Source organism: Acanthopagrus latus, chromosome 4 (genome assembly GCF_904848185.1).
Source record: "Acanthopagrus latus isolate v.2019 chromosome 4, fAcaLat1.1, whole genome shotgun sequence".
Lineage (NCBI taxonomy): Eukaryota > Metazoa > Chordata > Actinopteri > Spariformes > Sparidae > Acanthopagrus > Acanthopagrus latus.
The window spans coordinates 4,844,547-4,951,985 of NC_051042.1; the positions used below are offsets into that span (position 1 = coordinate 4,844,547).

The window sequence follows — 107,439 nt, forward strand, 5'->3', positions numbered from 1 at the left end:
TCAGTAGAAGCTGCTCTTGCATGAAGTTGGCACATCCTCTCCATCAGAGCTGGTCTGTCACACTGAATGCTGTGGACTAAAGTTTCCCCAAAAATGCTGCAGTTGTGAAAGTCTTTCTTTAAGCTACCATTAACAAACAGCTTGTATCTTATTTCCACCCAATCTGATTCAGCAAACCTGCAAGCACAGGCGTGCTTTATTTATGCTGGTGCATTTTATGCATGACAGTTTTGCTGAGGGGAAAAAAAGTTCCTCCTTCCGTCTTCCCCATGTTTCCCTCATTGATTTTGGCGCTGCTTTGATGTGAATCTGCGCCAGAAGTGTCACTTAGATAAATCACTGTTAGTCCAAGCTGGCATAGCTCGGCACTGGTGACAGAAGGGAGAATTCCACGCGGATCAAATAAATACAGATGTGAAGTAATTAGTTGTATTCCCAAGGAGCCTATTGTGGGCATGTTAAAGATGCTCGGGATCAGCTGGCTCTCCCAGCAGCAGCTTTTATCAATTTAAACAGGAACAGAAACTAGGTGGGTCACAACCCATGTGGCTTTTGATGAGTCACATGTCCAACACGCAGGCCGGGGAAGTAGACAAGGTGAATGTCTGAAGTGCTTGACAATATAAATACGAGCTGGCAGCTGTAATTAACAAAAAAATTGCCTCTCCTTTTATCACTTTGTTAAATCAGGCAAATATTCCTTGATGTATTGAAGTTTTTCTGAAACTAGTTTTATAGTGTTCGTAGCCATGACAGTGGAACAGCTCAACAACAGGTTTTTGCATGCTAATTTTGATGGCTATCACATAATTAATTTCCCTTTTATTTAACCTTGATTCAGCCAATCTCAGAGCATTTTTTTTATTACAGTGTCATGCTGCATAGCAAAGCAGGTCTTAATTAGTGGAGCTGACAGAAAGTAGAACACAAACAACAGGAGAAGCAGACAGTCGCAAACGGAATTTGTGGGGTTGCAACAATATGAGATTTCATCACAGTATTGCACAATATTATAATTGTTGTAAGTTACAATGACCATTCACAAAATAGAAAACAGAAGGATTTTTTGGTTAAACAAATGTTTTGGTATGATCTAAAAAAAATATCATATCCTGCCAGACATGAAGTATAATTTTTTAACAATACTATCATGTTAGAATTCAACACCACAGTTAAGCACTGTGCGACTATCTTTCCATTGTGTGTTTTGGACCTGGGAAACAATTCCTGCAGCACAAACTGCATTTTTCAAAAAAAAAAAAAAAAAAAAGTTAAATCAAAAACCTCATTGCTGTTTTTTCTAACAGCCGAATCCCAGTTAGCAAGAATTAAGCTGAACACAACATGCTAATGTTCTTGTATAATAGAGTTTGCACTAAAATGCTGTAGCTATGGTGTATTGTGATATTCTGAGAGGCGCATTTATGACAATTTATGTAACCCACGCTTTGATCTTCACTCAACCATAAACACACTGGAAACAGTGCGGCTCTAAGTGCGTTATCTTATAACAAAAGGAGTGTACGTTTGCCACATAACACTGCCATTAGGATTAATGCCACTTCCTTGTGAAATTGAAACCCACTTTTTTTGCTCTCGCAATTATAGGCCCCTTCAGGAGGGGACGTATTTATGCCCAGCAGTTAGCAATGCATTGATTTAATACGTTTCTAATCAGGACATACAGCTTCAGGGCCTGAAATGTTAATTTTTCCTGCTGCTTACAAAGTAGCCTTTGATTTTCTGTCACGGCAGTAATTACAGTGTTTTGCCACTAGACAGAGAGAGAGCTTTGTCTCGTCTAATTATGAGGTAATCATTGTTGTAGTGCCAGCATGTTGTTTTCACCTTTTTGTTAATACTATTTTTATTTTATCTTACAGCTTCCGGCTGTTACCTTCCCATCTGATTCACACTGTGACACTGTTAACACTGTGTGTGTGTGTGTGTGTGTGTGTGTGTGAGAGAGAGCGAGTGTGTATATTTGGAGTGTAGTAGCCTAGTGACTGTAATTGTTGTGGTATGGGTGCTGTTAATTACTGGAGTAAACGGTTGAATCACGGCCAGGGCCCTTTGTGGTTGCAGAGTGGCGGGCAGCAGCAGAAAGAGACAGAGGGCTGGAAAATTGTTTTTACCATCTGGGGACGGAGAGAAGGGGAAGCAGAAAGGAGAAAGGGGGAACAGCGGCAGACAGAAAGGCCCGATTGGTGGCCAGAGCCTAAGGGTCTTGGGGTCCATATGGAAGGCAACACTTTGCCTTGCGCTTTATTGCACACCTTGCTGTTTTAATCAATGGCAAGCCTGTTCACAGTGCCTAGAGCAGCAGTGGTTGTTTCTCATTGTCTCACTGCTACTTCCACTTTTCCTGCTCCACTACACCCCAACACTTCTTACCAAATCTCTGAAGAGCTGTGCAGCACTTTCAACCCTTTTTGAAAGCAGGGGAAGTGGATGTGCTGCGAGGAAAACGGTTTGCACTATGTGTGAGGTAAAAGCTCTTATTTTGTAATGATGATTTGATACGCTCTTGGCTCCTGCCTGCGCTGCTCTAATTTCCCAGCAAATCAGGGATAAGAATCTAGACGCCTGCTGTGTTTGGAGTCGTTTCTTAAAATGGAGGACACCCATTCCATCTGAATTCCATTTGAGTGTTGAAAGTAATGGGATTAGGCTACAAAAGGCGTGTTAACACCGAGACATGCACTAATAACACTATAAAAGTGCCAGCCAGCAGTGGTCTGACTCCCTCGTAACCCCACCCTGTTTGCAAGCAGCGTTGGTAATCACCCCCCTCAGACTGAGCACCATGTAGAGGAGAGGAATCAGGCCTTGGCTATGTGGGAGGTTGAGTGTTTGATTTTATCACAGAGCTCTTGCAGGAACATCAATATTTCATTAAATTAGACCCATTTTTGTTAAGAACACACAAATCGGGTAAAGCTACCTGTTTGAGATGGAAGACCTGCTGTTTTAGTTTCATTGCACAAGCAACATTTTAGATAAGCACGAACAGAACAGCAATCAGACAGTGGAGAGCTGGACCATATGTCTTGCATATGGTATAACAAATCCATTTGAATACCAGTTCATGTTGTGTGCAGTGATCAAGGTCGATTCTATATGTGACGCATATTACATCCGACTCATGCGCCAGAATCCATTTCTGGTGATGTTAGTTTTGTTGTCGATATGTTGAAACTGTATGTTGAAACTTAATGTTTTATTGTCTGACGGATACTAAATTCTTGGTCCAAATACAGATGTTAGGGAATAAAAAACACTGAAAACAAAATGTAATGTGACTCTTATAATGTGGTAAGCAAACACTTCTAAGTAATGCAACAGAAGCAGGATATATTAATGTTTAACAATAAACGACTGATTAATTGAATGATTATTATTAACACAGAAGTAGTAAACATCACTGTGAATTTAATAGTTAAAAATTACTCAAGTGTCTTTTTCTGTGTTAGAATCTCAAGAAAAAAAAAACAGCCAAGAAAAGTAAAAGTAAAAGTAAAATCACCAGGTTCTAGTTACTTCATTTACACTTTTAATTTTATGTTGCAACAACGCTGTGCTCATGGTCCTGTTTAGGTATGAAAACCACTTGCTTATGGTTTGGAAAAAGATCCTGCTTAGGTCTAACATATCTAGTTCTGTTGCCACAAACAAGACTGGAAATTGTCCTGTCGTCTCCTCAAATATATGCAACGGTTTCACACTTGTAAATCGTCAAATGCTGTCTTGATCCATGGTCACCACCATCTACTCCTCCTCCAAACATTAAAGTCAGTTCAGACATGGGTAGAGATGTACCTCTTCTAGGAAGTAATTCTTAACACAATATCCAGAAATAATGCAGGACTTGTGTTGTTGTGTGACTTTGCACTGAGAATGTAGCCACAACAGCAAGTCACTTTTGGAAATGTTGAGAGTTGAGACAATGAGGAGACGTGGATTCACTTCTTCACAAAATAACTATGTTGATAACTGATTTATTAATAGCTATTTGATGCTGTTCTTAAGTAGCTTTCGGATGTAAGTAGATGCAAAAGTGATTACCGAGGGATTAATCATCCTGCTTACTTTAACCTGAGCATGCAAAGTCAATAATGGTCAATAGTGAGTAACTTTAAATGTACTACACAGAGTTTAAAGCTGGTCATGAAATAGTCACAACTCAAAACTGTTGCCTCTGTCCGACCTATGTAATTAAAAGAAGTGAAGATTGGCAATTTCTATATAATAGTTATATTCATTCATAACGGCCATCATCAGGTCAGATTCCATCTTATCTGGCTTGAAGAAATCATCAAATTAAAACAATTTTTTCATGGCCGAGTGCTCAGGATGAATTGAGGAGTGTCACAGCCAGAAGAAAGAAGCTGCTCTGAGCCTGGTGGCATGGCACTAAAACAAATTTGATCTTTTTTCACCCTCATCATCCTCTCAACGACGCTGAAGGTTACTTCAACTGTGGGTAACTAAGAAACCAGCCGGGGTGTTGTTGAAGAAACCAGTACTGTACGCACCCCCACCCTCCTGTTGATGTCCTGAAGCTGAATAAAGTTCACAGCTGAGCTTTATAACATCCTTTGGAGAGAATATTTAAAACAAACCTCACCATCCCTAGAAATTCTGATTAGTCTGTACTGCACTCTGTGATTGGCCGGCACGGCTGCATGATGTCATCCAGACGTCTACATGGTGCAACGAACGGGATGTTCCACAGAAACAGGATTCGGCATTATGTCTACTTCCAGCAGTCGGAGTGTGACAGCCTGCTCTGTCTCTCCTCCACTTAAACTGACACTGTAAGTGTTGTTCGGCTCGTTGTACCACAACCTTTGCTATTACTTGGATTTGTGATTAAATTTAGCAAAGTGCTGCCGATAGCCGAATTGTCCAGCCACTCTCAATTACTGTCTAGGGAGGGTACCTGAGAAAGCTTAACGCAGCAATTAACAACTTAATTAAGTGCCACAGCCATTGTGGCACTTCTGGAGCCATGCAACAAGGGGCGTATTGATTGCAGGGGATTGCCAGTTGGTCCCCAATTGATCGCCCAATTGATTGGCTTGGATAGGCATTCCTCAATGACTTAGGGAAGGAGTTGGTGTGTGTTCCGTGTGGCATGAGGTGTGTGTGTGTGTGTGTGTGTGTGTGTGTGTGTGTGTGTGTGTATGTGTCTGTGCCTGTGTGATGTGTTTTGTCTCAGAGGAAGTAGCCGTCACACCGCTGTGTGACACACTGATAATGACCTGCCAGACTGGCTGCATGGCCTCTCCCAATCCCCTGAAGTGTGACACACAAGTCTGGTGTCAATCACTCACTCACTCACTCTCTGTCTCTCTCTTCCACACACACACACACACACACACACACACACACACGCACGCACACACACACACACACACACACACACACACACACACACACACACACACACACACACACACGAGCAGAATCCAAAGTAACATCTGCAGTCTATTCATTCTAAATACACCTGACAGGGACGTAGAAATAAATACACATACACACACACACACACACACACACACACACACACACACACACACAGCACAATACTATGCGAGATCTGGATATATAGGTACAAACTTTAACTACAATCACAAATAAAACCATTTTAATACTGTGCATCTTTCTGACACCACACTGATCCCCCTGCTGTGTCCTGTTAGATTCATATCTGACTACATTTAAGTCACAGTCTCTTCAGGCACTGAAGCTTTCCCAGAAACAAAGATACACTGGACTCAGATAAAGACACCAAGATAGATACGATTACAACACACACACATAAACACACTGGAAAGCACATGGATGCACCCACCAACCCACACACACACACACACACACAGATTCATTGCTCCCCAGGGAACAGTTAGGATGCAGGGCAGGGCTGGATGCAGGAGGGGAGTGAAGTGGTGGTAAGACATCAAATAAACTGTCATCTCTTATTGTGTCAGTGAAGTAATTCCCTTTTAAAGGCCTGACCCCGTCACCCTGGAGCAGCTCGGACAATTGCACAGCGCATTGGAGGAGCCATGAGGTGATAACAAATGACTCAAGTGAGGGGGAAGGGTGCTGCGCTGGACTCACCCCGGACCAGTTACTGCACTTCACCAGGTAAAGGATGTGTCCAAATCAATTACAGACACACACTTCAAGAGTCCATTGTTTATCCTCGATCCAGAATTAAGGTGTGATAATAATGGTGATGAATCTCCAGGTTATTAAAAAAAAATGCTGAGGTTTATCTGAACATTACAGAATGTTTTGTAAATGTGTTTTAAATTCTCTAGCGTAGCTTCCTTTTAATTTAAATGCATTACACTCCTAGTTCTTCATCTCACCACTAGGGTGTAGTATCATCTGGACACACTTGAAGATGGCTTTCAATAAGACACTGACTTCCTGATGGCAAAATCACTCACAGCCTCCAGGATGCTCACACAGTGCTAAGACTGAAGTCTGTGTAACGACACTTGATTCTGAGGATTTATGGCAAAAGTGACGGCTGTGTGTCGTGTGTGTGTGTGTGTGTGTGTGTGTGTGTGTGTGTGTGTGTGTGTGTGTGTGTGTGTGTGTGTGTGTGTGTGTGTGTGTGCGCGTGTGCGTCTGAATGTGTACATACATGTCAGGGTGCCTGACAGGCTCAGCTCTCCCTGCACCTGCTGCGGTTCTGAGGTGGTCAACTCATGACCTGTAATTACATTGCTACTTTGCGCTCACGTCTCACTGGAGTAGTTTGGTCTCGGACACTTCTATTACCTTACTGCAATACCTCTGTTGCTCTCACCGGCACAGCAAAATCATGATGACAGCCCAGGGAATAGACTGATTCAAATTTTACTACATGTGCTACAACAAAGTGTGCCAATATAAAGGCTTTACAGGGAAAACACAAAAACTAATATTTTTATGTCAAGTGTAATTCCTTTTATGTCATTCGCATACTTAATAACATACATGAATTCAGGGAGGAAAAAATTCAGCCCTAATTGTCGTGCACATTCATAGACAGGCTTGTAAATTCTTCATTTCAATATGCAGACATTTCAATACTTAAACAAGGGACGCAGCAAGGCCAACAACAAAGCCACACACATCCGTTGAAAATGGTCTGCATCAATTTGCATTCAAACTTGTTGTAAGATAGAGAAGAGCAAGAGATCTATCTATTGGGCCATATTTGAAGGTTGTGTCCGGGTCGCATATGTTTGCCCTTGTATAGCTCTGTCACATTGTGGCGTAACGGAGCCTCAGCTGCAGGATTGCAGTTTTTAATGAAAAAGTGGGGGCCGCCACATCCAGGTAAGACCCCTGGAGGTTGTATTTCCAGGGCTTTGTTATATTCCACAATGAGGCAGTGCGGACACACGCTCAAGCACACACGCACACACGCAGATTTAACCAGACAATAACACCTACTGTAGTGGCAGACAACACATGTATTTCCCTGTTAAAAAGCAAACATTGGTAGATACATACAGAGGACAGTTTTAGATATCAAATGTCTTAAACCCTCTTTCAATTATAGGTTAGTATATGTCCATTAAATAGCACTTTGTTAATAGAAGAAAATCTGAGTATTTTTGGTAATAATCTGAAATGGCAGCCAGACAGCATGGAGACCTTTGTGGGCTTGTTGCCGTGTTCAAGGCCAGACTTGTTCAGTCGGGATACTTCTGGTTAAAATGCCTCAAAACTGTATAATTCACCTACCCCAATAACATTCATTTGTCTCATTTTAATGGGTTTTGTGTCAGCAGAAATAAAAACTTAGTGATAATAACAGATTACCCTCACACTTAATGTATTAACTGATTTTTGGATTTTAATGTGCAAACCTGTTTTTTTATGCAGTAGTTTTTTTTCTTCTTTGTTTGAGCATAAGGTTTTACATTCCCATTCTAACCACCTACTCTCCGTTACTTTTTTACTGACTGGCATCCGAGTTGACACATGATAATCCTAACAATTTAATCCTTAAGTGGATGAGGAAACTGCTTTTATAGACGTGAGGGCTTATCATCAGCAGTATCAAGTGGACCCCTTTGAAATCCACCCAAAGCACCTTCAGAGGGTTCATCACACTTATTGTTAGCCAACAATGTGTCACCCAGTAATTTTCAATCAAACCATCCATCTTAAAATAGGACAATGTCAGCTGACCATCCCAGGCTGAAACTGTTTACTTAGCAATTCAGAAACTGCGGTGCGCCCCCCGTAGACAATGACAGGACAACTGGCCCTGGCAGCTCAGAAATTATTGGCAAGTGCGGCAAATAATTAATGAAGCTCAAATCTGTAGTCTTGTCTTGAACCCAGACAGTTTGTGTATCACTCACAGCCGGTTTCAGTGGCATGACGCGCCATAAAAAATATATATTTTCGAAGATATCTAGAAAATTTCTCATGAGGCTACATGAGACAGGAAGTCACTAACATTGTGATTCAGCAGTTACAGGTACATCCAATTATTACACAATGAATAACATCCATTGTTTACTCGTGTAAAAGCTTTTGCGAACTCACAAATTTTACATCCGAAAGTGTTTTTTAAAGTGCATCCCTTCACGCTGACAGTGTAGCTTAAATACACTCTGTTCTGCAGGTGCTACAGAGGGAATTGGAACCGTGAAAACGCTGTGCAGCCAGTATTGGTTATAGTGAACAGAAGGTCAGACAATAGACAGAAGGATAAAGATTTGAGTGTGTTGGCAGGCGGGAGAATCTCATCTGACAGGAAGGACCAACACACACCAACCCCCACGACAACTTTCCACTGACTCACCACAGTATCAGGTATGTTGTCAGCCATAAATTAGACCAAAACTACGTAGGTGCTAACAGCCCTTACATGATTAACCACAACCTGTAAGTAAGTGGCTACCCACACCACATCCTGATCACGACACCATAATAACACAACATTTTATTGATTCATAATTAGGAACGGTTTCTCCTCTAGGGAGGTCAGAGGTCCGGTTAGTGACAGCACAGTTTCCTGATTATCTGGGTTTAGGGAAAATCATTCAAATATCTTTTTTAGACCTGTAACAGTTCATTGACTAATGAGTTATTTAACGACACAAAATAACTTACCAACTATTTTTATAATAGATTAATCCTTAAAACAACTTTTCATGCAAAAATGGCAGAACATTGTGTTTTTAGGCTCTCAAATATGAAGGTTTGTAGCTTTAAAACAAGACATTTAAAGACCTCTCCTTGGACTTTGAGAAACAGGGAGGTTATTGACTATTTTCTGGCATTTATTAGAATTATGTTAGTATGACATAATTGTCACATTAATTGATAATGGAATAATTGTCAGTTGCAGCCTGAAATAATTTAATCACTAATAGTTTTGCTCACAATAATCCTTTTAAGGATCGTGCTGATATAAATGTTTAATGCTATGATAATCTTGGTCCAAATTATCACATTATTTTCATAATATCTTGGCAATTATTTCATGTTAAAATGCAGTTAAAAATAACGAAACCTGCGTGTTTCATAAAGGATACTTACATCATTTAAATTTAAACTTCTTTGATTGTTAAGCATTAAACTTCAAACATATATAATGTCTTACATGTCTGAATTAAATTTAAATTACATTTTTGAACACTCAGTAATTTAATACAACATTGTTAAAATGTTCTCTGGAAAGCAACACTTCAAAACACCAATTCACATAAAATAAAGGCACATTCATTCTGTTCAATCTATAATTTCTTTTCTTTATTACTTTCACTGTTCAGCTCTTTGTGTCGGGCTTTATATGACATGTGAGCAGTGACCATGATGAGTTCTTTCACACACCAAAGGTCAGAGGCATCACTTACAGAAAGAGAAGGACCCCCAAACACTCACTAAGTCATTTGCCTCATTCTCCATCAATTATTGACAAGCAGTTGTCAGTTGAAAAGGCGGCCAGACTTTCCGTTGATCTGTTTGATGAATATTTCAGCTGACAAACAGGCCACCTGACACTCTGCATCACAGCAATGTGTGGTTTGAGGGAAGGAGCTCATCTTGGCCACAGTCATGCACATATGCATGTATATACAGTTACAGTGGTGTTGTTGTTACTCTCCTGTTTTACTTAATGTTTATTTGCATTGGTTTTACCTCTGGACTATGTCACCTTTTTGTTTCAACTACAAACTACATATGTGTCCACTTTAAGTAACTTTTCAAATGCAGGAATTTGACTTCTTACCCTATTTTTTTTATGCTCTTCGTGACATCATCATGGATTAATCAGCCAGAAATAGTTGCTTTAACAAATCATTTAATTTGATATGAAAGTGCATCAGCAACGGGCCAATTTCTGTGTGTATGAATCCAGTATTTCCACAGACTTCCACAAAGGACTTAAGCAAATTGAGCAGAGCAAAACGACGCAGTTTGTCGCAGTGCTGGACTGAAAAGTTGTCTTCAACCCAGCCAAACATTTTATAATTTTGTGAAGAAAGCGGACATCTGTGAGACCATAAAAAATATCTTTGAAGAGGTAGATAAAGTATCTTTACTGATATAACCTAGAGCCTGCTGTGATCAGTAAGGGGGCTGGGCTTCCACATGGCTTTTGCATGGAGAAATGCATCATGGAAATCATCAGTATTCTTGAAATCAACAATTTTAACATTTTTAACAATAAAATTAATTGGCTTTTCCATGAAACTACCAGCTCTATAATGCATGAAAGGCAGAGTGAAATATTGTATGGCTTTATGCAGTTTTGTCTTGATTTTATCATGTGAAAACATAAGCATGTAGCCACATCCTGAATTCAATAAAGTCACTTGACCACAGCATGAAAGAAGAGTCAATAGAGCTCCGGTGAACTGGTGATGTGTTATTTATGTGAGGCTCGGGTCAAAAGAGGCCCGTATGAAGGAGACACACCCCATAAATTTTTCGATGGCCCCTATGAGCAGGTCAGGAAGGCGCCAATATTTCCTCTTTATTAGAAACAACAGAAACAACATGCAGCTATAAAGGGGACCTCAGAGGTGAATCGGAAACATGGGGAATGACAGGGAAAGCATGTGGCTCTGAGAGCTGAGAGGTAGTCACACAATCCATTTTGTCCAACCTGCTCGTCCGTGTATGGGTGCATTTCCTCATAACTCTCACACCAATGACTCACAAACTCTCCATGCTTCATCACAGGTCAACTTGGAGATGAACTTTAAAGGAAGATGTAACAAATGACCGCAGCCTCTCAGGCAATTCATGTCTGCTGAAGTGCCATAACCCTCTACATATCCTGACCTCAATTTGGAGCCTGCGCGTTCGAAGGCCCATCTGAGGGGAGATGGTATCGATCTGAGCAGCGACTCTGGCAGCATCAATAAACAACAGGCTTCAGGCTTCAAGGCTGAGGAGACACATCTCTATTTCAGCCCGAGGCTTTGCATCTGGATACCTGAGTTGGGACGTGGCCCTGGACAGATGGTGGGACACGTTTTTCTAACTGAACTCACAGCAGGTTCAGCCCCTATTGAGACCAAAGCCAGTGATATATTCCCTGCTGTTGGTTCGAAACAAGGTAAATAAAGCCTTAAAGAACAAGCTCACGCATTTCTATGTTGAATAATTACCATTAATGTTAAGGGGCATTGTAAATAGAAAGCTACCAAGTAACAGTCAATATCTGCAAGAACGATCAATACTTAACCAGCAGACAAATAGTATTTCAAGATCTTCTATATCAGCATTACAGTGAAGGAAGACAGTGCTGACTTTGGCTCATTAGTCAATAAGTACAACAAGCCAACCAATACATTTGACAGAGAGTAATGAAATGATAATCATCAGAGGAGGAGATGGAGAGGGGAGAGGACGTGAACACAGGCTGCATTTGGACACTTAGTTACACTCAAAAACACCCATAAATAACAATAAAACTACAGTAAATAAATAATGGGCAATCTTGCTGTGCAATTTAGTTGCTGTCTTGTTTACTTGATTTTCCCTGTTTGCTGAGAAAGTTAAATAAGTGTGCCTCATATATTTAGAGTCAAACTGAGCTCACTTTGCACTAAGCAGCTTGTCAATAGGAAGAAAAGAGGTACGGAGCGAGAGAAGAAGTCTGATAAAATAGGTTTTAATTACCAGACAGTGAGTGCTGGCCTTCCTTTTCCACTTTCCCCTCCCAGCCAAGTCAGGAGTTTGATTTCTGATAATGTGGATTGCTGACTGGGCTTCAGCCTAGTTGCCCCTAAAGCAGAAGGCCCTAACGTCAAGTCCTGAGAGAGTGTGTTTGACAAAGTGCCATATAGATCCTCTGCTTCTCATCAGAGGGCAGTGCTGTTGGAGGCATTAATCAGAACGCTTGATAGCCCGGCTCTGTTGTTCCCCTTTACTCTGCTGTAACAATAAGGCAAGGTAATAATTTCGGGCATTACAAGTGTTGGTACAAGTGTAAAAGATTCGATGCATGTACAAGCAGATCAATGCAATGAACTTGTAACCTCAGACAGACAGACAAGCAGATAGAAGGAGTCTTTAGACTGACACAGATAGACAGACAGTGTTGGAAAGTACTGTAAACCAATCATAATGTTTGTTTACAATAACTTCTGTGTAGAAAACTCCAGAATAACACACTTACGTAAAATTCAGTTGCCTTTTTATGATGTTATTTAAAAATGTTATTTTGCATTTTCCTTCACTATATTTATTTGCTAACTTTGGTTAGTAGACACTCTCCAGATTGCATGATGCATTATAGCCAGGCTGATAATTGGTTGACCCTCAGTATACAGTATTTACATGCTGTACATGGAAATGAACATATAATTAACTTTTACTTACACTTTTTATACTTGTGTACATTTAATTACTTCAAGAATTTCACTCAGGTAATATTCGCATGGGTGACTATCACATTTACCAAAGTGATTAACACCATATTCTTGATTTTACTCAAGTATGACTTTTGGTGCTTGTACTTTAATTGAGTAATTTCTTTCTGCATAGTTCAAAGCCACTGAATATACAGGTAAGTATCATACATTTTCCTTTAGTTTGTTGACTTTGGTAATCATTTACTTTGCAGGTTAAGATTTAATGTCTGATTCAAATGAAATCTGACACAAAACATAAATTAAACTTTGCTTTTTCCCCATTATGTTTTCATGCATGTTTGTTAAAGACTGTCACCAACATTTTATTATTGATATTGTGAGGTTTTATTGTATTTATGTAGGATGTTTAAAAAATATTCCAAATCAATAAGTATTATAAATCTTATCAGTGGCATAACATTTTCTTTAAATGACAAGTATTTCTTGCGGTTATTTATGGGACAACAAGAAGTACTTATCAGAAAGAAAGAGAAAGAGAAAAAGAGAGAGAGAAAGGCTTTCCTTACCTTTTAAACAAGATGGCAACAACTGATAGTGAAGTTCAGCATGAGGCCAACCACAGGTGGAGACTTTTGTTTTTGCAGCCAGTGAAACTGAAGCTACTGCAATGACTGGCACAGCACACCTCTCACTGATATTGTTTTCAAGTCCCACATACCCAGCCAGATCTGAGCAACTGGGGGATGGAACAAGCTTAAACAAGTTCTTATCATTACACAGAACCTCGGTCAACAGACTTGAGTATCAGCTGTGTGAGCGCGGTAAATTCACAGAGAAAGAGATTTAATTTTGCCCAGAGATCAATGTCTTGTTCTTGGAACTGCAATCAGAGCCCTTTGGTGAGTGGCCAGAGCGACTGATGCAGCTCCTCAAACACAAGTCGAAATCAACACTGATGTTAAGGGCCCCTTTGTTTTACCTTCAGTTATACACGACTGACTTGTGCCGAGTGAAAAGCTTTAAATACTAACACAGTGTTAACGTTGAGTGAAAGAGGCATGAACTTCTTTGAACATTTGAAAAGCCATGGTCATGAGTTCTAAAAGAAAAAGTAAGTGAATTGTTTGTACTGTAGCTGTATGTTTCTATGAAAATGAGGACTATTCATACAATATATCGATTGAATAATTATCTAAGGTCAGTTCTAAAAAGAATATTTACCCTTTAGACTACTCACCCATTATATCCTCAGAAAGCTCTTTTAAGCTCAAAATTGTACTCTCTTATCAAAACTGATCTCACATCAATGTCATGTCAAACAAACTCTCAACTCTCTTCAATGTTCAGTTCATGTCTACAAACAAAAATATAATATAGGGTTTTTCTATAAGTGAACACTCTCAAAGTGCAGACTTTCTCAACCAAAGTGCACAATTTCTCAAGCAAAGTGCACAGTTTTAGAATAATTAAAAAACACTTAATACTTTTAAACTTTACTTTTTCTCAGCAAATCCACAACTGCAATAACCATTGTGACCAGCTGTTCTGTAGGCAGCTGAGTTTTAAACTTTAAAAGTATTAAAAATAATTTGCCTTCACTGTAAAATATGTTTTTTAATTATTATAAAAGTGTGCACTTTGATAGAAAAACCCTATAATATACAATAGCATTTTTTCTCTTACCATGCATGTTGCTTAGTGGGACTTGTGGCATTCCTTGCCCTCAACAATCCTTTTCAAATCTGGTTTATAGTCAGTTGTTGCCACTCTAAGCAATTCCTTCACATGTGTGTCTGTCAGAACAGAGCGATGCTTTGATTTCACATGTTTCAGGGTAGAAAACAGAGACTCGCAGACGTATGTTGACCCAAACATTGACAGTATCTTCAGCGCAGCCCGTTTGACATTTGGGTACTTTTCCATTGGCACACTTTTCCAGGATTCAATGGTCCCTTCTCTCAAAGCAGGTTTCAGTTGGTCCTCTTCACAAAGATCGATCATCTCCAACTCAGCTGCAGCCTCATCTGTGACCAGCGGTGTTTTCAAACAGCCCGTCTCCGCATTAAACGGGTCAACAATGAATGTAATCTGTGGCCTTTTCAGTTGAAGATCACGGAACCGGGTCACAAAGCTTTCGTACAGGTTTTCAACCATTGTTGCATATCTGGCTGTTTGCTTATTCAGGACGGTGTTGGTGACTTGCCCACTGGCTTTTAGCAGAATGGGAAAATGCGTTAAATCTTTCTTCTGAATATGCGTCTTGAACAGCTTCAATTTGTTGGCGAACGCAAACACACTTTGCACCAGGTCAGGCAGTATTTTTGACTTACCCTGCAGGGTCAGGTTCAGTCTGTCCAAGTGGCACAGCATGTCGACCAAAAAAGCCAGATCCATAGTCCACTTAAGGTCTGAGAGCTCGGGATAGTGCTTATCCTTCTCTTCCATGAACAGTTTCACAGCATCCAAAAGCTCAAAGAAGCGACAAAGTACCTTACCTTTTGACAGCCACCTCACAGTGCAGTGCAGCGGCAAGTCACCTGGAAGGGATTGGTCCAGCTCAGCGATGAGGTTTTTGAATTGTCTGTGGTTTAGCGCATGTGTGCGAATGTAGTTGACAATTTCCATCACAGGCTTCATGACGTTATCTAAATTCAGTGATTTAGACACGAGTTGCTCCATGTGGATGATGCAGTGGAAATTCCAAAACTCTGGAAAAGTTTGCACAGCCCCACAAGCCCGTTCACAGATCCGATCATGGCTGGCGCTCCATCCGTGGCTATCGCAGTTAGTTTCGATATGGGCAGATTTGCTTTTACAAATGCAGCCACCATTGTTTCTTTCACATCTATGCTACGGGTTCTGTCTTTTAATGGCACAATATCAAGGAGTTCTTCTTTGATCACACAATCTTTTGACACAGACCGTGTAAATATTGCCAGCTGAGGCTTGTCTTGTATGTCACAACACTCATCCAATGCAACGCTAAAATACTCACAGGCTTGAAGGTCGGAGTGCAACTGTGATTCAATAGCCGTGTTAATGTCTGATATTCTGTGTTCAACCGTGTGGCGGGAAAGTTGGATGTCTGATACCATTCGTTTTAGTTTGTCGTTTTCAGGAGACAAGATTTCAACTATGTCACTGAGGCATGTTTTGATGAACTCCCCTTCATTGTATGGCTTTTTAGCCCGTGCGATGTTCCAAGCAAGTTTATATGATGCGAGCGTTACGGTCTCTGAGTGCTTCATAAATTTTTGGAACACTTGTGTCTGCTTTTCTGCCTGACCTTTCAAAGTTACCAACTTGTGCTTGCGAAGTTCAGTCCCCTTTGGAAATTCCTGGTCGATGTTAGCATGGAGTGAACTGAAGTGCCGCTGAAGATTTGAAGCCTTGAAATGCACCAATGATGCTTGACATATAAGGCAGAATGGCTTGCCATTACGTTCAACAAAAAAAAAACAAACTCTCACACTCTTTTAAAAACATCCTGTGTTCATCTTCATATTTTCGTTTTGCTGTGCATTTTTTCCCTGCCATTTTGACAGTGAATTTGGTAGGCCTACACACTACTCAACGAGTTTCCCTCCAAGTCATTTGCGTCAAACGCGGATGCGCGTGATATGCACGGACTGTAAAAAACACACAAACACCAAATTCGACATGAATGTAAGAGCCGCACGAAACCGGGCAAAGAGCCGCATGCGGCTCGGGAGCCGCGGGTTGGCCAGGCCTGCTTTAAATACTAACACAGTGTTAACGTTGAGTGAAAGAGGCATGAACTTCTTTGAACATTTGAAAAGCCATGGTCATGAGTTCTAAAAGAAAAAGTAAGTGAATTGTTTGTACTGTAGCTGTATGTTTCTATGAAAATGAGGACTATTCATACAATAAAATCGATTGAATAATTATCTAAGGTCAGTTCTAAAAAGAATATTTACCCTTTAGACTACTCACCCATTATACCCTCAGAAAGCTCTTTTAAGCTCAAAATTGTACTCTCTTATCAAAATTGATCTCACATCAATGTCATGTCCAGCCAAAGCATTCCAAGGTCGCAACAATCTCTTTTGATCGAGCGTTCAATAATTCCAGTTCAGTATGAAAGGCTGAGCTGTATACACAGACAGATAGTGTTTCACTCCGTGCTGCCTTCAAGCACTTTTCTTCACAAAGCTTTTCAGTCTATCGCTTTGTCGTTCAAAACAAATTCATAATTCATAATCAGGGTGACATCCTGGTTTTGTCAGGAGTGTATGTTGACAACAGTGACACAAAGAATGTATTCTAAATATTTTAACTTACATTTTTCATGAGGCAATATTCAGAACGTATTCACCTTCAAAAAGTTAAATAAACCATGAAAACATTTGATATCAGTTTAATTGTATAGCTGATGGTTCTAGGTCAAACGAAGTTCTGTACGGTCTTCATATCCAGAGGGCTGCGCAAAGTGTAATAAAGGACGACATAAATTCACAGGTCACAAGAAAATAAGTAAACGGTGAGCGTCAGTAGAAGTTAACAACAAAGCGGGATGACGATTATCGGCTAAACATGTGACCAAGGTCCATGTGACAAGAAAGTGAAACGTTAGCATTATCTAGCCAACTATGATTAATATCAGTATGTGATTGTCACAAATGAGCAATGTTGATCTCTGTCTTCATATTGTGTTTGTGATGTGGCTTTTGTGTTTGTGTTTTCTGTTAATGGATACTGCTTGTGCTGAACCTGCAAAGTGTTTTGTAGTTGCGGTTCGTTCAGCATTTCTTGGCCATGAGTAAATGTAGTCTCAGTCGCCGTAGACTCCATCTCGTAAGTAGCAGTGGTGACTTAATGAAACATGCCGTTACTTTGAGTAAACTTGTGGATTTCCCGGGGTTTGAACACCAAGATGAGAGTGCTTACTGAGAGGAAATCAACAACTTTGCAGAGTGGTGCAAAGAAAACCATCTACTGCTCAATGTCAGCAAAACCAAGGATCTAACTGCTGCAGAAAAAAAGACGCAAAGACAGACAACTGTGTCTACATCAGTGGAGCTGAGATGGAGCAGGTGAACAGACATAGCTTCCTTGGAGTTACCATCCCTGAGGTCCCTGATCATGGTCATCGCACATCACCACCCTGGTTTAAAAGAAGAACGGGAAAGGCCAAATGAAGCATCCTGACTGGAAACATCACAAATCGGCACTGTTCGTGCAGAAGCCAGGACAGGAAGGCTCTACAGCGAGTGATAAAATCCACCAGAACATCACAGGTACCATCGACGGAGCTCAAAGGATACTAAAACAACTCCCACTTCAACCTGTCTGCTCACCCTGCTGCTGTCAGTGTACACAAGATACAGAAGTATCTGCTGCCATACCACCAGACTACAGAGCAGCTTCATTCCCCAGACTGTGAGACTCCTGAACTCATCCTCAACATCAACACTTAACACTGCATGAACTAGAAGTAGCAGGACTCAAGATTAATATATTGTTTGTTTGTTTTTTTAAACTCTTGTTTACACTTTATTGTGGGAAAGCAAGGCCATTTTACTCATTTTGTATTAGGAGGCAGAAGCACAGACTGCCATTAAGATCATGGTTTGTACATAATAATTAAAAGTGTTTGCAATATTGTGAAGATGAACTTTTTAAAGAGTGGATTACAATGCAGATGATTTCTGCTGAATAAGTGGCACAATAGCCTACATTGAGTGCATTCATGGTATTCTTTTATTATGACTTATTTGCTTTGCTTTGTTTGCAGTTGTACAATACTTGCAGTACTCACTGACATCTGGCCACTTCTTCATGGTGACAGTAGACAGTGAGAGAGTGTTAGGAGCGGGTGCTTTTATTTTGAAATGCACTGGGCGGATGTTGATTCGGAAGCGCTGTCGGAGCAGTTGTGGCTTCCTCAAAACTAGCTACATGGCTAAAAACCTCCGATAAAACAAAAAACTTCGCTTGAGACAGCGGACAAAAAACACATTCATAGCTCAAGCTGAACCGTTCATAACGTAATGACGTGAAGTCGGTGTCGTCAGTGACCGGTGACGATTCTTAATGTCCGCATCACTTCACACAAGTGTCCGGACTGAGCAGGATGCTAGCATGTGTCGTCAGCAAACCACTGCAGGAAATTAGCTTGTTAGCTTAGAGAGCCAGTGAAGTGTTATTATGAGGCTAGATTTGTCATCTTTATGCTGATACTTAAAAAAGCCTTGTAGAATGGACACCGAGGCAATAGTGATCCGTATAAAGACACCGTCAGGGGACATGGACTCGTCCGTCGACTGTCCATCTCTTCTGAACTTCAATGACTTATTGGTGAGTGTCTACAGAGCTACAGAGCTAGCTGTCACCCCTGGGTCTACTCCTGCTACACACTGTTGTACAGAAAACACAGTTTAGAGTTTGACAGCTTAAGTTTCTGTCTCAACTTGTGTGAGCAAAACAGATGGATCTTAAACTAAACTACTGAGTCATGCATCTGTGTCGTGGATCTGATTATTCTTTTATCGAAACAAACTGTCTGCATCCGTCTAGAGTTGTAAAGCTGTACTTTCTTCTATGTGACCCTGTCATCATTTCAGGTCGCCATCAGAGATGTCATGCCTGAAGCCACTGTCACGGCCTTTGAATGTAAGTTTCTGTTTCACTCTTCCATGCTGAAACATTTGTTCTCCAAGCTGTTGATCACTTGGAAAGTAACAAATCTGAAATACACCACAGTACTTTTCAAACTGATCATCTCAAAGTTTACACTACTGAGAAGTGTCTCAGTGACACAGGCTATTTGTTTGTAACTAAACCTTTGTCCTGTAATTGACAAATGTATTATCAACAGTCAAAATACTGTAAGAGACAAATCTCTCCTTACTACTATATGTGAGCCCTTTAATTATCATTCCCATAAGTTTTGGGGTTAATTAAGTTATTGTCTGTTTAGACATTTAACATTACTGAATGTGAAGAGGGCAGGAAAATGCAATCACAACAGTTGTTTGCATCATGCTCATCCATGTTCATGACAAATAATATAATGATGCTATTTAAACCAGATATAATTCTTTAATTGGGGCTTTTGCTCGACATTTTGTAATCAGTCTGTAACAGCTAGTGGTGATGATCATGGTCTGTCTCAATGCTGTAGTTTGTCCTTTTGTATTATTCATAACAACTTTCTTTGTCATATATGAACAACATCATAGCGCTTATCACCAAAAGTATGGCTGGGCAATATGTTGATATTGTATTAGTATAATAAAATGAGACTGTATATCGTATATATTAGATTTCTATAGTGTGATATGATTATATCAAGTGTTGCCTTTTCCTGGTTTTAAAGGCTGCATTACAGTCAAGCAGTGTAGTTTTCTATACTTGCCAGACATTATCACTTTTCTAGTGCTTGCCTTAATGCACTTACTCATTATATCCTCACTACTGATGATTGTTTATCATTAATTTCATTATGTTTAGTGTAATCTTCAAGTTACTACTGATGAAATAATTATATTGAGGTATTTATGGTCAAAAATATTATAATATTTAATTTTGTCATTATGGCCTAGGCCTAGTACTTATAAAGTGTTTTTCACACACACACACACACACACACAGACTCACACACACTTGTACGTGTGCATTTATCCAGTCCAAATCTTGAAATACTTGTATGTTTCCCAGATGAAGATGAAGTGGGAGACAGGATCACTGTCAGAAGTGATGAAGAACTCAAAGCCATGTTGTCATATGTGAGTATATAAATACATGAATTTGTAATGTGTCCATCATGACATCTATCCATGCCACAAACTGCATGTCTGCTACCACTGTAGCAGTCGTCTTCAAGACTGTTTCTTCATTACAAAATAGTTCTGATCAAACACTGTTCACATTAAGGTCAGAGCTCACTGTGGCCATTTCTTAGCTGCATTTCTGAACATTTTGAAAGAGTCCTCTTCCCCTCTCTGTTACCCATTCAAGGTTTCTCACGTAAACTTTAATGTTAATTTTGTGTAGATCCTCAAATCCTCATATATGGTCCAATAATGCATAATATAGAGTGTTGAATGTTGTAGAATTTGTTAAGCCCTCTGGTCAGTTCTGGGATTTAGGGGAAAATAAACAGTGTAAGACTCGACACAACATGAAACTTTGCTCGTAGTATCACCAGAGTGTCTACACATGAACACTAGCATTGATAACATTGTTTATGTACACCGAGTTTACCTAAAAGACATTTTTGAACAACTCACATTAGAAGTTGCTCTCCTCCACGTTACGTTGCATTTGGAGATTGATACTTCTGACTGGCAGGACAGCGGCTAGCGGAAGAGGCATCTGCTAATGTGAGTTGTTCTAAAACGTTCTTTTTAGTAAACTCTGTGTACACAAACAATGTTCTCAATGCTCATGTTCATGTTTAGAGACCCTGGTGAGCAAAGTTTCATGTTGTGTCGAACCTTCATAGTGTTTTAAAAATAGCGATTTTGATGCTATCATAGTAGTGCCTGTAGCACTCCCATTAGAAATGAGTTTGACCCAAAAACGAAATAATGGTAAATCTTAAAAATGCCTCTTTTGTCGTAATTATACTTTTACACAAAGGTTTGACTCAGGTACATTCACAAAAAAAAGCTTAGGTTGCATTTTTGGCGAGAGTTTTGCTTTAACCTCAGGTTATAAACGGCTTATTGGTGGTTTTCAGCCACACGCACACATGCACAAACATACGCACAAACACTTCCACTACCCATTCAGCTCCCCCACCTACTGCAGTACATTTTCATATTCCACCATACTTACTGTTCATGCCATGGACAGTAAGAGTAATGGCTTGTAATGGGTTTCTCTACGAGGTACACTGAAAGCTAAATGAACTGTCAATTTTTATTATTTATTATTCAGTACTTAAAGTTTTGCCTCATTAAAGAGCGGGGCCCCCTGGGCTGCAGAATTGTTCAAAATCTACTTTCATCTGTGGATGTCTTTTACCCCCCATCAGCTCACAATGATGCTTCTAGAGCCACAGGCACAATTTACACTCCTTGTTTTTTGTCCATTTTTATCATGCATTCACTTGTGGTTGCCTTTTAATCATTAAGTAGCATAGGGTAGTAGGGTGATTAAGCAAAAAGAGACAGCTGTTGTGCCAGTGAGCGTTGTGAAACAAGGATGGAAAAGTATTGACCTCAGCCAGCCAGCTTTATTATAAACAAACACAGCTGACTTGTTTTGAGGTAATGTTGCAGTTCTGCTTGCTGTGCTGTGTGTCCTCTTTGTATGTGAGTAGCTTTGGAGAAACTCACAGGATTGATCTAACAGTACAGTTTCAGGACCTCCATTTCCTGAGTGTGTTGGTGTATTTGCACCTTAAAATTCATTCAACAACTGAATTAAAATTAAGAAGCTACAGATTATGACAGTCCAGTGCTGCTGACCCATTGTATCAGGAAATGTGTACATGCATAAGTTAAGATCCTCTTATTATGATACCAATATAATACTTGATGAACTCAACATGTCACCAGTATACCTGTGCCTTTTTCAAAAGCAGAGCAGCTGCAATACAGCTATAGCAACCACAGGCTTAAATTGGAGCTGTCATTGTGCCAGGTGGCCAATCTTTTGTGACATCAGTTTATTTTGTCAAATGTATTTTTTTAATTAAATATCAATAACCTTGATTTTTATTAGGGATGTTCTTATCAAGTGATTTTTTTCTAGACTTTCAACCAGAAGTTTAAACTTAGACTAGTTGATCAGTCTATATATTTACCAATAACATTTACTGAAAAAAAAATTCAATGTAACTAAAGATCTGTTGGAAAATTGCCTGATATGACAACAGCATTCTCATTGTGTGAACACAATCAACAGGCAAAACGATGTCACTTAACCAATGATGTTTTAATAAATATGTAAATTATATAAGTCAAATATAGAAATGACACAGAAGACAGATTATTTCATTTTGTAATGTACAATGACAGCTCATTGTCTCAACATTTTATTCAGATGATGTGAAACATGTCATGGCGATACATTAATTCAGGACTGCGACCTGCACCTCACTCGACCCAGCACAAATATTTCGTATCCACAGTGCTGCACTGCTTCGTCCACAAATTTCAAAAGCCATTTGTACCATGAATTTTTTGGCAAACAAATTCAGGAGCCGTGTAATGGCTTTCTGCTCCTCTCGGGACATCCGAGTATACAAAAAGCTGCTGATCACCTGGAAAATACCGGGCTCACTAGAATATAATTTACACTAACCGAGTACTTTAAATGTCTTACGCAAGAGTTATGCATTTCAGCAGTCATTTGCATTTGTGTTCTGATGATTATTCTGATGTCGTGCTTGTTTGCTGTGGTTGCCATTTGGCCTCCTCAGAGACTCTAGTGGATTTTTGCCTCAGTGCTGTTAATTCCAGGTGAGCAGACAGCCATTATGTGAAATTAATAGGAATTAAGAGAAACCAGCATGTTAGGTGAAAGGTGGGATAAATCATTAGAGTCGCTCATGGTTGCCTCTTCTGTGCATGTGTTTCCGTGTGTGTGAATGTTTGTGTGAATAAATATATAACCAGACTTTAAATATGCTGTCACGACACAGTGTTTTTTCTTAGCCAACCTCGCTGCTTTAACATTGCCGAATGAAAAATTCATGCTCCTTGTTGCAGAGCAAAATTAATGCTCAAATTCTGCACTTAATTAACATCAGTCTGCAGAGGGCATTTATTGTGAAAAGTATCGCCCATCACTGAGAACATTGATTGCTACATGCTCCTGTGAGACCGACTAGTCTTCCAGGCATCTCTAATCATTGTTCGACACCTTGAAAGACAGACGCCCCTGTTCAAAGTTAAAGACTGGCCTGTGTCAGGTGCTAAAAAAAACATGTGACCTCATCCGTTCCTCGCTCAGCTCCCCCTGGAGGTAGCAGCTCTAATTCCACCATTCTTACTCCCATTTCCCCTTAGTCTGCTAATGATGATGAGACCCATTCTCTGCTCCCGCTCTCCCACTTGTCCCTCAAGGCTGAGCGATGGTATTTGGCGATCGGACACTGTTTAGTTATTGGCCAACAATGGAGAATGTCTTTTAATAACACACCTACTACAGATTAGGTGGTAATTGCAGCCTTAATCAATAAGCTAGCTGAGCGGAAAATTAAAGGTATGTGAAGCCCGACCCCCCCCACACACACACACACCCTCAACACACACAACACGTTTTTTGGTATTAGGCCCATTGTTCGGATGTGGCCTAGTGAGAACGCTGGAGGGCGAAAGCAGAGGGCTAGGAGCGAGAAGGGACCTGACAGTGATAAATAGGCCTTTTAATAACAGCTGTGCCACTTGGGTAGCCATTCTGATCCATTCCCATCCAAGCCGGCCCCATCGTCCTCCCCCTTTCCTCCCCCACAATGAGAGAGCACATTTACATATCGCTGTGATGACTTGGTAGTTCAGAGCTGATTATAAGTCAAACACATTGAACGTAGGTGTAGACTGCATAAAGACACCCATCCTCTGGAGCGTCTGACACTGACTACTGTCTGATAATGTTTGTTGATTTGGAGATTCAGAGCTGACATAAACAAAACACACACACTCACTCTCACAGTTTAACAGATGGTTTGGTTAACTGAAACATCAATTACTGCATTGCCTTGGCAAGCGTGTGAGAGACTCCAGAGCGTGTGTGCACGTGTTAGTCCTGTAGGATACGAGTGTTTGGTGAGCTGTTGACCTGGAGGAGAGAGGGGTTAATGCTACACTCCTTCAGAACAAGCCCACAGGGCATTGGTCCTCATCGGCAACAGCTTTCAGCACAGCATGCTCCCATTTTTGGGAACAGTGCAGACTAATCCTGACGTCATTCGAATAAACCTTATTGTTGGCGTAATATTCTAAAATGTTTCATCATAGTGCCGAGAAAAACTTTTAAAGTTACTAAGGATTCCTTTTTTATCTGGTCTCATCTAAATATATTTTTTAGAAAACACATTTTTAATCATTCCTTATTTATAAAACAGCTTTGATGGCTTTCTTAAAGTCCCCCTTCCGTCAAAACATGTTTTTCTTCTTGCTCCTTCAGTTGTGTGTTTGAGTTTCCCTGTGTAGAGTGAGGTGTTTGTCACTGGATGTTTTCATATTCATTGCTAAAAGTTTACATTTTCTTTTGTGTTCACTGAATATCTGATCTTTAAGGGGCGGGCCTATTAGCATGATTTGTGACATCACAAATTGTAAGCAATCCTGGTCGGATATCTGAGAATGGACTTGAAGGACTCTTGTGTTCAGTAAATTTGTAAATTAATGAGAGCAAATGTCCCGTTTTAATGTTTTTCATGTTTTAGACAACTTCGGAGGCACAATATTGCTCTCAACTATGTACTGACTTTCTTTTCCCCCTTTAGTACTGCAACACGATGAATGAACAACGCATGAATGGACTGCTGCCGGACCCTCTCCAGATTTTTCCACGAGGTATGGAGTGACATGTTGCAGTTTATCATGGATTGGTAATGCTAAAAGGCTCAATACATCTTTGTAATTAATGTGTTGACAATTAATCACAAGCAAAAGTTAATTAAATACATTAAATTATTCACACAATTTCACAAATATGGGTAAAAAAAAAACGTGCGCAGTCGTTGGCTAGAATAACACCGCAGCCTCTGAACATTAAAATTCATAGGCTCATGCTGTAGTGTTGACAGTCATTTATAAATCTACATTTATTTTGCTCCGGGGACATTTAAACTACAAGCTTGTGTTCAGGCATTGCCCAAAATCTCTAGCGTTTTGTACTTTCTTCCTGAGCTGGTTTTCACTACAAATGTTTTTTCTATACATTTACTCTTTCCCATGTTCGTATAGTTTTCTCACCACTCAAAGTCATACATAACCACTAACAGGCCCTGAGGGCAAAGTGACGAAACATTGCATTGTCTCTCTCCTTTGCTCTGCATCTGGCTCCCTCTTTCACTCTCTTTCTCTTTGATTCTGTTTTTTCTTCCTACCTCCCACCAGCTGTCTCAAGAGCCCAACATCTCAATCGCTCTCTTGTCTACAACTAATTTCAGAGTAACCTTCATTTCATTTCTTCTTTTTTTTCTTTTTTTTTCCTTTATAAAGAACTGATTCCTTTTCAGCACATTTGTAAATGGCCCAGTGATGTGTTCTACAATCTAGTCAATTACTGTTTCAGCCGGCAAGACTCCAGGGATCCGGAACATACATGGCCTGAAGGTACCTATCTCAATAATTGTTTCAGTTGCCTTACACAGAGAACGAGGGGAGGGGAGGGTGGGAAGTTGAGGCAAATGGATTGGTAACGCTGTGTTCCACTTATTGAAATGTCAATTGAAGTCAAGGCTCTCCGTTTCTTTCACACATTTTCTTGCTCCCCTCATCTATGTTTATGTATGGGGATGGAGCTTGTCTCTGTTATTCTCTAGCTCACTGGATTCTTGTTCCATTTAGACCATTAAGAGCAAGGTGTTGTGCTGAAACCTTGATCCCATTCCAGATCATTATGATCTATGCTCCTCTTATTCCATATCATAGGAAGAAGGTAAGCATTGGTTAGAGTGAGTCAATAAGGCGATGTCATTGTTCAACCATGAAATTGTCATTACAAGCCCCCGTCTGCCATTTACAAATGGCCTTCCGCAGACCTTCCCATTTCATGTTTGGCATATGTTGCTATTGAAAATCCTTGCTAATTACCATGGGTTAAATGACTTGACACCTCCTCCATCTCTCCAGATGATCCATGTTATATCCATCTCCATTTCAATAATAAAAACAGCCCCCCTCCAAATGCTTAAAGTATATCCTCTGAGGAGCTCTGGTAACAACTACTCAACTGTGTCAGTTTTTTTTAATTTTTATTTTAAGGTCAAGGGTCTGTTTTGAGAAGATGATGTTTTCCAAAAAACCTTTAGTCCTCTGGTAATCTTTCCCCTCTTTTCTCCGGTTTTAATATAAAAGTAATTGGCTGAGGGGGAGTCTTGTGCACTGTTTAAATTAGGTCTTCCTGGGCACTAATTAAAGAGAGAATCCCTGTGCTTTAGTGGACCCAACACACCGGCCTCTTGACCTCAATTAAATTAGTTATTTTTAGTATCCTCTTTACAGGGTATTGTCTCTTCTCTTGTGTATGGGGTAAAGTATGGGGGTCTTTGGAGTAAACATAAATGCTGATGAATGTAAGAAAACCATGTTCCTCTCCTCTCCTCTCCTCTCCTCCTCCCCTCTCCTCTCCTCCTCTCCTCTCCTCTCCTCTCCTCTCCTCTCCTCTCCTCTCCTCTCCTCCTCCCCTCTCCCCTCCTCTCCTCTCCTCTCCTCTCCTCTCCTCTCCCCTCCTCTCCTCTCCTCTCCTCTCCTCTCCTGCCTCCATTCTCTCCTACGAAAGCCAATTAACCTTCAGGCTGAACTGAGAGCTCGTGTTTTGTTCTTGTTCATTAGGGGGTCTGGCCATATGTCTGTCTGTCTGCCTGTCTTTTGGCCTTGACCACTTAAAATGTGTCTGTTGTGCACATGTATGTGTCCTTTCACATTTGTGTGTATGTGTTTGCACACCATCAGGTTAATACAAGACCCAGCCCAGCCAATGACTGCACTCACACTGTCCCAGACTCCATGACCAACAACAGGTGAGTTTGCTGGGGCATGAGGAGCATGTTTGACTGCCTTGAATAAACTACATTTGGATTATAGATGAGTAACTGTGATGTTTCCTCCTTCAGCTTAAAGAAATCCTCTGCTGAGTTGAAGAGGATCCTGACAAATGGGCAGGTGAGCGTGTGTTTTGGGTTTAAGTTGTATTCGACCACTGTTATCTCACTGCTCCTGCTCACTGATGAGAACACATTCACACAAGTGGTTGGCTCCTCTATTGATTTTCTGCGATGCCAGTTGAAGGTGTGTTATACAGATTGTGTGTTTGGTTATTGTCTCTTTTCTATGCTGCACAGGGAGCAGGAGGTCTGAGGGTTCTTGAGAGCTAGCCTGTAACAGTCATGTCTCTTTCACACACACACACACACACACACACACACACACACACACACACACACACACACACACAGTAGCTAGCGTGTCAGGAAGACAATTAAGCCAGGGGCCTCTCAGGTTTCTGCTGTAACACAGTGAACTAATAGAGCTGTTCTCTCCCTTCTCCTCCATCCTTTTATCCATCTCCTCTCATTCTCTTTACCCCCCCCAGTCTCACCGTGTTATCTAATCAATTGAGCTGAACTGGGGGAGGAACATGTGTGCATGAATGTTGTGATGCCTGGCTCTTTTTTCTATACAAAATTAAAACTTGGTATCACACAGTGGTAGTATATCAGCCACAATACAAATAGAACAAAGACTGGAAAAATAGTTCAGAATAATGCAGAATTATAAATTCTGGCCAATGTGGATGCGAATAATAACAGTGTTATTCATTCCTAGAATGTTTTTCGTATTTTATATTTTGCAGTTATCAATTCAGGAATTTTCAGCATACTAGCTATTTTGCAATAGAACTCAATAGTGACCTTTTCCATCCACTACATTCATTCCTTGACATCACAGAAAAAAGAGTTTTAAGCCTGGGACCAAGCCTACCAACTAGCAGATGGATTGTGACCATAAAACGTTTGATTCACAATCAAAAAATCTAAAAACAAATGAAAGACTAAATAAAACTATATAGTAGTAATGTTGGAAATATCCATGACATCGAAAGGTAAACCAGGTTTTATCATTCAGACTTATATCTTCTATAGGAAGTACAAACATTTCACAGTCTTTTATCTTGTGATTTTATCCTCTCAGATGATTGTGGCATTATGACTGATAACATTATCAATTCAGAGTGTTATTTGGATTTTCAGCCCCAGAACCTCATTGTTGATCTCTGTTGTCCATTCATGGTAACATCAAATGGACTTATTTTATATTGTAGATAAAATGGCTTTTCAGTTTTATAGTGAATATTTTGTTTCATGGTAGTCTCTATGAAATGTATTTCATGTGTGTATTTAAAGTATGGAACAAATATTTTTAAATATACTCGTAGGACTGTTTATTTTCAGTGACAGTATTAAAAGGGAGATTAAACAAAGTTGTTAGTATTAACAGTACAGTTATTGTTGCAAAACAGTAATGGAGTCACAGTTTTCCTCTTTCTTTTTTTTTTTTTATATATCATTTTCCAAACAAATTTGTTCTAACTATATCAGAACCAAAGAATTATCTGAGAGCTCTGTACAGATGAACATCATCAACCTATTGAAGGATTTTCATTGGTTATATCAAAATGGGTGGGAGGAGACAGCCATGTTGGGTCATGCTACATTATATTTTACACCCCTGACACTTTTTATTTTATCAAAGTAGAGTGGAATGACAACAGCAAACAAATCGTCATTAAACTTTACATCAGTCACTTCCCCGCTCACCCAAGCACAATGTCCTCCTTTTATAAATTGGCCAACAAATGTTGTATTGATCTCCTCTTCTCCTCCTTCTGTTTTCTCTTCTTATGTTGCTGAACTTGGAGTGACCTGAGCACTTGTCTTGTTTATAGCCTCCAGTGACAATGTAGTCCCCCCTCCTCTCCTTTACTTTCCCTCTCTCTCACCTGTGTAGTTACACAGATCATCCACTGGTTGCATGTCTTCTCATGTTATAACATCTAAGTACCATTATTGTGTAACTGTGTGTTTGTGGCTCCACAGATAAATGCCCAGGATATCCACTACCAAGAGCAGCTTGGCCATGGAAACGGAGGCACGGTTTACAAGTGAGTGTTTACTGGCACCAACATTACAAGGCCACAACACAATAACAGATATTGACACTGAAGAGATTCCTCTATACAGTGCAGATGTTAAGGATGAATGTCTCAATTAGTCGCCCGTTTCAGACTGATGTGTGATACAATTCTTGACTTTTCATATTTGTTCTGCTCATTCCATATGGCACACACATCACTCAGTAGGGTTCTGTGAAGGGCACTCCATTGTTCACCACCCTTCCTCTTTTCCTTCATCTGTCCATTTATCTCAGCGTTCAGCTTGACATCTATCAGGCTGGTTGTACCTGCATTTATTTATTCTGGTCTGAAGGTTGGAAACATATATGATATTGATTTGGAGCTGTAAGGTATGACAGCAATTGACTTAATCTGTCTATAGTACAGCACATTACCTGCCAGCATAGAAGAGCTCCATCCTCTCTGGCCAGACAAATGTGTTACTGCCCTGCTAACGTTATGACAAGGTTGGCATTTGTGTTGCTCTTTTATCCTTCTTTTCCCCACCTTGTGTTTCCTCCTTCCCATCAATCCTTGGCTATTGAGCGGTTTTATTGAGATTGAAGTATTGATCACTGCTCAGGCTAACCTTGACTTGACAGAGTGGTCTGCTTCAGACGGTCCCCAGCAAACCCAGTAAATTTCCCATCTAGCAAGTCTTTTTTTTAATTTTTTTTTATTTCAAACCACCTTTCTATGACTTTGAAATAGTTTCATTAAGAGCCAATCCCTCACAGTTGGAGGAGAATAAGTTTCCTGATAAGTTTGGCACTAGAAATGGTTACACTGCACTGGGGAAGGCCAATATTGCAAGCCCAACAACTTCGCAGTCAATTTAGCCCAGTGAAAAATCCATATGCTTTGGTGCTGAAATTTTTATGGTTGGAAGGAGAAGATAAACACATACAGCTTCAAAAAATGGACAAAAAACAGCCTTGTTGTTGATGCTATTAGTTAGTGAGCAGAGGTGCCCAAAAATACTTTAACAGCTTGAAGATCAAACCTTTTTTGAAGCATACTGTGTCCCCAGTTTGTACTACACACTGATTGTAAGCAGCTACTTTATTTGCATCTTCATCCTTCTAAAAATGTCCCAGTTGAGGTGAGCTGAGGATAGCTAGGGTGATTACTTTCCATCTACAAATTATTTTTCCAAAACGTCAAGGATACCTCTAAGTCACTGTCAAAGCCCCTAATAAGTCCCCACATCCTACAACTGGGCTTTTGCTTCCCAAACTAACGTAGCTGCATCCTTGGCTGGCTTGCACCAAACCAAAACACCAAAGCACACATCCTAGGCAGCCTCTTCCTCTGCAAAAATTTTGAAGAAGGTCGACTCTGACACCATGTTCTCACCCAGTCTCCAACATGTCACTGGAAAGATCAGCTTAGTGATGAACTGAAGTCCTTCTAAATAGAGCTGTCAACTAGGTATTGTTCACCTACCATTCAGTGCAGCTGAAGAACAAACAGAATGGTTGGCTGTATCCACATTTTAATTGTAATTAATATAACAACATAGTTGCTGTAGTTGTAGACCTTTGACTTGATGTTTTTGCATTGACATGTACACAAACATACAATTGTGCAGGAGCATTAAAGCTATTTGGCACTCTGCCTGTCCACATGGCAAACACACCTGCACCACATATTTGTTATGAACCCTTGAGTTTGCAGACTATTTGTGATAAGATACTTGAAGAACAACTTCAGTTTTCACCTTTTGCCATGAAAAATAAATGAATGTTATCTGTTAGTCATTATTTGTTTTTAAACAGCGAAGGTATTGTAAAGTGTTCCAAGAATCCTGACCTCATATTACTAGTCATTAGAGCTAAATTAAACTTGAAATTGTGATTTTGTTACGAAATCAGTGTTAATTGTGTTGGTGGCCTTGACATCAGCTTCCAGAAATTTTCATTAGTAACCGTTAATTGCTTCCCTGTTCTTTAATTTTAATTATTTTCTCACAGTAAGAAAAAAGAAATATTTACTGCAGCTCTTCACTCGTTGTCACCTTGTATCACTTTGGCTGAATTTTTCACTTAAACAGTTCCAATGAAAGTAGTAAAGCTTCTTTTCTGTGAATATCTCATCATGAGTATTCACTGTCATAAGTAGATTAACGTTTGTATGACTAAAACAAGGATAGAGTAAGTGCATCTGAATTATACAGTGAGAACAGGAAGAGGAGATTATCCAGTAAGTTGCATAAACAGATGATAACGTGAAGAGTCTTAGTTGGAACAATCTCCTTAATCTACTGTCCATCTCAGTCAACCCAACCTTTTTCTTTCTGTGCAGACAGAAAATAAAATGGCATTATGTTATGTTCCCTTACAATTGGTTTATATCTTTGCAGCTGTGGCCCTTCATTCTTTTACATGTATTCTAATTAACTGCTGAGATCTTGCGTTGAAACTGTGCACGAAACTGCACGAATTAGACAAAATAAAGTATGTAAGCTGCTGCTGACTAGCTACTTTTATGATGCTTCATATAGTGTTGTGTCAGTCGATATCTATAGCACACAACAAGGTGTCACGCAGACACAAGTAGTAGTGAAAAAAGACCCTGTAAATAAATAAGTAGTAGTGTTTTTTATACATCTTGGTGCTCCAATATATGTTGCCTGCATACTGGTATTTTGAATATTTATGATGTATTTAAATTAGCATATTTATTTATTAATCAGCCATAGCAATCAAATTGTTTCTGTATCAAGTAGGAAATTTGAAAAAATAAAAAATAAAAAAAAATACTGTATGCATATTCACTGAGGCCCCGGACCGGTTTCTCGCTTGCTTAGAACCAATTCTGTGGCCTCCTCAGCCTCTCCCTTTTGGTCCAGCTTATATTAGGCTTATCACATGTGAAAAGCACCACAACTGCCCACCTTTTAACCTCTTAGCCCATTTATGACCCAGAACCATTTAGACTCAATTGGATGTTACCAACACCTCAGCTCTCCATAGCCACATTGTGACCTAACCATCCATCACTGTCGGCCTTTGTTTTTTATTACACACTCTCTCAGAGGCCCATCTTGTCCACCAATCTAACTGACTCTGCGGCTTATAAATACAATAACAAGGACACAAAGGCTATTCTCGTGACTCATGGATCGAGAAGTGCAATTAAAACAGGCACATTTGCCTGACTGTGACTGCGGTGACATCTACTTAGACACCGCGGCTGTTCCTTTAAACTCACAGCCCATTTTCTCCATTGATTTTGTTTTTTCACCACATTGATTAGACTGCATTTTGAAGGGCTGAACCTGTTTGGTTAATTGGTGGTACCCTTGTATCTTGTTCGCAGACGTTTTCAGATTGTGTCTAGAACTAGTAGAACAGGATTGCAGTTTACACCCGGCATCATACAGTAGTGCATCTTGATTGGTTTTAATATGTCTGCCTGTTTTGTGCATTTGATTTTAAGTTGTATTTGCACACTGATTGAAGGTTGTGGAGGCTTTTTGTTTTGGAGATGCACTACAATATGTGTTTCAGACAGTCAAGCAAAATTATTTAGGAGCTTGAAAAAGAATAATCTGAAGCCTTTGTAAGTGAAGTTTTTCAGTTTTTCGCACAAAGTCTTGAAAAGCTATCATAAGGTGTTTTGCAGCCTTAAGGTAAATGGTCATGAAATAATTGTGTATGAAATGGTTGAAACTTTGGTATCCGCTGGGGTTTAGCGTGACCCAATGATGTTCCAATTAATCCTAAATGGGACATTGTGTAAACTGTGAAACCTAAATTACAGACATGCATGAAAAAATCAGCAAGTATATGAAGAATGTGCTTTAGAACGTATTGCATGTATATGTCACAACGCACGTGATTTTTTTAAAACCTTTTTTAGCACGTCTACATCTGCATGTGTAAATTGTTTCTGTTCTTAAATTCCTTTGCTGTAGTTAGCACAATGTGGCGTATTAAGTAAATATAATGCTATCGAGCCGATTGTCTGTTCCCAATATTTTCCTTAAGGGACACCTTTGTCATCTCTCAGTAAACTAAACAACTTCAAGTACTGAAAGACTGTAAAACTGCATAGGTAGCTGCAATTCTTGTGAAATAAATAATTACTTTGAATTTTGTACAGACATGAGTTTATTAACATTGATGATTTTATGTTTAACAATCTAATTTATTTTGTAACTCCAGTTCAGTTTTTTTTATCTCCACCGCGCTTGGCCATTATTCTATTAAGTCTTCAGTTGTTTTAACTGCATACTTTTCCAAAGCAGGAAGAGACTGTTCTGCAGAATGAAAGCTTTAAGAATTTTTTTTTATTTTTATTTTTTGGCCTTTTAGCTTTTTATTGATAGGACAGTTGAAGACTTTGACAGGAAACAGGATGAGAGAGAGGAGGGGAGAGACATGCAGCAAAGGGACATGGGCCGGGAATCAAACTCAGGCCAGGACTGCCAGGCTGAGAACCATTGCTGTAAACCATCTCATTAAAACAACATTTGATTTCACTAAGAAAAGAGTAAAGTGAATGTTTGACCCTTTTGCAGAAAAAAGCAAATCATCAACAGCTGTGCTGCTGTAATTTCTCTTCCAGCCAGAAGAGGCCTGCTTCTTAAAAGTAATGTCATTTATGGAATTAAAGAATATACAGATGTTCACTTTTCTTGCATGGTAAAGTATATAAAAGAATAACTTTCATCATGACATTTGGATATTTAATAAGCCTGTTTGTGTGTCTGTGTGAGAGTCAGTGTTTAGGCTTCTGTCTGTCTGTCTGTGTCAGTTAGGAGAACCATTACAGCCATATCAGATGTGAGGGTCAGGGAGAGAGAAAGGCCGCCCGTCATCCATGTGGCAGTGTAAAAGTACCACGTTAGCCCTGATCCAGGACAGGAGGCCAGTCTCTCTAACCAACAGCCCCAACTTCAGAGACACAGGGAGAGGCCCTATGAATACTGCATGATGGAGCTTTTATTACAGAGCGAGCTGGAGTGTAAATAAGATCCAGGCAATGGGGCACGTTTACTGGGGTCAGATCAGGGGGAAGTGGCGGGGGGTGGCTATGTAACCTTGTCCCCATGTCTCCCACTGTCACAGGCCTGACACTGTAACTCATACAGGGATGGTCGGCCCTGAGGTGGTCAAGGACAGTCTGAGAATAAAGCTTTAACCAAGCAGTAGTCACACCATGTCTCCATCTTAAAACCTGCCCTCAAAACACGTGTGAAAACTTCCAGATTACTAAATTGTGTATATCTAACTTTGAATTACAGTTTGTTTATCATTTTATCATTACCCAGGAAATATTAACGATAATTTGTGAACACATCCAGTAAATGTGGGTCTGTAGTGCTTATATCATGGAGATGGTTCTCATGAAAACATATGATAGAAACCACCCTGTGAAAAAGTCCTATATATTGATGATGTCAGTGTCTGAAATTATTTACAGAAGTCATGAAATAATTAACATTGTGTGAGACTTTGCAAGAAGGTACATACAGACAAATTCTAAACTCAGAAACTTCTGTGGGCCCAGTATGTCTTTCAGCTAATTGATAACTACGACATGTTCGGAATGGTGAAGACTAGACTCTCTCAGACCGCCTTACACATGAAACCTACCCGTCAGTATTTAACATGTCTACCCCTGCGATCTTGACTCAATTAACATCTTAATCTTAATTAAGAGGCAGCAGTCATGCTTAACTGATATTGATTGTAGCTTAAAGGAAGACCGAGACATCAAAATGGAAACAAGGCCATCAGCCTTATGTGCAGAGAGCTGTAGAGAAAAGATGACTTTTAAGATCAAGAACACTTATTAAAACTCTTGAGGCAAAAATAAATAACACGGTCCAGTTAAGTCAAATGAAGATTTACACTTTGCTACCATTACATATTTATACATACCTGATGGCTGTCATATGGCTTGAAACAACTTTGGACAAGTTGGACATGTTAAAGAAGAAGATGTAACTTATACTTCAATTTTTGTGATTCTGCGACATGTAAGATTAAAGGAACAAAGGAATGATAATTGAAATCTGAAATGAATGAAGCTTTGACTCGTGTGATCACTTTTTGCCCTTTAATTCAACAGTCTTTAGTTTACTTTTTGAATTCAGCTGTGATGAGATTGTCGATAAAGTTCTTTAAACTACAGCTCACATATACCTTGGCCTAGCTACAGTCAGACACTAGTCTTTGTATACCTGACATGGCACTAATAGGTGCCATTAATTAAAGGCCTGAGCCAGTTTTGAGGTGTCTGGCCGGAGAGCAACATGATACTCCAATCTAAGATGCATTAATCACACCTTGCACCATACACATTCTCTTTGGAAGACCCACTGACAGGTGAGCAGCCAGGTATCACATTCACTAAGGCTGCTTGCAAGCTAACCAGACTGTGTGACGTCCACTGCCCCCACCTCATCCCTGTCACCTGACAGCTGTTGGGCAGTATTTGTCCTTGAGGATTGTATGTTGAGAGGTCCTGAGGTATTGTCACCGGTGCCGTAAACTAACCTTCAAGGGCTGTAACTAAAGCCGATGTTTGGCATTAAGGAGTTTGATAATTAAATCATTACGGGGCCCGTCTGTGACTGCTGCTTTACTTGCAACTCAAAACTCTGTCTGGAACAATGAGTAATAGGGCTGACTGGATCTGGTTTTGGGTGGTGACCTCTGACCTCTAACTGAAATGACTGATTTTGTTGTGCAGACTATTATCACTGTGTTTAGTTTATTACAATAACTATTTGCTATTGATCTGACCACAAATTATTATTAACATATTGGAATTGTGACATATATTTTGGAGTCTGTGTAATAAATGTAATGGGATTTTACATTTTTAAGGGGCTATGATCAGAGCTCCTCACTGGGCAGAAAACTAGTCTTCAATTAAAGGTTCAAGTTAAAAAAATTTAGACACAAAAACATACTAAATTAAAGTAATTGCTTTCATCAGTTTTTTTTTTCATATCATCTCCTGTTTTAGAGCGTACCATCTTCTTGGCAAGCGTGTTTTAGCTGTCAAGGTAAGAAAAACTACTTCTGTGTTGTTAATAGAACTGACTTTTTGATAAGTGACCCTTGATAAGGGCCACTCCCATCAGAACATCAACAGGACTTGTTTGCTTTGTATTGATGGAAGGCTCGACTTCATTCTTCCATGTTTGATTTCAGGTCATTCCCCTGGATATCACAGTGGAACTACAGAAACAGATCATGTCAGAATTAGAAATCCTCTACAAGGTTAGTTGACTGATTTTACCTGTTAGTCTTTACCAAAGCATTTTCTCCTCTCCCCACTGAATGTTGCTGTACAACCAGACCTGCACTGTTAATAAACCTCAAGTCTCTTAATTATTAAGTGTCATCTATCGCCACGGGTCTTAAAATGTAAACCAAGGATCAGTGGTATATGGACACACGTGCAACATGTACATAGATTAGGCATGGAATGCATTTATTGATCAACATCCTGTTTTGCTAAACTATTAGTCTTATAAAAATCAGAAATAAAGTTTCTTTCCAAACAGTTGACTTGCTTCAAATTGATCCCTCGACAGACCCCGATACAGTTCAGTGCTGCAGTTGCAATTTTCCTCTCAGAGTCCTCTCTTTTTGCTCGACTTTCTGATTAGGATAACGTATAAAAACTTATTTTGTATGATGAATCATTATTCTGGCATGCTGTTTAATAATTACATTGTCTCTTCTCTTGATTACAGTGTGATTCACCCTACATCATCACTTTCTTCAGTGCCTTTTTTGTAGAAAACAGGATATCCATATGCACAGAATTTATGGACGGTGAGTTTCCCTGCAGTTGAAGCCAGTTTTTTTTTCTTTGCTAGCCACAGAAGAGACTTTGGGGAACTGTCCTCTGTCTCTCTACTGTGTATCCATTTACACTTCTGCAGATCAACAGAACGTCTTATTGCCGTGAGCTGCTTAGCATGCCTGTGTGCTAAAAGCTACAAGGGTGTTATAAATCTTGACTGAAGTGCATTTGTAGGTTCGTTTGTATGTGCGTGTCTGGACTGGTGCGAGATGGGGGACCGTGTATGTTTGAAGGTGTGTGTGTTTGTTCGAGTGTGTTTTAATGTAGTGATTCCCCTGTTTCACACATTTAGCAGCTTGTCAACAGAGCCTGTCTAACCTCTCAGCACTCTTCATGAAAACTTTTCCTCAATTGGCCATTTCAAATTGTACTTATTGCAAATAAGAAGTTAAAACACCAGCTATGTTTACATGGACGATATTTCTTCATTCCGATTGAAATCACACTGATGATGATTTCGGGTCAGCTAATTACATGGGATGGGATTAACACAGTCTGGTGTTCAGATGCAACAGCATGTTTAATCTGAACAGCTGTGAGTAATGTGCTAGCTGATGTTAGTTCAGGAGTTCCATTTACTGGTAGATAATTTGTCTCTCTTATGTGTAATTGAATTAAAAGCAAACTCCCTGCAGTAGACCGGTTCACACTGCAGAAGAAGCCACCGTCTTTGGTAGGTGGAGAAACATACGTCAGTATGCATTTACGTCAAGACGGTGGGCGTGTGCAGAAAGAAAGCAGCCGGAGAATAATCAGGTTATGTTAACATTGGACAGTTTTGATCATTTTACAAAACAGCTGAAGCTACTCCTCTTCAGCCGAAATGTTGTTACGTCTGGGCCTGTTTATTCTGATTGTGTTTATATGGAGCATTTTTATTCTCTTTGAGGTTTTAAACTGATTGAATAATTTGTCTTTCGCAGGAGGTTCTCTGGACGTGTACAAAAGAATTCCGGAGCACGTGCTGGGGAGGATCGCAGTGGCAGTAAGTTTCCCCATGAGTCTGACCACTGAGTGAACTACATTCGAATCGACATGTGTATTTTGGAGTTTTTGTAAACATTTATTTAAATGTTTAATTTGTGTAATGTAGAGTGTGTTAATCGTGAACATCCATGTATGCCTGGCAGTCACAGATTTCAGCGTAACCTCTTACCGTTTGTTGGATACAGAACAGGTCTGTAGAGAAAACTCATTTTATTAATGAAATAAAAGAAAAAGGAACCACAGGTGTGAATTTTTCAATTAGCTTCTGTTTGGTGAAGTGGTGGACAAAGTCAGTGTTGTTTTCCCCCTATCCTCCAGTCTCTGACTCTCCCTTTCTCCCTCCCTTTCTACTCTAGTTAAAACTAGCATTTTGATAGAAATGGCCTTGGTGTTGATAAATACATGTCTCATTTCCACACTCATTATCCTCTCCACCCTGTCTTTTCCATCTCCCCCCTTTAACTTTGTCCATAATCAAACAATGACAGCTATTTAGTCAGTGTTAATTCTAATTCACAGCTTTCCCTCCTTTCTGCTGTCACAGTTGTTAATTATCACAGAAGGAAAAGCACCCAAAAGGGTGTGAGTGAAGCTGCACACTGCAGTTGTTTCACTCACAACACCACCTTTTGAGACAGCAGGACTTCAGAGAGCTTTTGTGCTTCTTTAATTTATCTCAGAGGTCGCCGTTCATCAGAGATGGATGACAGGAGCCTAGAGGCTAGAATCAGCTCTCGACTCCCATAAATGATAAAATCATCACAGTGCAGTAATACACATTGGGAGATGAGTTATACTTACACAAAAATATAATGATTCCATGGCTGTTGTATGAATCAGGCAGGCAGAGTCATATGTGAGAGCTGTAAATACAACACCTCCAAAGAGTTGAAGCATAGAGGTGTCTTTTCTACATCCCTAACCAACTCAGTTCATTTCTTTAACCCTGAATGAGCAACATCTCGGTACTGAGGTCCTCCCTAATTACTTGGCTCCTCACTCAATCCTGCAGAGAAAAGTCCTATAAAGAACATTTTCTTTTTTGCTTGTATCTGCAGTCTTGTTCCTCGGGCAAGGCTCTTAAGGCTTTTTCCCAAAACAAAAAACACAACAGAATAGAACCCAGTACAAATCCACACTGTTACTCATCCATAAAAATGAGGTTAAAAGATCGGCCAGGTTCTCCTTTCCAGTGTACAATTTCTCAAGAAGGCTGAGCACTGTGAAAACACACTGGTCATCAATCATGAAACAGGCAGTATACAGTTAAAAGACAGCTCAGCAGTATCCAAACCCGTTCTAATATCTCGGGTTGAATCTTCCACCCCTTTTGCCTCTAAGGCTGTATTCAGACCAAATCAGTCATTGTGGCAATTAGTGCAATATTGTGCGACAGTGTGGGAGGACACAACTAGGTGTGGTATCATTGTCCGGTCCATGCCTGGATAGTGCCCAGTATCAGCAAAAACACTTCTAGAGAGACTTTCTCCATCTACAACATGTTTGCAGAGTATTTTGCCTCCCCTGTTAGTCTCCTGCAAGCTTAATGTTATTTGATCCTTCAAGCAATATAATAGAAACTCAGAGTGATTTGGCAGACCACTGAATGTATGTGCACGTGTCTTATTTTGGCCTGTACAACGGTATCTGTTCGACCGTCACACCAGATGTGTCTCGTCAGCCATTGCTTATTAGAAACCATGATAAACCTCCCTTAGAATAATTAACTAAGTAGTAGGATATATTTATTTCATTTAACGAATTTAGTACAAACGGCTTGAATACTACTGTTGACCGGCCGGTCTGATGGCCAGCTTATGTGATTGGCCACCGCAGCATGACTTTGGGTTATGTCCTTCCAAAAGTCAATTCTGCTCCAACTTTTCACTGCAGGGCTGCTGCACTCACACGCGAAATGAAAGGAAACAGCCTGATTTTGTCTGAATGAACCCATCTGGCCATTGGTTAGCTTCTGAGTGATATCTGGCTTATTATTTTCTCTCTCATTTGTAGGTAGTTAAAGGCCTGACATATCTTTGGAGCCTGAAGATACTTCACAGAGGTGAGTAAGGTTGAGCATGGGCTTGTTATTAAAAAAAAAAAAAAAGAAAGAGTTTAGAAAGACGAGCTACAGAGTGCTGATGTTGCAGTTCTATCAAGCAGTTTGTCTCCGCAGATGTCAAGCCTTCCAATATGCTGGTGAACACCCGGGGACAAGTCAAGCTCTGTGACTTTGGTGTCAGCACGCAGGTATGCTGATTTGTTTGTGTGAGCATGACAGAGAGAGGATGGAAGAGAGAGAGAGAGAGAGAGAGGAAGAAAAACAATTGTCTATAGCTGCATCACCACAGGCTGGTGCAATCTGTGTGTGAGCGTCTGCGTGCATATGGTCAACCTGTCAATCACTGCATTCATTTTCAACTCAAAACATCATTGGGGTCCCAAGAGTCTTCCTCTCACATTAACTCCCCCCCCCACCTCCATTGTTCTGCAGCCTCCAAAAAATCACTTGTTATAATTATGACCCACACACACAACAGCAAAGCCTCATTGATATGTATTCAGTAGATGTGGGAGAGCGTGGGTGGCAGACAATAGCCTCGTCATTGTGTGTGTGTGTGTGTGCGCGTGCGTGCGTGTGTTTGTGTGTGTGTGTGTGTCGCTGTCTGTTTTTAATGTAATCATCAGGGACAGACTTTCAACGTTCCCCAAACATCAACCCTGAGGACTCTGCATGCACACACACACACACACACACACACACACACACACACACACGTTCCTGCTGTGGCAAATTGTTATTCATTTTTAACCTCCACTTCCTCGGAAGCTCCAAGGTGATTTTTACTCCCTGTATATGTAACAGCATTGATTTGTCCTTTGCTTTTTTTTTTTTTTACTCTATTTTTCTGTTTATCTCTCTGTCACACACATAATCTCTCCCTCCCCCTCTCACTGTGGGGCATGCTCCAAAAAAAAAAAAAAAAAGAAAAGAAAGCGGCCATAAGGGAACAGACACTCATTATCACAGTCCTGTCATTGATGGCATGTGCCATTGTATCCACACACACACACACACACACACACACACACACACACACACACACACACACACACACACACACACACTCACTAATGTCTCCTTGTCTTACTCCTGTTCCCCTGTGCGTGGTTGAGAGCAGCCCAAAATATCAAACTGACATGTCAATAGATTTAGATAATGTAAGTTCAGTCCAGCGCTTGTCTTTTTTTATTCCTTGAAATGGGACAATGAAGTAATGACTCCTAAAAGTTATTTATACAGGCTAAGGTTTATTCTTTCGTCTGTTTTCTAAACCACAAGTCTAACCCTAACAGTAACATTACCTTCACCACCAGCATTTGTGATTACATCTGTTTTTCATCCTTAGGCTAGTTACCTCACTTTTCACAGTTAGCTTTGTACATGTTAACAATGATTACCATTTATTTTAGTAAATGTTTTTTTAAGGTGATTATTTTGCTTGTCATCTCACTAGCAGAGTTGGCCTGTCAGTTAGCCCAGCTGGCTGCTAGAGTGAGGAAAAGCATCGTTTAATTTATGAGCAATGAGGTTTGAACTTTACTGCTCAGTTTTGCAAGACAGTGTAGACAAGTGGGCAATGTCTACCTAACTGGCATATGACAATGTCCACGGTCAAACACTGTGATGGATGATGACATCATTTCTTGGGATGGGGGGGTATCTAAAACACTGAGGTGATCATCAAAATGATCAAAAACACTAAATACAAGAAGAGATGGTTAATACTTTAAACATAATGTACAATGTTAACTGGAAGGTTAACATGGAAGGACTTAGAACATGGATTAACTGGAAGCTACTGACTTAAAGCAAAACTCTCGCCATAATGCAAGCTAGGCTTTTTTTTTGTGAATGTACATGAGTCAATCGTATAAAAGCGAATTTACAACGAAAGTGGCACTTTAAAGATTTACCATATTTTTGTTTTCGGGTCAAACTCATTTTCAATGGAAGTGCTACGGGCACTTTTACAATAACATCAAAACTCCTATTTTTAAAACACTAAAAAGGCTCAACACAACATGAAACCTTGCTTGTAGTATCACCAGGGTCTCTACACATGAACACCAGCATTGAGAACATTGTTTGTGTACACAGAGTTTACTAAAAAGAGAGTTTTTGAACAACTCACATTAGCAGATGCTTGTTCCGCTAGTCAGTGAAGAAGTGTCGATTTCCGAATTTGATGTAACATGGAGGTCAGTTAAGGTGGAATGCTACTGTCTTCCAGCAAAAACACGACATGATATCTCACTTTTTTCTTTTTTTTTAACTATGTTAATCCCAAATTGGGAAATTCTTTTAGGTTGCATTTTGATGAGATTTTCACTTTAAGAATGAAAAAGCGCCGTGATCACAAAGGTTGGAGACGATGCAGTATGTAAAACAGAAATACCTCACACTGGATGGTTCAAGAGAATTACAGTCAGTTGAAAAGTTAATTGTATTGATATGCTGCATAATTATTTTGTTATCCACTGATGTTATCCACTATCCACTGATGATTTGTTACAGTTGGTGAACTCTATTGCCAAAACATATGTGGGGACTAACGCATACATGGCGGTGAGTGAATATTATGTGTTCTGTTTCATGTCAATCCATTGAAGTTTCACGAGTGAAGATACGATTTAGCACAGGACACAGAGCTTCTAACTTTGTGCTTACAGTTTTTGTTGTTGCTTTTTGCTCTTCAGCCAGAAAGGATATCAGGAGAACAGTATGGTATCCATGCAGATGTCTGGAGTGTGGGAATCTCTTTCATGGAGGTATGACAGTGTTTTAATGGTTCCTGCTACACCAGGCATTCATATACAGAAAGAAGTGTGGGAGATTTGTGGAGAGGAAGTGGTCCATTCATTAAAAAAACAAAAGAAGTAATTACACGATAACAAACCCTTCAAATCATCGTTACTTATTGACCGAACTGCATAAGATGCAAATGTATCCAAGCACATGTGCATCAGTGTCCCTGTTCATCTTTCCCAAAAGGGTTAATCGACTCTTTGACTGACACCCTGCGCTTTCAAATAACATTTTAATTTCAGTATTACACTTCCCTGGCCTCTTGTCCTCCCACTGACATTATTGATTATTCATCTGTTTCTGTCTAGCTCTCCCTCTGCAGTATAACAAATGATTTGGGCTTCTGTCTCACCTTTGTTTGTCAATAATGTTTCATATCATCACAATTATAACAGTAATGGATGACTTGGCCATGTCAAAATTATTGACATGATCTTTGTGTGATGAAGATGGAGTTTTATAACAGCAGACCCCCTGGTCCTGTTCTCTGTATCTCTGGCTGTGGATGTGTGCATCAAGCTAAATTAAATGGCTTGATGTCGCACTCAATTTGGATCGATCTTTAGCCTACTAGTTGGTCTATTTATGTTCAAGAAAAGACCCTGAGCATTTTGACGTTTTAATAATGTAATGCTGCCAATAAGCTGCCCTTGACCAAGATGAAAAATACCCACCCCAAGTGAATTGCCAAATGTCAGGGAGAGCTGTCACCCAACCCCCCAGCCAAAAAATAACACACACACACACACACACACACACACACACACACACACACACACACACACACACACACACACACACACATTACATACAACTGTCCTACAATCCTCTCCTCCTTCCCTTTATCCCCCCATTTTGTTCTCCGCAGGTGGTAATCAAGGGGGGGTTATTAACTAATAGCTGATGTTGTTTGATGAGGAAGTGTTATCAGCAGGAAGCCACTAAGCTTACCTCAAAAGACAGAAAGTCTCAAGTTCTACACGCATCAGTGGCTTTAGCAGCATTTTCTCTTTGTCTGCACTTGAATTCCATGCCATTAAGACACTGGCAATGAAAATATTAATACATGTTAATATGTACATGAATACAGATGCACATAAATACAACCTATGGACACTTTATCATGAGTGCCTGTGTAATCCAATGCAGTTCAATCCAATAGCCATGCAAGACCTTCCACCTTTGTGAGATGTGTTCTTTGTATTGGCTTAACTCTGAGGTCCTATCAGTTCATGTGCTGTTATCATGGACTGTTTTATATAACATCAAGGATATATGCTGTACACACACTTACACATTATCTGCTGGGAGGTGGGAGAAATATTTGGCACAACCTAAAATCTAAAGTTTAGTAATCAATTTTCAGTTAAATGGATTTATGGATGGATTTAAAGTTTAGGTCAAAAGTGAACATACAGTTGTAAGGAAACTGGAGATGGCAGTCTTCATTTGCAATGATTTCTTACTACTTTGTCACAAAAAACATCATCATCATTATGTGTCTTCTGAAAATGTGACCAAATCTGCTCAAATTATTGATTTGAACAAGTTAGGAAAGTCACCTGGAGACATTTCAAAGCAGTTACAGGTCCCAAGATCAACTGTGCAAACAACTGTTTATAAGTATAGAGTGCATGGCACAGCTGGGTCACTGCCATGATAAGGAAGAAAACTACTACTACAACTATCACCTGCTGCTTAGAGTAAACTCTGTGGCCACATGAAACAAAAATTGAGTTGTTTGGCCAGAAAGAGCAGCAGTATGGTTTGAGGAAAGAAGGTGGGACCTTTAGCCCCAAGAACACCTCACCTGCTGTCAGCTGGGTAGATGTATCATGCTGTGGGGCTGTTTTGATGCAGCATATCTGCTGCTCTACATGAAGTAAATGGAATGATGAAGGAGTATTATCTCCAAATTTTTCAAGGAAGCCTAAAATCATCAGCCAGAAATTTGGCTCTTGGGTGCAATCGGATGTTCCAACAGGACAATGATCCCCAAATCACACCAAAAGTGGTAAAGTAATGGCCAATGGCTACAACTGAGGTTTTGGAATGGTCTTCCCAAGTCCTGACTTGAACTCCATCGAGAACATGTGGATTGTGCTAAAGAAACACTTCCATGCCAGGAAGCCAATTTAGTTGAAATTCACTAGTTCTGTCAAGAGGAGTGGTTAAAAATTCAGCCAGGGGACTGCCAGAAGCTTGTGGATTGCTATTAGACGCACCTTGTTGAGGTCAAAGTGGCCGAGGGACATTTAACCAAATATTTCATTTACTGTATGTGTGTTTTTGAACCAGAAGATTTGGTCATATTTTCAGAAGACCCAGGAAAAAAAAAACTTTTGACTGCGACCGTATGTGCTGTTTGATTTTTGTGTGTAGATATAGTCATAGACTCAGTACTTGCTCAGTCTTTTAGAGCATTTTTAGATTGTTTCAAATCTCTAAAGAAGAGTCTAAGAATATCCTGTCACATTAATTATTACTTTCTTCCTTACACAGTTGGCGCTTGGCATGTTCCCCTATCCACAGGTGAGAATTTTCACAGTTTTTAAATTGTATTTGAGACCAATTGTTGTCTGTGCTGATCTCAAAAAAATATCTTATGTAAGGAGCTGACTTTTATAAACTAATTTTGGCTGTAATGATTCCTCTTTCAAAATGTCCTCACTGATTTTTTTTTAATTTTCAAAAAAAAAATTTTAAACTGATTTTTAAATAAGTCATTATTTTGATCATTTTTGATATGTTATAAACCTTTTGAAGGAACTGCAAGGGACCATTTTTTGTCGAAACTTGTTGCCCCGTGGACAAAAGATGTTGGTTTTGGGGCTGAACAACTAGACCACAGACCAGTTTCTCTCCTTAGGCTGTGAGAGCCCTCAATTCATTCTCAGCACAAAGTCTTAACAAGGTTTAAATTTGTTATTACTTGTCTGACAGGCATGAAGTCTAACCTGATAATTGTACAGATACGGCCAGTGTCACTGACGTCTTGCTGATTGTCTCGTTTGCTTGTGTAGGTCATATAGAGGCATCAGCATGAAACTGAAACCATTTCACGATCAGTTACTCCGAGCTCCTTGTATACATTTAAAGTTCTCTTCAGTAAATGTTTTAAATAGAGATTTTGTAACAATTCCAAACTTCAGATTTGACCAAATGAGTGTGATGATGATGATGATGATAAATATGCTCAAAGGCACCAATCGTAATACAAGGCCCTGAATGAGGCCAAGATGTCCGTTGACCTCAAGATATAATTTTCTGTCTGTTACTTTCTAGATTAGAAGCTCAGTGTCGACTTTAATTGTATAACTCTACTGTTTGGGTTCATTTTTTTCCCCTCATTACACTAAGTTAAAATCCTGCTCAAATGTAATTGCCGACTACAGAAGTGACTTCCCAATCCCATCAAGTCTTAATTAGCCTTTTAAGATGGGTTTATCTCACTAATCCCTGGCTGAGCAATCTAAATCTGGTTACCTTAGGTTACCTTCTGGCCACCCGCCTACACGAAATGTGAGGGAGCAGACCTTCTCTAACAAAGAGCTGCTCTTTTGAACTATGAAACTTATCCTTTGAAAACCCATATTGCTCTCTGTATTGACACATTGCTGCATGCTTAACATGTGCAGCACTTGGACTGCTCCATCAGTTTAATGAAACTTCACTGAATAAAGAAGCAGACTGTGATGAAACCACTGCACTTTCTGACTTTGACTGCCAGAATGACTGCTTCCTTCAGTATGGCAACAATCCTTCCTGGAAAAGATCGAACCAATTGACTAAACTTTGAGTGAGATTACATGCGCACTAGAAGACCATATGCTGTTTTTTGAGAACTCGCGATGTGCCACCAGCAGTAGTCCTGAAGAAACCAAGATACAGCTGTATGGTTTCTGAATGTTCCTTCTTGGTGCAAAACAGAGTGACTGAGATAGTGACAGCTACAGGCAGATGATCAAAGACCTGGATACTGATATCATCATGTGTACTGCGAGATGAAGATAAAGTTTTTCATGTTCTATTTAAACCTGAAATCTGAAAAACTGAGCATCTATGCAGTTTTGTGGATGTTGGTGTCAGTTACCTCAGTTTGAAGATTTAATGTGATCTATTTTGTGCTGTTAGAAACCCAACTGTGTTCTTACCAGAATTAATTCAGCATCTAGTTGCATATTTCTATGGTGAACAGCCATCTGTGTGAGAGAGTACGGTCGTGATGTAGTGATTCACTTATTTTCTGCGTTGATCATTAATTCTCCATCCAGGATGATAATATGTGAACCCTTGTTAAATCGATTAAAGGTGTTTTTAAGGTGTTAATGTCACACGATGTGTGGAATGAGTATGACTTGAGCCTTGGGCATGTCTGATTTTAGAGTGTTCCTTCCTTCATTTAATGTTTTCATTATCATGTTAATCGGAAGTCTATCATTTCCCAGATTGAATCTACCGTCATTGATACAAACGGGATAGACAAAATATTAAAAACATCTCAGTTTATGGTTCAGGCTCCCCACTGTCACGCAGCCTTCGTAGTCTCAGCGTTAATTTTCCCCTAACTCCATATGGTACTGCAGACAGTTCACCTGCAGGCTGTAGCAGAGTGGTGTGGCGAGAGTGTTCAGATCCAGCTCGTGAGGCGCAGCCAGCCAAAGTCCTCGGGCCTAAGCTGTCATTTTTGCAGACGCTGGCACAGCTGTCTGTGCAAAACCCCCTGCTACACTTCACAGAGAACATTTTAGTACAGACTGAGGAAAAAGTTGGATAAGACAAGAGAAGCAGGAGAGAGAGATTGGAAGAGAATCTGTGCCATTAGACTTTACTCTGCAGACTAGTGGAACATCCAGGATAAGATGTTAAAGTTGAATTTGGCTTTGAGGCACTTTTGAAAAGCCAAATTTTAGCTTTGTTTGGAGTCTTTTGTTCAGTGTGCTTGCCAGTTGCTTTAATTTGTGGATGTTGAGTTGATGCATTATCTCTCAATCATTCAGTGCGTGTGTTTGTGTGTGTGTGTGTGTACACATGCACAGTGGAGTCATCACCTCATGTTTGTCATGATTAGAGATGGTCTCTTTAATTCCACTTCACCACATGTCGGGATTCATTTGCGTCCTTTGTCAGGAGTTAATGGAGTTTTTGCACGGCTCGCTCTGAAAGTCTTTGAAGACACCAGACCTGATGTGATGTGTATACAGCCGCCAGCACTATTGCTACTGATTGATTTGTTGTGTTTTTGTTTGTTCAGTGCTTGTTTTTGTTGCTTCTCTTTATTTTGTCATATTTTCTCAAATTTGAATGAATCGCTGGTTGAAATATCATGTCAGTTTTCTGTGTGTATATTTCGGAAGCTTCCATTACACATCACTGCATCCATCAAACAGCATAGATGCGTTCCCTTTTTTAATTTTTTTTTGGTCAAATAAAATGGAAAGGAAATGATTTTGCAGTATTTTGTACTGTATGTGTGTTGTAAGAGACATTTGCAGGAATGTTTGACTACCTTCTGCCCTCAAACTCTTTGTGGCTATATGTCTTCTACAGAAAAATCAGTAGAGATTTTATTTCTGTGTAGTCGGTTTCCTTCTTAAAAGTTTTTAGATAAAACATTTTGGTGTTATCATAACCAGTTTGCTCTCTGTGCAGCTGATAAATGATTTTGAAATATTGAATATGTGCACATTATGAACTGGGATGTCATCTAAAGACTTAAATGATTTATCAGTTGTCACATTTCTTCTGGATATTTATCACCAATCATACAGAGGTTGCAAATCTAAATTTACCTCTCAGTGGATCTTAATTGGGCAGTGTTGAAGCTTTTGGCATAGGATGAATGGTTGTCAGTTCATATGAGATCAGAGAAGAGCTGCAGCCCTGATGATTAACAGTTTTGGGGTAGCGTATCTCTGGTTGTCTAACCGTAAAGAAAAGCAGTGAGAGAAGGACCACATTTTATCTTTCCAGAGTGGGACTACCCACTTGCCCACACCAAAACATGCTTGTAAATCTCTAACTCCTTGAATAAACCTCTTTGACGCTTTTTTTGAATTTTTTTAAAACCTTGAGGAGGAAGACAACCATGTGATCTTTGAAAAGTGTTTATTGAGTTTCTCTTAGAAGGAGCAGAAATCACTCGACATCTTAAAATGGAATTTGTGACTTCTTGTTTTCACACTGAGACATTTTCAAATAACAAATTAAGCTTGATGTGGCTTGCAAATCGCCACGAAGCCATTTGAGTGCTTCATACCAGTCGGAGCAAGGAGCCAATGTACTACTAAACTACAGTTGTCACTTAGTGATAAACAAAGTTTATCACAAGAGTTACATAAGCTCTCAGACACAGTCCTACTCCATACAAACACAGGTCCTTTTCCACCTTCTGCGTCAACACCTTTACTGATCAAAAATCAATTAGTTTGTTCTTCATAGGGCAGGTATCAGTGAAATTATTGAAAAAAACATTTTTTAAATATAAATTTCATATTAAAAACATTTTTGTTCACCCTCAGAACAACCATTGAGATAATGATAGGTCTACCAGATAATCAGCCCACAGAGACAAGAGGGAAAGATGGGAAGGGATTATTAAACCTTTTGATATGTGGTCAAGTTACCTAGTACAAGAAGAAAAAGTACTCAATTATGCTTGAATAAGTTAGTCTCCCACTATCCAATTTCAACCCCTGGAGCAGCATGCAATTTTGTCCTAGTAATTATTTCTGAACAAATTAGTTTTCCATAGTTGCCTTTAATGTGTCTGAATCAAGCAAAACTGGATATAGAGGCAGTTTAAGAGTCTCTTGGTACTTGCAGAGTGAGAAAACCTGTATTTAATTGAGTGAATCAATAAGTGCTCTAATGCACTGTCAAAAGACCCGCAGAAATGAGCAATTTATTTACCAGACATTATTAAACATTTAGCTGAGCCCAGGTTTCAGGCTTTATATCATTTAGTCTATATGAAGAAGTTATACGTTGTTTTTTTAGAGATTTAAACGGATTGTACTGATGAATTCAGTCCTGGGGGTTTAGACAGGAAAACTAAGTGCTTTCTGTTGTTTCTCTGTCATTTAAAGACTTTATCTCAGAGGCCATGTCTAGATCTTCGAATTTAAAAGTTCCTATTCTAGCCCCTATTTTTTAAGGACTCTGACTGTAGAAAGTACACTTAGTAAGTCAAACAAGTATTGAGTATCTTTGATATCTGTGATTCCAAAGCCAAACAGTAGTTATGGTATGTGGGGGGGATTTTATTTTTTCAGCCCCTTTGAAGATCTGCTCCCAAATCACCTTTTCCTGTTCTGCCTATTGCAAAGACTGGCACCTGTAGCCATACGCTATCGGTCGATATCTGTTTATTGTCAGGGTTGCACCTGTGACACATTGAGCATGCTCATCACAAAGCTCGCTCATACTGTTTGTATCAGTTATCCTGCATCCCACCACATCTAGATAACCTGGAGGGCAGGAATAAAGTACTACTCTGGAAATTAGCATTAGTGGATCTTTTACCCCCATTCTCCACAAATGAGAGCAGGGCCATTAACATTTGTGTGTTTTCATTATGTAAATGGTGTTAACGCATACTCACAAATTGCCAACAGGAAAGCAATAATTTTCTCCTAGTGATCATAATGTGTCCAAGTGCATCATCTTGATTATGACACGCTAATTACATATTGCCTCGTGCCTTCTTCTCTGTCTTGCCCTACAGATTCAGAAAAACCAAGGATCTTTAATGGTAAGTTTTATTGCAATAGAATAGGAGGAAAGGAAATCGAGGTCTCCCACACTATAGTCTGTTACTCTTGGTTGGCTCTCTCATTTGAACGAACACCCAAATTGCATTTTTGCAATGAAATATTAGATCATGCTTAAACTGCTGGTATTACATTAGGTGCCATTATGGAATAATAGAAACATTCAGGAGCTGAAGGATGGCTTTGCCTGAGCTCGCTGCATTTGATTAATTTAAGTAGATTCTTTCTTTTTTTTATCACACTATTGATTTTCCTTATTGCCAAGAAATTCCATGTAGGCTAACATGTTTTTATTTTTTTTTCCTCTCCCTGTGTCTCTCCTCTTCCAGCCTCTTCAGTTACTGCAATGCATCGTTGATGAGGTGAGTCGTCGTCTTATGTGCTTTTGCATCTAAAGTCAGTCCTAATGGCCCGGAAAGCTTATATTTTGTTTCCTAATGAAGCAAACCACTCAGGCGGCTTTGCTCCCCATTCACTCAACCCTTCACCCTATGCAACTGCCTCAGGCAATACACATATGCACACGCACATTACTGTAGAGGTTGGACCTGTCATGAGTGACACACACACACACACACACACACACACTCACACACACACACACACACACACACACACACACACAGCAGTACTGCTCTGAATTCTCTATATAACAGAGATGAATACCAAAGCAGACAAGAATATGTTTTGTCAAGACTATTTCATGACAGCACTTGTTTGTTTCTACACAAGCACACAACTGAACGACGGATAATAACCCGTGAGCACTGAGGTTCACAATCATTTTTTTCAGAACAGATATTACGTGGTATAAAATCTACAATCAGAAAATATGAAACAAAAAGTCTTAAAAGAAAGAGACAAATAAAACAAAAGCAGAAACACGAAAAATCTAACGAGCATGATTTCATAAGATGTTATTTAAACCGACATATCTACCAACTCAAAAAAACAGACGTTTGCTTCTTAGTTTAAAATGTAATTGATTTTAACACCGGGAAATTAACTTTAAGTGATATCTTGCATATTAATCAGCCTCTTTATGAGGTTTTTTAGGTAACATCTGATAGTAAAATGCTCATATGGTACCTCTCTTTTTCGCAACACACGCACAGTTTATCATTTAAGCAACTTTAAAAGCAGGTGAGTTTAACCTGAAGAGTTTGACTTTTGATCCTACTAAACAGTGTCTGTGTACATGACACAGTTTAGTAGACACTACCAACATTTTTATCAAAAGGAGCAATCACAATCTTTCCTTTCTTCTCTCTTTTCTTCCCTGTCAGTTCTTTGCTGACCTACTCTATAGATAAAATAGCACAACACGTCTTTAGGCTTACCCAGCCCCCCCCACCCCACCCCGAAACCCCCCTGAACCTGCTATCACACATTACACATACAATGTCACTTGTCCTTAACTGCCTATAGATTGTCCGTAATTAATAATTAAATGCTTTTGGTTGTAATGGATTGACCCGAGCTGAACTGTTCATTAGTCAGCTAGACGGAGGCATCTGTCAAACTATTTTTCCTGTGCCTTTTCCTGTTCCTCCCCTTGAGGCGAGAGGACATTCTCTGACGTCCCTAGCGAGCCTTACTGTCCCAGCTAATGCAGTGCTTCAGAGGAAGAGGCAAGAGGATAAGCACTCTTTGGAAAGATGAAGTGGCTCAGAGAGAATGTAATGGTTCAGTACTATACAAGAGCATACACACTTCATATGTATTACAGGAGAGTTCTTAGTGAAGTGCTCTGTCTCAGGGTTCCTAGATCATTGCCAGTTCAGGAATTCATTCACTGTGATCATTCTGCCTTCCTCGCTAGGCAATTTAAAGGATACAGTGACCAAACTGTTTACAATTTGTATCAGATGTTTCAGAATGTATGAATTTAAATCAGGTTTACGTTCACGTCATAGCACTGAAACTACCCTGATGCTTGTGGTGTTCACCAAGGATCCACCCTTGGCCCTCTAATGTTCTTTGTAGAGACACAGATACAAAACTCAGTGCCATTGTTATGCAGAAGACAAGAAATGTATCACCCGTTAAAATCCAGCGAAGAAGGCAACTTTTATTATTATCCAAAAATGTTCACAAGCTAAATGAAAACAAAGTCTATCCCAATTTTACCAAAGTGTCTGACCTCCCATCTACAAATGTCAAATCTTGTTAGACTTGAGACTAATCTTAATTTTAAATTTGAGACGTTTCTATGTATAAAGTGTATTATCATATTTTAATTTAATATAGAAGCATTCTGGAGCCCAATGAGGTTTTTTTTTGTTTCCTTTATAAATAATACCCATATACATAGACTCCCACTGATCCCACATAGTAGTTAATTTAATGCTATGGTATTTTTAATTGAGCTGGATACACCTGACTTCAACATCATGACAGGTGTGATAAATTATACCTGACACACTGACATTTAGTAAGTATTGCCCATTCGTACATACTGTAGATGTGATCCAAATACTTTTTATTTTCTTTAGTTGTGATGCTTTGATATTGTGTGTGGTTTGTTCACTGGGGATTTGAAAGTTGCTGTAATGGCTGAATGACTAATAGACTCCTGTGAGTAGATCATTAATATTATTGTAGCTAGAGGTGTGTGTATGGTGGGGGCTGGAGTGTTAAAGTCTACCTCTGTTTCTTTTTACCTTTAATTTCTGTCATACACACACGCACACGGTGAGACTTGGCTGAGAGAGGCTGAAATTAATATTTGAGTCTCATGAGGTTCAAAATAGAGACCAAATAAATATAATCATTAAATTTGGGTTTACAGCTAAATATACTCAATGATTATAATTTTCACCCAAGTGAATCACAACACAGATGTGGCTGTTTGGTAATCTGTTAAATAATATTTTCAGCACATAAAACCAATGAGCTGTTGATCTTTGATCCAGATGTGATAGTCTTACAATTACATAGCTGTGTGTACTAAATTAAAAAAAAAAAAAATAAATATATATATATATATATATATATATATATATATATATATATATATATATATATATATTTTAATCAAAATTTGAATGGGATCGTGACCTTAAAAAAATCAAATCGATTTGTGGATTTGGAGTATGATTACACACATCTCATCAGAATGGAAGCAGATGGAAATTTGTATAATAAAATTGAGTCAGTGTGTCCCATTTTTTCTTTTAAGCAACTGGACTCCTTAATGATGAGGAGAACATTTTTGCATCAGCTTTCGTTCATTTGGTTGAGCCTTTTGTGAAAACCAAAGGACACCATACTTCTGCACCTGTATAATGGCCATGTAATATGAGGCTATACTGTAGGACATCACCACCCCCTCACATTTTAGGGGTTGTTTGTACAAATATCAGCATTTCAACTAAGGCCACAGAGAGGTGCACCTGTAATTTCTTTCTATCACCTATATTACATTTAAGTGTATGCAATTATACCATAAGAAAGGATTAATTCCTCTTTAGTAAGATGGTGTAAGTACATGGCAAAGGAGCATACATTATTCAGCTTAGGTCTTGAGAAGTTCTCTGTAGTTGTTCCTCCCATCTGTCCACTGTCCACCCTCATTAATGTGCCTCTCTCTCCTCTGTTTGTTGAATAGCAAGTGGCTCTACTAATAAAGAACTCCCACTTTATTTTCAAGCCTGTAATTACTGATCTAATTTTGCCTAATAATTGCTTCATGGCAATGACATGTATATTTACTTGTACCCTTGTACCCTCATAGTGTGTGTTCTGTCTCATAGTGGAGTGCGTTGACAACCGGAGGAATAATTCACGCAGACCAGCCACTTTCATCAGGCTGCTTGTCTTTTGTGCTGTCGCCTGCTGCCACATCAAAGCTGCAGCGGTGTTCCTCTCAGCTGGAGACATGAATACATGCATAAATGTGTGTGTTTGTGTTTGTCTGCAAAAAAGACGCGTGTGCATGCAAATATGTGGGGAGAAAAGTGCAGAGAGAGATTTTGTATCAGATTTAGCCTACACAACATATAAATTAGTTGAGTTGTCAACACTTTACACAAACTGTGGGTCCAATTGATCCTGTTTTTCTGTGTGTGTGTGTGTGTGTGTGTGTGTGTGTGTGTGTGTGTGTGAGAGAGACTACTATACTACAGTGCTTGCAAATTATTTGGTACTCTCCTTCTAAATGGGGTGTACACGCAGGCTTGTGGTGTGCAGAGCTCAAGGGCATTTGTTTGTGCATGCCTGTGTGTGTATGTGCATGTGCTATGATATATTGCTCATCCAAGCGGCGGCAGCACTGTGAAGTGCAGTGAGATTAGAAGGGAACCCATTCCTTTGTTAATTTAAATGGGTTCATGCATCATGCTTTGCGGGAGCCTGCCGATCAGAGCATTAAGGAATGGCGAACACTGCCCAGAGGTGTTTTTAATGGCACAGCAGGGCTTCAGATGTAAAGAGGTTTAATTCCCTGCATTTGAATAAACGCCTGGTTGTGGACTCAGGTTTTATGAGTTTTGTGCACGTCTGAGTAGTTTGTGTATTTTAGTTTCCTCTCTGAATATCATTGGATTTCACTGCTGTGCATATTTTGAATCTTTTACGACTTACAAATGCTGTACTATTCATCTAATGGTCAACTTACTTTTGATATTGTCTGGTATTTGATATTAACCTCCTGTGTCTGAGGTAAACATCCCTGTGTGGTGCACATGCTGCTGTGTTGGGATGCAGTTAATTTAGTTTCAGCATACAGTGTCACTTACAAAAGATCTAGGATATTTCAGTAATCCTGAATTGTCGATGTTTGCATAATGGCAATTTCCTCATTTGTAAAAAATGAGCTTGTGTATTGGAATATTCACATTTACTATATATTTAAATGTTCTAAAACGACCACACATACAACGAGAATATATATGATATAGATTGTGCCACCTTTTCCCTATATATTTCCTTTTGAAATAGTGTATTTCTTTCACCCTTTCTATCTTATATTTATTTTTTTCTATATTCGACTCTTCGAAAGAATTACATATATTTCAACTCTAGAAAGGAAAATCCTGTCCCTTTTCACACACGTTCATATTTAGATCTCCTCTGGAGTTTAAAGGCACTAAGGCATAGAACATGAGTGCAAGTGTGAATGTGACATTGCTAGTGCTGTGCAGTGGTCAACGTTTTTTCTCAAAGGATTTAGAAGTTAAACATATGAATAAAAATGAAGAGCTTTCCATGCCAACAGCCAAAGGTAGGGTGGAGTAATGAGGTGAGGGGCAGTAATAGGGGGTCAGTGCAGCACAGCTGGTGACCAGCTACATGACGTGGTTCATAGAGACTCCACTGACATCATGTAGAAAGCCTGACACACTAACACTTTTGCCATACTATGGTTCATATTGGCAACAATTTTCAGATTTATTCTTAGTCCTGAAATGCACTGTTCATGTGAATTTTAGTCACATTTGATCATTTCACCTCCTAATATTTTTGTATAATTAAAACAAAGAAAGAAGAATACACACATGGGAGAAGTTAGTCTTTCTAATATGCGACTAACACTGTAAAAGGGTCTATTTCAACTCAAGCCATCTTTAGTTTGTTTAATTTTAAGTGTAAATCCAACAAATCTACGTTTTATATTTTACAGAAGGAAAATTGTTTTGGGAAGAAATTGAATAAGCTAATTTTCCAAAATGTTGATACGGCTGCCAGACAAAGTTGAGATGGTCAACAAGGATTACACAAGGGAGATGCGACACAGTTAAGTGTGACCCCCTGTCAGTCATATAGTGTGCAGACCACACCAACTGCAAGACTCAAATTAATTATAGCAATTAGTCAAAGTAGATTTACTTTTAACAATAACCAATAAATCCTGACATTCTAAATAGCTTTTTTGTAGTTGTCATGTTCTTTTAGCTGTTTCTGCATTGGGCTTTGTGCACCCATGGAGGTAGAAATCCAAAAGATGACAGCTTTAATATACAGCAGTTTGTCTTACATTTGCACTTTCACCTTTTGAATCGCCAGGTGTGTTGAGTGGTTGACCCAACAAGAGAAATGTTGTGTCACCCAGCAGGTTTTGTGCATTAAGTTGTCTGTCAATCAAGGTGCTGCCATGAATACAGAGGACAAAGAGTACACTAGGTAGCCTTGAGGTCAGACTCTAAAGTGTTCGTACAAGGTGCTTAACGCTGAACCTCACTGAATCCAGGCTCTTCAGTGCTATCTACTCCATTAGTGAATGTTGGATTAGTAATTGTATAATGATATTTAAGTGTTGCACTTGATCTTATTCAACTAGACCACTTTTGGGACCTTGTCTTTTGAATAAAAAAAGACAAACTCGTAGAAATCTCTTGCAGTGTTTTGTCAAAACAAGCAACCTTTTCCCCTTTGCCATGCTGTTGCTCTGTGTTTGCTGGATGGCAGTCTATGTCCAGTACGTTAGCCATAACACCTTGACGGTAGCTGGGTATCCACTAATGTTTTTTTGCATTCGGTCGCCATCTCAAAGTGTCAGTATTTGATATTTGAGACTCAAAAATCAACTTTCTTACAAAGTGGACCTTTCAGTTTATGTGGGATTTAAAAATATGAAATTCGCCCTCATCTACAACAAAACATCAACTTACTTGTGATAAATAAAACACCCTTAATCTATTTTCACATTTAAGTCATGTGCACGTTGTGTCAGCATTCTCCTGTCAGTGCATCAAGTTGTGATCGTCACAGATTTATGTTCTTTGTTGTCTCAATCGTTCTGTTTCTTGTCACAGGATCCTCCAGTTCTTCCTGTTGGCCAGTTCAGTGAGAAGTTTGTTCACTTCATCACTCAGTGGTGAGTTATTTCCTCTTCCTCTTCCTCTTCCTCTTCAATACAACTTGTTTCCAGAAATGCCAGAAGGACAATATTTTGATTAACATCTTCAGATTTTGAATGGAATTGTGTCTGTGGTGAATGCTGTGTTGGCTACTGTGTAGTTGTAGGGAATCTACTTTGTATGAGCTTAATATGTTTGGCACACTCATCCATCTGAGCCCCGCAGAGCCAGACTGAACAATTACACAGACCACAAGCAGCATTTGGCATTAATGAACCAAATTATTGTAGATGAATCAAAGGTATACAATGGGATTAAAGTGTATTTGCCCTTGTGTGTTAATGCATTGTGGTCGTGATGGTTTTAGCTATGATTTTCGGTGCTGCTGATGTTGAATGAAAAGAGGAATGATTGATTTATCTAATGCGACAGGACAAAGACAATGTTTACCCCGAGTTTGCCTCTGATTCATTAGCCTCCTCTAACCTTTACAGTTGCACAAACATCTCCATACACACCCAAACCACATGTGAGCAGCGTGTGAGTGTCACACTCACTAGCTGGCTGTACCAGCTGTTGTTTATCCCCCATGCCTGCTTTATTTACTCAGACGAGGCACCTCTCTCTCAGGACACACTGAGGTACCCGTGCCCTGCCATGCCTTGCTGCTATCACCTCTCAGTCTATTCTTAGAGGGTTGTGTGGCCATTTTTTGTATATGTGAGCCAGTTACGTGACGAACTGCAAACAGGCTCCTGTTGTAATTGCTGTAAAAGACCCAATATAAGTTGTTTTAACAGGTTGTGTACGTACCAGGGATGCACTGATCCATATTTTTTCACTTCCGATCTGATCCCAATACCTAAAGTTGGATATCTGCCGATACCAATACCACTCCGATACCAGAGCTCTGTTTGCTTCAATATTATTATCATTATTGTTGATTTTATATGAGGCTGAAATAAACTTCTCTCTACTGGCAAGTATGATATGTACGTATGTATGCATGTAAGTCCCAAAAGGCAACTTGAGGTAAGTATTAGGTCAGAAAAGGAATTCAGAAAAACAGGAAATCCCATCCTGAAAACAAATATGCAACTGTAAAGGTTCCAAATTGATTGTTATTGATTGAGTTTAGCTTGCTTTTGGAATGACTCCAGAAGTGATTCCTGACGGCTCCTTTCGTCTCTCTGCCCCCTGGCTAAAAATTCCTTGTGCTCTTTCACGTGGTGCTTTTTTAACACGTATAATTACGTCAGTGGTGTTTTACATCACGAGGGAGCTTCCGCCGCTCTCTATAACGGCTTGCAAACATTGTATTTTTCTGTTTTGCTTTGCAGAGTTTCCAGTGTAAAATATTTCCACACAGCCAACATGTCGGCTAGCTACAGTGCTGCTCAATGCTAGCCCGCTAGCTGGCATCAAACTGTGGAATGGATTTCCCGAACAGGGGCGTGTCTCATAACTCTGTGTCTCATTGAGCCACACCTCCGTTCAGGAATTCCATTCCACAATTTGAAGCCAGCTAACAGACTAGCCGGCAGGAATCACTTGTGCATTCATTTCAGCGGACGTTAAAGCACAGACATGGCTCATGGATCGGAAATCTCCACAGGTTGGATCGCAAATTTCCGATCCGCGAATCACGTTGGTATCGAACCCGATACTGATACTGGATCAGATCGGCTCCATCCCTAGTGCATACACATAATAATGAGTACACTCACAGTGCTGAGGAATGAGAAATATTAATTGAAATTAGAAATATTAATTAATTGAGTTTATTTGAAATAAACACACTGCGTTGTGAGGTCATAGTGTTTATTGTATTATGTGCCCCTTCATTCTGTTTCCAGGGCATAAAAGGGTTGTTTCAGGCCTCCTCTTGAATATTTGAACAAAATGAATATTAGAACAAAAGAAATCTCTTACACACCGTTTGAATAGTTTCTAGATATAAACTGTTTGTGTCTCTTTTTGTCAGTATGCGTCGACAACCCAAAGAGAGGCCTGCCCCCAATAACCTCATGGTAAGTTAAACCAAGCATTCCATTAAACAGTTCCAAGGACTACAAAATATAAGTTTTGAATAACTGTGTTCAGAGGGTGATCATATTCATGCATTCCAATAAAAATTCAATTAACATAATTGTATTATCGTGGTAGTTTAGGAGCATACAGTTGTATTTTCCGCAGTGATTGAGGTATTTTGGGTCAAGGACCCTCAAATTTTTCATTGCTGTCTGGAAAGAACAGTAATGAACTTTTTGCTGTCAATGAAAGATGTCAGAGAGAGGTTAGCCAGAAACCTTGGGGTAGGATTGAAACCTACCTCAGCGATAATTCGTTTAATTCATTGCATTGGAGGCAACTTAATGAATCAGGTCTGTTTGTTGTACAAGAGTCAAATAATTATAGTTTACAAAAGTTTTATAGCCAAATGAAAATTCATCATTTCTAACTGTGTGTGTGGCTTTGTTCATGTAACAGTTTAATAAAAGTGAGCCCACACCATACAGACTTATTATTTTATTTAAATTTACCTGTACAGACCATAATTAAATCTAAAAGTTTGCTTTCACCAAACCGACCTCAGGTCTCATCTGCAAAACATCTGCATTGTTACTACTGATTAAGGTTACGTTAAATAGCCTTTGAGCAGGTTCAGTTTTGATGTCCTTACTGAAATATTAAATTTCTAATTGGATAGGCTCCATCACTCTCTTGACACAAATATAATACAGTAACAGTGGATGAAGATTATTCATACATTTCTTTCAGGTCCCCAAATAAATTAGGTATCTTCAGGTATTGGTTCGGGTGATGAAGGTCTGGTGGTGTGAATACGTTTTTTCTTAGTAGCATTAGGCCACTGTGAAAGATGCCATCGATAGAAGTGCCACTTAAACATACCAGTCCAGCTAACACAATAAAATGTAGGCATTTTAAATTCCTGCAAACTGCAGGTACGTTGTCATATGTATCATATCAACATTTCTACAGTACGTGTTGTATCACATTAACATTTGATGTGTGTGAGCTGACTTAATGACAGGAAGGGAGGGATCGCGGTGACAGGTGGGTGATACGACTGCCAGACAAAAGATCACTGTTCATGATGGCGTTTCAGTATTTGTAGAAGTGAAACCACTGCATGTTTAACAAGACATCAGAACATATTCCGGCCGCGTTTGGTATTACAGAACCAGGCAAGCGAAAAACATAATATAATCAAATTGATTCCGTGCCTATACGTAACCAGATCATAAGGATAACTGTCACAATATAAAATATCAAATTTGACCAAAACAAAATAATTTAAAAGCATTAACATATCTGAGGTTTGCAGAAACATATTGTTTATTCTGCCGAGTATTAACAAAAGCACAACATAGTCTAAAAGAGATGGCAGTGTTGTACCATCTCTACCCAGCTTAACATAGTACAGAGGTATAGATTGTGTGCAGTGTGTTGGTGATAAAGTTGAGTTTGATACATAAGGATGAGGACGTCACTAAAGTGTGTCTGGTGTACAAGCCAAACCACATGCCTACATCCCAGTGTGGACCTCATGATGTTCTCTGTTCCAGCATTATCAGCCAGTCAGTCTGCACAAACTGCGACACAGTCTAGTTTCTGTGTTAGGACCAAGGACAGCGACAGTTTGGTCCACAGAGAGAGGAGGGGCGGAGGTTTGTGTTGAGGGGGTGGAGGGCTGGAGGGTGTAAATGCAGAGCTGCTAACAGATTGTATGTTCTCAGTCTCACACCAGATAGGAGGAGTAAAGGGAAATGTTGTCTAGACACTCTTTGGGAATTCTTGGCTCCAGACAGAAGTGTTTCTTGTGAGAGAGAGGCCATGCACTACTTCTTTCAGTGAGGTTTCGCTTCAACAGATTGTCGACGCCTCCAAGATTGATCACAATCTAATAGTTGGTTCACCCACTCCTACTATAGAGCCTGCTATACTAATAAAAATAATCATTATAAAGATTGAAAATGTTTGGCGTGACTGTTGAGGGTGGGTACAATTGGGACTTGAAGAAGGAAGTTAAAATGGCAAGAGCTTGTATCGACTCTGAAACAGCTTGTAAACTGAGTCGCTCCCTCTTTAGTGGTGCATGGCTAAAAACATTGCATAAAGCCTGTCTTAGACTACAAGAAAGGACATTTATTTTTTTTTTATTTAAACTACTAAAGAAGCACCCACCAGGTAGAAGTGTTGGTGTAGACACTCTGGATTTCTTGACACTTTTCTTCTTAATTGTTGGGAAGCTTTGGCGTTACCCCAGCTTGACAATACTTTAATCACTAGACGTGGCTTCCTTTTTTAACCACACAATGCTTTTCCTCCTCTCTGGTTTTTAAATTCCTCAGGTCATCAAACCTCACATGGTGGCATTTTCTTCACTGTTCCTGTCGACCTTTTTCTCACTGTCCTACTCTGCTCCACTTCCTTCACATTTGTTATGATCCATGCGCTTTTTTTTTTCACATTTTCACAGTGTTCTCACTCTCTTTTCTACTCCTTCTTTCCCTTCATCCTTCTCATCTTATCTTACCTTTATTTTTGTCTTCCTGTAGGCTTTTCATTTCTTCCTCTGCCCACGATGAACTGAGATATAAGGTCATGGATGCCTGCCTTTGTGGCACCAGCCCGCTGATTGTCTTTCTCTCCTCCTCCTCCTCTTTCCCTCTTTCCTCCCCAGCTCTCACTCTACCCCCAGCCTCCTGAGTACATTAAAACTCTTTACCTATTCTATCTGTATGTTAATGCACCTCACCACAGCTCCCCTTCACCTCCTCTCCCCGTGCTGTGCAGAAAGTGCCACCATTTGCTCGCAGTTTTTATCTTTGCAACTCCTGTCTCCTGGAATGTGGGTGGATGTAGACACTGAGCAAATAATGATGTTTTATGACCATTCAAAGTCACCTCGTACCTTTAGTTTGCTCATCAGGTTTCAGCGTGTGGTTTCTCTAATCACTGGTATAGCTTTTATTGATGTTATTTTCCCTGGGATTTTATCCTATTAGACGTTCTTTAAAGGGCTCCTGTTTGATTGCATGCCTAGTGCTGATGGGTTTGTCCCTGAGCCTTTAAACAGTATGCTGCAGTTACTTATACTGTATACTTTGCTCATACTTTTGATATATTCTGTTCAGTTTAACTGGTTTTTTTGGGGTTTTTTTTTTTTTTCTTCCATTTTTTCATTTTGCCCAACTAAGGGGGCGAGGTTAATGTTATGTTCCGATCATTGATAAAGGGAGAGGAAGTACAGAAACAATATGAAGAGAGCAGACAAAGCATGGACGAACCTTGAGCCATCCATTCAGTTAGCATTTGTTACACCACAGAATGAGATATTAAAAATCAATGCAGAAGCACATGAATTTGAAATTTCCCTTGATGAAGAATGACATCCTTCTCTGGGACATCAAGGGCTTCTTTATTCTCCAACCATGTCAAAAATGTATGGAGACACAGGCCCAGCTACATATCTGGTTGTGGCAGCAGGATGGTCTGAACTTGTGTTGTGAGGCAAAGACAATAGAAACTTGGCTGGCTGGCACAAAAACTCCTGAAGAGATTTCAGCAAAATGCGGATGGAGGATGGATCTCAGCCCAGGATAGACTCCATTAACTTTGCGGGTGGATCCAGGATTTTACCCTCATTTTTCTTTAATATTGCGAGTTAGGGCATATTTTCAACATTTTTGTTGATTTTTCAGATAACAATACATGATGTTAATGAAAGGAGCAGGCGTATGTACATGGCTGGTATCTGTGAGTGAGTACAAAAGGGCACTGTTGTGCATTGGCGGAGGTATACGCTCTACTGAGAGCCATTGGAGTTGTTGAAATTAAAAATCTGTTTTGTATTTTTGGATTCTTGTTAAAGACATCACTAAAAACTTAAACTGAAAAATTAAATTGAAACAAAACTTTATTTTTTATTTTAATTGATTGGTATTTAGCCTTTCATGTCTTCTTATTTTAGCTTCTAGAAGTGAATTATGCAGTTTGAATAGACTTTCACGTTGTACTTTACTTACTAAATATACTAATATACAATCAAAAAAGTCCAGTGACTGTGCTCTCCCTGGCTGTTTATATATACTTGATGTAACAAGTTCATTAGTTGTTTGTAATTTGATACCTCAACAAAAAGCCTCAACACCAGTGGAAACCTTTACCTAATCTGAGCCCTGATGGTTTTCACCATCACTCATAATCTGTTTATTTTATGGAACGCCAACTATCAGGAAGAAATACCTTGCAGGCTGAGCTCTCTCAAGCTCAGTTCTTCACTTGTTTAAGCAGGAGATCTGTCTTCCGTCCTGGCCTCATTGCTAAAGAATCACATGATGAGCCATCAGAGAGGAAAGTGAGTGTGTGTCTCTCTCCTCATACTCTTGCATCTTTCATTGTGGGACACCCTATCCTGTCATCATAAGCTCATGACGCGGGTCAGTTGAGGAGACTTTCCATTGGCCTGCTCCCAGAACGTGAGCTGCAGGTACTTGGTGATGACCTGTCCTGTCTGAGGTTTCTCCTCCCTCTTCTTCTTTAATAGGAGGCCAGATCTGTGTGCAGCACCTATTAGCTTATTTATTAAGCTTTAGGCTGAGAAAGACAACATAGCATTGTGACCCATGACATTGATCAATTGATATTGGACTTTTCTTTATTTGCGGAGCCAAATACAAATGATTTAACATCACTTTGTCTGTTTTTGCAAGTGTTGACTTGTCTTTGAGTCAAAAAAAAAAAAGATAAAAACAAACAAAAGAGAATGAGGATGTGGGATCACCGCGACATTATTTCCTTTGATTGTCATTTGATGGACATTTCATTTCTCCCTCCCCCCTCTCCCTCGTTGTCCCCCGTTCCCCAGCCAGCAGCCTTCACACATCCTTTTAGCACCCTTGTCAATGCAGCCGTTCTATTCTGCTTTTCTATTCATAGGCACACATACACAGAAACACAAATTTCGTGGCCCCCTTTCAACCCTGGAGACACCAGATGAGCCCCTCGGTTTTTCACAAAGGAACCCCTCCTGTCTCTGACTGTCCCTAAATCCAGTTTCAACACACAAAAACAGATATTATACAGCACAGTATCACAAACTGTGGATGTCTGTCTTCAACAACAATAGACTCTGTTAGTTGGTTGCACTTTATCTGTCCTAAACTGTGTCAACATGATAACCACTGACCCTTCTCATCCACATTGTTCATAAGGCAGCTCCTTTGTTTAATAATACCATTTTTAAGGCAGAGGAATTGGTGTTTTTCTGTTTTCTGGGTTTGTCTTTCACCAGACTGCTCCACAAGCCTATAGAAAGATTTAGATGCTTCGTACTAAATGACTGAAGTAGTTACAATTTTTACATATTGTACTGCCTCATCATAGCGTTACACCTTGAACTTCTACCATCTTGTGCATATATCCATCTCAGTTTGTTGCACGAAATTCAAAGTAAAAGAAAAAAAATATACAATTCGAAATGCAGCTCCTCAGCTGTCATCGTCTGTGGTCCTCGGCTGCTCACTCACTTGACATGCCTTCCCTTATGCTAAATCCTCTTCTGGCAGACTAAATTGTATGGTAGTATGGGTACTGGAATGCAGTTATTCTCCTAATACTTGCCACAGAATATGGCAGACACTCTCAGTATTCAGTCCTCATTTGCATAGCACAATTCACAAAAGGCAGCTCAAAGTTCTTTACAGGGTCATAAAATTACATTAAGACGTTAAAAAATGCGCTTAAAGAAGAAGTGATGTGCCGGATTCACATTTTGGATGAAGTTGTGGTATTTTACTGCAAATGTCTGCGTGGATAAGGCCATCTTATTGACAGATACAAACCATATTACAAACCTAGTCATCTTTATCTGTAGGTTTTTATGGTAATGCTTCATGTGGGTGATGTTCTGCATGAGTTCATGTGTCTCAAACTTTGGAAGCAGTTTTAGTGTCTGAGCAGAAAGTGTCCTACTGTTTACATCACTACATGTGCTCCATGCAGGCTTGCATGGCATCAGACCTCCTGCCTCCTCCCCCCCTAAGCTTTTCTGTCAGCACCTCCTCTGCCAAATGTTTTCACATTGCACCCTTGGGTCTTGAGTGACATAAACTCCATTCACACATAAAGGGCAAGAGATGCTTCTGGTGTGCAACCGTCAAGTCACCTCGTTTTGAATGAAAGCAGGAGCCAAATTACACATAAATGGATGTTTAGATGTTGTACAGTAAAAAGTCAATTTTGGGATGAAAATAACTGTAAATTTTAATTTTAATGTACTAAGGAAATTAGTTACTAAGGAAGAAACCTTTCTCACCGCTTCTTACTTGTTTTTCTCATTTTACATCAACCAGTTTCACATATCACTGTTGACTGCTCTGGTAAAGGTCATCTGCACCAAGAACCACAACAACAACAATAACTATTGTTTTAATCAAGTGGATGGATGATGGACCCCACTAACGACATCAAGGGTGGTGAACAGTATCATTAGAATGACTTTCAGAGCGATTTAATGAGCGATAGAAACACTGATAGCCTATCAAAATACACCTGAGCTAATACAGCATCACACTCAGCTTAAACATATATTTATGATGATATTAGGCTGCGAATTACACAATAAAAAAAATGTTATTCTACCTTAGACATATTCTCAAATAGGGGATGGAATCACAGTAACTCACAATTCGTTGCCAGTGATGATGATAAAGTCACGATACAGCGATTCTGCAATAATTGATACATTGACAATCATGTAACGATACATCATGATGTCGGATCTCACAGAATATGACACTGAACATTTTGTTTTAGCTCAATGCCTCGTTATGAAACTTCATAACATGCCACATGTTTTAATTAAAATATCAAAGTATGCATCATGATATATTGCTGTATTGATATTTTGTCCCACCCCTACTCCAAAACACTCTTAAGCACTAATGGGGCCTCTGAAGTTTGCTTTGTCCTCACTGATGTCCTTTTTGTCGATCTCCAGGATAAGTCACGTTGACTCATCCGACATTATTATTACAATTGTCTTCAGCCCCCCGTTGGATTCTCAAAGTTATCTCGTGTTTGAGTAATTGTCTGAACCCATATCCTCCTCTGCTCTATGTAAAGCAGTAACAGGTCATCAGTATCCATTTTCCTATGCTCACACACAGTCCATGCTTGGCACTACTTTTTACAGAACGTTGTCATTCATCAATGCTGAGGATCACATCGTTATCATCATAGTTATTGTTATAGTTATCACTCTTTGTGTGGGCAACCCTGTAGACTGAACAGCCACATGTCTCTACTGAAACTCTCATTGCCACCTTTTTTCCCCCACAATTTCTCCTCTGGCCATGATCAGCCAGTAGGAAATGTAAGTTAAACAACGAGCTACAGTGAAATATCCTCATTTACTGCTCTGTTGTGAACGTGATTGAGGACTAAACAGGGCCATGAGAATGATGCCCCCCTACAAACCTTTGTCCTCTTGTTGTGCTGTCTATTATTCTATACTTCTTTCCATTTCAGTGGCTAACATTTAGTGTTGTGGCTCATCGATAGGTGGATGTCCGGACAAAGCATTGCCTCACTGTGCAAACAGTTCTGAAAGCAGAAGATCGATTTGGAAGTAGCATTAGATGCTTGGATCATTGAGTTTAGAGGAGGAACAGAATTGTAACACGAAAAAGTTTCCCTATATTCTCTGCACTAAGATCGACCAAAGTACACACACTTACCGTCCATTCATACACACACCATCCAAAGCCAGCCAGTTTCCAGTGGGAGCAGGTGATTAGCATGCAAATCTGTAAAGACCTAGTTATTCTATCTACCTCTGCACCCTTCTCTCTGTCTTACACACACACTCTGACAAACACACCATGTTTCCTCCAACACTATTCTAATGAGGTGATGACCAGTCTCTTGTTATAATTGCCTCAAAGTCCTTTTAATTTCTTCTGAGCGTATTAATCATACATAGAGTTATTTAAAATCGCATAAATTAATCTTAGATTAAACAGACCCTTCAAACAATTAAAGTGTTAGGTAGAATTTCCCCTGGGTTTAGGCCATTTCTGTTTGAGCGGAGCAGTTGCAGGTGATTATCCCAGTTTGATGTGGCCAGACGGTGATTAATGTAACTTTTAAATGAGTCCTTTCCCTCGTCTCACCTCCGTCCACACACTGCCGCAGCACAAAGTCAGAACACCTTCAGTGACCCAACTAAGGAGCGGCTACTCACTCTGTATTTATAACTCTCAACTTAAAGGTTTCATACTTAATTTAAGTTGCAAGTAATTTAATTATTAGGTGATTATGCGAGTGTGACAGATGGAGGATGTGTTCCGAATATCCTCGATATCAGTGTGTGTGCGTGTCTGCACATAATGATGGCAGTCAAAGTGTAGACCTACTGGCTACTGTTATGAAGCCTCAGGTTTGGCATCATGGCTGAAGCTAGATTGGTGATTAGGAGCCAGAAGGGACCATATTTACACTAGAACCATGATTTGTGGTTACATATTCAAGATTCTTGTATGGTTTTATTTAAGGATTTTGTGCAATTTCATTTTTTATTCTTTTATTCTAATTTAATGTTTTTTAGAATACTGTCAGTAATATTAGCAGTTCTGTTGTGCATAATGAATACCATGTTGGAAGGAAGTGATAGAGACATTTAACTCATCTGGTATCTGTTAACTTGGGTAGTAAATCAAGTGAGTAGGGTCATTTTCACATAAGATTACACATAATCAAACTTCTTTTTGAAACCAGATGTGTGCTCTGTTGTTCCAGAGTGTATAAATGTATCTGGAGTGGGTCCAGTCCCTCAAACATGCTGGATATTTGCGATGTGTCATGGATTGGGCTAAGAGATTTATCTGTTTATCTGCTATTTTTAGTCCGGCAAGTAACTTTGAGAAGGCAATTTTGTCAATTTATTTTGGTCCAGCGGTTCAGTCGCATCAAATGAGCACACTCAGAGAGATAAAGATCAGACCTGAACCACAGCTTCAGATAAAATACTGTAAAGTGTCTTTCGCACTGTTTCTACAGTGTCTTTGCATGTGTGCGTGTATAGTGTGTGGGTGTGGCATGACAAGCCGTGCACCTTAATCCAGGTCAGTTTCCGGCAGATGTCTCTGGCCTGTCGGGGTTAATGTCTGGAGCAGAGGTGGAGAGTTAGATTTTTAAAAACATCACTCAGGACTTTCTTCTTTATTTTTGTATCACTCCCTCTCTTCCGAGGCAAGAAAGAATGATTGATGAGATGGGTATCCAGCACATCGGGGCACCCAGGAGCGTCCACTCCAACCAACTCATACCGACACACACACGCTCACACTGATATGAGAGTAATTAACCTCAGACTGTGTTAACCCCAGCTGCCCATTAGAAGGACAACAGGATTGATGGGACTCCCCCCCAGTCCTTCACAATCTCTACAGTTTGTGCAGGATTAGAGCTCACAGGAATGTGTCACCATTTTGCTTTAAAGGATAAAACGACTGAACACGTGATTGTGTGTTCACAGTCAAAAGTAACACTCATGAGCCGAGAAAGAATTCCAACCAGCTGATGTCAATAGAGGGATTCAGATACTACAACAACTTAGAAATGTATTCGCCCTTCATGTGACTTTATTTTATATACCATAAATATTCAGTTTAACATATTTCCCAGTGTAACCACAAATAGACAAGACTGATCCCAGGGGGAAGAAAGTGGACCATCACTACCAGTCTGTCCTACTTTGTCACTAATCCTACATTGTCTGCACCAGTTTGCGTGTTGCTGGGGGGTATTTAACGTTGTGCCACCCCAGAAAAAAAACACAGCTAACAACAACACAGCTCAATTTGAAATTACTTTCTGCTTCAAATCAAGCTAGTCACAAAACTGCTGAGGCTCATTAAAGTTCCCTTTGCATTCCTGAAAAGAAACGCCTGTTTCAAACGATAGAGCCACTGCCGACAGACCCCCACACATCCTGGATGTTGGCATGGTTGATAAGAAATACAACCTTAAGAGGACGCCACTCAGAGTCAAATCGGTCTCACACGGAACTCCACCTTTCCCTCGCCACCATCCAACTCTCATTTTATTCTCATCCAATCTCCTCCCAGCTGTTACTGTTACATGTTCAGTATGTTCATGTTTCATATCCTCGATAACAAAGCTTAGAATCAGGCCAAGAGTCTGCCAGATTGGGTGTCATTTGACACTGTCTGATTAATTATCTAATTATCAATGATCTAAAGAATTGGGATGGATGTCTTGCATGTCCGAAACTTTTGTTGGCCGTCCTGCAGTTTGAGCCGTCCATGTTTTGATTGCTGCTGTCAAACTTTATAGACTGCAGTGAGCTTGTTTTGATATTTTTAGAATGGTATGTTACATGTCATAGTTAACTCTTAGCTGGTTCCTCACTGGATAAAACCAAACAGGAGTTTTGTTGCTTACCTTCATGTAAGGACTGATTGATCCAAACAGTTTCAGAATAAAAGTCACATGTTGTAGCCAAGAAGAAAACATGTACTTTGAGTTAAAAAAAAATATATATACAGATTAAATTAAAATATGCACAGTGTCTGCTCTGCTCTAGTTAGAACTGAGCTCCTGCTAACAGTGACAGTCTGTTGTTGAGGACACATATCTTTGAAATCAGTGTTGACAAGTTCATTTAAACTGGCCGGCCGCAGCGTTGTTTATCTAATTGGACAATCGAGACACCTCAAATCAAATTCATGGTCAGTCTCAGTTGAAGTGTCTCATTTACAACCTCGTCCCCTCTCAACTCTGACCCCCCTGTGACCTCTGTGACCTCTGGCTCTGGTCTGGAAAGTCCCCAGATGAGGCTGCTGATTGGGACCGTTGTCATTGAGATATCACATGTGACGTCTCTGTTTCAGTCCAGCAGCAGTAACAAGTGAAGCCTGCTGCCGTTTAACAAAGTCGATGAGCTACAGAGACTGGTCACGGGTTTGTTGGTTTCCTGAAGCTCGTCAGACTTGATATGTGTTGTTGTTTGATTAAGATTGTTCGTGTGCTTCCTTTTATCACAAACCTCCTTTTACAACCTGTGATGATTCACGTGGATCATTAAAGACAATATTTCTTTAGAATGACCTGACGAGCCATTAGTTAAACGTTTGGCATTTAAAACAAATCTGTTGGACATAAATATTTAAGAGGGTTTAATGATCTTCCTGTTTAGTTTATTTGTATTTTATTATTATTTCTTGAATCCTGACTGAGAATGATGATACAAGCCGAACTAAACTATACACTTCACATAAAGTTGTGATAATGTTTGTGGCTCCAATCTGTCTGATAATAAAAATAACATTGCTGAAGAGGAACAAACTTTTTTTTAATAGCTGTTAAAAGTATAATTTTTCTGTTTTTATGAGAAAAGCTTATTACTTGTGTTTTTACTGCCACTCCAGTCATTTTTCACTGTGGATGACAATTAATGTGAAGGTCATATCTACATAGTAAGATCAGTGGCGGCAGATATTTATTTCTAAGTGCGAAAATGTTTATTGAAAAGTGAGATGTAATTGCATCCAAGATGGAGAAGATTTCAGAGATTTGATTTTTCCTGCACTATTTGAAATTGAATCCAAAGACTTGTGAAAGAAGCTAGAGTTTCTCCTTTTAAGTACTTTTTTTAAATATTTGTGTGTCAGTGCACTTAGGACAAAAAATAAATAAATGCATTCCATTGTCTGGGTATGTTTCAGGAATATGTCTCAGGAAAACCACTAACAACAACAGAGTAGCTGTCCTAAATCCAGTCTTACGTGCCTCACTAGCTACTATGCATAAATTATGCAAATGTGTGACATGGTGATGTATTGTGATGTCACAAAGTCACAAACTGAAAGGCAAAACTACTGACGAAGTGTTTGAGGGGCAGTGTTTTCTGCGGGACAGAAGAGCTCCTGTTGGTTCAGACTTGGACTTTTTTAACCATCTTTTATATGAAGGAAACACAAAAACAAACTACGTCTCCTTTAATAGTCGATCACCTTTCATGCCATTACATTTAATCTCAAAAGCTGTTTTACAAATCCGACTTGAATTAATTTATTCATTTATTAGCCTTTTTAATTAATGCTGATGAAGGTTCTCAGTCATCCAGGTCATGGTAATTCCAAGTGCTGTATCGTAGGCAACTGGACGTGTTTCAGTTTCTTTAAGATGTTTCGCGTCTCATCCAAGAGTCCTCTTCTGTTCTAACTAACTGGAGGAGCTACAGGCTTTAAATTCTGTGTGGGAGTGTCCTTACAGTGTCGTTAAGGTCTGAGTTTCAGAGTTGTTAGGGCCAACCACTCATGTTCCTCTGTTCAAAGTCAGTCGTTCCGTTTTGACATAGATGGATTCTTATTCTCCTCTTTCAAGCCATTTGTCTTCTCTGGACAAGGTGTTCACATGGTTTTTTTGTTTGCCCTCCTGTGTTGTGCCATTTGTTTGTGGAGAGGTTGTTTTGTCTCCCCAGTGTACAAATCTTTTCTCCTTAGGATGGACGAGTTTCTGCCCCAGTGTGTTGCTGGGTTTGAAGTGACCCGGAATATGATGTTGATTGAAGTGTGAGATACTTATTTATTTTGAATGAAAAACACATCAGTTGTTTTCTAAGTTTGTTTTAGAGCTGATGTTTAAAGTGAAACTCTCGCCAAAATGCAACCCTGGCTTTTTTTGTGAATTTGTATGAGTCAAACCTTTGTGTAAAAGCATAATTACGACAAAAGAGGCACTTTTAAGATTTACCATATTTTTGTTTTCAGGTCAAACTTGTTTTCAATCTACGGGCCACTTTTACGATAGCATCAAAATCGCTATTTTTAAAACACTAAGAAGGCTCGACACAACATGAAACTTTGCTCGTAGTATCACCAGGGTCTCTACACATGATCACAAGTATTGAGAACATTGTTTGTGTAGACAGAGTTTACTAAAAAGAAAGTTTTTGAACAACTCACCTTAGAAGTAGCTTATTCCGCTAGCCGCCATCATGGTAGCGTCGATCTCAGAATGCAACGTGACTTTGAGGAGAGTTAAGGTGGAGCGCTCCTGTCCTCTGGCAACAACTATCCACACGATATCTCACGTGACTTTTCCGGCTTTAATATCGTTTCTTATATGAGGCTCCTTTTTAAATTTCAAGGTTAATATTTGTTCCCACTAATGACAAAACAACACATTATCCATGCATTTATATGGAACTAAGCTTTAGGAGCGTTCCACCTTAACTGTCCTCCAGGTTACGTCACATTCGGAAATCAACACATCTCCACTGGCAGGACGGCGGCTAACGGAACAAGCATTTGCTATCGTGAGTTGTTCAAAAACTCTCTTTTTAGTAAACTCTGTGTACACAAACAATGTTCTCAATGCTGGTGTTCATGTGTAGAGACCCTGGTGATACTACGAGCAAAGTTTCATGTTGTGTCGAGCTTTCTTAGTGTTTTGAAAATAGCGAAATTGACGCTATCATAAAAATAAGTGCCTGTAGCACTCCCATTGAAAACGAAAATACGGTAAATCTTAGTCTTAGTTTCATTGTAATCATGCTTTTGCGCCAAGGTTTGACTCAGGTACATTCACAAAAAAAAGCCTGGGTTGCATTTTGGCAAAAGTTTCAGATTAACTTTTGTCTTATGTATATAAGAATCTACCTAGAATTTAGGTTCAACATTGTAGAAGGTATTTAAGTCTTCACATGTAAGTTCTCTGATTGGCTGTAGGCTGTATTGTCAATAGGGACAATGCGGTTTAACATATGTCCAATACAAAGTAAGTAACTGATGTGCTGTACAGAGAATTTAGAGCTATTTTGAATTTCAACTCTTGTCCCTAGTTGGGTCTTCACATGCAAGACGTAACGTGGACATTGTTGAACACTACAGATATCTGGGGTTGGACATCGACAATAAACTGGACTGGACTAAGAACACTGAAGTCCTCTACTAGAAGGGACCGAGCCACCTCTATTTTCTGAGGAGGCTCTGCTCCTTTAACATCTGCCAGATTATGCTGAGGATGTTTTATGAGTCTGAGGTGGCCGGTGCTATTCTGTTTGCTGTGGTGTGCTGGGGCAGCGGACTGAGAGTAGCAGATCCCAACAGACTCAACAAGCTGATCAGGACGGCCAGAGAAGCTGTGGGGGTGGAGCTGGACACTTTGACAGTGTCAGACAGGAGGATGCTGTCGAAGTTGCGGGCGATACTGCAGTATGGCTCTCACCCTCCACAACGCTCTGGTCGAACAGAGGAGCACCTTCAGCCAGAGACTGATTGCTCCTAAATGCACCACTGAGCGCCACAGGAAGTCATTCTTACCTGTGGCCACTAATCTGTACAACTCCTCCCTCTGTTGATCGGATTTTTGATATTAAAAACAAAAAGATAAAGAAAAAAACAGAACTGTAATTTAAGGATACAACTATTTCTCTGTATAGTGTATATATTATCTCACTGTATATTGTATTATATATTTTCAGGCTGTATACTTTATTATTTAATATTTTATTTTATTGTCTACTTTATGATGTTATTTTATTTTATTTTATTTTATTATTGTCTACTTTAATATTTTATTTATCTTATTTTTCTCTTGTTCCAATTCACGCTGTATTTCTATTTCTACTTTGCACGGAGCGCCTGTAACAACAACAATTTCAATCAAGTATTCTGATCACAATAAACCAACAAACATATGTCTACATATATCTACATCAATAACAATCAGCTGAACATGGAACAGCAGATAACATCAGTATCTGTACTTCAGTATTATTGTTGATCTTGAAGAAGGCCTAACTGTGCAACAGTTGTTAAGTATAAATGATATAACATTATGTCTTCTCCTTTATTTTTCAGGATCATTCCTTCATCATACAGTTTAACGACGGTAACGCCGAGGTGGTGTCCATGTGGGTTTGCTGTTGCCTGGAGGAGAGACGAGCTCAGCAGGCTCAGGGACACGTCTGACGTCCTCCTGCTGATGATGGACCTGGATGTTTGAGCCCAAACCTGGAACATTATCAGAGGGTCAAGTACGTCCATATGCACTGTACAAGTGACTTCATATACATGGACAATAATCACTAGACGTTGAACGTGAGTAAATCTCACGCGGCATCGCATTGAGGAGCTCACATCCTTTGACGTCTCAATCTCTGCATCCAAAAGACGTTCTTTTCTCATGTGGGACATCCACAGCTTCGTCCCCACATATGCCTGATGGAGATAAGTAGTCCTGAGTTTAAGGATCAGAGACAATAAGCATAAGACTGCAATAAGCTGGCAGCGGAGTCGTGCTCTGTGTTTTGGATGGTATCTTAAAGAACCGTCTTGTGCTTTACTATTGGCAGCCCTCTTGTGAATGTTAAGGTATTTGCTGTCAGTAACTGCCCATGTGTGTGCCTGTTCTTCCAGTGGTGTGATTTATTACCTCAGATAAACTTAGATTGTCACTGTAAGAGGAAGACTCCCCCCCCCCCCCCCACTCCCAAAAAAAAAAAATGTTTTGTTCCATCTCATTCTTAAATGCCATGTTACAGAGTGGAATTTGACACGCATCTTTTTATATTCTGAAGCTAACCAAACACTTTACTGTTGACATTCATCAAGAGGAATGTTTGTTTCTTTACATTTCAAACCAGTTTTTAGCAGTTTGACAGACACGCCTGATGTTGAATGCCACTGAATGAACAGTTCCACTTTATTTTAGCAGCTGTTTGTTTTAGGGCCTGACCGATACATATGTTTTGGTGCCAATAGAGATTTTAAGGAGCAAATTCCAATATTAATACATCAACGGATATTGAATAATGCAATAATCCCTCATATATGGTTATTATAACAATTGTGAAAAGAGGCAGGAGATTTGACTGTCTAAAAATAATCTTACTGATGATAATAAGCTATTTGTATAGCATGTTTCTAAATATGGTTACAGTGCTGTACAGGTCAAAATATAAACAGGACACAGTTGAAAAAAGTGGTACCAACAATCAAGATACAATGCGACAGCCCATCATAACATAATGACAAAACTAAGATAAAACTTACGTAAAATAAAGCAATATTGTTTTGAAGCCTTCCAACAAAAGTAGGTTTTGATGAGAGATTTAAAAAGAAGGAACAGACTTTGCAACTTTACTTGACATGTAATCACAACTGAAGCATCTTTTTGTGCATTATGTTCTATCATCGGACAACATAAGCGCCACAACCAGTGTGTCTGTGATGGGCAGGAATCAGCTGATGTGTCCGTCAGGCTCTATTTTTCTTAGAAACAGAGACCAGAACCACTTCTTCTCCTTATAAACCAACTCTTCTTCTTTCTCTTTCTTTTTCATTTGAAGTGATTACTCACTTTCTCACTTGTAAATCCTTACTTTAGCAAAACATGTCATGTACTATAGAGAAATGATTGCATTGCCTGAAGAGATGACTTGATATGCAGTGCAGTAGAGAGAGAACAGTGCACCAAAGACCACTGACGACCCACATGGTGAATGTTATGGATTCCTCATGTCTGAGGCAAACCTAACAGCCGAGGTGACTCGTATGAGGTGCTTTGACGAGGTCTTATTGTGCAGCTGTTGAAATGTGGAGAGCTCAAGTGCAATTAAATTCCACAACTTCCACAAGGCACAGTGAACGCAGCCTACAGTGACATGATGTGTAGTGTGTGTGAGCGTCGCTTGAAAGGAATGTAAAGCAGTTCATCAGCGCAACAGAGGAGGAGTTTCATCAGTACTGCTCAGTGTGCTTTTGTCCTCTGTAACAGTGAGGAGACACGTGGGCGCTGGACTTTAATTTGACTGTAAATCATCCAAAACTGAGATCACATTAGTTGTTAGTAGAACAATCAAACATCAAAGTGGGTGATTCATGTAGCGTTGACCTTAACTCCAGACAGGAAATGGAAGAAACACTGTACGTGTGGGGAAATCACCAGCTGTGTCCAGGCTCCATACTGCTAACACTAACCATGTTTTGAGCATGTAGTGCAGATATACAAATTTATTATGCTATTATTGAAATGCAAATATGCAGATTTCAATCTGGTTTTAAATGTTAGTTTTGTGGTGTTTATGAACACAATGTAATGTGAGGAAAACTTCATGAACTGGTTGGTTCCAGAAACACCTGCAAACTAAAAACTTTTTCTGAACTGGACAGACCATTAGATGCTAATTAGATGCTAAGTGTTGGTCAAATCGAGGACGGTGAGTAATTTTGTCAGACTACTTTTCTCCAAAGTGAAAAATTAACATTGACTCTATGGACAAACATTTTGCTTTTTGTTGAAAAAGAAATACAAATTATTAAGTAAAAAAAATAAAAAAACATTTACCATGCGAGTTAAGTACTGGTCGTATCAGTAAAGTCTGTATGGTGGAGTTTGGACACAGCACTCTGACCTGAGCTAACTGCTCCTTATTGCGATGTGATTGACAATGTGGAGGGGAGGCCTCTCACAGCGCCCTCTACTGGTAGTGCTCAGAGCTCATCATAACAGAAATCCTCATTGATTTTGAGGTGAACTGCAGTAAATAGATTTTTATGGACTCGTTTTCCATATCCAACAGTTCATTATCGTCATAATAAGTTCAAGGAGTCACGTGATCTGCACGACCAGCAGAGGCGCTATAGGCCCCGACACACCACGTCAACGGTCATACAATTTCAGCAGCGAGGCTTGTCAGTGGGAGAGATCGCTGTGATTGGCTGTTCAGCTGAGCAAATCAATGAGTGAGAAGAGGAAAGGAAAAGCCCTCGAGCCTGTCACCATAGTAATAGTTTCTCCCCATTCTTCGCCTTTGCCTCTTTGCCAGCACCATCTTCAACTTCCTATCAGACACATTCTCGATTAGAAGTGGCTTTATTACAGAGAGTGCTGTGACAAGACGCTGCTTCATCATACCTATCAAGAGTCTTCCGGTTTCCTTTTTTGAACGACTACAGACGGGCGGCACCTGCAGAGAGTTATACACAGCAGCAGAACGCACAAGTTAGCTGACCGTCGGCTGTAGTCTTTGTGGTGTGTTTGAGTGCAACATGAGGTGATGCAACAGTCCGTCTTGGTTGCTGCAAGCTCTTTAATGCCAATTTTGTGTGTCTGGGCCTGTTGTGTCATGGTCCCTCCCATGTTAACACATTTCATAGGTGCCATTATTTGCCTCAGAAACCCAAAATGAGGCAAATACTTTTTTATTTTTTATTTTATGTACATAGATATACTTTTACCATAACTTTCTGATGGATGTCTGCAGGATGCCGTTCATTTCCATGAAAAAAATGCTTTAATTGATGAGGCTCAAAAAATGAAGATGTCAACAGGGATTTTCCAACACTGGCACAATAAATAGACTATATACTCTGCATTATACCACATATATTGTCAATTATATTCACTTTGGGGAAGTTTGAACTGTTAATACATCTGCGAGACATCCATCTTACGGTGAGTTGACCTTATTTTACTAAAGCTATAAATACTTAAAGTCTGGTTTAACTAGTAATTAAGTGTTGAAAGGAGTGTGTGGTGGTCACTGGCTGCTGATGAACTCTGAAAATGTTTTCTTACAACTGAAACAAAACATGAAAAGGAAAAAAAAAAAAAAAGTTTCATATTCCTGATCAAATGAGCTTCAAGGTCCAAAAGCTCGGACACATCTTTTGTGTTTTGGTGTGATGAACTCATTGACTGTGATTTTTTTTTTTTTTCCTGCAGTTTTAGATATTTATTATTTTTTTACTTTGCAGCCTGCTCACACCAGAGAATCAGAGATGAGACTCTTGCCTGTTGTTCATTCCTGTTTTTGCCTAAACCACACAGCATCAAGTCAGTGATGAGACGCAGCAGAAATAGTATTGCTGTGATGTTACTGGCTGATTGTGGCCTTCTCTGTAATTATCTGTGTTGGCACATATTCCAACCGTAATGCACAAATAATAATAAAACGTTTTTAAACATGATCTTGTGATCATTTGTATTTAGTTATTTCAAGTCTCTGTCTGTCAACATGCTGATGATTTTATTTTCACTGCAACTTCTATTTTCTCTTGTCTGTCTACATTATATCACATCTGTCCATCCTGGGAGAGGAATCCCTCCTCTGTGTCTCTTCCTGAGACACAGAGGAGGGATTCCTGTTTCCTCCATCTTTCATTTTTTCGACCCGAGGGGTCAAGTTTAGACGGTGTCGCCCGCTGTACAGATTGTAAAGACCACTGAGGTGATGTGATTGTGATTTTGGATGATACAAATAAAACTGGTTTGATTGTGATTTGATATGACTGTCACACAGCTATGAAGTTAACCAGTCTGAGGGTTGGATTCTCAGTTATCCGCTCCTCACTGAGTTTTATTTTGAGTATTTGTGTGTAATGTTTTACCTTCACGCTTCTTCTCTTCACAATCACACGTTTCAGAAAAATCGGATTTTAGTTTGACGTGGCTCCTCCTGTTTTGAGCATATAGAAGACTGATTGATGGTCTCTTCATTAAAGGTTTGACATTTGCATGTCTTGGTGTAGAATGACCTGAACCTGTGAGCACCTTGGTAACTTAAGTTCACTTGTAATTTGCATTTCATAATTAATCTTAGTCAACCTTTAATTAAAATCAGATGTCTTCTCTGTTATTAATTTGTGCCTTAACCTCTTAAAAGTAGTTCACAGTACACAAATACTGTAGAATCCAATGAAGAGTTTGTGTACCAGTGTTTTTTTTCTCTTTAAGCATCAGTGACATCCTGCATTTTCTTTATCCACAGGTTATTACATTTGAATAAAGAAGCTTTATTATAACTCTGTACCTAAATGAATCACACTGAAACCTTCAACTTCTGATAACCTTAATTACATCTAAAACAATAAGCAAATAGATTTACCGGTCAGAGGAGCTGAAGTAAACTTCCTGTTAACAGAAATTTGACCTTGAACTCACCTGATGCTTACAGTCTTTTAAGTAAACACACAATTCACTCTCTTCAGATGGAGAACTACAATTCACCAACTAATGTCCTGAACCACCATGTAGCACTTGATTAATAGTATTAATAATGCGAAACGATTCACATTTTTTATAAAAACTACCAACATAATACAGTAGAAAGTCAGTAATGCAATGCAGAGCTTCCATTTTATGGAGAGTACACATGTTCAGCATGGCTACATGATGATCAGGGTAAATTTATACAGAAGGTCTTTGAGTTCCTTCTCATGGAAAACTTTATATTTCATACCTTGATGTGTTTTTTTTTAGATAGGAGCTAAATCCCGACAATCAACAACTGGCATCAGCGTCCTAAATCCTTGTTGTTTTCAGCCGAGCAGCCCGGCTGTAGGGATGGAGATGTTGGTCAGTCCACACTTCAGCCCCAATCTCAGACACATCTGCTATTGTTGGATGATGATTTAGCCTCCGGGGGCAGCGGCCAGTGTTTTTAGGCTTCCAGTCAAGCCAGCAAATACAGAGAACAGTTGTCCAAGCCAAGTTCCTCTTCCATGTGTCGATCGTTATTCACACCCCGATTAGCATCTTGAGACTCAAGACGGGTCGTAGCTGAGGGATAATCCTCAATTTAGGTAAATATACACATGCACATATTTTCTCTTGATATTTTGACTGATGCGTTCCACCTCTCTTGCTCTCCACACAGACTCTCAACCTGCAGGCAACCAAAGCCTGATCAAACATGATCGCTTAACAGTACTCGGACTACAAATGGAAACCAGAAGACTTTAAATACCAAAATCTTGGTCCCTTACCTACAAATTCTGCATTCCTAATGCAGCTATCTTCTTACAGAGGTTACTGTGGTCCAGACTGAAATATGTCAACAACTGTAGGATGGATTACAGCTAACTTTCATGCAGATATTCATGGTCCCCAGAGGAAGAATGCTACAACTCCTCTGAGTTCTGCTCTAGTACACTGAGGTTGACATTTTATTGTTACTGTTGTATAAAATTCTTGACGACTGTCTGATTGTTTGTCATATACATTTTGTTACGCATTCACGTTCCCCTCAGGATGAATCGTAAAACTTTTGGGGATCCTCTGTCTTTTCATCTGCCGCCATCATCAAGTCAAATTTGAAATCATTCCAACGTTTCACAAGTAGCTGGATAAAGGAAAATAACTGCGTAAATCGAGAGTGGAGTGCATACGCCCACCAAGGCCCAACAGTCCACATTTGGACTTGCTGATTGATACCAGCCACCTCAACACACCTGATTCTTTTCATCAGTATCCATCCATGCCCTGAGAAATTACCAAAAATGTCGATAAACACTCTGAGACAAACATCCCTGGATCTGTCCATTTTTCCGGATCTGCACCAGAAGTCAGTGGGGTCCATTCTGGGCTCCATCCACATTTCAGGGACATCTGTCCTGTAGTTTTGTTTAATTGTGCTGACAAAGCAACCAACCAGCAAACGGAACAAAACAGTCATGGCTAAACTAGACAGTCGGACTGGAGAGGTCTTAATTAATTACCACATTTTCTCAGATAAATCTCTCTTTTGTCTTGAATGTGTCATGTTGTTAAATGGTGTTATCTGAAGAAAAGACAATACTGTCGAAATCACAACAAAATCGTCTTTCTGTCACCATGAATTTAAATGAACAAATCTCACACTAACCCTTGTCCTCTGTGGACCTTTGTAGAAATTAGCGTCCTTCACAGCTGCATTGTGTTTCTTAACGTTAGTAAAACTTTGTTCTTGAATCCGAGACCTTGTGCGATGTTATTTATGCAAGTTTTTTATGTGAATGCAGCCGCGCATGTAGTGACATTTTGAAAATTATGCCATGAGGACATTTCTGGACCCTTGACACTCACCTAAACAGAGCGTCAGCCAGTGGGCTCTGTGTTGAATCGGGTGTATTGTCAACTTTTTAAAAGGAGCCTTAGAGAGCAGAAGTCCAAACGGCGTGCTCGTACTTATACGATCATGCAGAAATTCATTTTCTTTCAGTCATGGCTTTATTCGGTCCTTAAATGAAGGCCGGGTTCTGCAAAATGATTTTATGATTGGGGTTACCTTCAGTGATGCTGCTGCTGTGACAGATACCTTACCTGCTATTTGACCTCTTTTACGCTGCAATGTAAGCATCAATTATTCCTCTGAGCTAATACAACAAATACTCGCTGTGAGCCAGAATACTGCTCGTCCTTGTATTTCTTTTTTTATGACAAAATTCTCCAGTGGGAAAGGAGAATTCTGTACTTAGTGAACCTTGTGCCTCCAGTGTCCCAGAAAAGTGTTTTGTGTGAGAGCGCTGATTAGAGGTTGAAAAGTGTTGGGTCGACTCTGTAGTGCACACTGCAGCAACCGTCCACAGCCAGGCAAGAAATCAGTTTGCTTTTGTCACATTGACTATAGTATCCTTTAAAAAACTGAGTTGGACACCTGCGGCAGATCAATGAGGGAGTTGTCTTCAAGTATCGACCTCAAAGCTGCTGCATGCCGACAGTGAAAGGCTCTTCAGGAGTCTTGATGGTGCTGCAGAGTTCCTTGTGATGGCCTGTTCAAGAGGAGGGAACATCTGAAAATGACAATATGGCCAGGCCTCCTTATTCTGAAGTGAGCAAGACTGTCTTCTCTCGTCCGTGGCACACTTAGCAAACGACTGCAGTCATCTCATTTGCAACAAAAACCTTCTAAACTGCCTTATTGTTCTCCCAGGAAAAGACAATATTGATCCAAACGAGGAACAAAAGGAACAAAGCTCCTGTCATAAAGCTGATGATACCTAATTGACCTGTTATGCTTCTTTTTTCTTTTCTTTCTTTCCCTCAGTGTTTTTGAGGTTCTTGTACATGTAAAATGTCCTGTAAACTCCATTCTCCCACAGAGAACACTGCTTCTCAAACGCCTCGTCAGTAGCCCCACCTGTAATCCTGTGACTGTGTGACATCACACTACATCACCACGCCATGTTGTTTGCATGATTAATGCATTTATTAATGGTAGAGTTGACTGGAAGCTGATAATATGACCTATGACCAGAGCGGTGCTGGCTCATGCATGTGAGAGCTGACCAATCAGAGCAGACAGGGCATTCCTGGGTATATCTATCTATCTATCTATCTAATCATTACATCTTTTTATTTATTTATGCATGTATCTATTTGTCTATTTACTTGTTTATCTAGCTATCCGCAGCCCACCACAGATTACAGATCATAACTCTGACGTGACGTCTGTTCACACGCTGCTCAGATGAGTCGATGTAGCTGATCTGGGAGCAGCAGCGTGGTGGCGTCAGCTCTGCGCCACCACTGTTCGCGCTGCTCCAGATGATGTATGGTTCTGCTCCGGGTGACCTATAGTGATAATATGTCTGGATGAAAATCCGGGCGCTCCATGATCTCATCTGGCGGGCCCCTCTGCGGGGTATTGACCGCGCTTTGTTTGGAGATGCGTCTTCATTTCTGCCCTCATATTCCCAAATTCCCACCGAGCCGCGCCTCCGCATTGTGCCGGCCGGTGACCTTTCTGCGGGGCGGTCCGGCTCGATTAGCACACGAGGCGGGACAATGAGCGGCACACCGCCATCACCCACATGCCTTTATCAATGTCCTGTAATTAAAATGTCACCGTTTAATTTTCGAGCCTTCGCTTTCCTTTCGGCGGAATCTTTCCTCCAATAAAAAAAAAAAAAAAAAGTGCAATCGAAATGCTCTTTTCGCTGGAAACACAAGAAGGACACGGAGAAAGCGTTTAGGTGAGGCGAGCAGGCAGAGAGGGATCAATAGGCCGTTTAGTTCGAGAGGAGGATTGATTGGGCTCTAAAATGGGATTTATAGGGGTCATGGTTTTATAGGCTGCTGATACAACTGTTAATTATAAAACATTTGGCCTCAATTGCTGCTGTTATTAAAGCTGTCCTGATTGAGGTGAGCCTGATTTATCTTTTTACATCAGCCGACAAAATGCAAGAGTTTGGAAATAAAATGGAAATATGATCAAGTTGCAGACTGAAGTCGGTGAAGATCAGAGGCGTTTAAACACACTCCTGCTTTTTATTTTCCATTTAGTAAACTGAGAAAGTGGACTGATCCACGTCAGGGACCCTAAACTGGCCCAGATCAGACCCCCATGTGATCAGATTCTTGCTTCTACAAGATTATTTTCATCGTTGGTTGATTGTTTTCTCGATCAGTCGATTAGTTGTTTGGTCTGTTTTGACTCAAATCAGTGAGATCAGCAGCATTAAAGCACGTAGCCCTGTTTTATTTTGTGAATTAAAGTCTTTTTTGTTTTACATCTCTGCAGTTTTCAGACACTGTCTTTGCTGCAGTGGATACAAGATAACTGACAGATGTTTTCTGTTATTTATTGGCTGGCTTTCTTGCACTGAGTAACACAGTCAGTGACACAGATTAGACCACAGGGACCCCCGTGTGATGAGAATTTTGATTTTATGGGTGTTGTCACTGAAACTTTATGGAATCGGACTACAACTAATCGAATAGTAATCGATTAGTTGTTTGGTCTTTAAAATGTCGACGCACAACCCAAACATGTTCAGTTTACTGTCGCCGAGGAGGAAAGAAACCAGACAATATTCACATCTAAGAATCTGGAATCTGAGAATCATAATCTATCAGTCGCTGCAGCTGTAGTGTGAAATGCATGACTGAAGTGATCAAGTATTCTGTTATTATTCAGTTATTAATATTAAGCCCCAGGGGTCCCTGAGGTCAGCAGGATAGGCAGAGGTATTTTCAACATATTGAAGCCTTTATGGCCACTAGGGGGCACAGACAGAGGAGAACAGAACCATGTAATTTCAAAACAGTTTATTTCAGTGTGTCTTTAGCGATTCATTTTTCCAATCCAGCTGAGACAAACATTAGCTAAAGGCCACTTTTGTGCGTGAATACAGAAATATGAACAGTTAAACTGACATATTGACCTGAATGATATGAAAATATGCGAGTAGATGCAGTCCACCACGTGTCCAAAATTAATGAAATCAGAACATTTTAACGCTTTTCTTTAAAGAAAATCACTCAATCGATTATCAAAACAGTCGCCGACTAATTCAATAGTTGACATCTAATCCATTAATCATTGCAGCTCTGTGAAACACATGAGCAAAATATAATGCCTGCTGATATTGTGCTGCTTATGGTTGGAGTTACCTGGGCCTGGACCTCCAGGGGCCCCCGGTGGACAGGACAGGGGGAGGTATTCTAGGCACATGTCGTGGACTTTATTGCCACTAGGGGGCACAAACAGGAGAGAGGAATAATGTTTAACATGCATTTTAAAATATTAATAACAGAATCTCGAGTCTAAAACCATATTACAGTGTTTATATATTAATTTGTTCACTTCACAAGACAAACGTTAATCATACTTCTTTTATGAGCACATGATCCGTCAAATTAAAATAGATAAGCTAAATTCTAATCTAAAATCTAATTTTTTGAATATGATAAAAGTCATGAGTCATTTAAGTACATTTCTTTGTACATCAATTATCAAAATATGCGCGTGAGGGGGGCTGAAAAATCTGCCCAGAGTAATCTGTCCATGGTGATCCGGCCCTGGTGTCAGGATCAGGATCACCGGATCACTGGATCACTTAACAGGACTGAACTTGATCTCAGATTGCTGATCAGGCAATCAACCAATCAATAAGTCAACATGTGAAGAACAGGCAGTTATGGATTCTCATCTCGAAGGGTTCAAACTATGACAGTTGTTTGTGTAGAAGATAAAGAAAAGTGCATTTTTATGATTTTAGACGAACAAGAACAAGAAAAACAGGGAAAATGAAATGTGTTGAAATGAAATGTTTCAGGAGAGGACAGACAGAACAGTCCACCTCTGAGGTTTACAAACTAAATGTAAGGGTTTCCTCTTGTTTTACAATAATTTTCACTGAGCTATTTCACGAAAATTATATATATATACTCTGGAATATATATATATATATATATATATATATATATATATATATATATATATATATATATATATATATATATATATATATATATATATATATATCCCAGAGTGTCTCCAGTCTGTGGGTCAAACGTTGTTTCCAGAACACATCGACTGTCGCCTTGAATAATCCATCAGGTCCGGTTCACCTGCTGAGTTAGACTTTAGTTTGGTCTCTTAATGACTTAAAGCTGAGGCGCATTAATGTTTCAGGTTAAAGGTTTGTTTAAACAATTGAGCGCATATCAATGAGGCCTCGGGTAATTTGTATCCACACTAATAATAAAGCGTGCGCCTAAAATTACCGCTGAAATGTCTAATTAAAAACTCCTCTCCGCCGCTGCGCCCGGCGCGGCGGCTCACGTTTCCCCCGGAATCAGCAGCGACAATGGGCCGCATTCAAGTCGGCGGTGTAAATAATTAAAAAGAGAGGAATAATTACAGTATAAAATTGTAATTATTGGCGGGGGCTGCAGGGGAAGCCTCTCCACGCTGAAAGGGGAGAGGATGCGTTCAGGATCGGGTTCAGCATCAATATTGCAGGGAGGTAAAACAGGCGAGCTCAGGCTGCGCGCAGGCTGATGATGCTTCACACACACTCAGCTCGCACACTCCACACACTCCACTCACACACACACTCACCTCAGTGTGTGCTGGTAGTTTATCTGCTGTCCGGACGCGTTTTTGATGAAAAACTGTCCAGAGAGGAGTTGGAGCTCATATTTGTTTTTTTTTCTCGGCTGCCTTCTTTGACCCTCTATGTAATATCCGGCTGTTTGTTTGTGTAATTAAAGTATCATTTACTGTCATATCAGTCACAGCTCTGTGCAGGGCCGGTCTGAGGCTTTCTGAGCACCATGCTGACATTTTGCACACTGGCCCCCTTAAAACCCCCCTCGTTAAATACCCTCACTGAAACCACCCAATTATTTTTTTGAAGTCTCTCATTTAAAACAAAGATTGTCTGAAACATTCTGGATAATTTATTTACACAACTTAACAAAATAACCATCAAAGCTGGACGCTTTTAGATTTTTCAGTGCAGAAATCTTACATATTGCATCTTTAAAGGGCTGTTCTGCCAGCACAATCCATGAAAAGACCGTAAAACCAACTTTAGTCCATCTCTCAGTGGTGCCACTCAGCTCCGAGCACACCGACTCCTACGTAAGATGTCAATCTTTAGAAAAAAGGCTCGCAAATATAAAGTTTAATATTTAACAAAAGAATAAATGATGTTCAAAAACAGCAGAGTACTATACCAAACATGAGCAAACGGTGCGTTTGTTGGGGACTATTTTCAGCAGCAGATTAACAGACAAACATATGACTAAAGAAATATGTCAGTGTGACAGAGCCTCAAAAGCCTGCAGCAGGTTCTGGATACACAAACATTTTCACACTTTACTTGATGGTTTTTGAGTTTTTCATGGGATTGAAAGTTATGATATATATATATGTATATATATATATATATTTTTTAAAAATATAAAACAGCCTCGTCCTCTCTTCAATGCTGCAGCTCAGGGTGAATATGTTCCCATCTGTGCACACCTTGAACACAGGTGTGTCCGAGAACGAGGTCTCACAGAAGAAGGCTGTGAACTCCAGCTCGCCGTCAGCAGCAGGTTAGAGACAAAGTGGCTTTAAACTCTGCGCTGACAGCGTCGAACGATGTTTAAGGGCGCGACCAATAAAAAACGACAGACATACATTTTATTGATAATAAGAGAGAGACAAAAAATAAGGATGCGAAAATCAAACAGTGCTGGAGTTCAAGTGGAAAATAATCCTTCTTGACTTCTGATCAGCTGATCCCATAAATCTGCAGCGAACTCACATCGAGAATCTTTAATGATAAAATAGTTCATCAGTTTGAACTTTGATGCAACCTCCAGAATGTGGAGTGTGTGTGTGTGTGTGTGTGTGTGTGTGTGTGTGTGTGTGTGTGAGTGAGAGAGAGAGAGAGAGAGAGAGAGAGAGAGAGAGAGAGAGAGAGAGAGAGAGAGGCCTGAGGCGTCATCACATCTCATCTCAGATTCTCTCCTCTTTAAATCTGAACATAAAACGCCTCCAAATCATTTTACGCACGAGCAGAAATCCTCCAATCTTTTCTTATTTCCTCCTCTTCTTTTTTTTTAATTTCTGTCCTTCATATTCCTCCTCTCTTGCTTCTCTTTCGTCGCTCGGGCCTCACATTGATTTTGTGGCCGGTGTGGAAGCCTAACAGATGGCGGTGTAACTTGATAAATGAGCCCGGGCCTTTTGTCATTCTTGCTGCCCTCCATAGTGCCACTCGCCCGCCGCCTCTGTTTTGGCAGCTCGCTCCCGCTGCGGTGGAAATAATACAGGATGTGAATGATTACAACTGAGCCGATGCTTAAAAACACTGATCGGTGAGGCCGGCGGCGGGGTGCAATGTGGGGTCCGGGGGCCCCCTAGAGGGTCCTTGACGGGCTCTGTCGGTCCCGCAATCGCCAGTGTTTTAATTTCACTCTTTTAATGATCGTTTTGCGGATGTTTCCAGGATTGTGTTGTCTTGTGTTTTTGTTTTTTTTCCCCTTCATTTCATGTAATAAGTGTATTCACAAACACGCGCTGAAATGTGTCTCCATTTGGGGTCAGCAGGGGCCTAATTGCGCGTGATATTTTTTCTGTTTCTGATCGTGTTTGTGCGTCAGAGCTGCAAAAGTGTGAATTATTAAAACTGGTGCAAGTCTTCAAGAGGGGGAGGGAGGGAGGGAGAGACAGAGAGAGAGGAAGAGGGAAGGGGAGACAGAGGGAGGGAGGGACGGAGGGAGAGAGAGAGAGAGAGAGAGAGGTGCCATGTGCTTCCTGTCCTCACGCCATTCACCTCCCCGGGATCCAGCGGAATGGAGGTCCTGTCTGCTGCTGCTGCTGCTGCTTCCTGCGCGCAAACGAACTGAAATAAAGACTCCAGCTCAGAGTTTGTGCTCTCACACCGTCCTGCCCGTGGCTCCTTCTCTCACTGGACTCACCTGACCTGCATCTCCATCTATTTTTTTTTTTTCCCAAATTACTCATCCTTTTTTCCCCGTCCCGAACCCTGTTGGAGTGTGTCGTCTTTTTATGAGAGAAAGGTATGTTTTTTTTTTTTTAAATTAACATTCCATCAGAGAAAAATGGTGATAATTGTGCGGCCCCTATTTTTATTTTATGCTCTTTTATTTGGCGTGAAGTTGTCTTATATTTATTGGCTGATAGCTCGTGTAATGCCGGTCAGTCCGTCGCTCTAAAAGAGTTTTATTAATTAAAATCGTTGGAGCCGCCGCGGCCTCTGAGAGGACAATGACGTGATGCGAAAAGTAAGTACACGCAGGTGAACGTGAGATAGGCCCGCTTCAACCTAATTTCAAGCCACTGGCTGAGGCTAATCCGCGTAGCTGCTTTAATTATATATAGGGCTGGTCTTTTATTAACAATGCGAAGACGCGCGCTTGGATCTGTGTAATTACCAGGAAAGCAGCTTACAGTTGTTCTTTTCCTCTCTGCTAAGCGCATTGGCGCGTTTTACCTTCTGTCCTTATCCGCGCGTAAGGATCTTATGTGGTTCTTAAGCAGTTGGCGCATCAGTGTAGAGCCGATTTGAAGATAAGACGAGCAGCAGACCCACCTCCAGCGACCCGGTCAACCTGGGAGAGCAGGCCGAGCCGCGGAGGAGCCAGGATGAACCAGGAGACGTCTGATCGAGTTCACTTTTGATATAAACTCAGCAAATCATCACGTTAGTCTGAATTTATTGTTATTATAACTGTAACAATAATTACAATTATAACTGATTATTATTATTATTATTATTATTATTATTATTATTATTATTATTATTATTATTATATCGTATGAATGTTGTTGTTATTATGTCCGATAAATAAATATAGAGATCAACATTAACAGGCCTCTACATCTATGTATCATTAAACTAATACCTCTCATACTACTACTCATAATATTAATCATAATATTGATAATAATAAATATTGATAATAATAATAATAAGAATATCTTTCTCGGGTGTTTCTTTGAGGGCTTTTTGTTTCCATTCTGTTTCCTCGTGTTTCCTCGCGCTGCTCTGTAAATGTTGACGCTTCCCTTTGCTGTCACAATCCCCCCCGAGTCACTCCCGTCTCCTCTTTGATTGACAGGCTTCCAGGGATGGAGTCGATGCCCGGACAGCTTCGAGACGCGGGACGAGACGCCAGCTCCTCCCCGAGTTCAAAGCAGGACGCACCGAGCTTCTCCAGCCCGAGCTCCCTCAAACCGAACCAAGTGAGCGAGACCTCCCTGTACGGGGTGCCCATCGTGTGTCTGGTCATAGACGGGAAGGAGAGGCTCTGCCTGGCACAGATCTCCAACACCCTCCTGAAGAACTACAGCTACAACGAGATCCACAACCGCCGGGTGGCTCTGGGCATCACCTGCGTGCAGTGCACCCCCGTCCAGCTGGAGCTCCTTCGGCGCGCCGGGGCCATGCCCATCTCCTCCAGGCGCTGCGGCATGATCACCAAGCGGGAGGCCGAGCGGCTCTGCAAGTCGTTCCTGGGAGCGCACAGCCCGCCGAAGCTGCCGGAGAATTTCGCTTTTGACGTGTTTCACGAGTGTGCGTGGGGCAGCAGGGGCAGCTTCATCCCCGCCAGGTACAACAGCTCCAGAGCGAAGTGCATCAAGTGCAGCTTCTGCAACATGTACTTCTCCCCGAATAAATTCATTTTCCACTCCCACCGCACCACAGAGTCAAAGTACCTGCAGCCGGACGCGGCCAACTTCAACTCGTGGAGGCGCCACCTGAAACTGACGGACAAAAAGTCTGAGGACATTAATCACGCGTGGGAGGATGTAAAGGCCATGTTCAACGGCGGGAGCAGAAAGAGGACTCTGCCCATGAACGGGTCGGGGATGTCCTCGTCCATGAAGTCTCAGGCCTCGTCCAGCCTGGCTCCAACCAGCTCCCCGGAGATCCCCCACAAAACGTTACGCTGCGACGAGGACCAGGGGAGTAACAACCTGAGTTTGGCGGGCGGCGCTCGGACCTACCCAGTCATCCCAGTGCCCAGCAAGAGCTTTGGCATGCTTCAGAAAATCCCCCCACCTCTGTTCCCACACCACCCCTATGGCTTCCCGAGCTACGGCCTGTGTCAGAAGAAGAGCGACGGTCTTCCTGACGCGAGCAAAACCAACGTGTCTGGCGTGTTTTGGCCCGGCGCAAAAGACACCCTCTACCCCGCCTTCCCCATGTTCTGGCCCACAGCTGGCGGCCTACCAATGCCCCCTTACCCGGGCTCTCCACCCAAACCTCCTCCAGAGCTGCCAGGCATCCGGCAGGGCGAGCTGGACTTATCGGACCAAAGCGACCGCGGCGCAAACACACCCAAAGACTCCAACCACCACCCCAACCACCAGCAGGACGCCGGAGAGCGCTGCTCCAGCTCCCAGTCCTCCTCCAGGAACGACGACGATAAGTCAGGGGACGAGACCCCTCAGAGGAAAATCAGCTACATCTCGGCCTTCAGACCCGTGGTCAAAGACGCGGAGACCATCGCCAAACTCTACGGCAACCGGGACGGCTACGGCGTGCGCCCTGGCTACCTGTCCCCGGATTTTATCAGCGAGAGTTCTAGTTACAGATCGGTGTCGCCGGACAGGGACAGCGTGGTGGACGACGACGACGACGACGACCCGGACGTGGACGTGGAGTCCAACCGCGGGCAAGACGAGAACGAGCCGATCCAGATCTCACCAGGACGGGACCACCACGACTCCCCTGTCCCGGACCGGGTCTCCTCTGGCGCTGAGGAGAGTCAGGAGCAGCCCGAGGTCTCCAGCCCGGCAGCAGCTGCATCACCGGAGGACTCCGCGCACACTGGGTCATCAGATGAGGACAGACGGATGCGTAATGGCTCCCCTCTTCATGAAGTAAGATTAGATTAAATGAAAGTTTAATGATCCCCGTGGGGGGACGCTGAACTGTCGCAGTAGTGAGCTGAGAGTATGATCAGAGTTTAGGCCCATAAAAATGTAATCAGGATCAATTGGTGTGGAATTTAAAAAGGATCAGATGGAGACATTTGATTTTCCTTTCTTTTTTAAATTTCGGCGAAGTGTTTGGGGGAAAATATCACCGAATTGTGCTGCTGAAGTGCCTCTGAGCAATTCTTAAATAAAGGACGAGGCCCCTTTTAATTTGTATTCATCTATCGCTGATTTAAAACGGGGTTATTAAAGTACCCCAGTATCCTCATCTGTGTTTCACTTATTCATATTAAAATGTTTCTCCAATTATGAGACGCATTTACCCCCCCACCCAAAAAAATTGGTGTTTTTAAATCTGTTTTCTCTCAGGATTTATCTCAACGTCTCCACGAACAAATTGCAGCGCTTTGAAGAAAAAAAGAAAAGAAAAAAGAGGCCTCAATTACGAGAAGAATCGCAGTAAATGACGCGTAATTGGCGCGCTGTTGTTCAACACGAGCGTGTGCTCCGTTCTTACAGGTGTACGCTCAGGAGAAGGACGGCCACGCGCTCCTGCACGAGCCCAAACAATCGGGCCGATCCAACGGTAATTACCTGAGCAATTTGTCATGTGGCCATTTGTGCCAACTGGGTCGTTTTCAGCTGAGAATGTGTGTGTTTCTTTCTGTTTGTTCCAGGCGTCCATCACGTGTCTGAACTGCAGAGTCAACGCACTGCGACGTCTCATCCGGAGCTGAAGGACAGACAAGGTTGTCAATTCAGGTTCAATTCAAAATCCACACCCTCTCCGCGTCTCTTCCGACAGCGTTTTAAAAGCATGTTGCAATGATTCGTCTGTGCGTTAAATTGCGTGTTTGATTGTTTCCCGTGCAGCCGACGGAGCTTTACGCATCGACATCAGCGTGCACGAGAGAGACCTGGAGAACATGGCCAAAGGTAAGAGGCTGCTTTCAGCATCGGAGGGAGACAAAGGAGGGAGAAACGGTGCAGCAGGTGATTTGAATTATCATCAGCAATTATGCCCGTTTAGATTGTAATTCGGGTTCATGTGTCTCCAGCCAGCAGATACATATTTATAGGACCTGGTCACCACGTTTAATCAGGACGGGTATTTATTTTTAAATGCGAGAAATTAAATTGAAGCCAATATTTTGCTGATTAAATTGCACATTTAAACCCCAAATTTAACTGTTTAATTATCAAACATTAAACAAAAAAAAAAGGGTGTGTGTGGTATGAATATTAAACGTTGATTTCCGCCTCATTTAAATGCGGCTCAGCGCCGCCGGCCTGCTAAAGATGACGTGCCAAAATCCAAATGTGAATTTACATTTTCGGGCCTAAAGTGTTCCCGTAGTTGTTAAACCACTTAATCACGAGATGTGGGAGTTTTTGACTTATTATTGTAAGAGGAAATCGTTTAGAGGCTATTAATATTTTAACGAACAGAGCCATAACCCCGAGGCACGCCAGCTAATTATTTTACAACGCTTGGAAAAACCCTGGGACTCCATTATTATCGTCTCCAGCTCCGGGCGATGCTTGGCAATTATACCGAGGCAGCAGCGACAGGCAGCAGCGCGCACATGGATCTGAGCGAGGGTGGAAACGCACCTGAAGTCGGTTTACTGAGCTGAGATCAGCCTTCATGAGGAGAACGTCGAAATGTATCACGTCAAGCGGGATCAGACTGATGGAAGGAGAAGAAGAATCTTTATAGTTTGAAGATATTTGTGTTGAGATCGGTGTTGATGTGGTGCTGTCAGATGAGGTTTGTTTCAGTGTGCCAAAACGATTTGATGATACGATTTAAAATCTGCCGTTTTTTAACACACATGCATCATCAGAGCTGTAAATAATCCCCGGAAGAATTACATAAAAGTGTAAAAGTAAAAACATTATGCTCAAAAAAAAAAAAAGAAAAAAAGAAAGTCACTCATGAATAATATTTGAGTAAAAGTCTTTGAGTATCTGATATTAAATCTACTGAAATACCAAAGGTACAAGTAAATCATAGATATAATCATATATATGACATGCAATCGTATATTGTGTAGGCCTATATTTCATGTTGACTTATTGCCTGCCTGGCCAACTATTAAGTTACTAGTCCAATACTCAGCATTTTTCATCTGATTACCGATGAATTCATTTCTGCTACTTTGGCTCTGATGCGGCAATTTGAAAAAGTAACTAGTAACTGAAGTTATCACATAAATGTAGTGGAGTAAAAAGTACAACATTTTCTACTTCACTGGAAGAATAAAGTAGCAGAAAATGGAACTGCTCTGCGCTTCAGCAAATGTATTTGTTTACATCACTTACTTCCAGTGAAGTCACAGTTTAAAATGTGCATTTGTTTTTAGCCATGTTTGAGTAAAAGGGAATATGTTAACATCATGGTATACTGTGTGTCAACTGTTTTCCTGAGTGGTCAAAACTCTCAGCATCTCAGCATCCATTATGGGAACCAGTGTAAAATTACATCAATTACTTAATGAATTAATTTAAATGAGTTTTTCTGCTCCGACACAACATGTGATCAAATGCAAAGTAACTAGTAACTTATAATACATTTAGTGGAGTAAAAAGTTAAATAACTGTCTCTAAAATGGTTTGGAGTTTAAGTGTAAAGTAGCAGAAAATGTAGGCTAAATACTTCAGTAGAGTTCAAGTACCTTAATATTCTACTAACACAGTAGTTGAGTAAATGTACTTAGTTACATTCCATCCCTGTGTATCATCCTGTACTGCCAGTCAATATATATCCTGCTCTGTGTTCAAAATCTGTCTCTGATCTCAGCATTTTCCCACTCAAATCAAAATGAATTGGTTAATTAATTGATTTACAAATGTGCTACTTTTTCTCCAATGCAGTAATCTGCCAAGTAACTAATAACTTCATTTATCAAGTAAATGTAGTGGAGTGAAAAGTGTTATATTTGTCTCTAAAATGGAGTGAAGTGGAAGTATGAAGTATCAGAAAGAGGAGGCTTGGATGTGTCCGCCATGTTGTTTTTAATATACTGGACACACAGCGCCCACACGGTTAACTAAGAGACTGTAAAGGGTTCATGAAAATCAGTAGCGTCTTCATAATGTCCATGCAGACAGTGTATAAAGATGAGCAACGGTGTATTTATGAACCATTTAAAGTCTTATCAACACGAGCTGCAACTTCACAATAAATAATTTCTTAATAAATGATTTATGAAGCACAAGAACAACTGCTAGCTCAAGTTTAATTCATTATACATTTACCATTTATTGATGGTGGTAATTGTGAATTTAAGCATATATGCATTTGTATTTTTTAATCTTTTTTTTTAAATTTTTTTTACATTATTTATCTATTTATTTGTTAATTTCTATATTTGTCCTGACTCCTAACTGCAGTCAATTTTAGGTGTAGTACACAAATGAAGAAGACTCTGAAATGAATTTACAACAATGATGTTAACACTTTTTTTTTTTTTTTTTTACATATTTTAGGATTTTTGTTTTGTTTTTTTAGTCAAAGGAAATACACCGAAAATACAAGTTTAGGTTGCTGGAGAAAGAGTCAGTGACCATCACCTGAAAATAAATGTAGGAAGAGATGAACCCACAAACAAAAAGATGCACAATGTCAAACATTTTTGCTGTGTTCTAACATTTTTGATAGTGTATACCGCAAAATTGTGGACGCCAACACGTTTTGTCTTTTGTCTTCACAGAGGAGCTGCAGAAGCAGCTTGTGGAACAAGTCGAGCTGAGGAAAAAGCTGGAGAGAGAGTTTCAGCATTTGAAAGGTAGGACACAAAGTGAGTCTGTTGATGATTCCCTGTTTGCAGCCACGATGTTAGTCGTTGTGCTGTCCTTTTGAATCCAGGAATGTGTCTTAAAATGTGCTCAAAGTCAGAGCGTCTCCATCTGATGTGGCCTTCGGTACTCTTCAGATAATTTTCAGGATCAAATGAAGCGTGAGCTGTCCTACAGAGAGGAAATGGTCCAGCAGCTGCAGATTGTTCGAGGTTGGTCTCTCTCTGTACGTCGTGCCTCCGTAGATTATGACTGTAAAGCGGATGTAGATCAATGCTCTTTAAGTTTATGGGGGGACAAAATTGAGCCACAAAAGAGTAACACAAGCCGTATCAATCAATCGGAAAGCAAGTAGCCTTTAAACTGAAACAGAAAGGAAAAGTGACACTTGCATATTGAAACCTTGTCAGTTCTCGTCCGGCCTTTTTCCTGTAAACTCCGTCTTTTTTTTTCTCTTGCTGTTGAGTAAATTATTAAATATCATGAAGGTGAAACTGAAACCACACTGTTTTGTTTGCAAAGGTTATTTTCTCCTAAATCATGCTCTGGAAAATTGAATAGACAGGCCATTATGTAGTGCTGTATCAGTTACATGAAGTAGACAGCAACTAATGCCGCCCGTTAAAGGATTGGTGTAAGGTTACCGTAGTTTAAATACAGGGTTCAAGTACACAGAGGGGTCACTCTAAATACCATAGGGGCAGACGGCATACATTACACTCCTCTACTACAGATGCTACACTCACATCTCCAATCTTTTTTTGACCAATTCTTTTTTTTTTTTTTTTTTTTTTTTTGTATTCATCTTATTTTTGGATAGACACTTTGTGCAGCGAGTTGGACCAAGAGAGAAAGGCTCGTTATGCAATACAGCAGAAGCTAAAAGGTAAATTATCTGGTCCGGAACAGGAACATGAACATGAACACATGTCAGCTTTTTACATAAACATGAATATGCAAGTGCTACTTTTTTTTATTTTTTTATTTACATCTCCTGTGATCAATGGTGGTAGATATTTACTGTAGGACAGCAGTAAAGGATAAGTTCATATTTTTTCAAATCTGACTTAAAACAACACTCACATGCCCAGATGTACTTAATTAGTCGCTTTAATTGTTCTTTCTGTCCATTCTGGCTGCAAAGAGATCATTTTCTTAAAGCAATTACAACATAAGTGATGAGAAAATCCACACTTGCAGCTGCACAAAAGCTCATTTGAGGCTTCGGCAATCATATAGTTACGAACCCTCCACGACAGCTCGTCTGAGGCTGAGGTGTTAAAGTCAGTGTGCTGTATAAAAGCAAAATGTGACAAAGTGCAACAGACTACAGGTCTACTAAAGAGTCTAAATCAGCAGCTCTGCAGTGAGGAGATGATGATGAACCTTCATCTGATTTAATATATATTATGTAACATTTCCGCGTTAACTTTAAAAAACTCAGCCTTTGTAATATATTTAGTAGTTTAGAGTTGTGTACTGACAATATCCTGATGGTCATTTTGTTTGTATGTTTTCAATTCTTTGACTCAGAGATTGGAAGAAATTCCTCGCTGTGCATTTAATACACAAACCAAACATAAAGGACATATTTCCATCGTGTTATTCACAGTTTGAGGTTCGACCGGCGCTCTTTTGATGACGTCATGTCGCCGCGCCCTCTTCCCCTGCACTGGTGTAATGAATTGTGACTGGAGAATTAGCACCACCAGCTGTTTGACTCCTTGTTAAAATATTCAGTGCCAGATGGAATACACATTCTCATTTGCCTTCACCAAATTTCCGAAAACTGAAAATTAAACTACACTTGTATGGAAATCTGATGCAAGAGAACACAAAGGACGTTTAGTATAAAGACATGTGTAACTCGGACAACTGAAGCTGCAACACAATAAAATGTTGGCATTGTACATTTACGCAAACCACAGATGCATTAAAAGTTTTCATATGTATCATGTGAACAATACTTATTATAAGGCTGGTTATTCTTGCCTTAACTTGAGAAGCTAATTTACTACGTCACCATTAATGAAACCCGGCCAAATGTCAAAATAAACGACACAATAAAATAACGCAATCTGTAGTACGTAATAAAATAAATCTCTTCTAACACTGTCATACGGTTCTGTTGAAACTTTGCATTGCTTCACCTAAACAATTTTACGTTGTGACAGCACTGTGATTTTGTTCTGGTTAGTTTGAGGCACAAAAAACAAAAAGATCATGTTTTGGCTTGACAAAAACACGCTTTGGTTGACTTAAAGATGGCTGGAAAACATCCTGATATCTTGTCAAAATATCCAGTTGTTTCCTGATTACAAGTCGTGAGACAGGGGCCTCAAACAGTGGTCCTAAACTCTTCAGCCGTCTTACCTAGCAGTCACATGGCCACCATCCACTGCTGAAGACAGCTCATACACACGTGTTATGAGCACGATATGAGATGTTTGGTATAAATCTTGATTTTTAACACGTATAAACACTTGATTTATCCTGTCCGTGGGCTGCAGAAGCGTACAATGACAACATTTTACTCGTGTTTACACAGATGAGGACTGTGGATGTTGTCCTCCATCACTCACATTGAAACCATGTTGAGCACAGATTTCTTTATGGACAATAGGAGCAACAACCAAAACCTGTCTAAATGTAAATATGGACGTGTGAGAATTGTTCCAAGACTGACTTGAAAAATGTGAACCAGTCCTTTAAGAGCAGCATTAGGCCAGCAACCAAACTCACACCTGCACACTGAGCACCACTGTGAGCGAGTGTTTGTTCTTCATGTTCTCACTGATGGACTCGTTCCTCCCCAGAAGCTCATGACGCCCTTCACCATTTCTCCTGCAAGATGCTCACCCCTCGCCAGTGTACCGGAGCCTGCACCTTCAAGCCCCCGCTGCTGCCTCCGTAGTGCCCCGGCACGACCTCCCCCACCACCACCCGACCCCAGCACAGCCAAAAATAAAACACCACCCACACACAGGTCCGCCTCCACAGCTCTCACCTGTCACCTGAGGACTACCCACCCGCTGTACAGTCACACAGTCACCTCTCAATAAACCGAACTCTTGAGTGAAAGACGCTCAGAAGTTGAGTTCATTTTATGTTGTGAATCGAAGGATTGTGGATGTGAAGCTGCAGAGGAGTCTCTCCGCATCAAAGCCGTCTGCTCTTTTAGCTTCTCCGAGAAGAAAAAAAACAACACTATACACATAAACATATATATATCACGTGACGATGTGCAATGGCTTGTATAATTGTGATATTAAGTTCAAGATGAATCTTCATTATTTAGCTTTTGTTGCTTGTTTGAATATCTTGAGTTTTTACATCTCTTTGTTATTGATCTGTCATTGCTTTAACATATTCATTGTTTAGATGTTTTGTTTTAACACTGTACATGTTGTTAAGCACTTTAAATGGGCAACATTTGACCATGCCGTCTGATACCAAATTCTTTTATCCAGAATATGTTTAAAACAGAGCGCATTATCAGGAGCACTTACTTCAACAGCCGCTCAATGAATGATTTTTCTCTCACCGAGCTCAAAGATGATTTAAAAACAGTCCTGAGCCATTTATAGATGTACAGTTTAGACTATTTTAACACAAATCCAGCGACATAGTCTTCTCCGTTTCAGGGTTTTTTCTATCATCACACACATCTGTGGGTCACAAGAGACGAAACCAAAACTTTTTCCTATCATCTGATGATCTGATTTTATAAGAAGACGCTGTATGAACTGAAACACATGCAATCCACCATCTGCGTTTCATCCTCTGTCATTTGTTGAATTTGGTTTGTAAAAAACACAAAGAGCCGTTCTAAGAGAAACAAATCCTGATTTCTGACACTACTCATGAGTTACTCATTTATGTATGTACCCATGTCAATATTAATAAAATGTGAAAGCCACTCTCTGCTCCACGTCTTCAGCTTTTTGTGTCTCTCCTGCCACCTACTGGGCCCCACGCAGTACAGCTCCTCCTGAGTCCTATCATATTTCCTCTTATTGTATTTGAGTTCAACATGATCTCTTTCATTAGCCGGCTACATCGGAGCATGACATGTCCAGTCGACTTATAATGTTTGACGTGGAGTCGGGGGAGCGGGCTGATCTAATAGTGAAATCTAATTCTTCTGATGGGAGGGCTAATAGATATTGATTACGCGGCTCCTGCTCCCTGGATGCTTCATACTGAGACAGATACTCACATAATGTCACTGACACACAATGAATGTTAATTTTCTGTGAACGTAATTGCCCTCCGCGGTGAAGCCGGTTCCCTTTGAATACTAACGAGGCCTGTGAAGCTGAGAAGAGCTGAACTACTGATGGGATGACCGGCTGATGTACTGTACCTTCATCGAGCTGTTTAACACTAAGAAAACCCTGATTAAAGCTGATATGTAGTGACGATCATGGATGGACTATGTGACAATGAGGCTCTGGGCACAGATATGTTAGAGACCTCTCACTCCTCACACATAACAGGAAGATCCATAGAGCCAAAGAGACGTAACAACTTTAGGGGAAGTTTTGTGTCTCTTTTCTGTCCCTTTGTAGCCGTTTGTAGATGTTTTGCATTGCTTTGTTCACTTTGTTCCTTTGGCACCCTTTTGTGCCCATTTTTAGAGATTTTGTACATATTTAGTGTCCCTCTGCAGTCATTCTGTATGTCTGTGGTCATTGTGCCTCTTGAGTTGTTTTGTACCATCTTTAGTCACTTTGCTTCTCTGTATGTTTTGAGTCTTTGCAATTATTCTGCGCCACCCTTTAGTTGCTTTGTACCTCTCTATATGGCATTCATCTCTTTGTGGTTGTTCTGTATTCATGTATGGTTGTTTGGCATCTCTCTTTAGCAATATTGTGTGTCCTTAGGCCATTTTGTGCCTTTTGTTGGCTCAAGGGTCTGACAAGTGATAAAAAGTCTCCTTAACAGGGAGATTTCAGGCTTTTCAAAACCATCCAAGTTGACTGTAAATGGAGAGCTGCTGACTATTGTCACGATAATTTAATTATCAAGTCGGACTTTCATTCAAAATGTGTCCGATGTTCCCTCACACTGCTCCATGGTGGTGATAAAGTACCTACACATATATGAGACTGAGTAAAATACACAGTTTACACATTAGCACAACTCAGTGATGTTTTGTTGTTGTTGTGCTTGATGAACATTATGAACATTCTTTCATTAATTTAAGGAACACGAAGGTAATTGACAGGAGAAATAAGTACTCTGAAAATAACAAAGGATATTTTAAAGAGAAGGTGTTAACATAATATTCACATTGCTGGAACAAAATACAAAATATATTACAAAATATAGCAGTACTAGTAAAAATTCATTATAATTTATGTGTTGTTATCATGGATGAATTAAATGTAACCAGCTTCCGGTGCTGAGGCTGCTGTAGATGTAAATATTTATTCAATTATTGATTATTTTTGAGTGTATTTATGTGTTATATGTTTGAATGCAAAACTGTGATATGAACCTGTGATTATTCCTTTAAAAGAAATGTTGTAGTGCAGTATTTCTTTGTGAAATCTTCTCATTATGATGTGTAAAGTAGCAGAACATTCATTTTGGTTCCTTTCCACCTCTAAATTTAGACACTTTTGTATCCCTTTATTTCATCCATGAACCGTTTTCTCAAATGTTGTTTTAGATCATGACATATCTATATTGATAAATTGTTATTTACTTAATAATTACATGACAGATACTGTTCTGTTATATAGGCTGGTAGCCATATTCCTCCCTCCTGGTGTTGTATTACATGTTCAGCAGCTCAGTTTCAGCTCTCTGCTGTCACTTTGTCCACAGTGAGTCGTTTACACGAGCCAACATCAAATCCATACACTGTAATATCAAACATTTTAAAGAAGAATCATGCTTTATCTTCCTGTTGTCTGACAGTATTTGCAGTCTGTTCCACTGATTCATTATTTGCTTGTCTAAACACGTGTGGTCAGTGAACACCTGTCCCATTAACAATACAACAGATGGCGGCGATACATAATGATATAATAAAACCTCTGCATGAAACAAGCTGCACAACTAGTTTGTCAATAGATTCTTTGTGTGGATCTCCAGGGACGGAGCATTTTCTGATAATGGATTTGGGCCTGAAGCCTAATGTGTTCATGTGAGAGTGAATCCGTGTTCAGTGTGGAAGCATAAAACCATAATACCGACGAAGATGGGACTGCTCAGGAACAAACAGGCTGCACAGGCCGAGCAGGACCTGAGAATTCACTTCATGGTCAGACTCATCTTCATTTGAAATGAAAGGGCGCCACCTACTGGATCCAACAGCACCCAACACTCTGAGTTTCTCCCTCTTTTTCTTACTGTATTAAACCTTTATTGATAATAATAATAATAATAATAATAATAATAATAATAATAATAATAATAATAATAATAATAATAATAATAATAATAATAATAATAAAAGAAGAACAATCTGTATTTGTTGAGCCCCTTTCAAAAAACAAAGTTACAAACACATTATCATCCAGAATTTAAGATCTGAACAAGATTAAAACACGAATTTAAGAATAATGTTAAATAACATCAGTTCAGAAAAAGTCATACAACACAAATGAGTTTAGCTGCTGGTTCAGACCTTTTGTTGTGACTGACATCACATATACGATATTCATATACAGCCAGTAGTGAACTTCATGTCATTAAAACAGTTTAACTAGCAGTTGGCTGCTGGTAGTTCATCTACATTCACATTTGCATAGTGAAGTTACATGAAGACACTTTCTTGCCATCGTCTGTGTAGTTACCAACAAACTGCACTTTTGGGCCTTAAGAAGAGTAGAATTATTTCCTCTTTTTCTTCCTGTTTTCATTTCACCGTGGCTTCTCTGCTATGATTAAAAACATCATATTTTCTCCTGAATATTGAACAGCGGAATATTTTCTGTTGCTGATGTTGTGAGCTGGGCGCTGTGCAATAAACTCAACTGAGTGACCATTTTTGGTGGCATTTGTTCTTTGTATCATAATTGTGTCCTTGTTTGGTTTATTTTTTATTTTTTCTCAAAATAGCTTAAACCACTTTTTCTAAGAAGCTCTGTTCAGTGTTGCTGGATGTGAGATTGGTCTCAAGGTCTCAAGAAAAAAAGGAGACTGTACTTGACGAGGGTTTCTATGGGGTTAGTCAGTGGTGGTAAAACATAGGCGATAAGGAGTGGTTAATAAAACGGTTATTCTCTGTTTATGTTTGCTGACAGAAAACAAAGGTACAACATTTAAGTCTCTGATGATCCCTTAAATTATATTCGTTGTTTATATAGTTTGCGGGTTCCACATTTTATTGTGTTTCATGCTGTGTGGGACTAGTTTTGGCCTTGACTTTGTCTCAGCCCTCCCCCTCAAAGTCCTTGTCTAGTCTCTGTTTTTACAGTATCTTATTTTGCTGCACACATCATACAAAACCCCTGCAACAACAAAAAGCTTTAACGGTGTCTTAATGATTTGGAGTTGAGATAAGGTTTTGCATTCATTTTAAAGTTCAACGATATTTTCCGTGCACTTCACTTCCTGCAGTACTGGGACGAATATACTGGTGAAAAAAGATGGAATCCTTCACTGAAAAGTAGTAAATTTAATTTTTTTTCTCTAACAATGTTGAGATTAACAGATGTAATAACCACCATGTTAGTTTTTCATTTATACCAAGAACACGACCTTCGTATCCTCAGTCTTTTCTTCAGCTCTGATTTTGTACTGTTATTTTCTGATTTATGCTTTACAAAAAAAGAAAAAAGGTTTCTCCTTGAAACAGAAGAGGAAAACAGCAACAAATAAGAAAACGAAATATTTTAATGTTCTCCTGATTTAGTTTGTTGGTTAGTTTGAAGCCTGTTCTAGTCCTGCTTATCCTGCACACCACCCTCCTCTTCCAGTCATATCATTTTTCTGTTAGAAAATAATCTTTTTGTTAGCTGAGGTAAGAAGCGCAGTGATGATTCTGACCTCCACACCCCTGACAAGACCTGCTGGAGGGTCTGAGTGAGTGATACCATTAAATCTTTACCATGACAGAACAACATATTGAGTTTATCAAAGAAATGTGCCTCAAATATGATATTTCATAACAAAAGTTCAAGGTTGCTGCCTCTGCATGCGTGTTTCCCTTTTTATATCATGTATCCAAACATGTTTCATGTTTGAGGGTCAAATGGACTCTTATTATGAACACTTTTCATTTCAGACTGCTTTGACTACTTACATATATAATATATAACTAAGAGAGAGCATAAAGAATGAGATCCTCTTGATGATGATAAAATTCACTAATAAACATCTGGATTCCTTATTTGTTTTTTAGGCTTTGGCAGATTTGTGTCACTCAGTACAGCTTTCAGATCAGCAGTAACTGGTCCTGGTCTTCTTTCATGGTTTATGTGAAGAAAAGAAATGATCACAGTACATCTTGTTTGCTTAAATGCAGTTTAAGTAAATATATTGTTTTTTACTTAGTTAAAGTAAAAAATACCTGTACAAATAGAACAATAGTATACCTTAAAATAAGTACCTTGATATTGTGCTCAGGTACACTACTTGAGTAAATGTACTTAGTTACATTCCACCACTGTTAAACACATTAGAACTGGGGTGCCGTTTAGCTCAGTTGGTAGAGCAGGGACTGGGGTTCGACTCCTGGCCTGGGTCCCTCCGCTGTGTGTCACTCCCCCTCTCTCTCTCAACCTGTTTCCTGTCAAATCTTCAACTGTCCTGTAAATAAAGCCAACAAAATATATATTGGACTGAAGAATTGGAGAGCAGCCTGGTTGCAGTGTAACAGGATTTGTCTCTTTACAACAGAGTCGTTCACATTCTTACTACATGAGAAACATACAGGAATGTGGTTGAGTAGGTCTGTTAAAGGGAAAGGGTATTTAGTTTGGTCCAATGGGTGTCAACCATGCGGCTCATTTTGGTCTTATCCGTCCACTTTCAGATATCTGAGATTTCTGCCTTCTTCCAAAACAACAGAAGGGATTGAAAATGTGTTTATCCAGATCACAGCGCCGATAAAAGATTGAATGGCAGCCTCACATACGAGGAACAGCCCTGTTTCTTTAAAGTAAAGCTAGTGTTACTTTTTTCACAGTGGTTAAAACAAGAGTCAGATGTCTTCATGCATGTTTCCTTAAGTAGAAAACAACTCAGGTATAACTCAGGTGCAGTGAAGACTGAAGCTGCAGGTTCGTGTTGACATCTAATCAGAAGAGATCAAATTTTGAGACTTTAGACAAATCTATCATTGATGTGAATTATCAATTAAGGGCTATTCTATTGCATCGTGCCAGGTGTATTCTAATCTTACAGCCAGTTTTGATGATTTAAGCTGAATGGTAGAATAGATTTAAATTCTGTTGGTGACGAAGGATTCAACCCACATAGCAGATAGATCTGGTTCAGGGACTCTGAGCCGAGCGTGTCGAGGTGTGGCACCGTTTTTGAGATGCGGGTTGTTGTTTGATATTTGGGACCAAGATAAGATCGAACTATTCGGTCCACATTGTTACAGCCAGAGATGGCCTGCAAGTTTACAGTGATTATCTTTTACATTACAAAGCGAGTGTGTCGCAATGTGCGCGTCTCTGCCAGCCAGCTCCTACAGGAGCAAAGAAAGATTGGTCTTGTAACCAATAATTTAGAACTGAATACACACTATCCTACTACAAACAGCGTTCATTAAAAAGTACATCTGGACTTCATTGTAATCCACTCCCCCTCTCAGGCTTCACCTCGCAGCTGTCAAACACCATCATGTAGTGTGGATCCTTGGTGCTCCGACTGTAGTCACTTCAGTACTAATTAAAGACTTTAGAAATCCTTTTAGCTGTTGATTATTTTATTTATTTTAGCCTTTACTGAGCCAGGTTAGTCCCACAGAGATCACAGGTCGCTTTAAAAGGCAGTTTGGCCAAAAATGTCAGCAACTCAGAGTGACAACAGGAAATGAATAGAAAACACACACTGAAATAATCAGATGAAACATTCGCACACACCTGGACCCAACAGATCTCACTGTAACTCGGGAATTTTTCAGTGGTACACTGATAATAATAATAATACACTGGCTAATCTTAAAAGAATTAAGGGAGCAGTTTGCATGGACTCATTTCCGTGGGAGTGCTATGGGCACTTTTACGATACCATCAAAATCGCAATTTTTAAAACACTAAGAAAGCTCGACACAACATGAAACTTTGCTCGTAGTATCACCAGGGTCTCTACACATGAACTTGAGCATTGACAACACTGTTTGTGTACACAGAGTTTACTAAAAGGAAAGTTTTTGAACAACTCATGTTAGCAGTAGCTGGTTCCACTCGCCGCCATCCTGCCAGTCGAGAAGTATTGATCTCTGAATGCGACGTAACATGGAGGAGAGTTAAGGTGGAACGCTCCTGAAGCTTAGTTCCACATAAATGCGCGGATAAGTTGTTGCCAGAAGACAGTAGCGTTCCACCTTATCTCTCCTCCATGTTAGGTTCCACTATGAGATTCTCAGCTGGCAGGAGGCAGCTAGCGGAACAAGCTACTGCTTAGGTGAGTAGTTCAAAAATGTTCTTTTTAGTAAACTATGTGTTCACAAACAATGTTCTCAATGCTCGTGTTCAATGACATGAGGCCCTGGTGATACTACAAGCAAAGTTTCATGTTGTGTCAAGCCTTCTTAGTGTTTTAAAAATTAATAAAAAAAATTATTTCTTAGTTCTTCTTTCTGTAACTGAGGTTGGCCTGTGCTCTGGGTCTGTCCAGGGGCCTAATGTATAAAACTTTGTGTATATTCAGGTGTACAAATCTGTGTCCACACAAAACAGGAAACATGCAAAGGCACTGTTAGATGAATAAAACCCCACATGCATCTGGTCCCACACGTCTTTTCCTCATTTCCTCACGAGCAGAAACTGTCTGAATGTCCTCTTAATTTACTATAAATGGCTCTAAACACACCCCAATAATCTGGTTTGCACATAAAGGGAAATAATTTAGTTTAGTGTTGAGGAGACATGTTAGAGGCAAACAAGCAGGGAGTTTACAGGGAGTTAATTTTGCGGACCATGAACTTGAGGTAATGATTGATCAGTATTGTTTGGGGGCTTTAGCAATGAAATGAAGCAAGTGAAAATGGCAGAAAGCGACAGAAGCAATGAACACCGCAAGTTCAGAGCCACGGACTATGGAGGAGTTAAAGGGGTCTGACTCCTGTGAGAGGCCGAGAGACGAATCTCTATGTACAGTGCGAGGAGGAGAGGGGCTCCCCGTGCACTCTCCGCTTGAAGAGCGGTTCTCATTGTGGGTCAGAACATCAGTACTGTCCCTGAAACTCTCTCTATCCTAAATTGTGCAAAGGCAATGTCCTCTCTCAACACCAAAGCTGCTATTGTATCATGTGGCACAGCCATTACACAAGTCCACAGCCCTTAAATGATGGTTACACCTGAAGGATTCTTACTCCCCAGTTATACAGGAAAATGATCTTTATTTCCTTATATGAAGACCACATATTATTTGTCTATTTACATAAGGATCATTATCATTATAATTATCATAATGCAGAGTGTCAAACATATTTACAGAAGACAGTAAAAACAAAGGTAAACAACTCTCACATCACTGTTTAATCACAGTGAAG

General features: G+C 40.0%; 2 protein-coding genes across 6 annotated transcripts; both read left to right on the forward strand.

Moving 5' to 3' along the window:
- The first annotated feature begins 18,704 nt into the window (after nt 1–18,704).
- Nucleotides 18,705–78,969, forward strand: map2k5 (mitogen-activated protein kinase kinase 5). The gene is made up of 22 exons (XM_037095915.1): nt 18,705–19,172; nt 19,439–19,487; nt 20,535–20,602; nt 25,279–25,348; nt 26,073–26,113; nt 27,455–27,522; nt 27,616–27,664; nt 29,599–29,663; nt 36,660–36,699; nt 36,848–36,916; nt 37,396–37,477; nt 38,432–38,493; nt 40,509–40,557; nt 40,672–40,745; nt 43,075–43,125; nt 43,257–43,328; nt 45,868–45,897; nt 51,092–51,118; nt 51,467–51,499; nt 57,893–57,954; nt 59,922–59,967; nt 74,857–78,969. The coding sequence occupies exons 1-22, from the start codon at nt 19,074–19,076 to the stop codon at nt 74,965–74,967; spliced, it is 1,317 nt and encodes a 438-aa protein (XP_036951810.1). The 5' UTR covers nt 18,705–19,073; the 3' UTR covers nt 74,968–78,969.
- Nucleotides 78,970–90,140: 11,171 nt separating this feature from the next.
- On the forward strand, nt 90,141–99,680 carry skor1a (SKI family transcriptional corepressor 1a). Of its 5 annotated transcripts, none has more exons than XM_037094219.1 (8): nt 90,141–91,898; nt 92,475–92,541; nt 92,633–92,704; nt 92,829–92,891; nt 95,672–95,746; nt 95,894–95,968; nt 96,577–96,642; nt 98,573–98,818. In XM_037094219.1, the coding sequence occupies exons 1-8, from the start codon at nt 90,141–90,143 to the stop codon at nt 98,668–98,670; spliced, it is 2,274 nt and encodes a 757-aa protein (XP_036950114.1). In that variant the 3' UTR covers nt 98,671–98,818. The 5 variants fall into 5 exon arrangements, with proteins under 5 accessions (XP_036950114.1, XP_036950115.1, XP_036950113.1 ...); XM_037094220.1 differs by having other exon boundaries at nt 98,576–98,818; XM_037094218.1 differs by lacking the exon at nt 96,577–96,642 and having other exon boundaries at nt 95,894–95,982; nt 98,576–99,680.
- Nucleotides 99,681–107,439: the final 7,759 nt, after the last annotated feature.

Coding starts and splice junctions, on each gene's coding strand:
- skor1a (XM_037094218.1), top strand. CDS start 90,141: ATGGAGTCGATGCCCGGACAGCTTCGAGACGCGGGACGAGACGCCAGC. Junction 92,705..92,828: donor GGAGCTGAAGGACAGACAAG/GTTGTCAATTCA, acceptor TTTCCCGTGCAG/CCGACGGAGCTTTACGCATC. Junction 95,983..98,575: donor TTCGAGGTTGGTCTCTCTCT/GTACGTCGTGCC, acceptor CCTCCCCAGAAG/CTCATGACGCCCTTCACCAT.
- map2k5 (XM_037095915.1), top strand. CDS start 19,074: ATGGACACCGAGGCAATAGTGATCCGTATAAAGACACCGTCAGGGGAC. Junction 36,917..37,395: donor AATTAGAAATCCTCTACAAG/GTTAGTTGACTG, acceptor TCTTGATTACAG/TGTGATTCACCCTACATCAT. Junction 51,500..57,892: donor TGCAATGCATCGTTGATGAG/GTGAGTCGTCGT, acceptor TTCTTGTCACAG/GATCCTCCAGTTCTTCCTGT.